Source organism: Ahaetulla prasina, chromosome 2 (genome assembly GCF_028640845.1).
Source record: "Ahaetulla prasina isolate Xishuangbanna chromosome 2, ASM2864084v1, whole genome shotgun sequence".
Lineage (NCBI taxonomy): Eukaryota > Metazoa > Chordata > Lepidosauria > Squamata > Colubridae > Ahaetulla > Ahaetulla prasina.
In genome coordinates this window covers 229,770,231-229,914,409 of record NC_080540.1, presented here as the reverse complement: position 1 = coordinate 229,914,409, position 144,179 = coordinate 229,770,231, and the positions used below count along the sequence as shown (strand labels likewise).

Sequence of the window (144,179 nt, the reverse complement as noted above, 5' to 3'; positions counted from 1 at the left end):
ATATTTATTTATTTATTTATTTATTTCAATTTCATGAAATAAATAAATAAATAAATATATACATACATACATATATATATATATATTTCAATTTCATAGCAATTTCAACCAAATTTCATAGCAATTTCAACCAAATTTGGTGTATATATATATATGTGTGTGTGTGTGTGTGTGTGTATATATATATATATACACACCAAATTTGGTTGAAATTGCTATGAAATTTGGTATATACACATATACACACACACACACTGCAACCCATGACTTTTAAAACAGGAATAATTAACTTAAAAATATCTGGAGGATTCCCCATCCTCAAACAACCTCGTGGAGAAAGTATTGGGGGTGGGGGCACAGAAGGAAAGCGGGGTGGCCGGTGGAATCTTTTCCCTGCTTGAGAATCTCCCACTTCAGAGCATCCTTCCCCCCCACCACATCCTTTTCCCATTTCTTTTATTTGTCCAGCTCCACGGCGACCGGGCCGGGCGAAAGGAGGAGGCGGTCCTTCCTCGTCGGTTTATTCACCTCGCCGAGCTCCGCGCTCCGCCTCGCCGAGGCCTCTGACCCGGATGCGCTTTGCTTTGCCTTGGCCTTCCTATGCGGGACGGCGGCGGCGGCGGGGGGAGCGGGGGCGCTGCTACCGGTCGTAAAACTACGGTGGCAGCAGCCCGAAGATGGCTGAGTCCCCGGAGGAGGTGGCCGTGCTGGTGCAGCGGGTGGTGAAGGACATCAACAGCGCCTTCAAGCGCAACCCGCACATGTGAGTGAAAGGAGAGAGGGAGCGCGCGCGGCTCTCGCCGAAGGAACGCGGGACGCCGCCGTCTCGCCCCGCGCCTCCCTTTTTTTTCGCCTTGAGGATGGGGAGGCGGCGGCTGCAGCCCCCTCGCCTCTCTCTCCTCGACGGGGAGGGCTTGCGGGGCTCGGCCGGGTTGTCTGGGAGTGTAAGGAGGAGACGAGGCCGGGTTACCAAACAAAACCAAACAAAACAGCCCCTCCCTTGATTCTCTGCTCTTTCCGAGAGGGAGGCTGCGAGTGGAGGGAGCCGACTTGAACTTCTACCGCTGGACGAGAGAGTAAACTTCAAAGTAAAGACTGGAGGTGAAGGACAAGCTTTGAAGTTCCCGGGGATCCTTCCTATCCGTTTACGTTTATGGAACTCGTGGCCTTTGCGTTTTGTTTGGACGAGGGCTTCAGCAGAACGGCGTGGGGACGTCGCTATCTGCTGGAGAGGAAAAGTTGAACGTGGGGAAATCGGTGAATTTGTTACTGGCTTAACTTTGAAAAGTTTGCGTGTCCACGCAGTGGTTTAGGGAAGATAATGTTGCTTTTTGGATTTTCAGAGTGGATGGTAAAGCTATCCCTTCCAAGCTTTCATCTTGAACTCCCAAGTTCACAGCTAAATTCCAAAGAATCATGTTGTTTCTTAGGGTGTCTCCAGGGATGCTCTATGGGTTAACCACAGTGTCTATTTTTAACATCGCTGTGTCGATCTAGTTTTGCAATAGTCCGTTCTAAATAGGATTTGATGTTCAGGCAGTGCTTTCAGGCCATTCCTCTGTCCCAGAATCAAAGAAATTGAGGGATTAAGATGAAAGCGAAGATAAGAATGCTGCGTGAAGACTAGTTCAGAATTTTTCCCAGGAGTGGGATGTTTCAAAATACTCCAGGTTTGTGGGTGTTGCATGCATTTCTGAGAACATGCCTTCCAGAACAAGATACAATATGTATCCATAACAGTAAGACCATCATCCTGTTTTAGAATACAGTGTACATGTTTGGAAATACACCTATTACCACTCAGATTGACCTGTTCCAGGTGAAAAATTATTCAGGTAACAAAGCTCTATTTTGGATATGCTTAAAATAATAATACATCATTAGTGAAAATACCTTGTTGATGTATGCTGCCTTACAGGTCAAATTTTTAAAAGTTATAATTCTCCTCCCCACCTTCCCACCCCGTTTTTGTTTTTGAGGTCTTGAATCCTGTCAACTGCCTGGAGAAGAAATTTTCTTGGCAATATTTTTGGGAAGTGGTTTGCCTGTTTCCTAGGACTCAGAATTCCTCAGCCAACCTTGGCATTTGCCTCAATGCATTTCTTTCCCCTTTTTATCTCCCTTAATGTTGCCAAATATAGTAGATATTCTAGTCCTTTATCTTCTTGCAGATATGCCCAAAGTATATGACTTTATGTTTTCTGATCTGTGGGAGTAGTCAGTCCTTATTTGGGCTGGGATCATTTTATCGATTTTTGTTACAATCCGCAGCACTTATAATGATATTTATCCAGATCATGATTCAGAGAAGTAAATTTTTTTCCCCGGTTCTTTATTTTCAGTTTTTGCAGCTATCTTTTAACACTAGACAAGCTGCTACTATAACTATTCTAATATTTGTTTTCATGAAAATATCCATATCCTTTATGCATTTATCTAAGTTTACCATTGCTGCCTTCTCTAGGTTTACTCTCTTTTCAGGACACTATTCAATTTTATCTCTTCTGGGATGAAGAAAACAAAATAGAATAGAATAGAATAGAATAGAATAGAATTTTTATTGGCCAAATGTGATTGGACACACAAGGAATTTGTCTTGGTGCATATGCTCTCAGTGTACATAAAAGAAAAGATATGTTCATCAAGGTACAACATTTACAACACAATTGATGGTCAGTATATCAATATAAATCATAAGGATTGCCAGCAACAAGTTATAGTCATACAGTCATAAATGGAAAGAGATTGGTGATGGGAACTATGAGAAGATTAATAGTAGTGCAGATTCAGTAAATAGTTTGACAGTGTTGATGGAATTATTTGTTTAGCAGAGTGATGGCCTTCGGGGAAAAACTGTTCTTGTGTCTAGTTGTTCTGGTGTGCAGTGCTCTATAGCGTCGTTTTGAGGGTAGGAGTTGAAACAGTTTATGTCCAGGATGCGAGGGGTCTGTAAATATTTTCACGGCCCTCTTCTTGATTCGTGCAGTATACAGGTCCTCAATGGAAGGCAGGTTGGTAGCAATTATTTTTTCTGCAGTTCTAATTATCCTCTGAAGTCTGTGTTTTTCTTGTTGGGTTGCAGAACCGAACCAGACAGTTATAGAGGTGCAAATGACAGACTCAATAATTCCTCTGTAGAACTGAATCAGCAGCTCCTTGGGCAGTTTGAGCTTACTGAGTTGGCGCAGAAAGAACATTCTTTGTTGTCCTTTTTTAATGATGTTTTGATGTTAGCTGTCCATTTTAGATCTTGCGATATGATAGAACCTAGAAATTTGAAGGTTTCTACTGTTGATACTGTGTTGTCTAGTATTGTGAGAGGTGGAAGTATGGAAGGGTTTCTCCTAAAGTCTACCACCATTTCTACGGTTTTGAGTGTGTTCAGTTCCAGATTGTTTTGGTTGCACCACAAGGCTAGTCGTTCGACCTCTTGTCTATATGCGGATTCGTCATTGTCTCGAATGAGACCAATCACTGTTGTGTCATCTGCGAACTTCAGTAACTTAACAGATGGATCATTGGAGATGCAGTCATTGGTATACAGAGAGAAGAGAAGTGGGGAGAGCACACAGTCTTGGGGGCCCCCTGTGCTAATTGTACAGGTATTTGATGTGATCTTGCTTAGCTTCACCTGCTGCTTCCTGTTTGTTAGGAAGCTTGTGATCCACTTACAAGTCTGTTCCGGTACCTGTAGCTGGTTTAGCTTAGTTAGAAGAATGTCTGGAATGATGGTATTGAATGCTGAACTAAAGTCTACAAAAAGGACCCTTGCATAGGTCTTTGGAGACTCAAGATGCTGTAGGATGTAGTGCAGAGCCATATTAACAGCATCATCTGTTGATCTGTTTGCTCGGTATGCAAATTGCAAGGGGTCTATACTGTCAACTGTGAGTTTACTGAGCATGATAGTTGACATTACCTTTGGCTTTTTAATATTAATACAGGTTTTTCAGTTTCCATTTTTGTTTCACAATGTGCTATTCTGAGCTTTTTCGTATAACTCTTTATATTCAGCTAATACTGCCTGAATATTTCATATTTCTCCACATTTCCTTTTTATAATAGTGTAGCATCTTGTTTGTTTTACTGTACTCCTGAAAAATAAGGATAAGTTATTTTCATTAGTCTTATCACATTCATTTTCTAGCATAATCTGGACAGTTAAAGGCCTTACTTCAGTCAGTGAAGCCAAGGTGAACCTCCTGAAATTATTTTATCCTCTCCATTAACCCTGGTTTGTTTATTAGAGCTTATAATGCTACTTCAGTTAGAAAGTATCTGTGCATTTATATGCTTCTCTACAATAAGAAAGTTAAATAATGTCAGTCTCTTATTTCCCTCTGCCGTTTCTGAAACTTTTCTGTTCATTTGGCTCTTGTCTGCATGCATAGGAATTGTATATTCTTTAAAAGTTCTTAACCAATCTTTCTTTGCATGATTTGATCCCTGAACATAGTCTCCTTTTACAAATGTTTCTATCACTCTGCAGTGCTATTTGTACAGGATTTTGGTATAGTATTCCCATTTTCTTTTAAACTTGTTTGACTCTATTAGATCTCTCCCATGTTTACTCTTGAGTGCCCTACTTTAACTGTCCATTGCCAGTGGTTTTTCTGATCTTTTTTTCCCACTTTTTGCTGTAAATACTACCAAAGAAATTAATAAGGCATGAAATAAGAAGAAAAGAACTATAACTTCTCCATATCTTTCTATCTTGGCAAATCATTCTTGCTTCTGGCATGTTTGTACATCACCTTTTGTACTTTAAAGAACAACTCGGGTTTTTTTCCATCTGATTCACTTAATCTTGTTAATCTTTCCCTTCGTCTTATCATATTCAGTCTTCTTTAATACATCAATTCCTTATTTATCTGCTCTATATGGCCAAACTACTGTACCTCAATATATTTCTTTCCATACTGGTTATATTCAGTATTGTTTTCAGTTCATATTCATTCAGCGTCCATTCATTTTTATCACTCTTTTCAGTAATGTACTCCTCCTGTAGTCAGTTGTTTTTTATTTTTCTTCTGATGTAGGTGATCCTTTTCCTCATTTAAGTTTATAAGCATCCTTATAGGTGGAAGCATGCAATTGTTTTCACTTGTTTCACTATGCATTCTTTAGTATAAAACTTTCTACAAAATTTCCTCCCTGTATAAGGAAATAACAACCATCTTTCTTCATTTTCATCAAGTTTACTTGCAACCTTACTGTTGTTCAGTGTTCTTCTATAATACGAATTTTTAGCATTTCTTTATGATGGCAGTGTCTTATTTAGCCCATTTCACCAACTTCCAAAACCTTATCTGTTGCTTACTCTCTCTGACTATATTTTTAGTAATTAATTAATTGGGGACACGGTGGCTCAGGGGCTAGGACATTGAGCTTGTCGATCGAAAGGTCAGCAGCTCAGCGGTTCGAATCCCTAGTGCTGCCGTGTAACGGGGTGAGCTCCCGTTACTTGTCCCAGCTTCTGCCAACCTAGCGGTTTCGAAAGCACGTAAAAATGCAAGTAGAAAAAATAAGGACCACCTTTGGTGGGAACGTAACAGCGTTCCATGCGCTTTTGGTGTTGAGTCATGCTGGCCACATGACCACAGAGACGTCTTCAGACAGCTTCGGCTTTGAAACGGAGATGAGCACTGCCCCCTAGAGTCAGCAACAACTAGCACATATGTGCGAGGGGAACCTTTACCTTTACCACTTGCATATTATACAATATCTTTCTACATATTTTTGCAGCAATCATTCTCCTACCAAACATTTCACATCTATAGACTATTAAAACTCTCATTTTATTTATGTGTTTTGAATCAATGTAACTAAAATCTGTTAACTTAAAAAGTAGGTAAATATACCAGGATCCATTATTCCTGTGAACTTGTAATTTCCACTATATTCAGACCAATTTTATTTTAAAGTTGTGGCCATTGCAGCATTTCCATGATTTCTGCCAATTTCCATAAGGAAAATCTTTGGGGAACCTGGCAGGAAGTCAAACATTGTTCCTGCTTCTATTGGGTTTTTGTTGTTGTTGTTGTTTTGCTGCTTGTGGTTATTCTGTTTGTTTCTTATTTCTTTAGGTAAGTAAATATTGACTTACTATTGAAATTGTTTTCCAATGTAATTGTTTTTGTATTTATGATTCATACTCTTTGTAAATGATTACGGACCATCCAGCATTGAGGTTAAAAAATACGGTCAGCCTAAAATATAATGTTCAGTCTGGTCCCATCAAATTACACTACCTTTGTCTCAAAGGATGACCCAACCATTTACAGGATTGTCTGGTGCTTTCCATTAGCATTGTCTCCTCACTTCTAGAGTATAGTGTGTGAGTTTTTTCTTTTTCTTTGATATCCCTCTTGGTCGTTTTAAAGCTTGGTTTTGTCATCAGGTATTAGAACCTGGATTTGTGGTAGAACTAAACAATGTGTTTATTATTTTTGATGGGTTTTCATAGATCTCAGCTGTGGATTGTGTTGGATGAATTTTTTTAACATTGTTCTTATACTTAGCGGGTTTTTTATTTTGCTTTTTTATACTTTTTTTAAAAATTGCTCAGAACTGCTCAGAATCACATAGTTGAGAAGGGCAGCTATATATATATATTGAAATAATGTCCTATATTCTTGTGGATTTGGTAATGTTTAACCAAAATATGAAAAATGGGCTGCCCTGGATAACCCAATCTTGACATTTTTGTACATTTAATGGGCTTATGCATGGGTGGCCCATTTTCCATGCTATTGTGGTTAAAAATTCTTGAGTTATTATATCTGCAGATGGGCTTATATGAAAGTGTATATATGGATATATCGGTACTTTTAAAAGGTGAAGGAAAAATCCAACGTATATACTTACAGCTAGGCTCATCCATGGACAAATCAAACACAACTTTGGGGGCATACCTTACCATCTAAAACACTCACTATACAGTGTACAGTAAATAAAATTTCAGATTCCCTTTTAGTAATTTATCGACTGAGTCTCAGTAAATAGTTTTCTCTTTACCATAAGGAGGAGGATAAAGTAAGTTAGAAATCATATGTGCCAGGTGATTTTTGAAAGGTTGGAATAAAAATAAATTTAATTAAAAATAACTGCTCTGTGGTTATGATTTTTTTTTATTCCTAAGCAGAGTTTTCAAATTCTGGCATGTTTAAATTGTCATTTTTCATTTGAAATAAATGAAGTAATCAAAAGAATCAAATAATGGCAATTAAGCTACATAGAGTTTGAGAAATTTCCATGGGTAATGAACTGGCTTTGTCATAATACCACATAAAACACTGAAATAAGTTATCATGATGTAAATGCTATTTATTCAGTGAGAATATTTGAAAAGAGAAATGCCTATGATTTACAAAATGAGTTAGTGTCTGGTTGGTCTGCATTCATTTCTCACCTGCCAATTTTATGCAGTTTTAGGGAAAATTTTATTTGCTTTTCTAGTATAGTCATATTCTCTTTCCAAGGCATATTTAGAACACAATAAAGCTTTTTTATTACTGTATTTACAACATTTTAGAGCTTCCATTAAATATATATACAATTACAGCTTTATGATCCTCTGAACACTTGCTATAAAACTGTCCTATAAAATCAACATATATAAGATAGTGCTATTAATTACATAAGAAGAAAAATTTAAATTGGTTACTTCATTGGAAGAAAAACAAATTAGGCAGAATGAAGTGGATAGGGCCATGGGTAGCATTATCATTAACATTAGATCCTCCCATGCTGTGTAGCACATAGAGCAGCAAGGGATCTCCAGTATTTTCAGTCTTGGTGAGTACTTCAGAGTCTTCTCATATGATGTTTAGAATCTTCAAATATTCCATGAACGTCTTCACTGTATATTTTAAGGGTGTTCTCTTGGTGATCATTTAGCATCAAGGTTGGGGTCCATATCATTGCCATCTTGGAGATTTGATGGTTCTCCCTGCAAGTTGGAGTCTTCTGCGTGTGACAATGTTATTTAGTTTTCAGGATAAACTCTTTTGGAGCACTTCTTCATTAATAAGTTAGTAAATTAGAGTCATGGGTGAGATGGAAAAAGTTTAGCTAATGCAAAAAATGGCAACATCTGATGAAAGGAAGATATAGTTAATCTAATTTTTATTATTATTTTAAGAGATGAAATTGGATTAATCCCCTGCCCTGAAGCCAGATATAATCGAAGCCCAATAGTTCTGGTTGAAAACAAACTTGGAGTGGAAAGCTGGTGTGTCAAATTTCTTTTGCCCTATGTCCATAACAAGCTTCTTCACTACAAACTAAGAAAGCAGTGGCTCAACAAAGAAGGTAAGTGACTTCATAAATTACAAAATATTGCTGTCATAAAAGCTTTCTCCAGCTCATATATGTGTACTACCCATGCCTTCGGTAAAAATAACCTAATCATTCCCACCTATCCTTAGAGGAATCTTCCTGAATTCTCAACAAATTTGCAATCGAAAGCATGATTACACGATTAATATTGCACATAGTTGAACCCTTTTTCTTTACAGAAAATAATCAGTGGAATAATCCAGAGGCCTTTTAACATATGATTAGCTCATCAGTACTCCAGGTCGTACCTTGTGTACATGATTGCTAGAAACAGCGCTGCAGCTGAAGAAATAACAGTAATAATCTTGTAAAGCAACTAGAATTTTAATATTCTGAAAATTGTTTTGAAAATTGGCAGGGCAGGAACCTAAAGCATTTGGTGTGAAACAGCTGCAGGTAATCCTTGACTTGCAACCATTTGTTTGATGACCATTCAGTGTTACAGTGGCATTGAAAAAAGTGATTTACAACTGGTCTTCACACTTAGAACTATTGCAGCATCCCCATAGTCCTCTGATCAAAATTGGGGCACTTGGGGATTGATATATACTTATGATGGTTGCTGTGTTCCAGGTCATGTGCCTAACTACCTTTCCACCACCCTCCCTGGAAAGGAGACGAGTGGAAATTGTACATAATGATTGGGTCCAGGAATAGTGTTTTGAGAGGCTGTACTACATCCTTCTTCATGGAGGAAGGGACCAACCCTCCCATAAAGAAGGCGATACCAGCATATACATCCCATCACAGATCACCTCCTGGGCAGCCTGAACACATCCATGTCTTCCTATTTTAAAGGGATGTGTTTACTTGACCAGTCTTTTCAAGAGATGAACAATAAATTTGTTGGAATTATTGTTCTTTTTAGGGTTTCATGTTAAGGGCTTCTGGTGGCTCAGACTGCTAAGACAGTCTATTATTAACACAGCTGCTTGCAATTACTGCAGGTTCAAGTCCCACCAGGCCCAAGGTTGACTCAGCCTTCCATCCTTTATAAGGTAGGTAAAATGAGGACCCAGATTGTTGGGGGCAATAAGTTGACTTTGTATACAATATACAAATGGATGAAGACTATTGCTTAACATAGTGTAAGCCGCCCTGAGTCTTCGGAGAATGCAAAAAAAAAAAAAAGATGGATTGGATATATTCTGTTTTTTTACTCAGCCAGAATAAAATAACAGTCCTTTGTTTTAACAGTTCTTCATTGGACCCATTTCTCAAGAGCACAAGATAATACTGGTGATATGTTTCTAGGCCAGTCCATAGTGAAAGGGATCTAATCAAGCTTCTCTCCTTGAGATGAGGAAGGTCACTTGCCTGAGGGGAGCGAGTTTGAAGGGAATAAGTGCTTGCCAAAAGAACTTCAACTGATTTATATGAACCATTCATAGCAGTAGAGGATCATTATGCTTTATGTAAACAGCCACCCTCTCTCAAGAGTTTTTTTTTCCTACCAAGTTGAAATACAGTATTCCCAGAGAATAGAGACAATTTGGGAATAACCACTGTTCTACCACATTAGAAGCAAGGGAAAATAAAATTAGAAATTCCAACTTGCCCATTTCAAGGAGAAGAAAATAAGTCTCTGCGTTCCTATCTCTCATTTTAATTTCTACTGTCAGCAAGAAGTGATAATGACGTCTAAGAGACTACTTGTTTTTTAATGCCTAATTTGTTGCTGAAAACATTTGTCATCCCAGTTGGCAAGAGTGTAGAAGCCTTAACTAATAAAGAATAAAGAAATGGCCCAAATGATAGATAGTCTCTTTCCTAAATTCCCTCTCCCCCTCCATAGAGCCACCCCCAAATTTAATGAGCAGAGCTACAGAGAGGAAGGAACATTTCTTTTTAATGCAAATTGAGGAAATCAAGACCTGATTTTTAGCCCTGATTTTAATAATAATAGTTTAAATAGATTTAATTTTACATTGACTTTAATCTATTTAAATAGAAATGCTAGTAAATTTTATAAATACAGATGTATCACTATTTTTATTGCTTTTTGCATTTTATCTCGATTGTGCTGATTAAATTGAAAGTGTGATACATCTGAGTCCTTCGGGAGATAGGGCGGTATAAAAATTCGAATAAATAAATAAAAATAAATAAATAAATAAATTATCACATCTTGGAGTATTGAAAGATAGCATATTGTTACTGCTGTGATACCGTATATACAGTGTATTAAATGACAGGCTTCAAGGGGCAATATTTTTTCAGAGAAATTGCTCCTGTACTTAGGAATGTACAAAGGTCACGCATCAAATGAGTAAGGAACTGTTTAGAAGAAAATGGTAATCAATTCAAACGTTTAATGTAATGTATATATTAAATTCTCTGACAAGGGTCCCCAACCTCCAGGCCACGGCCCACTTGAGCCTTTCGGAACCGGGCCGCAGAAGTGGTGGGTGATTGCATGTGCGCATCCCCAGTTGTGTGAGCAGCAGGCACCAGATGTGCGCTCCATTTGCACACATACCTGCTGATTGGTCAAATGGACCTATGCGTGCTTGCCCGCCATGTGCGGGGAGCCATCCCCTCCTTCCTTCCACCATTCCACAAAGCTAAAAAGGTTGGGGAACTCTCCGAGGCCTGACTTTTGGTGCATATTTATGTTGACATATGTATTTGTTGAACCAAATAATCATTGTACAAATTGCGTGCATTAATGTAATAAAAACAGGATGGAGGCTGTATTTTTCCCAGTACTATAAATTGCTTTCTGACATTTATAATAAGAATCTAAATTAAAATCATAAAGATCCCCTGCAGTTTTGCTCAGACCTTGCCTGACTGTATGAACACATCATCTAACTTTCCTTAAAAATCTAAGAGTAAACCATAAATTGACCTATGAAGATTATGCTTACAAACCTGACTGACTGATTCTTGTGAAGATGAAATGAAATAGAAATACTTTACTGAAGAATTGTCTGTAGAAGTTGGTTTTATGTAAATTTCCTTTTGCTACATTTCTTCTGGTAAGAAACATTTCTTTGAAATCATCTGCTACAGTATCATTTCACAACTATAGGTTGTTTTCATACTGGTTCTCACACAATTTCAAATTGTAATGAAGCCATAGTTATATTTGAAATTACTCAGAAGGCCATTTTTAATTTTTTTTTAACTCAAACATAGTAGCATTAAAGTGCCACCTGCAGAATAGTATGTATTTCCATTATAAAGTAACACCTTTCTTTTTTAACACAATTTTCTCTTGTCTTTGCCATTGCATCCCATATCATGCCCTGTATTTTTCCATAACATATAACCTCTAAACTGCATTGTTTGTTTTCTTTTGTCACTTTCTATACCACCAGCGTCCTTTTCTTATCTGTTCTGTACATCCTGCTTTCTCTTACTGTTTCCAAAAGTCTCCATGCCTATTTCTTTTTCTTCCTCTCTCTCTCTTTCTTTCTTTCTTTCTTTCTTTCTTTCTTTCTTTCTTTCTTTCTTTCTTTCTTTCTTTCTTTCTCTTTTAGTTTGCAGTTTTCATAGTGCACTTGCATCTCAAAGGTATTGAGTTCTATAATAGAAGAAAAGCTGTTCACATAGTGTGGAAGCTTTTAAATTTCAACTGAACAAGAATAATATTTTCCCTCTTTCCTTTTAATGTGATTTTGATGGACTTTGGCTCTATTTCATGTGAAACTGATTCATTAAGTGCATCATTTATTGTATTGCTAACATAATGTCTGATGTTTCTGCTTACAATCAGAACTTAGAACCTTTAATTTCTCAAATATTGCTAAACTTTTAATTCCCAGTATCATTAGCCATTTCAGATGTTTTGATACACAATGTTTGGTACATAATTTTGGATAAATGTTCCACATCTCACACAACTTCAAAGGGTTTGAAAGAAGGGATAGGAATCTCATCAATATTACATAAACACAAATAACAGAGCAAGTATCACACATAAAGTCTAATGCTAAAAATGTTTTAAAAATAGCATTAGACTTTATGTATGATACACCATAAGCGTATATATGCATTTCAATAAAATATTTAATCCTCTTTATCTCTGTTTAGAGTTGATAGATATCACATGTACCTTGTTGTTGCTGAACCCAGATTTCACCACTGCATGGAATGTAAGGTAAGATTAGTAAATCAGATATAAAGACTTCTGCTGATACCCTCATGTTTTAGACTACGATTTCATGGACTCCTTTCTTCTCTAAGTTCACACAAAGCTATTTATGAGTAACCATATATATTATATATTACAGAGAACCTTATTTCATGTATAATGATTTTTAAATCAGTATATTGGTTCAACTGGGTGTAATAAAATGTGAATTTATATATGAATAGTTGTACAATATTGTATTTTATTTATCAACATTTTTAAAGTGCCTTTTGAATATAAAATTCTCAGAGCAATATGCAAAGCAAATTATCAGCCCTGCTAGATAGGCCAGACTGGGAAATCAACTTCACTGGAAGGCTAAAAATATAATATAATCTCTTTTATAGAGATTAGCTATAACAATAAAATCTTGCAAGTCTGATTATTCTTACCTTGTAGTCCTCCTCCTTAAATTTTGGTGAATTTGAGAGACATCTGTCTGAGTAACTTCCAAATGCTGCCTCCTTGTTCTCATGCATACACAAATTTATAAACATTCATCTTTTTTAGGAACTATTACTTAAAACTGATTATGTTCAATTGTACATTGGCATTCTAGGTCAAACTATGATAGTTTGATATGATATAGATTCAGTGGTGAAATGTAAAATTTGTTACTACCGGTTCTGTGGGCGTGGCTTGGTGGTGGTGGGGTAATGTGACTGGGTAGGCATGGTCAACTTTTTTTTTTTACTTTTAAAAGCATTTTTTCTACAACCTCTTCAGCCGAAGAGGTTGTAAAAAATGCTTTTAAAAGGCTCTGATGATCCCAGCTGAGTTGCCTAATAGTCAGAGGCTTTTGTTTTCTTTTAAAAACAATTTTTGCCTTAAAAATGCTTTTAAAAGCCTCTGATGATCCCAGCTGAGCCGCACGATCATCAGAGGCTGTTTTTTTTTTACTTTTAAAAGAATTTTGTTGTCAGAAGAAAAAATGCTTTTAAAAGTAAAAAAAAAAAACAACCTCTGATGATCCCGCGGCCCAGCTCGGCATGGAGGGGGGCAGGGATTTTTGCTACCGGTTCTCCAAACCACCCACTGCCATCGCTACCGGATCCGAAACTGGGAGTATTTCACCCCTGTATAGATTGATATAGACTGGAAGATATAAACCTAGGGAAAAGTCTCAATAAGTAGAAACAAACTCAGACTTAATCCTAGCAAATTGAGTTATTGTTTCTTCAAAAATATTTTGGTTCTGAGATGGTGCTTGCATTTGGATTGCAATCCCTTTGCAAGAGCAGGTTCTGTTGGACCCATGTCTCCTATAATAGCAGGTTGGGAAGCCTTGGACCTGCTAAGGCTAGTGTGCCAGTTGTTGTCCTTTTTGGACCAGGATGCCATGGGATCAATGATTTTTGTCTTTATGACTCACAAGACTCTTTATGACCCTAACTAAGGCAGAATATCAGCAAATAACCCAAACCTGTAAAAATGAAGTGAGGAAAGCTAAGGCTCACAATGAACAAAGGCTAGCGACAAAAGTAAAAAATAACAAAAAAGCTTCTTCCAACATGTTAAAAACAAGAAAAAAGTCAAGAAAACAATTGGCCCATTGCTGGGAGAAAGTGGCAAGAAGGTGACAAGCAACGGGGAGAAAGCAGATCTACTTAACTCATTTTTTGCATCTGTCTTTACACAAAAGGAAAAAACAATCCAACCTATCAAAAACAGCACTACAAAAAAACAGATTAGAAACACAAGTTAAAATAGGGAAGAAAATGGTAAGTGAACACCTGTCTACCCTAGACGAGTTCAAATCATCAGGACCGGATGGATTACACCCCAAGGTTCTGAAGGAACTGGCAGACGTGATCTCAGAACCACTGAACTATATCTTTCAAAGATCCTGGAGCACAGGGGAACTGCGAGAGAACTGGAAAAGAGCTGATGTAGTTCCCATCTTCAAAAAAGGAAAAAAAACAGATCCAGGAAACTACAGACCTATCAGCCTGACCTCAATACCAGGGAAGATTCTGGAAAAGATAATCAAGCAACGAACCACCGATCACCTAGAAGCAAACAAAGTAATAACCAAAAGCCAACATGGGTTTGTCAAAAACGGATCATGCCAGACTAATCTCATTGCATTCTTCGACAAAGTGACAAAATCACAAGAAAAAAGTCAAGGAAACAAGAAAAAAGTCAAGGAAACAAGAAAAAAGTCAAGGAAACAATTGGCCCATTGCTGGGAGAAAGTGGCAAGAAGATGACAAGCAACAGGGAGAAAGCAGATCTACTTAACTCATATTTTGCATCTGTCTTTACACAAAAGGAAAAAACAATCCAACCTATCAAAAACAGCACTACAAAAAACAGATTAGAAACACAAGTTAAAATAGGGAAGAAAATGGTAAGTGAACACCTGTCTACCCTAGACGAGTTCAAATCACCAGGACCGGATGGATTACACCCCAAGGTTCTGAAGGAACTGGCAGACGTGATCTCAGAACCACTGAACTATATCTTTCAAAGATCCTGGAGCACAGGGGAACTGCGAGAGAACTGGAAAAGAGCTGATGTAGTTCCCATCTTCAAAAAAGGAAAAAAAACAGATCCAGGAAACTAGAGACCTATCAGTCTGACCTCAATACCGGGGAAGATTCTGGAAAAGATAATCAAGCAACGAATCACCGAACACCTAGAAGCAAACAAAGTAATAACCAAAAGCCAACATGGGTTTGTCAAAAACAGATCATGCCAGACTAATCTTATCGCATTCTTTGACAAAATGACAAAATTAGTAGACCAGAGGAATGCTGTCAATATAATTTACTTCGACGTCAGTAAAGCATTTGATAAAGTAGACCATAACCTACTACTAGATAAAGTAGAAAAATGTGGGTTAGACAGCACCACCACCAGATGGATTCGTAACTGGCTGACCAACCGCACTCAACGTGTAGTCCTCAACGGAACTACATCCACATGGAGGGAAGTATGCAGTGGAGTACCCCAAGGCTCTGTTTTAGGCCCAGTACTCTTCAACATCTTCATCAATGACTTGGACGAGGGGATAGATGGGGAACTCATCAAATTTGCAGATGACACCAAGCTGGCAGGAATAGCCAACACTCCAGAAGATAGGCTCAAGTTACAGAAAGATCTTGACAGACTTGAACATTGGGCGCTATCTAACAAAATGAAATTCAACAGTGAAAAAAGTAAGGTTCTACATTTAGGAAAAAAACCAAAATGCACAGGTATCGTATATGTGGTATTTTGCTCAATAGTAGCAACTGTGAGAGGGATCTTGGAGTCCTAGTGGACAACCATTTAGATATGAGCCAGCAGTGTGCAGCAGCTGCCAAAAAAGCCAATACAGTTCTGGGCTGCATAAACAGAGGGATAGAATCAAGAACACGTGAAGTGTTAATACCACTTTATAATGTCTTGGTAAGGCCACACTTGGAATATTGCATTCAGTTTTAGTCGCCACGATGTATAAAAGATGTTGAGACTCTAAAAAGAGTGCAAAGAAGAGCAACAAAGATGATTAGGGGACTGGAGGCTAAAACATATGAAGAACGGTTGCAGGAACTGGGTATGTCTAGTTTAGTGAAAAGAAAGGCTAGAGGAGACATGATAGCAGTGTTCCAATATCTCAGGGGTTGCCACAAAGAAGAGGGAGTCAAACTATTTATTCTCCAAAGCACCTGAGGATGGAACAAGAAGCAATGGGTGGAAACTAATCAAGTAGAGAAGCAACTTAGAACTAAGGAGAAATTTCCTGACAGTTAGAACAATTAATCAGTGGAACAACTTGCCTGCAGAAGTTGTGAATGCTCCAACACTGGAAATTTTAAAGAAAATGTTGGATAACCATTTGTCTGAAATGGTGTAGGGTTTCCTGCCTGGGCAGGGGGTTGGACTAGAAGACCTCCAAGGTCCCTTCCAACTGTTATTATTATAAGATTAGATTATCATTAGCATGCTCTACATGGAGCTGTTGAAAATGAATTTGGAAGCTATAGATAGTACAAAAGGTAGGAGACAAGTACTGGTAGCTACCCTGAAATGTTTTACATCTCCAGTATAAATAAAAAGCTAACATTTATCCTTTCAAATATATTTTTGGGGAGTCCAGTATACCCTAAATATAACTTTTTCATGAATCAATCTTGGTCTCAAACCTGTAGATCCCATTTTAACATTTTTAAGAACGTGAAGCCATTAATGGGACTTAAAAGAAATCCTAGTTCTTTAGGCCATATTTTGAAATATCCCAGAATTGTCCACTTTAAAATTATTCTTGAGTTTTTCGTAGAGATATATTAAAAGTTGGGAAGAGATGCTGAATAATCTGTCCAGTGAAAAAAGAACACGTGCATGAAGGCAGAACACGATAATTAAATGAATGAAAAGATCGAATCTGAATCCTGCAACATTGGCTTTTGCTACTTGTAATAAAATAACTCAAAGATGGATTAAATACATGCTTTCTCGCTAAGTCTTCAGGTTTGATCTGTAATCACTACTTTAAATTCTGATCACCACTGTGAAGACAGATCCTGCATTTTCCATTCACCTTCCAAGAGGTTATTAAGATTCATTTCTTGCGGTATTATATTTTAATTTCATATGCTAATTAAGACTAATACAAGTTGTGTTTTAAGGGGTAATCATTTTTACTGAGAAATGGGAAATAATCAAAACTTCTATATTATAAATCATTCTGTTTCATGTTCTTTGGATTGATGAAATATATTGTAAAAATGTCATTTTACATCTTAGTTTAATTTTAGTTTTGTAATTTGGGGGTGTCAGTTTTTAAATAATTTGTAAATAGTGATTAATCTTATTTATATAAGCCTGAATTATTTATTCAGCTAGCTGAAAAATTGCATAAAGACACATCAGAAATTGAACTCTATGTTGTGAATGCATTTAGGAGGTTATATGCCAGTTGTCAGGCGTAGATGCACCCTCTTGCTAATGTATTGCATGAATGCTATGTAGCCAGATTCATTTATTTCTACATTTTAATACATGGTGATGGAAGAGTATAGAAAACAGTGATACCTGAAGCAGCTCTAATTAGGTGATTAATGAAAAGAATGGGAGAACATTGAGAGATCAATGGAAGATGTTTCCATTAATTTAATTTATTCCATTTGCTTATATCTAGAGCCGATGTTGTCTTGCTATACAGTAGGTATCACCATACCTGTCTTCATCTCCTCTTGTATTGTTATTTCACAGATTTTTTAATGAATTATAATGCTGCTCAGTGAAATGCCACCTTGGTACTAGAGAGCTGTAGGAAAAGATTGGTTGTCTATGCCAGAGGTCTCCAACCTTGGTCCCTTTAAGACTTGTGAACTTCAACTCCCAGAGTTCCTCAGCCAGCTTTGCTGGCTGAGGGACTCTGGGAGTTGAAGTCCACAAGTCTTAAAACGACCAAGGTTGGAGACCCCTGGTCTATGCTGTGTGTGCATTGCCTTTGAGAGGATTGTGTTACCTACTTGGATTTAACATCGTGTTTGGTCTGATTTGTGTGGCTTCGTAAAAATAAAGTTTCTTTATACCCTTGTGGCAGATGGCATGGTTTAATATTGCAACAGCGAATTTGGGTTTCCACATCTGAACCCACTTATGTGTCTTGAAAATGGAAGATGCAAATAGCCATTGCATCATATTTTCCTAAACAGTGAAAATAATGCAAGTAGGACGAAGTAAGAGACATCACTTCACTGCCATATCCTTCACTGAGAGTTTTACCCAGGATGTACCTCTTTCCAAATGTTAATCCCTTTCCAAAAGAATTGAAGGATGATACCCTACTCTTCTGGTTAGGGTTCTTATGGGAAAGCTGTTGATTAGCTTGTTACCTTTCCCCATTAAAGAAGAAGGATAGAAGCATAAAGATAAATCTCTGGGCGACAGTTAGCAGTGCTGAGGAGGGGACATGGCCATGGGCTGAAAATGGGGTCATAGGATCAACTTTTTGGGGACATGGGATCACCTTTTGTGACCTTCTGACGAGCCAAGTCAACGGAGAAGCCAGATTCACCTAACAATCATGTTACTAACTTAATTTTTTTTTTAATTTTTTTTTAATTTACATTTATATCCCGCCCTTCTCCAAAGACTCAGGGCGGCTTACAGTGTGTAAGGCTTAAGTTAGCTGAAGTAATTCACTTAACAACTCTGCAAGAAAGGTCCTAAATGGTGCGAAATTCACTTAACTATCTCACTTGACAACAGAAATTGTGATCATAAGTCAAGGACAGCCTATATCAGTGTTGGCAAAACTATGGTACGCGTGCCGGAAGTGGCACGCAAAACTGTCCCATGCCAAATGCGCGGCATCGCCAGCTCCTCATCGTGTTCCTGCACTCAAACATGTGCCGGTCAGCTGGCCATCATGCGCGCAGTGTCGGTGGACCTCGGAAGTGGCGGCAGTCCATCGCACATGCACAAGCCGGCACCCGGCCTTCCGGGTTGGCATTGCAGACATGCGCAATGGATCGCCGCATTTTCGGGGTCGGCGGCATCACGTGCGCAACGGCCAGCTGACCGGTGCATGTTTGAGCGCAGGAATGCGACGGAAGCCAGCAAGGCTGTGCATTCGACACAGGACGGTTTCACGTGCTACTTCCGGCATGCGAGAACACTAAAGGTTTGCCAACACTGGCCTATATATTCTTATGAAGCACTTCTTGCGTATTAATTGCAATTTTCATTTTGACATCTGCGTGTGTGTATTCAGTGTTTAGAAATACATAACGTAGTATTTAGAGACACACAATTACCACATTCTTATATAGAGGAGACTCCTTTCTGGGTAATATCTGCTCAGTTCCAGAGTGTCGAAACAGTGATCCTGGTTGATGGCTTGGCAGCACAGGATACATCCTACTAGTTGTCGTCTTCATCTGATAATGATTTGCCAGGCCAGACCAAGGCGCATGGTTGTGAAGTTCTAATATTATAAATCTGATGCTTTTTACTAATGTTTAAATAGGTACACGGTGGGTATCGTGTATCATTACTTTTATTAGGGAGCAAGTGCTTGGCAAATTATGTTTAGTAGCTATGTCTTTGGTTTTTGTTTCAGAAAAGAATTGATATTGTCTGGCACTTTAAACCCCATTAAAGACTTACATCTTGGGAAATTGGCACTAACCAAGTTTCCGAAAAGTCCAGAAACCTGGATTCATAGGTTTGTGGTTTTACTTCTTTATACTGAAATACGCATTTGTGTTATCTCTGTGAGATCAGTGGCAGATGTCATCTCAGAAAAAAGGGAACCATTAGGCAGATCTTTGATTTGCTTTAGAGTATTTGCATGTGTGTTTGTGTGTGTGCATGTGAATGCAAACACATATACATACTTCCAGTGTATACATATCTCTGAATTGTTTGCAGCTACCCAATAAATTAATCTTGTAATCATAGCTATTATCAAAAACAAATTCTGAGTAGGAAAAAAAGAAGTCAGTTAAAGCAGGAATGCATAAGGAAGTAATAAGTTTACATCTATTTTATATCTGTTTGTTTGATATTGTGAAAAAAGGATGAAAAATATACCTTGAGTTAGAAATTCAGATTTGTTTTACTTCCATTATATACAAGAATTGTTAACCTGCATGCAGTTCCTTTGTTAATTTTTTTAAATGAACAGTAAAATAAACCAGGAAGCCATAACTAACTATCATAGCTGAACCAGGAACAATCTGCATTTGGTATATATAGTTTTAAATATTTGCTCTGCGTATGAAATAAATTTGAAACAAAGGATGTGGCTTGTTCAGATTATGACATCCTAAGCTTGAGATTGAATATGTGTATGGTCAGTATTCAGGACTTATTTGAGTGTCAGTTTTTAAAGGACCTATTGTCATAAAACAGGAGTTTATTGGTTGGAACCATTAACAAAAGAATTGCATTATCTTAGATAATATTTTATAATATAATTGAACTTCTTTTCAAATAATTATTTTTGTTATTTATTGAGAAAATTCATATGGCTGCCTGACTAACTCATGGTGATTCCGGGAGGAATATAAATATCCTTATGTGCTGTATTAAGAAATAATTTAATGACCTAATGAATAAAAATGTTTTCATTAAATTGGCTTTTTTAATTCTGCACAACCAGACGATGGGTTCTGCAACATTTAATCCAGGAAAACTCCTTGCCCACTCTTGTGACTAAAGGGAATTTAGAAGCTTTACCCACGGAAAAAACACAGCGGCTGGTGAAAGAAGAAATGGATGTTTGTTGTGACGCTGCTGGACGATATCCAAGTAATTATAATGCCTGGTCCCATCGTATCTGGGTGTTACAAAATTTGGCAAAGCTCAATACAAAGGTATGGATGCAACAGAAGTTGTACATATGTTTGTTAGCACATTTCTTGAAAATGTTTGCACTGAATTCAGTTAAGTATGACTCACAAGTATTTGGGGCAGCCAGAAAATAATAAAAAGAATTGAGCTAATTCATGCAAAAAAATAGATTAAAGCTGAAGTCACCTAGGGTTCTGACCTCCTTTGACAGAAATCAGTAGAAAAGCAAAATAGGATGAAAATGAAGGCTTCTATGAAAATAAATATGAGATGGCAGGGCTTCGCCATTCTTGTTTGAGCTTGGAAGTTAAGCAAGCCTGGTTGGTCCTAGAATTCGTGGTTCTGAACCTTTTCTTCATCATGGACCCCATTTAAATACTTTTTGTGGCCACAGTTCATGGGCACAGCTCCCTAAGACTTAATTCAAGATTTAAATCATAACATTTCTTCAAGCCTTTGTGGACCCCCTGTGATCACATCACAGTCCCCCAGGGATCCACAGACCACAGGTTCAGAACCGCTATGTTAAAGAATTCCAAGGCTTTAAGATAAACTGAGAAGTTGACAAACACTCTGGAAGAAATTACTTTTGTAATGTTGCTCCCTCTATGTCACAAAATGAAATAGATGTGTCAATGAAGTAACTAGGGGTCAAGCTCGACACAAAGGCATCTTTACCATTACCATATTTTGTTCAGCAGATATTTAAATACCATTTATTTTCATTTCTACTCGCTGTGATCTTAAATTTAAATATGAGAGCCACTTTGATGAAGTGGTTAAATTACCAGGTTAGAAACCAAAAGACCATGAGTTCTAGTCCCACCTTAAGGCACAAAGCCAGCTGGGTGACCTTGGATGGCCATTCTGTCTCAAACCACTTGCGAAAATCTTGCCAAGAAAACCTCAGGGACTAGTCTAGGCATTCACCAGAAATCAACATTGACTCAAAAGGTACAAAAAGTAGGGGGAGAAGCATATGTCAAAACAATGCATCATAAAAATGCAAATTATATATATCGATATAATTTCAAAGAGTTCATGCACTTTAGAAACACCATAGTGAAATTTATGGATGCCTTTCAGATTATCTAAGTTTATCCTGGTTTAATGGATTAGCATGACATTAAACCACTGGAATCTTGCTCACAAATTTTCAAAATATGTTATTAACAAAACAGAAATGCCTATTATAAAACAACTGGTTCCACCCTTTGAGAGTTACCCACAGTGTAAATTCACAGTAAAGTGAATTCTGTGAAACAGTTGGAATCTACCTTAAAATCTAAAAGTAAAATATTCTTACTGTATTTAATATGGTTAGTCGCATAGTCAGCCAGATGTTTAGACTGGATTTGGCATTTTTGTCTACCTACGGAATCCTTTCCAAGAATCTGGGATGGGTAGATGTTGCACTTCATGTAATAACTAAAATGTAATTGAGCCATAATAGGTGGGATCCAATGGGAGCCCTAGATGGAGTATGTAGATCATTCTAGATCAACTAAAGTACAGTAGTGATATACTGGTTTATGGAAGTAGTGCTGGTTAAGGATTAAGTGCATGTATGTGCAACTTCCAGGGATAATTGCCAGTTATGATGAAGAAACATGGTAGTGGTTGGGAAATGACATGTTTTCTCTATGCCAGGAGAAATTGATGTACCAGCACTGGTTAGGAAGAAGGAAGTAAGAAGCAACCCGCATCAGTTAGTGCTGTTCCTTCTTCCTAGACTAATTCAGATTTCTCATTGCTCACCTTTCTCAAATAATTAAATATGTTTGGGTAGCATCTAAGTTTTACTTTTGTTTTTAATTCGGCTGTGTTTTGTTTTTCATGTTTGGTATGTATCATAGACTCCTTGCAATAGCTACACAGCTCTGCAGAAGTCCATAGTTTAACGTACCTTGTCATAATGGAAAATCAGAAAGTGAAAGCTGATTAGCATTTATGTTGAATGCTTCATTCTGTTACGTTTTTAATTCTCAGATTCTCCTTGATGAACTTTCTTCCACTAAACACTGGGTCTCCATACATGTTTCAGACCATAGTGGATTCCACTACCGTCAGTTTCTATTAAAATCTTTGATTGTCAGAACTGGGACTGATTGTATTATAAAGTTATGTGATCACCCAACCAATCAACAAACATCCTGTTTTCCAAAAGATGAAGCAGATGAAGGTGCAGAAGCTTTTTGCGTGGAAAAGCAACAGCCAGATCACTCGCTGTATCTGAAAGAGGAAATAGAGCTCTGCACTGATTTAATTAACACTTATCCAGGGCATGAAACATTGTGGTATCACAGGTAAGAATATTTAAAGAATAGAGGATTCAAAGGGACAGTTACCCCATTCAAATCCAATGCACTTTTTTCCAAGTCAGGTTTTCCTTTCTGGTATTTTAAGATAAACTGAATTCCTCTTCTAAATTCCCAAGCCTTTAGAACAAGTTTGTTGAGAATATATGAAGAATAAGAATATGATCCATCAGCAAGGTAAATTCTGCTGACAGATGGACAAAATTATACAAATATTGTTTCATTGTTTTTTCAGGGAATTCACAGTGTTTAGCTATTGTATTCAGCCATTATTTACAAAATGTAGGTTATGTTCAGTCGGAGCTTAGTTGTTCAAACTTTTTGTTATGCTCTATGTTTAGAAGAGGGACAGAACATATTAAAAGACATAAAACTTTGATTTCCATTTTTTCTTTTATTCTTTAAAGACGTCAAGTCTTCTACCTTCAAAACCACTTAAAGAAGTGTCCAGTTCCAAACATTTGGTCATCAGCTTCAAACAATAGTGATGGAACAGTTAATAATTCACATCCTCATGTTACAACTGGCCATACCACACAAGCCATGGATATTGACGGCTTAACGGAATGCAACAAACAAGGCTACAGTCAAGAAACCAAACGCCTGAAGCGGGCTCCTATGCAGGACTGTATCAACATGGAAGAAGAATATAAGTTCATCGATCACGTTTTGTCTACGTGTAGGGAGGAGGATCAGGCAAGGTTTGCAAGTTCATACAGAAAATGGCTAGTTTCTTTTCTAGGCCAGTGAAGATCTTTAAAAACTCTTTAGGGTCTTTGTTTAGTGCAATATCCTCTTTACAGACAGGTGTACTTAGGACCCCTGGCACTTTTCACCCTTCTGTTATTCCTGCCACTGCTAAACTTCATTTACTGATGTTGGGTTTAGTTCTATTTATATTTTTAAAAGCCACTTTGTGTTAATTTTTATGGATCTTTGTAGGATAGCCCCACCTAAAAAGGAACTGTTTAGTGTTAGTATAAATTAAGTGCAAATTTTAAAGTCACTAACTGGAGTAATACGAAAACAGAAAGATATATCTACTGGTGAACAATGATTTCATTCCTAAATACCTCGTCCATAATAAATACACCTAATCAAACTCATTGGTCAGTGAAAACAATGGAAAATCATTCAGCATGACAATGTCAAAATGGTTTTGAGTACAAGTCTTCATCTTATAATTGCATTGCATCACTGCTCTTCTGAACTCTTTATTTCACATTTGAATTGCTCTGATAATCTTACAGTCCAATGACTTTTTATTATTATAGTGAAAGTGGGATATGCTTATGTGAAATTGGATAGTTTTGTAAAAAAAAAAAAAAGTCCACTAAACTAAAACTAACTAGTTCAATATAAGAACACTTGTTATTTAGGGTTTTTTCTGGCTTTTGTGAATTTGGAGGCTTTCATGAATTTTAAGGTTGGAAGATATGGAAATATAAGATCATGACCAAGGAACAAACTTCTATCTACTCTTATCCCCACCTGCAATTTTCTTGGCACATGCAAATTTTTCCATTCCTAAAATACAAAAAATGTTTCATACTTGGATTTTATTGTATGTGATGATATATATGATAGATACAGGGTATGTTAGACAATGCTGACCATCAATGTTATCTTTGTAATGATGTTTCACTTAAAGGACAATCTATCATGCACTGGGGCTCATTCATCTTTCATTTATTGCAACAGGGCCATGTATGGCTCCTTTGCAAGACCCATTTAAATCACTTGAGGAAGTACAGTGCTCAACAAAATGAGGTGCTTGTTTGAGTTTTCTTCAGGTTATCCACGTAAATGCGGACAGGAAAGAAGAAAATGCAGAGGCAAGCAGGTTGTTCATGATGGGGGAGACAATTTCTTCGGTGCTTCAGCTGGACTGAGTTTGTGTAGGCTTTTGAAGAGACTAATGGAATATGACTTGAAATCCATTTTTGCTTTATTTATTTGTAGTTTTCAGCTGAAATTCAAGTTAGATTTGCTGCAGTTACATAGAGGCAATTGTAGCTATTCAGTTTGGCTGCCCTTTCATTATAGAATAAAGTAAAATTCTATCTTTAAATTTGCATTTGTACTTCCCAGGGAAAGCACATGGGATTTTATACGCAATAAAATCAAATTCCAAGTCTGAAATTAAATTGCAGAGTATTTCTGTATTTTAACCTTTGCTTATAGCTTGCAAAATACAGAGGGTATGTTTGCAGGGTTTACAGAAATGTAACCAGAATGACTGAAGAAAAGTATAATTTTAAGATTCAGAGAAATAACAGATGAACAATTCCATTAGAAATGGAAGAACAAACAAGAACCTGCCTTTTACAGCCCTAACTGCATAATATTGAGGGCCTGTTGCAAGCAAACTGGAAGTTAAATAAATAAGCATAGCAAACATGTTTTCTGAAAAGTGGGGTTGTCTAGAAATACAAATTCACACAGAAACATGACAAGCATCTCTAAACGCTATACGCGGTATTTATTTAGAGTATAGATGAAAATTTCTGAAGTTGGATTAATTGAGAATCCATTTGTGAACACTAATTTGACTGGTTCCTTTGAAGTCTCAGAATAGGAAAAATAGCATACAAGAATCACATATATTTAACTATGCCTCTGGGCACTAGTGCTTATTACCATACATTAAAGGCACCTAGCAGGGTTCTGCGCTACTAAATAGCAATATATTAAGCACTTAGCATGTCAGAAGTCAAAATACTGAGACCTAATAACTCAACCATGACGCTAGTGAGGAAACACCTGACCACCTTATCCAATACCAAGTGTTTCTTCATAAAATTTGTTAATTGTATCAATACACACTACAAGCACCACAGAATATAATCTGTGGATGGTGTTAAGAATTCAGGAAGTGTTACAATGCAATTCAAGTTGGCTCTGAAAATGAGGCACAAAGTGCCTCCACTAGAAGGATTCTAGAGGATTCATTATTTTATTAATCTCACATCCTAAATTTTGTTGATCTGCAAATAAGCCAACAAACTAGTATAGCTAACGGAGTAATTTAAATTTGGCTTAAAATGAACTAAAGAAAAGTTAAGCTGTTCCACATTCACTCTTATGTCATGGACAATGCTGACCTCGACTAATTGCAAGTAGTCTGAGTTCAGTAGAACTCTAAACAAGTAATCTAATTCTCCCCTATTCACACTTACATATTTAAAGGTTAACACCTTCCCCCTCCGCCCCCCAAATGACTGGTGTTGGAATACACACAGTTTAATCAGTCTCTTTTCAGCTCATTAGGCTATTTTGCTCACTTGTAATTGACTGCTCCTTTGCTGTTTGCTAGATTGCATCACATTTGAACTGGTACATTTTTACTTATTCTTATATAATTGATAAGAGCCTATGCTATCTTTCCTAAATGTAAGCTACAGATGTTTGTGGATATCATGGGGTACTTCAAAAATTACAATCCCTTTTAAAAAAGGGGTTCCCAACTCCCAGTCCCTGGCCCAGTACTGGTTGGGAACCAGCCCGCACAAGCGGCAGGCGAGTATGTGAAACTCCATTAGTGCAAGCAGCAGGTGAATGTGTGAAACCATCCCCTTACCCCTCTCCCCACTACACTGGTGAGCTGGAAAGGTTAGGGACCGCTGCTTTAAAATAGTAAATTAGGAGATCAACATAAGCAAACAAAACCTATAAGTACATTATTATTTGTGAATTGATCTAAAAATTAACTCTTCATCTCCGATACCTACTCAGTATCTTTGGATGACAGTTGTACCACAGATACCATTGAGATAGTTGAACTTTTACTAGCCTTTATATCATTTTTTCCCAGTTTCAGTCTTGTTTTGATACTGTTTGCATCATACTAAACATCTGCTAAACATTATTTTGCTTTTAACTCTGAACTGTGAAAGCAGAATGTCTTCTATGAGTATAGGTAAAGTACAGGTAGTTCTTGACTTACAACCATTCGTTCAGTAACTGTTCAAAGTTACAGTGGCATGGAAAAAAGTGACCGATGACTGTTTTTCAAATTTTGACATTGTTGCAGCAACCCTGTGATTGCATGACCAAAATTCGGCCACTTTACAACTGGCATGTATTTATGACGACTGCAGTGTCCCAGGGTCATGTGATCCCCTTTTGCCACCTTCTGACAAGCAAAGTCAATGAGGAAGCCAGCCTCACTGAACTGTGTTACTAACTTAACAACTGCAGTGATTCATTTAACAACAATGGAAAGAAAGATCATAAAATGGAGCAAAATTAACTTAACAACTGTCTCTTTTAGCAATAGAAATTTTGGGCTCAATTGTCATAAATCAAGGACTATCTGTATTTCTCAGTAGGGGTAAATAGGCTTGTCTTAATGAATAAAGAATTGAAAGGTTTGACTATTTCAAAAGCTTTCTTGATAGCTTTCTTACATTATTGCCCCCCCCCCTTATTGCTTTACATTAAGTGGCTAAGACTCTGAGCTTATGGATCAAAAGGTCGGCAGTTCAGTGGTTCGAATCCCTAATGTCGCATAATGGGGTAAGCTCCCGTTGTCCCAGCTTCTGTCAACCTAGCATTTTGAAAGCACATAAAAATGCAAGTAGAAAAATAGGGACCACCTTTGGTGGGAAGGTAACGTGTGCCTTTGGCATTTAGTCATGGCGGCCACATGACCACAGAGATGTCTTCGGACAGCGCTGGCTCTTCGGCTTTGAAACGGAGAGGAGCATCACCCCCTAGAGTCAGGAACAACTAGCACATATATGTGAGGGGAACCTTTACCTTTAATGTTCATCATAGGTAGAAAATGATGCTGATCCTTTTAATAAGGTCTGCATGTTTGTAACCAACACCAACAGAAGCCATTGATTTTCAGCTTTATGTTTGCAGCAGTGGTTGATCTGTTTTTCCCTGCTTATTACAACTGACAGAGTGTATATACATTGTTTTTAAATACATTTTGTTTTAATGAAAGAATAAAAGGAGAATTTAAGCAATCTACTTAAGTTATTATGAGACATACTGTTAGCTCTATGTAGAAAACATCAGAAAAATATCAGAAAAATTATACTTTATTATTATTAATTCACCTTATACCTTATATCTGCTTTAAACCTGCAGTTCATTACCTCTCTATATCTTATCTGGAATATTATTTGCATAATAATGCAGTTTGTAACTCTTCTAAGAAAATAAAGTTGTCTGCCAGTATTAGAAAATGACTGGCTGTTAGTGTACAGTTAAATCTAATAGCCTGGTTTGGAAAGTTATTCAGTGGTTTCCATTGAAAATAGTAGCATTTTTCGAGAATATCAACTAAAAAAGAAGTATATCACTTCCATTCTTAGTTATTCTGGATATAATTGAACCTGAATTTTACAATCATTTTGAACGGCAGAACTTAGACTGCCAACTTTTATTTGTCCTAGGTGTTTCAAATGAAAAATGGATGTGAATTGTACATGCACCTATAGACCAGTGTTTCTGAGGCTTGGCAACTTTAAAGGTGTGGATTTCAACACCCAGAATTCTTCCTTTTTTAAAAAGTTGCCAAGCTTGAGCAACACTTACCTAGATACATTCCCTCAAATGATAGAGTTTCTGTTGGATTTTAAATGCTTTTTGATAAAAGCATTTAGAGTAGTGGGGCATCCATTACTCTAAAATGTTTTGAGGCAGCTTTTATTGAACAAAGCCAGTACTCGTTGATAAACGTTTTTCTCTCTTGCTGTGTTTAATTTGTTGTGTCCTAAGTTGTTTCCTTCTTAAAGAGTATGGTGGTACCATGGGGAAAGTTGTCTCTTATAGGTAACACTTGACTACCTCCCAAAAAACAGGGATAAGGCCATCTCTTCAGATGAGCTTCTTTTTATGTAGAACCTCGTCCTTGGGGTTGAAAAAGTGAGAACTGTAGGAAGCCTATCTGATATCTTAGGAAGCACTTGTTTCAAATAGTTTTCTAAGTCAAAAAATTTCAGTGCCTAGACTTCATTTTTCCATTTCCATAAACTGAGCGCTCCGCTGTTGTCAAAAGAAGGAAATGACCACATGTGGTCAGTTAATGCTTTCATTAGATAGTAAAGTCAGTAGTGAAAATGGATTCTTCCCTGTGATTTCTAACTCATAATGCTAATTTTACTCAGGGCATAGGTTAACTAGTGCATTAAATACTTTTTACCATTATGTCGTCTACTGTTGTAAATTCTTAGATGCCTAAAAATGGTATTTTATCAGTCTAGCTTTCTACCTTATTTTAAAAATGGCTTTTTAAAAATGGGTTTTTTAAAAAAATTGTGTGGCTCTTCTTCAGTTTTCTTTGTGTTTGAAACAAGTTATTTTGTCTTTTAAATCAAAATAGCTATGGGCTCCATCTTAGGTTAAGTACCAGTCTCTTTGTACTGGACGGTTCCTGAAATGAAGAGGTGAAATTATGTTTTACTTAACAGCACAAATTATTAATTTCTTCTCTCAATATGACATCTGAGCATGTCTTCTAATACCAAGGATATGAATCTAGTATAGATCCAATATTATGTGATTAGAGATATTATACTCTTAAGATGCAAATCTTAGCAATTAGGTTGATATTTGTGTATATTTAATAGAACCAATTATTAGGAATATACTTTTTAACATGGGGCAAACTCCAATGAAACTTAAATGCATATGTTAATTAATATTTACTCTGATGTAAAACACACTGTCTTTAGTAAGTTTACTCCCAGATAAATATACATAGAATTGCATCTTAGGGCACATTTAAATCCCATTTATTACTATGCTCTCTGAAAGTAAGGCTTTAAGAGTGCTAAATATTCATACATACACAGAAATAAATCCCACTGTGTACTACCAGGTCTTTGTATAGAACAGTACTGTATTACTTTTTAAATTGGTTAGACTTACATTTTGAAATGTGTGGAAAGTATTCAGAGCTAAATGTGGAATTAAACATAAGAGGAATTAAACACAATAGTGTATAACAATGTGCTTTTAAAAAGCTTGTTTATTTCCACTATACTGAATGTAGCTTACATAAGTAACTTTAAACATGAGTGAATTAAATGTTTTTTTATTCATTTCTTCGAAACCTTAGAAGCTTTTCTGGAATTATTTTGTTGGATTTTTTTTTTTACTTTATGAAAGTAAAGTTTCCTGCCTTGGTGCAATTTCAGCATAAATTTTCCAGTAAAACTGCTTTCAGTTTATATGTTCTGTTGCTCCAAAGTAATCAAGTAGATTAATACTGATAGGAGCATTTCATATTAAACAGAACAAAGCAAAGCTGTAGCCCATACAATATTTGCTTCCCACTATGTAAATTGAGTTGTGGTGAACCATGAATTTGCTTGTAAGTCCTTTTTCATGAGGTTAGAAGCTTTCCCTTTCAACTTCAAATAAACCACAATCCTCCACAATGTTCAGATGTGTGCATAGTTCTCCCTGTGTATATGTTTCATGTATTCTCATTCTGATTTCTTCCTAGCGCTAATTTAAGCACATTGTGTCAGTCTCTCCCTTCGGCAAGGGAGCAATCCCGGTGCTTTTTGCTATCTCGTGAAATACTTTGTTTTCAATTACATCTGAATCATGCTTTTTAATTCTTCAGTAGTGATGTGGGAATGCATCCTGCCATTTTCCTCTAAATTGAGGGTGGCAGCTTTAAGACTTGTGGCAACTTTAAGACTTGTGGACTTCAACTCCCAGAATTCCCTAGCCAGCCTTGTTAAATCCACAGGTCTTAAAGTACCAATGTTGGACACCCCTGGTTTATATAATACATTTTTAATTCATTGGAAAAAAATGACCAAATGAAATTGTGTGCTTAGCACCAAAAATAAAAATCTAAATAGCTTGTTCTGTTGTTCAGATGTAAAGAAGGAATTGGTCTTCTAGCTTTTGCATTGTATTGCAATAAATGGTAACAATGGTTAGTAAATTACTTGCAGCATATTAATTTCAATTTAATTCAAAACACTACAGTTTAATGCTCTGAATTTGTTCTGCATTGCACTAGCAATTAATAAGTTAAAATCTTTCCATTTTGATATAGAATAAAGCAATAACTATATCAATGAAGTTGTTGATTTATCTGCAGATGTTCTAATTGATATCAATTTGTTAATGGCTGTTACATGATTCTAACATCTGCCAAATTTGCATTCAGCAAAAATGTAAGTGAAAATTATAATTCACTCTTAGAGTCCCTGTTTACATGTGCATTCTTAAATTGCTGGGGAAGGATTTGTGTATGTATTCATTTGATTTTATGCTACCCTTATTGTACATTACACTAAAACTGTTGGATAGTACCGATTAGGTAGAATAAATTAAGTAAATATTAAGTAGATTGTTTCTCTGCATAGATACATCCTGGAATTCCACTGGTTTGCCCTTAAGGAAAAATAATATATCTTGAGTATAGAGCAGAACACTAGCTAAAATGTTAATTTGAGTTATAGCTCCTCCTTCAACCAACTATTTATGATGTTCTTTGAATGGCTTCAAACACATTACGTTGAGGAAATGTGTAAAAAATTTTTTTTCCAGCAAACTCATTCTAAAGTTTTAATCAGCTGACATACACATGCTTGCTCAGTGTTTCCTGACAGTAATTGTGATAGCTTTACAATACTTGATCAGTCTGAATAGTTGACTGAGTTTAGGAGTAGCTTGCAATCTTTTCAGGTTAATGATTAAGCCACATTATAAAAGAAAAAGTAGAAGACATACAAATATTCTTGACAAACAAACCCTTAGAGTCATAGTAGTTTTGAGGCAATGAAGAATGTACTTGGACAGGCTTGGCCTCTTTCTATGCTGCACTTCATTTGTAGTATTGTTATTAGTAGCTAATCTCAGCTATATTTATATATTTTTAAATATAAGTACTTCCTACTTAAAATATAGACAAAAGGATTTAGAACAGTAATGGACACCTTGAAAAAGGATTTTCTTAAAAAAAATGTACAGTTTAAACCAAGGGTGTCCAACTTTGGCAACTTTAAAACCTGAGGACTTCAACTCCCAGAATTCTTCAGCCAGCATTCTTAGAATTCTGGGAATTAGAGTTGACAAAGTTGAACACCCCTGGTTAAAAATGACGTTTTTTTCTTTTAGGATGACTCACTAAAGAAACAGAACAATCTGAACAGTTTGAATAAACCACAGAATTCAGCTTTTTGATTTTGTCCCCAGCTTAGATTTTTGTTATTTCCTACAGAAAAATAAGGCAAATATGCCAAACTGCTTCACTGAAAGATCCATTTCTGATGCAAAAATATGGTTTGTATTATTATTGGCCTCAGTATTAAATCAAAGGCAGTGAAACTATGATGATGTGATGCAGTACAAATGTAAACCTTTTTTATGCTACAGTATTGCTTAGTAGAAGACTTTGTAATACTTTTGTGTGTAATTTCTTTGATTTTGTCATTTTCAAACAACACGGTACCTATTTTGGTGCAATAAAATGTCCTTTATAGCTGCTTTCATTGTTTTTAATTGCTGCTATAATTTAGTACTGTAACTACTTAGGAACCCTTAGTCTTTCCATATTCATTATCATTGGTATCCCTTCTTTCTTTATAGATTTGGCATCTTTTACTTTGCAAATTGATGCTTAATTTTGTGATTTTATTAAATTCTGTGTGGATCTGGAGAAGAGTTGGAAATGTTATTCTGCTTAAGATTGTATTAGCTGGTTGTCACAGTAAAAATGGATGACAACTACTGATGTCCGACTTTGGCTTTGGATTTATGTATGTTAAATGAATTCTTTTTTTTTCTGATTATATCAAACTTCAGATTACAGACTGATGCTTGGGGTTCTTTCCATCCAAATATCTTCCAGTTCTAATAAGTAAAATCACAATAGTGACAAAGGCATTGAGCAGCAAAGTGAATTTTTCACTATTTATCATTTACATTTGGGTGTTTATGGGGATTTTGTATGTGTTTATATAGAATGTTCTAGTACTAAGCACAGTGTAAGTTATTGTATTAGTGTATAAAAAGAAAAAATAGTGTACTTTTTCTGGTTAAATATAGGCAGTTTTTAAATAAAATTTTCTCCTAGAATCTCAGTCTTCCTCTTTCATTTTTTCATATACTAAAAACATTGTTTTTTTAGATTTCCACCTGCTATTCATATCTTTAGATCAGAAATGTACAACTTTGGCAACTTTAAGACTTGTGGGTTTCAATTCCCCCAAATTCCCCAGTCAGCCATGTTGGCCATGGAATTCTGGGAGCTGAAGTCCACAAGTCTTAAAGTTGCCAAGCTTGGACACTTCTGCTTTAGTTATTAAAACTTAGTGCAAATATTTAACATTGGCTCATGAGAATGACAATTCTATCGTTTAGGTGTAACGAATGATATCGCTACATTCCTGTAGGAGTCCATTTGAATGAAAGCATTGAAAGCAAATATTAAAAACAAATCCTAGAAGAAACAAACAGGGATATCGTCGCTCTTGCATATATTATAGAATACACAGGATTGTATTATATTCCACGTGGCAGTTTCCTGAATAGCAGCTATCACTTAGAGAGTTTGAAGTACCAGGAGATTTCAGTGTTGAAGGCTCCATGCTTCTGGCAGCTGTCATATCAAATAGGCATTTGGACACTTCAGCACTCTATTGTTATTATCATTATTATTGAATCCATCTATTTTCCTTGGCCCCAAAAATCTGACAGGAAGTAGCCTGGAGGAGTCAGCATGTTTGACAAGAAATCAGAAGTGGGTCATTTTTTAATCATGAAGTTTGAGAAATTCCTTGCAGCATAGAAATTGCCATAATTGTGACATCAATAGTGTATTTATTTATTGCAAGCACTTTTATGCCTCCAATCAGAAAGTAAATTTAAATGCATCACACTTGTTACACATTACATCATCCTTAAAAAGAAAAAAGACAATCATAATGCCAGGTGTTTAACTTTCTCAGTTATGTTCTGCTTGCATATCACACCCAGAAATACTTACCCTGTTAAACATTAATTTCCTCTTAAGTATGAAAACAATAATCAAATGCAATGCTAAATATTTCTATCCTTGTCTAACAATTTGTAAGAACAGGAACAATAAATATGAAGCAGGTAAAATAAGAAAATGTTAATAAAATGTTTGATTGACCTATGCTCTCAATTTGGCATTGACTGTTAGCAGTGCAGAGATAGATTTTCTCCTAGACAATGTGTCTTCACCCTGGTACTTTGAGTTTTCCAACTGTTCCCCCATCAACATTGTAACTGAGTTTGCAATAGTCAACCTCTTCTCTTCATTCTGCCTTTCCCAGCATTACAGACCTTTCCAGAGGGTTTGGTCTTCACATAATGTATTCAAAGTATAAACTGAGCCTGTTCATCTGTGCCTGTGGGTTGATCAGTTCTATCCATTTTTTTCTGGAATATAATAAAATACCGCATATGATTATTTTAAAAGGCCTGGGAGAATTAAAATTAGGTATTTTCCTAGCATTCAAAGGATATCGAGAGTTGTGGAAATGAAAAGGTATGCTTGTCAAGAAGCCCTTGTCATGGGCTTCTTGACAGTATATCACAGCTCAAAATGTATCCTGGAGAAGAGCTTCCAAAAATGTCCACATACAAATCGCTTTATAAGAATATTTGTCAACAAAAAACCTGGAATTACCATGAAAGAAAAAAGAGCTGTTCAGATTTTGAACAACGAAATTGAGTGATAGGATAAGGAATAGATTTTTAATGAAACTAAGGTGGCTTAATTTCCTTTATGTAGATGTAACATATTCTTTCTTTAGCACAGAAAGACTTTCTTTAGTCTTTCTTTGGACCTCAGGGACCACTAAAATCATAATTTTAAATCCCGCAGACCACTAATATAAATTTTTTAAAAAGATAAATAGTATATAGCAAAATATAAAAAAAGGTAAATAATTTTTCTGTGGACCACCAACATCCATGGACCATCAGTTGGTGACCACTGCTTTAGCTTAATTGTATACTGGTAATGCATTGAAATAGATGTTCATGAGAAATCAATTATGTTTTGCTAGAGCAAAAGACTAACAATTAAAAATAGTCTTATAAGTATTGAAATACCTAGACAATAGGCTGCACAACACTGAAAGAATCGTACAGCTGTTGAGAGAATCACATTACTAGTTGTTATCTACTGGTACACAGTTCAAGATGCTGTACAAAATTTTACTACTAGGTTTTAGCAGTTTATCTGGAAGAGCCAGGAATATTTTAAAGGTACAGATTACTATCCCTGAATATTTAGCATTTTCCTGGATGTTACAATTGTTCATTTGCGAATATTTGCAAATGACAATTTTTATATTTGTTCATTAATCAGAAGATACTGTATCTGGTTACTATAAGTAAATTATAATCAAAGGTGAGTAGTATATAGAAATAGGCCTACTCATAGATTAACTTGCAGAAGTATTTCCGATTCTCGGTTATTTAATAATAGATTATTATTCTTCCATCACTCCCTAAATTATATTGGTCAAATGAAGACAGCTAGGTTAATTGAAGCAGGAGAGTGGATTTCATTTAACGTCAGTACTAAAAATCTTGAATTAATTGTTTTAAATGGTATGCATATATATTGGGTTATATTTCCACATATTTTTTAAAAACTCTTCACATAAGAGTTGTTGAATTGTGTAATCACTTGGAGCATGGGGTTCTATCTAAAGAGGAGAAATTAAAAAACAAAGATCAGGTGCTTCAATTTTTTTAAAAAAATTAAAGCCTAAGTGGTTTATTTGCACAATAACCCATAAATAGAGTACTAATAAATTTAAACCATCACAACCATGGATGACTGCTGCACTGCCCAATAAATGTTTTCCCCCACCAATAGTGATGTCTAAGAAATGCATTCAACTGAATATAAATTATTATTTTTAATGGATTACCCATAAAAGAACACTGCCCAGCTTTGCTTTTCACCCAAATTTTTCTGCATACAGTATGCTTTGAGGGAAGAAAACAAACTGGATATTATATTGGGAATGGGTGGGAGGAGAACATAATGTAGAACAGGGGTGTCAAACTATAGGCCCATGGGCCAGATACTGCCTGTGGGGTGCTTAGATCTGGCCTATGGGACTGGCCTGGAAATATCAAAGGACCTCTGCCAGCCAAAATGGGCCGGGGGGGATCTGCCTTTCTCTGTTTTTAAATTCATTATTCCATGTACTGAATATTTCAAAATCTTTACTTTTTGTGATATACTTTCAAGGATTTGAGGAATGCTACAGCATCCACTTGGCCTTTTCTTCTCAAGGCTAAACTTTTTCAATGTTTCTTCATAGGACAGTTCCTAGACACACAAACACATCCATCATCCTTGATGATCTTTTTAAATAAGCTCCAGCAACATTATTCCGAAGCCTTTCTTAAAGTGTGGCTCTCAGAACTGGACGTAATATTCAGGATGACCAATGCAAGATAAAATGGAAATATGATGTTCCAAGGAGTAAGAAAAGAATTGATGCAATCTAACCTTCCCTTTGCCACATTCATTTGCTGCTTAATATTCAGTTCATAATAAGCTACATCAAGTAATGTTACCAAGTTAATCATTCCCACCCATCCCACACCTGTAGTTTGATTATTGCTTCCTATGTGGAGTTTACAATAGTTTCTGCTAATTTTTTTTCTGTTATTTCCTAACCTATCAAGACCACTTTAAATGTATGATTGCTTTCTAGAGCATTAGCTATGCCCTGCAATTTTCTGCCATGTGAAATCTAACCAGCGTTCTTCCGATTCTTAGTGCAAATCATTAATGAAAAAGATTAATGAAGTACAGGACGCAGGACCAAATTTTATGGCAACCTAGATAAATCAGTTTGATGAGCATCTATGGATAACACTCTGAATACAATTTTAAATTGACCTTTTTGTCAGCTTCATTATCATGTTAACTACGTCACACTTAAATAGCTTGCTAACAAGGATGTCATGGCACATTTTGTCCTGTGTTTTGCTGGAATCAAGATATTTCTACCATCAAAATTACCCAATCAAAACTTGAATACGTTTTCTCTTCAGCCTTTTTGTCTCAGATACTGACCTTTGCAGTATTCATTTCAATTCCACTCTTCAACATATTCCTGTGACTACAAACAAATCTCTAGATAGTCCTACTATTCCAGCCCTTCATTTTCATTCCAAATAATTTGATTGCTTTTATTTTTAATTCCATTTCTCCCGTTGGAGATAACCTTTGTAACCATCTTTTTATTATAGGCATTTTTTTCATTCATAGCTTTTTTTACCTGCTTTATTTCACTAGCATCCATTTTCATACTACATATTAGCTGTTTCAAACAGCTTCCACATCAGTATTCTTCATGTCTGTTTTATCTTATTACTATTTTATACAATTTGCATTGTATAAAATATATAAAATATACAATTTTTTTGTATTCCAAAATATTCCAGGGGGTTTTCCCTTCTTCTACCATCAGTAATTATCTTTTTAAAAAAGAGAATAGACCTTTGGTCATGACCATAATTTGTTCCATAACTTTGGTCACAAACCGATTTGGTCATGATCCAAACCTGATTTTGGAAATTTGGTATTTACCAAAAAAAAAAAAGGCATGGAAAGGGAAATAGGCCGCAAAAAAAAAATGTGAATTTTTTGGTCGGAATCTAATTTGGTCATGGTTAGAAGAGTTCGTGACCAGAGGTTCCTCTGTACATGACTTACATTCTCGCTTCTTGCAGGTCATTTCACTTTCACTTCTTGTTTCTTTTCTTCCATGTCTTTTTTCCCCCTGAAAACCTCTTCTGACATTAGCAAAAACTTATCCCAATCAAAGTCTCTCACCATTCCTGTAGCCTTCATTAATTCTCACAAGCTTTCATCATAACATGCGAAACAATGGTGCTTAAACCACATATTTAAAAGTAACATATATTTTTCTAAGCCAATACTAACAAGCAATCACTCTCTCCATTCGTGGCTCTCTGAATGTCCAGTTACTTTTTATCTATTCTCTCATCTCATTCCATTCATTTCATTGCATAGAATATTATTCACCTGGATTACATTAATTGAGAATGTTAGAATTTTTTTCAAAAAAGCCGTAACATCTTAAAAAAGGTAGGAACCTACTATGATTAATGTATTTGCAAATAACATAAAAAGCAATTTAGGAGAAGAGGGACCCTAAGAAAGATGAAATGCTTACACAGAACCAAGATTATACGTATCTATGATTTTTTTATTAAAATTCAACACAAAGGTAGAACAAATCAAAAATTGGATGATAAAATGAATGCAGAATTTTAAAGAAGTAATTACAGGGCAACAATGAGAAGATTTATGGAGAAAAAAAATAAAATTTACAACAAGCTACAGTCTGAGGGATGATGGGTATAAAATGTTTTATTAATTATGTGAGACCAAGTCAATTGATTTACTTTTTTTGGTATAAGGTGGAGTAGAGAGATTTATGACAGGTTTTCAAGATTTTGTTATTCTACAATAATAAGAGCATTCCTGGAATCCCTGCTCTTGTTTTTTCACTTTTGCTGTCCTGAAAGGCTGATCTAGCGGTAGAGAATGTTCTGCTTAAGCCACCAATCTTCTTGTTTCTTTGTGGTCTCGTCATTCAACTAGGATACAGCATCTCCTTTCTTTATTTAATAAATCTTCAACTCTCATCTGTCAAAGTGTAGCTACCTGCTGCTCCAATACTTTGAACTTTTTGTCAAGTTCCATAGTGTGCAGTTGTTATAAATAAACACCAAGTTATTTTCAGGCAGGAACACACACATGCCATAAACAAAGCACCGCAATTGTAGACTTCTCTCTGTTCATCTAAGTTTTTATTTTTTCAGAAACTTTCATTTCTTGTTCTCCTTTTAGGCTCTCAATTCACCCTACTGACAGGATGGAAAAACTTGTAGCTGCTTCTCCTTTGTTAAACCCCAAAGTAGGCAAATCAAAGAAGCAAGAATCACACAGATTTTAATTCCTGACTCCAAGTTGAGGACTACCTGTAATGTGGTCTTTCTTTGTAACTGTCTCCTCAGTTTAATAAATTTTCAGTGCTTAAATCTGGAAAGATCTGCCAGAAACACCCCTATTTCTTCATCAGTCCCTAAAATGGTTGGGCCTTTGTGAACACTATCAGTTTAAATTACAGATGCTGACTTTCTAGTTTGTGTATATAAGAATGCTTGCTTGTTTGAATAATATCATTTCAACTGAGGGGTCCTTGGTGCTCTCTGAGCTTGGTTGTTTTCTTGCAAACGGTTCATTACCCACGCTAAGTAACATCATTAGTACAAGTATTTTGATGATTGCACTGATGATACCTAGTTTGGTTAATTAAATATCTGCAAGAAAACAACCGAAACTTCACCAGAACCAATGATGTTATCTAATTTGAGTACTAAAATGTTTTCAAGAAAATATCCACGCTCAGATAGTTTGCAGCCGCCTCATGGCCTACCCGCTGACCTGACCCGTGCCACCACTGCTGTTGCCACCTCATGGTTGAAGCAGCCTGCCTGTTGCTCTTGCAGCGCCTTGCACAGCACAGTGAAATTTAGCACACTTCACAATGGAGACAGGGTCCCTCCTCCTGGAGCCCATTACAACACGGAGCCACAATGCGACCCTGCTTCACTCGCCCCTGGTAACAGTGGTGGTGGTGCGGGTTGGGTCAGCCAGCAGGTCATGAGGCAGCTGTGGCGGAAAACGCAGCAGGCCAGTGTCTCGGGGCAGAGAGCAGGTCGCGTATCTCCCCGAGTGACGAGGCATGCCCAGGAGCACGAATAAAGGCCAGAAGTAGCCATCTGCTGTTTCCTGCTGCAAAAATCTTTTTAACAACCTGACTGTCAGGCAGCGATACCCAGCAAGATATGAGGCACTGGAGAATCAGACCGGGCTGCTTCTCTTCACCGCAGTGCTTCCTGGACACGGCTTACAGCTCTGAGCCCGAACCAGTGGGAGGCAAGGGCTGCTTTGAGCGCAAATGTACCCTGATGAAGGCAGAATGCTGTTGCTACGCAAAGGCAAGTACAGAGGCACTTTGCTCCCGCAGTAAGGCTCTGGACATTGCCACCGCCACTTTGGCCCACCTGCACTCCCCCCCATCTTGCTGTGACATCGAGTTGCCACACCCACTCAGTCACATGAAACCCCCCAGCCACGCTTATCCAGCTGGTCATTAGGGAGAACCGGTTGTTAAATTAATTGAATCCCATCACTGAATATAAGTAATGGCCTGCACTTTGATATAAGGCTACTATATATTATATACTATATTATTATATTATGAAGAGCCATGGTGGCGCAGTTAGAATGTAGTACTGCAGGATATTTCTGCTGACTCCTATCTGCCAGCAGTTCGATTCTCACCAGCTCAAGGTGAATTCAGCCTTCCATCCTTCTGAGATCGGTAAAATGAGGACCCAAATTGTTGCGGGCAATAGGCTCACTCTGTAAAATGCTTAGAGAGGGCTGTAAAGCACTATGAAGCGGTATATAAGTCTAAGTGCTATTGCTATTAAAATAGTAGTATAAATTGTCTATTGTGAACGTTGGGCTCTGAAAAATATTAAGTTACCACAAGGGTATCCTCCACCTCAGTAGACACTGCAGCTTCCTGATCTTGAGAGTGGTGTGACGATAGGTACATTATCCCAGTAGCCCAATTCTTCATGCCACATAATGAGAGGAAATAAGTGAGCAGAACTTTACCTTTCTCAATCTGTAGACTGAACCCTTTCAGGCATTTGTAGCCTGTTGGCAGAGTGCCCCATTTGCTCGCTGATTTAGAATGTTAAAAGAGTCCATTTTTTATCCAATATTTCTTTAACCTTCTCGCTCCATATTAATTATGAAAAAAGTCCTTTTTCTTTGAAAGCTATGACATTATTAACATTGATCTATTAAGAATTAAGAATCTCCAGAACTCTCCTTTTTCCACAGAAAAATTCTTCCACAGAAAAAATTAATTCCGCAGGTTAATTCTTTGAAATAACTCCTCCTTTCTGGCACTTTCAGGTATCACCTTTTTTAAAAAAAAATGCAACATCTGCATTCCTCTCCAATTCCAACCTTATAAATATCTATCCTGATGTTTGTGCATGTCTTTTAAGTATGACTGATTTTCCTGTACCATAATTCTGCTTTGAAAGGCTTATAAATGCAGGTTTATTGCTGTATCACTTCGCTACAATGTCCAAAAGGATTTTTTTTTCACGTTTTGCAATTGATTTTCCATTAGCACTGTTTGTCAAAAAGTTTTTTTTGCCAAAACACAGGAAAAATTTATGCAGACAAACTGATAAGACTGGTTAGACAATTACATACCATAATCATTATTGACTGTTAATGGCCATATAGATGCTCCATGATGCTCTTTTTCTAACTTGCTCTTTCTGATTTTCCAGTGCTACACTCACCACTGTAACTGAGCCCATCTGCCTTGCATACAGTATATAGATTAATACTTGCAAATAAATGAAGTGGAGGGGGGAGAACATACTAGTAAGCCTTTTTTTTGTGGGGAGAAGGGATATGAATGGGTTTTTCGTAACTCAGTACTTGAAACACTAAGGCAGAACACTTGTTGACAAGCTTGAAAAAACTTTAAATAATATGTAGCTTGGAAACAACTAGGAGACGCACTGATTCGTGAACCTGGACTCATAATAATACTATACAGATAGTCCCCAGTTAATAACCATAAACAGGACCAGAATTTCTGTTGCTAAGCAACATGGTTGTAAAATGAGATATTATGTGACCCCAACCCTGATTTTTAATGGCAGTTCCAGTTGCAGTTATTAGGCATGATGTCACATAATCATCATTTGAGACCTTCTGCTGGTTTCCCCATTGACTTTGCTTATCAGAAGCAGGCAGTGAAAGTTGCAAATGGCAATCATATGACCGGACGCTGTGACCATTGTAATTGTGAGCCATTTGCTAAGAGCCCAAATTGTGATGATTTGATTGCGAGAATACTGGTACAGCTGCAATTTTGAGGCCTGGTTGTAAGTCTCCTTACAATATTCAGCACTGTTACAACTGTTAACGGTTGCTGAACAAATGATTATTAACTGAAGACTACCTGCAAATAGATTTTAATGACTATATATTCCTATGAAAATCATCTAGTTCTGAAAATGATAAAGGCAACTTCTAATTAACTGAAATGCTTGTTGAAAGAAAAATCAGGTCTGTTTCCAAGTCGGGAGAAAGATGCTGAAATAAAATGGAGGTAGGCTGCAGGAAAGGTCTCTGTTGGCTTGGTAGCCAGAAATTTCAGTGACAGCAGCATATTTCTGGGGTGGCTGACAAAATGAAGTAGAGAGTAGGTGGGGTTTTATAAATTCTTTGGGGTTTTGTGATTTTGATGCCTATTCCTATGTAAGAATATGTCCTTTAATTTAATGGCTATTGCCAGATTCTGATGGGATCATGTAGGGGTTGTGCCTGGCTGTACAGGCAAGAGAGGAAATGCAAATTCTGTGGGTGTTTTGTTTGAGCTAATCTTGTCAGTTTGGGCTCCTTGCCTATTTTGTTGCATATTTGGTGGATGGATGCAAAATATCCATTTCTAAAGACTAGCCTCTTCAAGCTTCTGCTTTAAGCTGTTTTCCTATGGCAGGAAGACTGGGGCTACTTTCTGCCTTTGTTAAGATTTTTCTCCTCTTCTCCTTTAGGAGAAACATTCTATCTTTTAATATCCTGTAGAATATATTTATTCCGGGGGGGGGGGGCTTCCCACACATTTAAATATTATAAGGGCCTGAAGAATTAATAGACTTCAGTGAGAATTTTATGCATTTATTTGTATAATTTATCCCGTACCTCAATCCTAATGGGCTCAAGGCATTTCAGATAATACACAAAATAAGTAATACAATCACTTTAATGAATAAACCTAGTACAGTAAGTAAGTAAATCAAAAGAGTCGCATGTCCTTGTTTTTCTTTTTTCCAGTTAAGCAGTGGCATTTTCCTGGTCAGAGGGACTTTGGGTCAAAATGTTGTATGCTTTGCATATTGATCTTTTCCCCATCTCTGTTTCTATTTCTCCTCCCTGGTTCCCTCTTTGTGCCCACTTGACTTCCTACTATTTAATTCCCCACAGAACATACTCTTTAACAAAGAAATTCTAAATTTCTTTGAACCTGAATTTACCTGAATTTAAGGCTTCTATGGTGCTGCATCCTGGCCTTATGCTGAGAAATCCTAGCAACACCACTGCTGGTTTCAGAGAGACAGAATTGAGGGTTGCTACGTGCTGCTTCCTCTTCTTACCCTCTCAGAGCAGCACAGCAGGAAATATTTTATGCACTAGGTGCAATCCTCATTACAATTGCTGCCCAAAGAGAGATTGCAAGGGAATAAATGACATGAAGTAGCTGCTCCTTCAATCTTCTGTATGTATTGCTAAGTGAAGGTAGCGAAAGAGCCCAAAGAGGGACATCCTTACCCTTTCTAGACCACACTGAGGTCTCAGCATCTTCTGTGGCTTCTGTAAATAATAAGCAAAAAAGGGTAAAGGCACTTCTTTGGCTTGCACATTTCCCTGCTATAATTGTTGAAAGTCAAGAAACCAAGTCTGGTATTATTGACTGTTTATTGTTTGCATTATTCACTCAATCAATTTATTTATTTATATGTTTTATTACTAAATTTGTATGCTGCCTATCTTGGCAAAGGTAACTGTTATTTTTATAAGTACAAGTAGTTTTCAACTTACGACTGCAACAGAGTCCAAAATTTCGGTTGCTAAATGAAACATTTGTTAAGTGAATTTTGCCTCATTTTACAACTTTTCTTGCCATAGTTGCTAAGTTAGTAACACAGTTGCTAAGTGAATCAGGCTTCCTTATTGACTTTGCTTGCCAGAAGTTCACATGACCTAAGGACACAGCAGCTATCATAAATAGGAGTCAGTTGCCAAGCATCTGAATGTTGATCACGTGACTATGGGGATGCTGCAATGATTGTAAGTGAAAAACAGTCATAAGTCACTTTTGTCAGTGCCGTTGTAACTTTGAATGGCCATTAAATGAACTATTGTAAGTTGAGGATTACCTGTAACTCAAGGCAGCAAACATACCTAATAGTCTTTCCTCCTATTTTTCCCACAACAAACTTGTGAGGTTTTTTGGGTTGAGAGAAAATGGCCCAAAATCACCCAGCTGGTTTTCAAGGATTCCTGAGCACTCTATAAAACCTATTATTTTTTGTTTGTTTTTTAAAAAAAAATACTGCCAGCAACACATACTATGCCTGTCAAAGGAGAACTAAACATGCCTGGAGGGCACAAGGCTTCTGTGCAAAGCTCTGAATATTTGCCCCACTGCTGTTTCCAGGATAGAAAAGGAAAAGGAATAAGCTACAAGATGGGGGAGGGAGGGAGATTGGGAGTGGGGGGGGAGAAAGATTTACAAGTAGCAAGCACCAGACAGGAATATTGTAGAAAAAATATGGGTTGTCTGTTGTCTTACTGTGGCTCTATTGGGAAAGACTGCCAAAAACAACTTACAGTCAGAATTTTCCAAGCTACAGCAAATCCAAAGCAATTTAAGAGAAGCTGATTTAAACAAGGAAAAACTTTCTTTTTTATTTTGTCTTCCAACTTTGAAGAATGAAAATGAAATCCAGATTTCAAAAATTATGCAAATTAATCCTTTCCTTTAGAAAAATCATGTTAAGTTTTCCTCTTTGAGAGAGATGGGCAGTTCAGAAATGTGAAAAATAAATAAAATTTATTGAATTTGTTGTGGCTTATTTCCAATATACGGTAGTACTGTGAAACACTTTTAAATTAAATTGTTTGATGATTTTATTTTGATCTATCAATTAACATTTATTTTTTAAGTGTGATATTTTTATTTCCTGCCCAACTATAACTCTTTGCTTTATTTGAGAGGGGTTATTTATTGCACATTTAGAGTTTATTGTTTTAGGTGCTCTGAATATTGCAAATTGTGAAAATTTCCAGCTTATGATACCAGCTTTGCTGCACACCCTGATTTTCTTCAAATGATCAATTTTAGTAACAAAATGCACATCTAAGACCATCTTTCCTTACTGTATGGAAACAGATTAAGGGAGAAGAAAATCAGAATATTGGATAGGCCTGATGCCTGAGTTAAAAAAATATCCAAGCCCTTTGTTTTAGTGTTACAAATACTTTTCATTATTTTCTCTTCTATTTTTTTTTTTGTTTACATTTATATCCCACCCTTCTCTGAAGACTCAGGGCAGCTTACAGTGTATAAGGCAATAGTCTCATTCTATTTGTATATTTTTACAAAGTCAACTTATTGCCCCCCCAACAATCTGGGTCCTCTTGTATTAACCTCTTGAATTAGATACAAGCCTTTGCTGATTTATATCAGATCTTTCTTCCAGTGAGGCTTAGAGTAACTTACTCTTTAGAATAGGGGTCCCCAACTTTTTGGACTTCAGGGACCAAGTTCATAATTTTAAATCCCGTGGAGCACTAATACAAATCCAGCGCGCCGCTTGCTGAAGCGCATGGACTCCCAGTGACAGGATGGGGTCCTTCAGGCACTCTCCCTCTCCTCCCTCGCTCTCTCTCTTTCCCACTCATTCTCTCTCTGATTCCCTCTGTCTCCTTCTTTCTCTTTCTCTCTCATTCTTTCTCTTTCATTCTGCCTCTTTCTCTCTTTCATTCTCTGCCTCTTTCTCTTTCATTCTGTCTCTTTCTCTCTCTTTCATTCTCTGTCTCTCTCATTCTGTCTGTCTGTCTCTCTTTCTTTCTCTCTCTCTCTCTCTTCCCTTCTCTCTCCCCTCACTTTCTTTCTCTCTCTTTCTCTCCCCCCTCTCTTTCTCATTTCTCTTCCCCCTTTCTTTCTCTCTCTCTCCCCCACTCTTTCTCATGGGCCAGCCAGTGTTTTGGGGCTGAGAGGAAGTCAATCGTCCCCCTGCAAGACTGAAGTGCAGGAGCACCAACAAAGGATGGAAGAAACTTGCAACTTTGCAGTGCAGTCCTCGCCGGCTGGAATGAGGTAATGGTACGGGGGGGGGGGTGCAGGCAGGCCGAAGCAACGGATGACGGGAACCCCGGGGTGTTTCTTCCACCTGCTGTAGCTTCCTGTTGGCTGAATCCACCAGTGCCTGTCCCCGCATCTCGCCCTCCCTCCCCAGTCACTCCTCGCCTGGCAAGGGAAGGGGTGGCGGGGATGGAGATTCACTCCATATTCCAAAATGGGAGCGAAGCTTCGTCTCTTGCTGGATCTCGCAGCCATTTCTTCCATCCCTTGTTGGTGCTCCTGCACCTCAGTCTCTTGGGGGGACAATTGACTTCCTCTCAGCCCCAAGACACTGGCTGGCCCATGAGAAAGAGTGGGAGAGAGAGAGAAAGATCCAGCAAGATACGAAGCTTCGCTCCCATTCTGGAATATGGAGCGAATCTCCATCCCCCCTCCCCTTCCCTTGCCAGGCGAGGAGTGACTGGGAAGGGAGGACGAGGGGCGGGGACAGCCACTGGTAGATTCAGCCGACAGGAAGCTATAGCAGGGGGAAGAAACAGCCCAGAATTCCTGCCACCCATTGCTTCAGCCCGTCTGCACCGCCCCTCCCTTGCACCATTACCTCATTCCAGCCGCCGAGGGCTGCACTGCAAAGTTGCAAGTTGCATAAACCTCCCTCAAAGGTGGAGATTTACAGCCCCACCATGAGCTGCCTGGCCAGTCCCATATTCCAGAGCTCTAGTCACAGGACTGGCCATTGCTTATCCCAGAGCAGCTCGTCCACCCGGGTGCGCCACGAACCACCAGCATTTTCGGTGGTCCACAGACCACCAGTTGGTGACCGCTGCTTTAGAATGTGCTCCAAGTACTGTAAGGATATCAGGATAGCAATATTCAATAGAATCAGTTTGTTCTAGTGGTTAAGGTAGCAGGCTAGAAACCAGGATATTGTGAGTTCTAATCCTGCTTTGGCAAAGAAGGCAACTGGGTTACCTTGAACCAATCATTCTCTCAGCACAATCCACTTCAAAGGGTTGCTGTTGTTGTGGGGAAAATAGAAGGAAGAATACTATGCATGTTTCCCATCTTTTCTAGGAGAAAACACAACAATAAAGGTGAGATAAAAATGCACAACACATAGAACTGCAAATTTGCAAATAAAAGCAGTTCTATAACCTAAATAAACTTCCATTGAGAAAAGCAGCAAAAAAGTCAAGATGCCTGCTCATTCACAGGAAATACCAGTGTACAAAACTTATTTTGCACTACAGAGCTATAACAGCACAATACCAGGTAGTGCTCAAATTACAACCACACTTGAGTCCAAAATTTCTGTTGCTAAGCGACAGTTGTTAAATGAGTTTTGCCTCATTTTATGACTTTTCTTGCCACAGTTAAGTGAATCACTGCAGTTGTTAAGTTAGTAACATGGTGTTAAATGAATCTGGCTTCCCCATTGACATTGCTTGTCAGGCCACAAAAGGTGATCCTGGGATACTACAACCGACATAAATACAGGTAATCCTTGAGAATTCGAGGATTCGTAGGAGTGAATCACATAACTGGAACATGATCACTCCCTACTTTCGCCCATGCATTTGCTAATTGAATGTGTAGATCATTAAGTGCACATGAGGTATCTCAAGGTGGGGAAGACCATGGGGGGGCCTAGTGATGGAACAGACCTCCCTGACCCACTGAGATACTTCATGCTTCCCTCCTCTCATCCTGCCACGCCAGACTCGCCTTGCAAAGGTCTGTCTCATTCTTCTGTGGTTTCTTTGCCTTTGAGGGAGAGGAGAGCAGGACAATTACCTTTCCAACCTACCGGTTGCCTTGCAAATGCTTTTTCGCATTGGGAGTGAAATGTTTTGGGGTGCCATGATCATATGTGACTTCAGGCACCCCTTCTCTGCAAAAGAGGATGGGTGCCTGAAGTCATGTGAGATCACAGCCTCCAGAGCTTTTTACTCTCAGTGTGAAAAGCATTTGCAAGCCAACTGGTAAGTTAGCAGCAACGCAATTTCGCTTCCAGCCTGCTGGTCAGCTTGCAAGTGCTTTTCGTGCCAAGAGTGAAACATTCTGGGGGCTGTGATCTCATGCAACTTCAGGCACCCATCCGCTTTTGCAGAGAATGGGTACCTGAAATCACATGAGATCACGCCCCCCCCCCGAGCATTTCACGCTCTGCACAAAAAGCCACTTGCAAGCCGACCAGTAGGCTGGAAAGGAAATCATCCTGCTCTCTTCTCCCTCAAAGGCAAAGAAACTACGGCAGAAGAGACAGATTTTTGCAAGGTGAGTTCGGTGCAGCAGGATGGGAGGGGGAAGCAATTGTGGGGAGATGGGGGGGGGAAATAAGGTGAATGTTACAATGCCTCTGTGGTCATTCATAAGGGTGAACACCTGCCGTAGTGCTGCAACATTCGTAATTTCGGGATTTGGTTGTAAACACTAGGGGTGCTTATCACGTAACTTTGACCAATCACTAAGTGAACTGTCGTAACTGAAGGATTACCTGTATGAACCAGTTGCCAAGCATCTTAATGTTGATGTGACCATGGAAATGCTGCAACGGTTGTGTGAAAAATCATCTATGGTCATTTTTCTCACAACCATTGCAGCATCCCAATGATCACATCAACATTCAGATGCTTGGCAACTGGTTCATACAGGTAACATTTCACTCTCACGGCAGAAGTCATTTTTTTCAGTGCCCTTGTAACTTCGGTCATTAAATGAATGGTTATAAATCGAAAACTACCTGTAACCCTGTAACCCTGTAACCTTAATGTACACTCAGAGACAGGGAAGCGGCCTCTGCACATCCTCAGAGAAATTCATTACTTCAGACCTATAAAGGCTTGCAACCCAGCAACCGAAGCCACAATAAGAGAACCGCTTCTTTTTCAACATCCCGAAGAGAGATCCGCGGGTCGGAGATTTGCCTTCCTTCCCTCCCGTGGATAAAAACGCCACCTCCGCCGCCTGAGGAAAAAAAGCCCTCAGGCCGCTCCTCCGTTTCCGTGGCGCCGCTCGAAGCGAAGCGCCCGCCGGCGGAGCTGCGGGCCTGGTCGCCACACCGGAGTCACGGGGGAGCTTCGGAGGCGGGCTGAAGGAGGCGCGGGAGGCGGGGGCAGAAAGAGGCGCTGTCGCGGATGGCTGCCGGGCTGAGCCGAGGAGGAGCGAGAAGAGGCGGAGGAAGATGGTGGAGCGGGAGGCCGGACTAGCGGCTGAAGGGAAAGCGGCTTCCCAGGTTTCCTGCCTGCCACTGCGTTGCTGTTGCTGCTGCTGCCGCCACCGCCGCCGCTCCCGCCATCCGCATCCCAGCCAGACCCGCTGCGGCTGCTGTGTGTCGCGCGTGGCTTTGGCGCAAAGGCGCGGAGAGGAAGGTAGGGAAAAGGCGGCGGCTGCTGTCTGCGTGGGGGGATGGGGCGGGATGCCCGGAGCTCCTTGCAGCCGAGGAGGGACAGAAAAATCATCCCGCAAGGTTTGCTGAAGCCGGCGGCCGAGCGCGAAGGGCGGAAAAGCTCGGCCGGATCCGCCGCGACTTATCGAGCGAGAGGCCCTGGCTGGGCGGAGGAGGTGCACGCGCCACATTGCGTGTGTCATCTAACCTGTGTGAACGGGGGGCTTAAGAGTCGCTTTCCACAGAATCCTCCCTTCCCCTCCCCGCCGGTTCCCGCGTCCTCTTCCCCCGTGGAGCCACAGGCTCGCTCTTTCCCCTCCTTCCCAACTTGATGCGACAAGAGAAAGGGGGCGAGAAGGACGGGGCGGCCGCCGGATTCAACAGTCGGGCAGTCCCGGGCGAGCGCTTGGAACTTGTGAGGGAGGCGGCGGCGGCGGCGGCGAGGAGACGTTGTGAGGCTTCAGGGTGACGGAAGGGAGGAATAAAGCTGCCTTGGGGATGGGGATGGCGAGGCAAGGCGAGGCGAGGGGCGACTTCGCCTGCCTGCGGTGGAAAACCGAGGCGGTGAATGACGCGCGTGTTTATTCGGAAAGGTGGTCGAGACACGAAGCTCGCTCGGTGGGCGGAAGGTGCCCGCGGTTGCTTGGATTTCTGCGTGTAGGGAGAGGTGGGGAGTGGCAAATCGCAACAGGGTACTACTTACACATGGCAAATGGGGAGGAGGTCCTGAGGGGTATTTTTTTTTTCTGAAGGGGGCGCTGCTGGTTCTCCTTCTAAATCTCTTGCTTCCTGGAGGACCACCTTCCTCCTCCTCCTCCTCTTGCCATCTGCTTGGGTTCTTGATCGTATTTATCACTATCGACATGCTGACTTGCAGAGAGTGTACCTGCTGACATTTGCCCCTTCAGGGGGACAGAAAGTGCCTTGGCCTCTTTCTTAAAAAACGGCATCTGAACATATAATGGTGCAGCCCAGTACTGCTTTTTTATTCAGTGTTATGCTGAAACTGTTGTGTATATATTTTAACCTGTTTCTTGTGGAGGTGGCTGTGACTTGAGTATTTGACCATTTATTTTACTGCTGAGGTGATAAATTAAGTACCCGGGAAGTGACTAGAAGCTTCGTTTTAGTGCTTTCTCATTTTTTCTCCAAGGCTTATTGAGAAGATGAATTTAGCACTCTTTCTCCAAGTGAAAGTTAAAATTTTTAAAGTGCCATATGAGCTTTAACATCTTGCAAAGAATTAACAAAAAGCTTATCTTAACCCTTTCCTCTACTAATCTTGCAAATTAGGTTTAAATAACTACAAAGGAGTAAATCAGTTAAGTAGCACAAATCTCTAACCTTGAAGGATGCTCTTCGTATTGAGATATGCATCCAAGTATATATCTGCTTATCCATCAGTAGGCTTTTGGACATATCTTTGTTTATATATTTCATAAACTCCTGTAATGGCAACTATATGTAGTCTTTTTCATGGAGCCTTAATATTCTCCTGCACGGCTATGAAAATGAGATATTTTTCCTCAATGTTTGTACCTTTTGCTGCTCACCTTGTAAAGGCATATATGCCACACTGTCATATTTATCTGAGATTGAGAAATTGAAAAAAGGTACTAAACATATTTTAGTGGTATGATTTTTTCTTTTTCATATCAATCCAGATTTGTATGATGTGCTTGCTTCTTCATTCCACGACATAGGAAATGGAGCTGAAACACTACATATGCTTTCCTGGGACTACAGCCCATTGGACACAGCACTACTTATTTTTGAATAAAAATGTATAGACTTGTGCTGGATAGCTGCAGTCTTAATCACATCTACTTGCTGTATGTTCTGATAAACGCAGGACTTATTTTTGAGTAAGTGTGCATAAAGATAAAGGTACGTTAGATCCTATGGATTATTTTCTTTCTATGACTGACCTTATTTGAGGTTTGTAGTCTTATTTATGGCTTGATTGTATTTTAATTTTAAGATATGTTTTAGACTTGTGTTTAGTGTATTAGAACTCTTTATCACAACTGTTTTAAAAGAGTCATCAGCCAATGGTGTTCTGAAAACAAATGCAGCACAATAATATTTACCATTTATTTTGTTAGTTTATATTTGCATATGCTTCTCTCATTCATTTAATAATATAATACAAATGTCCTTCATATATCAGGATTTAGATATTTTATGAATTAATAGACCAGTATTCTTCAGTTGATGCTGTCCAGGTATGTTGGAGCAAATCCTATAATTCTCCAGCTGCTATGACCAATCCAGAGGTCACAGAATTAAAGAAGGCAAGAGAAAGCATTTAGCAAGCTTGTTAGGTTATTTTGTATTGCTTGAGCTTGCCTTCACTAGCTGAGTGACTAGCAGAAATCCAGCAAATTAAAGCCTTTGTGAAAATGCCATATTTGAGAGAGCTTCACCTACTGTGTTTCTGTTTATAACCATTAAATATTTTGTAATTTTGCTGAGAAAAAAAACCAGACAATTTTTAAAAAAATGAATTTTCATTCTTAAATATATGGAAAAAGAAAAAATAGAAGAAGTAAGAAGACCATTCCTATGCAAATGAGAAATCATTAACCTAGTTTTAAAATACATAATTAAACCCTGTCTACACAAAATAATATTGATCAGTCTTTCCATTAAGTCAATAGAGAGCCAACTGATAAATAGAAAGCAAATATCTATTAGTAATCCAAGATAGAGAATTTGGAGTTCTGCTCTTTTCAACACTAAAGTGGTATTTTTACTCTCTTCCCTATGGACAGTGTCCTTCATAATTCATATAGTTCTTCCAAATTCGGGTATATAATTCAAAGGTATGTTTTTAATAAATTGTATTGATTTTAATAATATAATACAAAACTTAATATTTCAAAACAAAGCCAGAAAATATTTTATTCATTTATTTAACAGTTTTCATAGCCAGCCCATCCAAAACAAAAGATCCTGAGTAGTTTACAACATATTAAAATGATAAAAGCAGCAATAATAATAAATCAAATTGTAAGAACATAAAACAGCTAGTATGCAAGTCTGTTAGTAAGAAATTAAATAATAAATCAACCCTTCCCCAAGGTGAATTAAACTTAATTAAGGTTGAAGACATGGTGAAATAAAATTGCTCTTAAAGATCTGGAATGTATGAGGGAAGAAACTTTACAGACTTCTGTGGTAAAAGTATGGGGACCCTAGAAGAAGACCTATCATTCTGTGCATATTCTCACTTCAGCTGGGGACAGAACTCTTAACGGGTCTTGCCAAGTTATTTTCACCAATGAGCAGATTTAGTTCTGACAAAGCAGTGTGTGGTTTAAGCTGGTGTAACACCATACAGAACTTTAGAGATAGCTACCAGCATTTCAGAATTGGTCTGGAAGCTGATTAATAGTTACTATAGTGACTTCAGAAGAAGCGTTACCCTGCAATAGCTGGATTAACTAGCTAACAATCTCACTGTTGCATTCTGAACTACAGGTAGTTCTTGGTTTACATTTGTTAATAACCATTTGAAGTTACAACAGCAGTGAAAAAAGTGACTTACTCGAACTTGCAACCATCACAGTATCCCTGAAGTCAAGGGATCAGAATTTGGACACTTGGCAACTAGCATATATTTACAACAGTTGCAGCATCCCAAGGTCAGTTAATCACCATTTGTGGGTTTCCCATGGATTTTCTGACAAGTAAAGTCAGTGGGAGGAGCCAGATTTGCTTAACAACTGCATGATTCACTGTGGTGATTTGTTACCAATTTCGGCAAAAAAGTTGTAGAATTAGGCACAATTTACCTAACAGCTGCATTACTTCCCGATGGAAGTTCCAGTCCTAAGTGTGATCATAAATCAAAAGCTACTTGTAGTTACAGTTTTCAGATTGTCTTGAAAGGCTGCCCCATATGGAGTGCATTACAATAACCATCATTAAAGTATCCTGAGATATACCAAAATTGAGCAGTTGCCTCAGCCAAAACTCAGGAACAGTCCTTCACTCTTGCTTAAACAGTAAAATAATCTAAGATCCCCAAGTCACGTACCAACTCTTAAGGGGACCATGCCTCCCCTCCGCAATTTGATCGCTATTGATGTACAATAGTTCAGTCTTGGAGGGGTGGAATATGAGTTTATTTTTCTCCATACAGAGCCTGTTAGGTTTGAGGGCAACAGAAACACAAGTTTGTATAATATGAGAAAGTGTCCCTTTGCACATTAATATAATAAAGTTAATAACAAGATATTTTAACCATACTCTGAGGTATCCAGTAAATGTGAAAAAAAGAATCACCTGTTGAATTGGTTTCTTCCTAAGATAGTAAGACACATACTTCATATTCAAGCTTTCAGTTATGAATTGCTCAGTGAAAAACTTAAATTCCTTATCTGATTTGCATGATACACAATCATATTGTTGCTGCATTAGGATGTCAGTGGAATTGAGGTAATGAATGAAATTATATTTATGGCAATCTGTAGCCTAGATTGGGCTTATCTGATCCAATGATGGCATCAGTATTCCTCTTCATGTGAACCTAGGTGGTTCATAGTTAAGCAATCATATCCACCCCTTCAACAGTGTCTCTAATGCTTTTGAGTTTTTAATAATCTATCTACACACACACACACACACTTTTCAGAGTTGGGAAAGAGATAAACTACAGTGGCTCTGATCTGTTAGTCTATGTCTATGTCTCGCTCTTTATTTTATTAACAAGAAGAAAACCATGGTTACTGAAAAAAATAGTTGCTGTACCAGCTGGGGAGAAAGGGAAGCTGGAAAATCAAAGCTGGAACCACTATGGTGTGACTTCCGTGGTACCCACTATGGTACTTATTTTACATCAAGTCTTGTTATGCACTAACATTCCCATTTTCTCAAGTAAAGTGCTGCCAGTTATTTGCTGCTATAAATTGTTATAGATATAAATTGATAAAACATTAACATCACTATTATGGTGGCTGTAAAATAGCTGTATATAGGGTGTAAAATTTGAATTAAAATATCTGAAATTCAAATGGCTGGTAAATAAGAATAGTGGAACTACATAGAGTATGTATCCTGTAATTCATAGAGGCATAGTACTATTCTAGCTTGAAGCTACATTTCTATTTAGCCCTAATGGATTTGGCTTAATTTAAGAGTCTTTTGACCGTTGTTTTGCCTTCTGTCAATTGCGAAGCTAGCATTTTAGAGAAGTAGTGAAAGAAACATATTCGTAGATTGACCAGTTGAATATAAACTGAAAAGATAGCCAGGAGGAGGCAACTCTAAAAAACATACTGCTTCCTTGAGAAACTGACACATTTTTCTCATATTGCCTATCATATTGCCCATTTTTTCTATCAGTAATATTGCTGCATTGCAGGTTTTAGTGTCTATTGATTCTGATCTCTTTAGATAGTAGTGTACAGACCCACAAGCATAACCATCCATAATAGGCAAAAATCATTTGAAAAATATATATTTAGTTACTTACTTACAATCCTTACGTATATGGTGAAGTGTTCTAGGGAACCCATCCAAAATAAATTATTTTAGTATCTAGCTTTGTTAATCAAACAATAAGAGAAATAAGCACTTATTTAAGAAGTAAGGTGGACTTAATTAGCTCAGGATTCTGCGTATGGGATAACTGAGAGGAATAGAAAAATAGTATCTATGACATGTAGATGACTAGTGGCTTGTTACATTTCTTTAATGAAGCTCTTCTACTTTGTGAACACTGACCATAATAAGTTCCTTTGTGAAAAAATACCATGTTTCCTGAAAATAAGACCCTGTCTTATATTTTTTTGAACCCTGAAATAAGCGCTTGGCCTTATTGCCATGAGCTCAAAAGCCAGATTGGATTTATTATCAGGTGATTTCTTATTTTGAGGGAAACATCTTTGAATATTGTCAACTTTGAATAATTGGCTTTAAATTAGTTTGGCTTTTTTAAAAACCTTCCTGAGATGGACCTAGGTTGAAATGTGACTTTTTTGGCTGGGAATTTCTAAATCAGCAATTTTAAATTCTATTACGAATAATTTGCACATTTATTATAGGTATCTTTGACCTGTTCGTTGCTTTTTCTTGGAACCAAGTCAAGTTTGTTTTATTTATTCTTTATTTACTTATTGGATTCATACCCCCCAGAATCAATCAACTCTTGGCAGCTTACAATGAATATAGCAAAATGATAATTTAAACATCTCCATATAATGCCAACATAAATGACAATAAGTAAAAGAAAATGAAACCAAAAAATGGTGTAATAAATTAAGTCAACAAATCATGAAAATGCTCTTTACAATAATTCAGTTTTTAAAGCTTCCAGTAGGAAGCCAGTAGGGAGGAGGGGAGTCCAATTTTTCAATGGAAGGCCATTCCAAAGCAAAGATGCCACTACTGTATAGGGAAGCCTTGCTGTCTGCCTTTGGCGGTTCTTCCTTTTTGGAAGTGTGGAACCAATAGCCTTTATTCCCTCAGTGCAGGTAGTTCTCGAGTTATTATCATAATTGAGGTCCGAATTTCTGTTGCTAAGTAAGACAGTTGTTAAATGAGTTTTGCCCTGTTTTATGATCTTTCTTGCCATATGGCTAAGTGAATCACTGCAGTTGTTAAGTTAGTAACACCGTTGCTAAGTGAATCTGGCTTCCCCATTGACTTTGCTTGTCAGTGCTTGTCAGTGACCTTGGGACACTGCAAACATCATAAATAAGAGTCAGTTGCCAAGCGTCTGAATTTTGATTACTTGACTATGAGGATGCTGCAACTGTCATAAGTGTGAACAATGGTCATAAGTCACTTTTTTCAGTGCCGTTGTAACTTCAAACGGTCACCAAAGGAATGGTTGTAAGTCGAGGACTACCTGTATTTAATAATTGAGCCAGTGTAATGGAATTAGGCAGTTCTGTAGATATCCAGGTGCCAAGTCATGGGGGTGGGCTTTAGCATTTTAAATTGCGCTTTGAAATTTATCAGTAACTAATACAGGGTTCCATAAAAGAAAGTACATCTTATAGTTCAGTCCTGATAAAGTGGAAAATGTGAGGGGAAAAAATCAAAATAACCCTGCCTTGATTTTGTTTGGTAAAAAGACCCTCTGAGAAGCTTTCAAGATTCTGTTATGCTACTCTACAGTGATAAAGAACATCCCTAGAATCTCTACTTTTTTCTCCAAATGGTTCATATATACTCTGCATGTTGAACTCTAAAACTATGTAGCAGAACAATCAATGCCACAAGTAGACGCTGCCCCTAAACAGAAGAGGTATGCATCTGCCAGGTAATGTTGAAGAGCAATTAGAATTTGCCTAAAATTAAACTACCAATAGAGATACTAAACTTACTCATGTCAATTTTGTCTACCCCATGGCACCGAAACATTACAGTAGATCACTTTACATCACTCATATTCCCAGTCATATAAAGGGATAATTGCACACATATTATGTTCAAAGTGGGTGAAAGGCATGAGCACACAAAACATGCGGGTACAGGGGAGTAGTCTATCACAGATACACAAACAGAGTTCAAGTCAAAAGCACACATTTTATTTTCTACTATTTCAATTTCTTGAACTGCATATATCAAAAGAGTTATCTCAAGATTTGGGAATCAATTAGATAAAGTAACCTTTATTGACATTTTTTGCTATGAGTACACCGCCCATATTAAAAATGAAATTCTGTTGTCTGCTCTCAAAAGAAAGTATATACCTACCCATACAAAATACACATATACATGCTACCGTGTTTCCCTGAAAATAAGACCCACCCTGAAAATAAGCCCTAGTGAAAGGGTTGGGCGTGGCCAGCATAGGAGGCAGCGAGCGTGTGCAGGCCAATAGTGTCCAGCAGCAGCCGCAACCCATGCAGCGCAGATTAATTAATTACCTATCCAAGCAGCAGGCAGAGGCAGGGGAGAGGCACATAATCTGGATATATCACACAGGCCGCTGGAAACCCAAGAGTTGGTGGGCTGGAGCAGCAACTGGCTGCAGGAGGCTTGTGTTGTGTCTTGCCCGCCCTCAGAGCAGCCGGGGCCTTCTTATCTGCTCCTGAACATGGAGGAATGTATGCCTCCCGGCCCCAGTCCTGGCTCCATGCCCAGACAAACTGCAGAAGAAGGAGCACCTCCCGGCCCCAGCCCTGACTCCATGCCCAGGCAAACGGAGCAGCTAGACCCCTCCCCCTCCTCCACAGCATGTGAGCCTGAGGAGGGTTCATTACCAACAGCTGATTGGAGTGACCCTCGCATCAGAAGATTGGATAGGCGGAGGCAACAGAAGGAAGGGAGGGGCAGGCCTTAATGAGTGCTGAGTCATGGAGCCACACCCCATGGCCTATATAAAGGATCTGCTTTCTGGCAGTCTCTGAGTCAGGCAAAAGTCGAACTTATCTTGCTGAAGTCACTTACTGGTCTCCTGCCTGCTCTGAGGACTTTGCTAGGACTTTGGGCAGAGCTGCAGAGGCAAGCCTGATTCGGATTTCCCTGACCCGGCCGTCAGCGGAGGAGTGGGACACGACAGCTTGTCTCTGCATGGCGGCACTGGCAGCAGACAGAGGCAGAAGCGCAGAGGGGAAGGCAGGCAATCTGGACGCGCCATTTGGGCCATAGGAAAGCTGAGAGTTGGTGGGCTGGAGTGACCAGTTAGCCACGGGAGGATCATCTTCACATCTCTCAGCTTGCCTGCAGCCTGTGCGGCACATCCGGACCACCTGCCTTCTGCCCTGCGCCTCTGTTTCCATCTGCTGCCAGTGTCACTGTGTGAAGCCTATCACGGCCACCTGCCTATTCCAGCCCACTGACTCAGCTTTTCCATGGCCTGTGCTACATGTCCAGATCACCTGCCTCCCCCCCACACACACCTCTGCCTCCATCTGCTGCTTGCGGGCTGCGCAGCCACAGAATGCGCCAACCAAGGGACCGGCAGGCTGCAGTTGTTGCCGGATACCATCGGTCCCTGTGTACTTGCTACCTCTTGTGCACATGCCAGGGGGTGGGGCATCCAGCCAGGCTGAGCACCCTGAAATTGTGTTTCCCTAGTGCTTATTTTGAAGCCCAAAAAACTATAAGACTGGGTCTCATTTTCGGAGAAACACAATACATACATACATACATACACATATACACATATAAATATTAATCACAGTCCATTTGGAATACATAGGAAAGACATGCGGGTTCACAAGGTTGATGCTATATGAGAAGCAAAAAAGTATATTGTTTATTGTAAAATGGATCAGCAGATGCAATGTGAAAGATAGAGTGGTTCAAATGTGAAAATAATTGAAACAGATATAAAATTGAAATGCTGGTAAATGAGAAGAACAATTAATTGATGTGGGAATAAGAAATTGGGAAAGAAAATAAAAAGTGAAAGGTTAATTTAGTTATAAGGTTTTAAGGTAAAAATGGAATAAGTTGAAATACACTGTTAATAATTTAAAAATGTGATGGGACTCTGAGAAATATATTCAATAAATGGAGAAAAAATTGGGGTTGCCTGGACACCATAGAGGAAAATATTGAACTGAAAATGAATACAGCAATAGAGAGAGAAAGGAAGAAGGAGTAGGGAGATGGAAGGAAGGGAGAAGAGAGGAAGGAGAGAGAGGAATAGAAGAAAGGGAAAAGTAGAGGAAGAAAGGGAGGGGAAATAAGAGTAGGAGAGAAGGTTAGATAGGAAGGAAGAAAGGAGGAGGGAGAGAAAGGAAGGAGAAATAGAGAAGGAGTAGGAGAGGACGAATGAAGAAAGCAGGAAGGATAAAAGAAGGGAAGAAGGAGAAAGAGAAGAGAGGGAGAAGAAGGATTGCTGTAAAACAAAAAAGATGAAATGGAAGAAAGGCAACCCCGAATATGTTTAAACTTATCAGGATGAAGAATGAATTACTATGAAAGTTAAAAGAGAATATATATGATTAAAAATGGAGAAATTAGAATTTGAGGGCAGAAGAAGATTTGGACATAATAAGCATAGAACTATTAAGATAAGATTAAAATTATGGAAAAAGAACATTTTGGCAGAAATTGTAACTATGTAAAATGTATTTGGATATGACAAGTTGTATAAGAAATATGGTCAATACTCTGTTCATAAAATATGTGGGTGGGTGTGAAAGAAAAAAAATCAATAAAATTTGATTTAAAAAAAAAGGTTGATGCTATATGGAACTCAAAACTGTGACTGAATCTGGATGTTCTGGATGCCAAGTCTTCTCCCAGAAGGTAACAAGGAAAACAGGTTGTGAAGAGGATGTGTAGCATCCCAGAGGATACTGTGGACCCTGCTCAAGCATTGCTTATATGCTATATCCTGAATAGAAGGAAGTGAACTACCAATAATCTTTTCTGCTTTCCTCACCACTCTCTGCACTGCCTTCCTATCTGAAGCAGTAATGCTTCTAAACCAGACAGTAATGAAATATGACAAAATGCTCTCGATCCTCCTCTATAGAAACTGGGAATGACAGGGGAAGGAAGATGTACTTTCTCATGCGACAAAGAAAATACAGGGACTGCTGTGTTGGCTTCACCAGTGTCTCACTATTGAGCATCCAAGCTAGCCTACTCGTTAGCTACACATCCAGAAACTTGATGCTGCTAACCATCACCACACAGAGGTGTGTGGCTGTGCCTGCCTTTTCTGAAATCGACAATGGTGCCTTTAGTTATTTTTATGTTTAAAAGAAGGCTGTTTTTGTTACATCAGTACACCAAATCCTCTGCTTCCTTGTGGTAAGCACCCTCATTGTTATCTTGAATAAGGCCACTACTAAGCATGTGGAAATTCTGAAAGGCTCACTAGAAGTTGATCCATTAGGCACTTGAGGCAGGCTAGCAAAGACTGGTTGGCTGATTGGTAGTGACAAGGTCCTTTGGCCAACTTGTCCACAAGATAGAGCATCTCAAGTGAAAGTTGAATTTGCTACAAGTTTGGGGGTTTCTTGGAACAGCCTAATATGTGCCATCCCCCATATCTTCCTTTGCCTGAAAATACCACCACATCATCCATTCTCTTGCCAGGAGCGACTCATTCTTACTGTGAACTTGGAAATGTATATTTTCAATTAACCACAATAATAAAATAATAATAAAAGAACAAAATAACCAATACCCAAGGTCCACTATTGGAAAACCACTCAGTTGGGCTTTACCTTTAACACCCTCAACTCACACTCCCAAATCAGTCAACACACCCATTCTATAATTAGATCACACATATATCTTCCAATAAAGGAGAATATTTGTAGCTCAGGGTTGAAATGAAGGATCCTTAGTGCTCTCTGAGCTTGCTTGTTTTCTTGTAGATCTTTCATACACCCCACTCTCCTGCTGGTAAAGAGTGGAGTTTGCTCTCAGCTTATATTCTAGTGTCTTGCCCTGTCAGTGTTGGTGGATGTTTTCTTAGAGATTCTTTGGTTGGGCTGTATACTGTTGACTTCTTTGCAATTTCTTGATTGGGGAATTTTTTACTTGATTGTTGGTCTGATGTTAATCTTGGAGTTAATCTATGCAGATCTGAGTGCTGATTGCTGTTAGAGAGGTGCTTGGGTTTTTTTGTTCCCTTTTTAGCTAGTATATTGTCTCTTTTGCCTCGTCCCGTGATGGCGAACCTATGGCATGTGTGTCAGATGTGGCACGCAGAGCCCTCTGTGGGCACGCACGCCGTCGCCCCAGCCCAGCTTCAATCATGTTTCTCCAACGCGATTGGAATTGATTGAGTTAACTTTTCATTCGGCGCTTCACAATGGGAGAGATGGGGTCCTGTCCTCCTTCTGAAGCCCATTATGACGTGGAGCAGCAATGCGACCCTATGTTGGCTCGGCTCTGCAAAAACAAAAAGGAATTTCTTTTCCTGCAGAGCTACCAGTGTTGGGATGCCCTGCCTTCCTGCCAGCCAGCTGAGCGTGGGCATGCTGCTCCTCGGCTCGTCAGCCTTCGGACGTCATTCCCACCACCTAGCACCAGTTCAGGGGTTCTTCCCCCCCCCAAAGGGGTGGGAGAGACAGAAACAGAGGGAGGCAGAGAGAGAGGGAGTGAAAGAGAGAGAGAGAGAGAGAGAGAGAGAGAGAGAGAGAGAGAGAAAGACAGAGGGGGGGAAAGAGAGAGAGAGGGAAAGTGGGAAAGGGAGAGGGAAAGAGAAATGATATTACAAAAGTTTTTCTTTTTTTGTTGTTGCTAAACATAATATTTTAAAAGCAGGAAAAAAATGAAGGGGCATAAAAGTGCATTTATCACGTTTTTCTTAGAACGATTAGCTGAACTCTGTTGTTTATCATTATTTTAGGTAGTAAAACCTCATTATTCAGGTTAAATTGCCATGTTGGCACTTTGTGATAAATAAGTGGGGTTTGGGTTGCAGTTTGGGCACTCGGTCCCTAAAAGGTTTACCATCACTGGCCTAGCCTATATATATATTGTTAATGTCTATGTGTCTTTTGTTGGCTAATTTGTCAGAGTGCCAGGCTTCTAGAAATTCCCTTGTGTTTTTTGTACTTGGTTTGGTCTATGATGGTCACATTTTTCCCATTGAAACTATGGTTAAGTCTGTCTATATGTTATAAAATTTAGAGTTTTCATCATGTCTTTTGACTGCTAGTTGGTGTTCATGGATGCATTCTGCCAGTCTTCTGAATGTTTTGTCCTACATTGGGTAATGAAACATTTGCAAGAAAACAAGCAAGTTCATAGAGCACCAAGGATCCCACATATATCTTCCTCTTTAAAGAATGCAAATCTAGAGCACATAAGTGTATTATCATCTTACACTAGGCCTCCAGACTTCTCCCACTGAATGTGGACATGCATATTTGGAGTTAGTTACATCATTGGGGCAAGTTGGCCTCCTCATAATCCTGAGCATTTAGACCTATTGACTAGCCATAGGTATTTATTTCTGAGCCACCCCAGTCTTCTGTTAGTGGCTGTCTGGCCTAATGTCCCAGAGTTGTAACTAGAAAGATAGACAAGACTTGATGGAATGTTTAACTTAGATATAATGAACAAGTTCTTTATTGCTCTCGGTTGTCCATTCATAAAAGAAAGGAATGTTTCCTTATGCAGATGAATAAAGCAGGAATTGTAAAATGTATTAGGGATAAGTAATGCTTTTTAAATTCTAACAATTTGACCATAGTAAATAAAAGCATAATCTGCAATGATTTAAATTTTATCTTCCATGACTAAGCTAGTCCTGTGGTAATCACTTAGCCTTTGCAATTGAAATGTTATGCTATATTTGTCCAGGTTTGCTAGTTACCTTTAGCTTTAGAATCTTTGAGTAGGCAATTATTTTCTCATCCTGTTCTATTTTTCATCTTATAATGTGCTTGAATCACTATTTTGCATAGTAGCTGTAGATTTCAGTTAATAAATAATTGGAAATCTTTCTTCCCTATATTATGATTCGCATTTGCAGGAAAATAATAAATATCCCTGCTTTTTAAATATATTGTGCATTGTATCCTTACAGCAGCTGAAGATTTCACACTTCTTAGGATTAAGAAGTGCATCTAATCATTTATACTTAAATGTAGCAGATTTTATAGAGGTAATGAAAAAATGGATTTATGTTGTTGTTATGGATAGCAAAAGATAAATACAAAAGGCATTTTCCTTTGAAGTGCGTGGATAGAAATACTTTCATTTAATGGCAGGTGTCTGAGATCCCCAATGTGAATCCCTCTCAGTCACCAATACACAAAGCACTAGTACCATCATCTATTTCCAAAAACATCTATAGTCTTCAAATAATATTAAAGACATGGCAGCATTCTTGGTGCTTTTTTATATATCTGACCTATTTTGTGGATGCTCAAGATTCCTCAGCAGCAGTTTTGGCCTTAGAATACAACATTTCAAGTACAACTACTAGATGAAAATTTGGGAAGCTGTGCACTATATATATTGTCAGTGGATTCTACAAATGTATGTATATATGTTTGTATGGGTATGCATAGTATAATTTTTCAGTCCGAATTATTGATAACACACATTTTTTTTGTATTTTAGATAAGACAAAAAAGTATTTATCTTAAAGAGGAGTGAAACCTCAACTCTTCTGCAGAATTATTTTAAGATATAGTAAAGATATTTTGCCTTGATTGGATTATCAAATGCATGCGAGTTTTTTCCTATGAGTGCAACCCTTTCTCTGAATTCTTCATCCAGGATTTTAAACTTCGCTGATTCTGAATTATAATTATTGTTCCCAATTTTAAGTGAAATGGGACATTAGGTTTCATAGTACATTTTGAGATTTAAATGCTATATGCCATAAAAGGCATAACAAAATGGCTCATATTATGATCACCCAACTATTATCATTATTTCTCTTATTAATTGCCAGATTTAGTTTTAATTTTGTGAAATTTTAGTTTTTCAATGGTTGTCTTTCAGCTGTCTAGCAAAATTTTGCTGGGTTTTTTGATCATCCTGAAAAATATTTTTTACTGTTTATTAGCAATTGCTTGCATTTTGTTCAGTTTGTTTTCTGTTTGTATTGTATGACATTTTTGCCCTAAATTTAAAATAATGTTTGTCTAATCTGAGCAATTATCATGAGCAAAATGGGCAAAATCATAATAATTTAAATATATTTTGTTAAATTTGCTTCTTAAGTGCATATCTGACTTTTATTATTCTGTGTAGAAGCTTTTCTTCTAAAAACAGAAATGCAGAATAGAAGAAATAAACTAGAAAAAGATGAAAAAAAATAGCTATAATAAAATAGATGTCTTGCAGCAGAATGTACAGAAGCATTCAATACATGTTATAACAACATGGACTAGGTCTTAACTAGGTAGGACTAAAAGGTGTTACTATCCAACTTTTTAAAATTGGAAACAAGGCAAGCAAAAGACAGCGGAGGCATAATTACTTTGTGACTTTTTTAATTAGTTAGTAGTAAAATCTACAGCCTGGAATTTCCGAATTGTTTCTTTTCCAAGTATTAGTAGGTCTAGCCCAGCATAGCTTTTTTTTCTGGGGATTGGGGATTTATCTCTGGGGTTCAGGAAATTGGCTCAGTTTGGCTAGATTCTGCTACTTGCTATGTCTCTTCTTGCCCCTTCTTTCATGTGGAGTCCTCCCTGAGCTTGATTGTTTGCAGAAGCTTCATTACCTAAGTAGGTAACACCATTAGTGCTAGAGATTGGTTTGTTCCCTGTTTATACTGAAATTGGTGGGTGTGTGATTTTCTCTTTGGTAGTGCCTTGATTTGGGTATTGGTTTATATTGTTTGTTTCTGTTTACCTTTTCACTAATTGCTTTCTGTAGGCCGTTTCAGAGAGATGCCCCACAAGCATAGAATGCATTAGCATTTCAAGGGTAATGAATGGGCAGGCGGTAAGAAGCATTACAGAACCTTTGAATAGCAGCTGAGCTGGTGCTTTTAAGCAATGACATCCAGGTCACTGAAGTGGAAACTGGTAAAGGAAACAACATTAATTTGTTTTATGCAGTTCTCTTCCTGATACCATCTGCCAAATGATTACAAACACAGACACTGAGCAAATAATCTATAGTTTTGGTATTTAGTAATATTATTTAGACGGTCTATCTTTCTTGGAATTTTAAACACATAAATATGCATATTTAGGAAAATGATTTTCATTACAGAAAACTAGCATAGGAAATTATATTTAGCTTCACACTTCTTGCTGTTATTATACATTTTTATATATCTAGAAAGTTTGCTTTGGTAGAGTAGTACAATATATAAAGTAGCAGAGTGGGTTTTTCAAATGTTTGATTTAATAACAGTAAAGAGATTAAAGTTAAAACTCCATTACTTCATATATTTCTTAAACAAATATATGAAACAGCTGTTTGATATACCAAGCGATACAATTGATATGTAATCAGATTGTACATTCATTAATATCTTTAAAATAATATAATGAATTATATTAAAATAGAATACTGTAGAAAATAATAGAAAAATATATAAAAAGTTTAACCTTTATCTTTTTTATATAGGCTTCATTTAGGTAGCAAATAGATCAATGGATAAAGTACTGTATAAGTTGTTCCATTTCAAATCCACATATTTGCTAGCATTTCCACTTTATGCATTTATCCAATTGTTTAGAGCAAGGTGTTTGGGGGAAAAATGGTTTTCATTTGCATAAACAACAAGAATTTTACAGAAATAGGAGCAAAGGTACTTTGGGCATAAAATTTGAAGGGTTTTTTTTCTCCTTAAAAAAGAGAAATAAGTGTTTATACATTTGAGGATTGGAAAACTAGATATAAATATTTTGAAAACTGAACAGTTATGGTGCTTAGGCAAGTAGAGATTATCCTGTTCATATCCCAGATGCGGGATCCTAACATGCACTATTAATTTGTCAGTCTGTTGTTTTAGCAAACAGCCTGTGCTGGCCTTTGGAAATAGTTCACGTAAAAGATGCAGAATCTTGGACTCATTTTAACTTTGGGCTTTGTAGTGGTCTGACCTGATTTCTACTTTGCTGACATTTGACCTCAACTTACGTTAGTCCTCAACTTACAAACAGTGGTTTAGTGACCGTTCAAAGTTACAACAGCAGTGAAAAAATAACTTAAGACTTAACAACTATTGCAGCATCCCCATGGTCATATGATCAAAATTTGGATGCTTGGCATCTTATGTCTCGCTGGGAAATTCTGGATGTTGAAGTCCAAAAGTCTTAAAATTGCCAAGGTTGAACACCCCTGGTTTAGACTAAGAGGCCAGGTAATTCCGTACCAAAGAGTGGCCTGAGAGGTATATTTGAAAAGTTTCCAAGTGGGATCAGTCTTCTAGAGTTATCAGTCCCAAGCATTAAAATCCTGCAAGCTCTCAATTTAATGCACTCAGTTTAGCACAATTTCGATTTAATTGACAAATTCTGCTAGATGCAGAAGGTTCAATAGATGCTGCCCAGCTCCCAGTCCTCTTGAAGTTCCTCTGACTCTTGACCAGCTCAGTCCCTAAAAGTAGATGATTGTTCTGGCTGTTATCATCATTTTGTTGAAGCTTGTCTTTGGCATGCCAGTCCACCACACTTGAAGTTGCCAAAGGTGACCAAATGTCTACTGTTTAAAATTGTTCCTTGGCTTCAGTTCAATTTTTGGGCTTGAGGGGGATGGGAGTTGTATGAGAGTTTTGTTTGACTCAAAAATTCACTTCAAAGACATTCAGCTACATCAGGTGACTGTTTCCTCCATTAGTCTGTTAAATCAAGGTTTTATTGTCTGCTAAATGTGAGTCTCATACTTATATAAACTAATCAAGATTTGTCTAGTCTGGTTAATTGGATAGTATCACTGAATTGCGTATAACTCCTGATAGCTATATGTACCATTCTTGGTAATTGTAGGTCTTCCAAAGGTAGTCCAGTATTTGCTATTATTAGTATTATTATTATAAATATAATCAGAAAAAGAAGTAAGACAAATATAGAAAAACAAATTATAAATGGAAGACTCACAAGGACTGTAAAAATAACAAGAAAAAAAATGAGAATACATATGTGCCTGAATGTGTGTGTGCTGTACAGTGTAAATCAGTATTTAAAAAAATCACTATTTGAATCAGACTTAATTTGGTAAATTTAAAAAGGGGGGAAAACATACATATGATTATAATATAATATATTATATTATATATTATAATATATAAGTTAGGAGAAGCTAAAACTCTGGATGGTGTGTAAATCCATTTGTGAAGTTATAATCAGAAAACAGTTTCTTAGTTGAATTAATTTTGTATCAGATTTGTCTTTAGTTTAGGACTGATTAGTTTCTCTTGCATTTAACCATTCTTTAGAATCTAAATCCTCTAAAAACCTCTGACTTGTTCTTTTACTCTTTGTCAATGTCCACCTTTCACAATCATATCTTACTACTTAAAAATTCATTGCTTAACTTTTCAGATAATAATTTAATAATAATAATTTTCATTATTATTTTTAAATTTTGTTTCCTTATGTACCTGCTGACTGAATTGTCCTCCATCTCATAGTGTTATCTATTTTATTTTGATGTTGTCCACTGAGCGACGTTCATATGTGGAATTTGTTGGCAATGAATAAAACATTTTCTTCACAAAACTTTACTAAACACTCTCCTATATTATGTTTATCTAGTTCAAATCCTCTTGTGATTCGTCCATTCTTCCAAGTTTTGCATTAGTGATACTATTTTTTTGATGTTGCATCTAGCCTTATAGTTTACAATATGATTCTTTAGTATATTCCTCCACTGGTTCTGTAGTGGATACATATACTTGTGACATTGATCTTTACTGAATATCAACTAATTTTAGCAGATATGATGTTGTCATTTATGGGTTCTAACAGAGCATAAGGCTTAGTAAACTTCTTTTTGTCATGCCATTCCTCCAAATGGATTTGAGTTAAAATTACCCAGAGTTCTTAAATTGACTTAAAAGCATCTAATTTGGTACACCTCATTTCCACTTCGACAGTTTCAGGTTTTCCTTGGTTTGTGCTTCTTGCATTCTATAATTACATTTCTATGTATGTCAAGAAATTTATCTTTTTGTCCAGAATTGGCATTATCAGTGAAAATACTTTCTTTTGGCTCTCCATATCATCACTTCCGCATCTATTCATGGAAATTTAATATTTAGTATTCTTCTTCAGTATTTCAAGGAGTGCCTTCCAAGTCCAACACAAAATAGGTGTCAGGTTGCTAGAAATCAGTTTAGCATACAATAATTTCTGTAAAGTTATGCATTTTTGCATCATTGCATTCAACTTTAGGAGATTCTATTCCTAATTTTTATATAAAACTGTATTTTTATATAGTTCTTGACTTATAAACATTCATTTAGCAACCGTACGAAGTTACAATGGCACAGAAGAAAGCAACTTACAACTGATCCTTGCATTTATGACCATCACAGCATTGTCATGATCAAAATTTGGGCTCTTGGCAAATGGTATATATTTATAATGATTGCAGTATCCTAGGATCATGTGATCACCATTTTGACCTTCCCACCCTGCTTCTGCCAAACAAAGTCAATAGGAAAAGCCAACTGCAGTGATTTGCTGAAGAATGGCAAAAATGGTTGTAAAATTGATTACAGTTCACTTGTTTAGCAGTGGAAATTCTGCTACTAATTGTGAACATAAGTCAAGGACTATGTGCAGTCTCAGCTTTTTTAAAAAATATATATGGCTATGAAATTTGATTGTGTGCATTTTATTTTTTTAAAAACTGTTTATAGTCCATTTTAATTTATGTTATTTTTCATCTATTCAACAAATAAATAACTTTCCATGTCTTGTGTATTATAGAACACTATTTCATAGTTTCATAGTAAGTTTCAGTATTTAAAAAACTGTTCTAAATTAAATTTTTAAAAACATTTGGGCAATGTTAGATTCACCAAATTAGAAGAAAATCATATAAAAAGGCCATATAAATCAGATGTCAACTAAACATCCTTCAAGAAGTCAGAAAGATGTTGAAAATTACATTGCCTACTTTGGATGAGAAAGTTTAAGCACTTAGTATTGGAGAGGATAATGTATATATTAACCAGACAGAATAATCTTTACCCATCTTTACCTTCTAGTAGTATTGAGTTTCACGTGTCATTATCCAAAAGAACCAGGAGGTTTTTAAATATTGGGTGAATGAAAGTATACTATAATATGACTTGATATTGCTAGTTTTGGGAAAGCTGAACCATAGAGTGCCATTTGGTTTTCTGGAATTGTCTTTCATTTTGCAATGTATAATTAAGCATATGTATATTTCAATAGCCAGCAAAATACTTAAAAACATTTTAAAATTATTGCTTATATAAACAGTATGCAATCTGCCACTTTAAATGCTAATTGTTAACTTGTCCTTTTCAGCACTTCTCACTTTGAAACACACTTCTATTTTTGTTGTTGAACTGCTAATGCTTAAAAAAGTGATAAAAAACATTTAAAGACTACAGTTCTTTAAAATGAAATGTATTGGGTACAATCAAATCTACTGCATCTTTAACTCCCCCATCTCTCCTTTTCCGCGGGGTATCTGAGCATAAGTGGCTGAACACCAGATCATTACAGGTAGCACTTGTTAGCAATTGTCTCATTTAGAAACTGTTTGCAGTTACAACAGTGATGAAAAAAATATATGATCAATTCTCTCATTTTTGACTTCACAGGTCTGTAAAGCAAAGGAAAGCTAAAGTAAGAATATAAGTAAAATTATGGTTTCATTTAGTAATAGCTCCACTTAATATCCAAGTTGTCCTTTCCAATTGTGGTCATAAATGAGAAGTACACAGAATAGGTGTATATTATCTAAACATATATAGTGTATAGTTAGACAAATCTGTCAAACTTTGTTTTTCCCCCTCGTTTAAAAAAAATACAAGCATGCATCTTTTTAAAAAGAAAATAATATGTACAATATTTTGGAGCTATTAAATTATCAAAAGTATTTTAAACTTTAAAGAGAAATATTTGTCTGTGTGCACATTTTATAATTTTCCAAGATGCTACATTATAACTACATAAGAATTTTTATCATTCATATAAAGTACAGTTAACAATAATGCCAAATTTTTAAAAAACATTATTTATGAATCAGTTCTTTGTACACTTGTTCGTTCAAGTCACATGATTTGCATGTGTTAAATTCCATTTTTTTTCCTTTCAATGCAGTAAGAGAAATCTGGAAATAGAATAGAAATTATGCCACATTTTCATCTATGAAATTCTTGGATCAGCTTTATTTTCAAGAATGCCTTTGAGATTGAGATGAACATATCACTTGCCAGAAAAAAATGAAAACAATGAATACTACAGTATTCATTGTTTAGTTTGGAAATGTTCCCTGACCTTTGGAAGGACAAAATGAATAGAAATATTAGGGAATATATGGAAGAAAGGGGAAAGAATACGTTGCAGATAGTATTCTGATAAATCTGTGAATGATCAAGCTCTCTTTTGCAGCAGTTTTACAAGAACACCCTTAAAATGCTCTTAACATTTCCATTGTATCCACCAGATAAAAAGTTGAGGACCTGCCTTGAAACCCTAACAAATTATATAGAATGCAGTAATAACATCACAAAATTGTTTTCTTTTCTTTTGTTTCATTTTTGAACCAATCCAAGCTAGTAATGCCCTGAATTACTCTAGTTCACACTATAGATCTAGAGGTGTTTTTTTTTGTTTTTTTTTAGAGTTAGGGCAATGGCGTTGGGAGATGTTACTATCAGTCCCTTGCCATACCCTGATTATATTATCATATCCTGTTAACCCTGGAGTTCTTTTTAGCTGTTTCTACCACAGGAAGGGATGCCCTGTTCAATCTCCCTTGTAGCTGAAAGACCCATTGGATTACAGAAAGAACTTGTGATGCTTCTGAAATTCTGATACAAGGTTTGACCAAGGCCTGGATTATTGCTTGGAATGAGCACATGACAAAGGCCTTGGATCACATTTCATCTGGGTCAACTGTATACATGGATCGCTGTGGGCCTCTTGATTTTTAATTTCTCAAGAAGCTATTGGTGGACCTCAACATTTTTCATTTCTTTCCAGCCTTCCCTTGTTGGAAAAAGTTATTTGGCAAGCCTGCCAGGCTTGCCGTTCCAAAGGTCCCCAAAGGAAGAAGATATTTGGATCTTTTTCAGTTGGGTTCCAGACCAGGTTATTGCACTGCTAGTGGTTGACCTTGATCAAGTTTAGTATAGGTATTGCATCCATGCTGATTCTCTTTGATCTCTCAGTGGCTTTTCAATGTAGTCAGTAAATGGTATCCTTCAGGAGCGGCTCAAAATGTTGAAAATAGGGTGTACTGTTTTATGATAGTTCTCATTTCTTCTGAAATGAGTTCTTTTCAGTATTGGTAGATACTGTCCGAGATTCAGTTCTAGTTTCTCGGGTGTTTTGAGGCTTGAGTTTCTCTCCATCCTATTTAGCATCTACTGGAAATTTCTGGGTGAAGTCATTCATCAGTATAGGTCTAAGTACAATCAGTGCACTGGTGGTATTTATACAATTCTGCCCCAGGTTGCACAAATGTTTCAAGGTTCTTTTTCAGTGCCTGAAGGCTCGGACTCTGTCTGAGTAGAAGTAAGATCTAATTTAATCCCAGCAAGACCAAGAAATTGTAGGTTTTAGGGCTTCCCAGTTCTGAAGATTTTCTATCTTTGGCTCTGGATGGGATAGCACACCTCCAGACAGAGTTGGTGTGCGATTTGGAGAGACTTCTGAGGAGTGAGTGGCAGCCATGGCCAGCAGGACCTTTGTACAAATCCATCTATCAGTTGCATCAGTTTCTGTAGTTGGAGGTTCTGCTCAACAATCACTCATGCTTTACTTATCTACGTTATGTACCTTTACTTATCTTTGGACTACTGCAATGTATTCTACATGGGATTGCATTTGAAATCTGCAGCTGGACATCATTGGGTTGAATTCTTAGGAACCAAAAAGATGGATTTTCTCCATGATGATCTGTCCCTAACTTGCAAGCTGTGGATCTATTATGAAGTTCCTTTTCAGAGAAAACAATCCCATTTTCTGCATAAATAATGTTTCTATATGTCTATGCTTTAAGTGGAAGAAAAGAACTGCATTCTTTAATACAGGAGTCCTCAACCCTTGTATGAGACATTTGGCCATAGAAGGGGCAGTTGAGCGCATACACACATCCTCACTTGCACAAGCAGCAGACGAGTGTGGCGAGCATGCATGCCTGCTGTTCACACAAATGGAGTTGCGTGCATGCCCATTTGCTGACCATTCACATAGAATCATCCCCCCTCCCCCCAACTGGTCTGCAAAGCCAGAAAGGTTGGGGAACTCTGCTTTAATTCATTGCATCTTATATTGGGCCGGTTATAAATAAACAATCAGCATTAGACTGTATGTAAATTTAAGTCTTTCTCATTTGATTTTGGCTGAGTTTAATTTGCATAGGCTGTCTAAATTAAAAATGTATGCTCATGACTGAGGTGTCTGCTTATCCAATTGTAATAGATGAGATTCATCTTCTTTGGCAAGAAGATGTAGACAAATTACTTGGAAAGATCAAAGCTATTATTCATTTATTGGATGCTTGACCATCCTCATGTCAGACTTCACATCAGTGTGTCAATACGTTTTAACAGTTCAGTCAACTTAAGAGTGTAGGCATTTGCTGACAGGTAAGGTTTTTACAAACATGGCTAGATACAGTGCTTTTTGTGGACAACAAAGAAGTTATAAATGCAGAAGATCTCATACATAGAATTCAAAAATCAAGTAACCCAACACAAGTGATGTGGAGCTAGCCACACCTACCCTGGCCCCCAAAGGTCAAACACAACCCTGAGGTGACACGCAATGAAATTGAGTTTGACACCTCTACTCTAAGACCTGTGGAAATTTCACAAGTCAAAAATCTTAATTGTGCAAGCCACCAATTATATGCATATTTTCAAAGAACATTTGCTTAAAGCAGTCTTCTGTATATAGTATTGATCAATTAGGCCCTAGGCTCTTTTAATTTTTCCCCTCACATTTAAAAATGTAACTAGTTGACTTGTATTTCACATGTGCGTTTTGTCGTTAAATTTTGTTATTATCATCAGATTTATAAAGTCCTGACTTTATTTTGTACAACTCATGGTAATGAATATAATACTCCCACCTATTTTCTTCACAATAACAACCCTATATGACAAGCAAATTTTTATGTGCATTTATCCAAGATTAGTTTCAGTCAGAGTTGTTGGTCAAATCCATACCCATATCTTTGTGGGGTACCATGGGGTTTGGGGCTTTCTTCACTTCTGTTTAACATCTATATGAAGGCAGTGAGTAAACTGATTTGATGATATGCAGCAAGATATCATCAGTATGCTGATGACACTCGGCTGCAATTAATCTGAGTCATTTCAGCCAAGTGATGCTTGTCGGTGTCTGAGGTCTATGGGGACTGGATAGGGAAGAACAGGCTTCAGCTGAATCATAACAAGTGAGTTTAGTGCCCCCGTATGGCTGAAAAATGGTATTGTGGTACCCCAGCCAGATTCAGTATGCAATGTAGGGGGACTTTCTGGACTTATGGCTCTTCCTTTAGGAACAGGAGGACTTTTGTAAAACTTCAGATTGCATCCCTCGTTGAATTGAGCAGCACTGTGCACAGTCATGCTTTATTTACTGTGTGTTTGGATTACCGTGGTGTGCTCTATTTACTGCTCTTGAAGAGCATCTGAAGCTGCAATTGATCCAGAATGCAGCAATCCAAGCAGTTATGGACTTGCCTGAATATGCCCATATTACTTATTGATTCCTGACCACACTGGCTCCCAATAGGCTTTTGGGAGCAACTCAAGATGCTAATTATCACCTACTTGATACAGGGTCAAGATATTTAAGAGAATGCCTACCCCGAGTTGTCTCTACTTACTGCATCAGATCTGACAGGAGGGGCGTGCTCTTGGTCCCATCTGTGGGACCCTGGAAGTATGTCTTTTCTGTCATTGTGTTTGCCCATTGGAACACCATTCCCTCCCCCACCACCCCCATTTTTCCAGGCATGAGATTTGGGAAGTTTTGTGAAGCTGTGAGTTACACTGACAGGTATCTTCAATTTTTTTGTCTCTTCTTGTCTATGTTCTTATTTTTATTTTATACTATTATATTGATGATGTTTAATTGTGTTCTGCACCCAAATTGCTTATGTGGGATGGGCAGCCTAATAAATTGAATTAAATAAATAATAAATAAAATCCAATTTGGATGTATCTGACGTTCTACTATAATGACCATCCTGTTAGTTAAATCAAGGGCTTACTTTAATTACTTGCTTACTGGCAACAACTCATAATTTTTGAACAAAGGAACTCAAAGATAGAATCAAATATGAAAATTTACAAAGAGTTTTAATTCTGTGTCTGAAAAGAAGCAAATAATTTAGTTCATATATTAATCAGTTCAACAGTGCATGAGTATTCTAAGCCTGCAACTGTTTCATGAACAATTACGATAATTGTTACTGCTTGTATTTTATGCATTTCCATTCCTTATCCTACCTTCAAAACTACTGATGGTTTAATGCTTCTAATTTACGATGACACTTCATTCAACTGATAAAATGGAATATATTCCACAGAAGCTTATGTCTTCTGTCACTTGCAAAGGTTTAAAAAGAACTTGGTTCTTATGTCACTAATAATATCATTAGGAGTTTCAATTGGAGTTGAAAGTTGCTGCTTCTGCTGTATTGTTGCATAGTAAAACCCAAGATAAAAATGAGAATCAAGTCTTATTTGTTTGTTTATTTAATCAATCAATCAATCAATTAATTAATTAAAATAAATAAATAAATAAAATTCTGTTCTGCCCATCTTTTACAGATACAGCGACTCTGGCTAGCTTGCAATATAATAAAAAGTAAAAAGTACTAGAAAACAATTAAAATTAGAAAAATCAAATAAAAAAAGCTAAAACCCAAGATGATGGATGGCCTTTGGGTGGGATTTTTTCTGCCCAATCAGCCACTCCCAATACAGCAGTCCCCAATTAGAACTCCAGGCCATGAGGCAGAGCCAAGTTTTTAGGCTCTTCCGGAAGGTCAAGAAATGTGGGGATGAACCTCACTTCCAATAGAAGAATATTCCAGAAGGTGATGGCCACAGCAGGAGAGACTCTCTTGGAACCTGCCAATTGAAATTATTTGCCCAATGAAATAGGCCCATTCCACTGGAACAAGTGCAGTGGGCTATTCCCATCAGATTGTGCCAGTTCTTCAGCTATCCTGGACCCATGCCATAAAGGTTTTTAAAGGCAATAGCAATACATTTTCAGGCAATAGTGAGTAGGGATTTACTGTCATAAAATAAGAAACACAATATAAAAAAACCAATATATTTCTTTTTTCCATAGAGTTATGTATGTATGGTTACTTTGCCATGGAACTGACCATGATTTTCTTAATTTTAATTTTCTGGGTTCAAGTTAAACATAAATTAACCACAACACATGGGTTTGTATTTATCCTAGCATGTTATGTGGATCCAGCAATATAGGATAAGGGCAGCAGATATCTATGGTAGGTTCTTAAGATTTATATTGAGCTGCCTCTCAAAATGATTTTTTTTAAAAAACTAATTTTACTTTTAATGAATTTAAAATGAAACCCCTCCATGGTGTCCTTTTCTGAACTCTGAGAAGTACTGAAAAAGGATCTGTGTTGGGAACAACCTGTCCTACATTTCATACTCAAACTGGTGCCATCCCAATGTGTTGGCCTTGCTGATTGGGAATTCTGAAAATAACAATTTGAACACATCTAGATGGCACCAGACTGGGGACGCTGGTATATATTCCCTTTCATGGTCTTTCCCCTTCAAGCTTTACTGCAGATTCTCACAGAGTATCATCTGCAAGAATAAAGTTTCTTAACTGTAATCATTATGGCTATACAGTGTTAACTCCAGAAAGGGCTTCAGAGTGTAGTTGTAGGATATAAGAATAAAAAAGCTGCCCATATGTAATATATTACATATTAAACTTGATGGTTTCTTTAAAATCTTCTCTTTTTGTCACTTTTGTTCTTCAGAGGCAGTCTCTTCAGTTAGTGTTCTGTTTTATACTTTTATTTTTCCTCTTACGTATGTTTTTTGGCCAAGCTACAGATAACATCATTCACGTACAGTTGAAACTGGGAGGAATTTGCATGGAGATAGATTTTAACTTTTGATATCCCACCTAGTCCAGATCAGACTTTTTTGAATACTAGTACAGTAAATCCTTGGTTTCATATGCCTTTCTTTTAGCAGACTTCAGTTTTAACTGACAAAATCTGCTAGATCCAGAGGGACGTTGCTTGCTTTCATATTCTCTGTTTCCTGGATGTGTCCAGTCTAAACATTTGGGTAATCATTCTTTTTCGGATTATACCATTGCTTCTTGGCTTTAGCTCACAGGTGTTAAACTTGCTGTGTCACGTTGCGTCACGTGATGTATCGTAACATTTTCCTTCTTCGTGGAGCTGTGGTGGATGTGGCCTGTGCATGATGTATCTGCCCCACAGGCCACCAGTTTGACACCCCTGCTTTAGCTAATCTTCAATTTGCCAATCCAGTGTGCCCCTTGTCCATTCATGCAAATTAAATATGATCACTAATTAAAAAGTACCACCAGGAGAGTGGGAACATTTTCAGCATTTTTTTTTTTGCAAGAAATGTCTACTACTGAGTCCAAGAAAGGAGTAACTCTAGAACTCAAGCTGTTGTGATAGATGCCTTAGTACCTGCTGGATGTTCTACCCATTGATAAAGCAGCCATGACAACTAAGATTGTATTAATATTCCAGAGCCATAAGTTTCTAAAGGTACCTTCTGATCATTCTACAAAAACTTTGAATCAAACAGTTCTTAAATAAAATGTTTTACAAATTCCAGCTATTAATTCCATAACAATGAAACCTTGTTTAATTCCAGTAGGAAAATATTTGTAACCCAGAGTTGAAATGAGGGGTCCTTTGTGCTTCCAGAACTTGCTTGAATGATACCCAACTTTAGAAATAACCAGCAAAGAAAATATATCCCTTGTCCTTGCTTTATGTATAGATGGCAGAAGAATCATCTTCTGAAGAAGCTAATACTATTAGAACTTACGTGTTGCTATTTTTTTTCCAAATAAAAATGTACTTTTAAGCCTGCAGCATTTTTTGTTCATAAAGCCCTTTGTGAAGAATACAGAGAATGTTGGCCAGCCTTTTATTTATTGTTCAAATTCATATATCTAAAGGAAACAGGTGGCTTTTCTTTTATATGGAATAATTTGTTCCCAGAAACATAATATTGTCTCCTACCAAAGCAGGGAAATTGGAGAATAATGTTAATAATTTTTATAAACTATGCTATATGTGTGTGTGTGTGTGTTCTCCATAAAGGTGGGACCAGCAGTCAGGAACGAGTTAACTCTGCTATCTGATTGGACTGAGTCTGCAAGCTATTAAGCTCTTCCTCTTGCTCCCCAGCTTTTCGACTCAGTCTGAATTGGACAGACATGTTTTCTCTGAGCTGCCCTGACTGTTTTGACCTTAGGAAAAATCTTTTAACAGCTGGGGGCCCCTCCCAATTCATCTGGTTGAGCCCCTCTCTTTCCAGCGTGAAAGGCGATCCAGCCCGAGCCTGATGAAGGCCGCTTCTCGGCGTAAGGTGGCAGGGGGTTCCCAGCCCTGCTGGTTGAGCCCTCCGCCCTTCCAACGTGAAAGGCAAGAGAGCCTGAGCCCACTGAAGGCCGCTTGTCAGCGTGAAGAAACTGCTGGCTGACAGCTCTTCCGGGAGATACTCACAGGCATTGCCCACATTGCCTGCCCCAGGATAAACGGGATTGGAGACTTCCACCCCTCTTTACCACTGGAAGAGTTGTGCTTTGTAATGCAGTTGATGGTAGCACTCACGAGCAAAGCTCCGTGCACTACCAGCCTAGAGCAGTTTTCGCACCACACAAAGCCGCCTGAAGAAATTAGAAGACTAAGTGGCAAGAGCACATGAAACTAGTAAGACCGCTCCATTTGGCTGTCTGGCGGTGCAAGGACACCTCTGCTGCCACCACCGATCGCCCAGGGCTAGCATTCATGAGCGTGTTCCGTGACGCTAGGCCCAGAATTTTACACACGACACCTACGAGGCTTAAAGAGTTGCGCGGGAGGAGGGCAGAGAGCCCACGCTGTTGGCATTATAATATAATTATAATAGGATTGGCCTATTATAATTATAATTATAATTATATTAGGATTGGCCTATTAGCAGGGAGCTACTAAGTCAGAGGGGTTTCGCCCTTTTCTTTTGCCTCCTCCGCGGCCTACCACGTGGTGTCAGATTGAGGCCTGCTTCTCAGGACTGTTAGTCACGTAGTTCCAAGATGGCCACCAAACGTACAAGGCATGATCCTGCGAGGGAGGATCAAAGTAGCCCTCAACCAGGCCCCTTGGGATAGAGGCCCTCCAAGAGAGGCAAGACCAACCAGGCCCGCACCACTAAGCCTCCCATGCAAGATACCAAGGCCATGGAGAGGGAGGCCAGACAAAGGCACAAGGCCATGGAAAAGGCCTTTGAGAAAGTCATGAGGCAGGCAAATAAATCAAAAGAAGGGGCCCAGATAGGGGATCAGCCCTCTTCACAGGCCCGGGATTCAGGGCATGTGGATCAGATCATTCTTCCTGAGTGATTACCTTCAACCTCATGGTCTCTGGATGACAACTTCCCTCAGGCCTAGACCTTGCCTGGCTGCAGTGGCTTACTGTTTGCTACCATCTCAGAACCTGGCATAGCAAGGCCCTGGGGGGTGGGGAGCAAAGGAGTGCTTCATTCTAGCGACTTTTACCCCCACCGCCACAGGTGTCAGGCCTGAACAACAGTGGGAGCATGATATTCCAGAAGGCTTAGCAGCCTTAATTTCCAATGCAATCCAGCAGGGCATCATTGCTAGCTGGCAGCACAGACCTGTGTCTTTGGTCTCTGAGCATCCCAGGGCCCAGGGGTATCATCAGGATCCCCAAGAGCTGGGAGATCCCATACATCCACAGGATCCAGATTATCCTTCTGACTCTTCCAGTCAGGTCTCTCTGACTGGGGAGGACGTGCTCCGGGATCCAGACATGTCAGATGATGAGGATTTGATTCCGGACCACCCTTCTTTTGTGAGCCTCTTCAGACCACAACTATTTAAGTCATTGCTCCATAAGGCAAGGACCACTACTGGCTTGTGCCTGGCCCACTCACCTCCTGGCTCCCCTATGAGAGCTCCTGACCCCGCAGAACCTCTATTTGCAGAGCCAGCTATTGAAATAGAAGAGGTGACCTCCCCCAAACTATTTCTCAATGTGGTGCATCGACAGTAGGCTGCACTTGCCTCCGATTCCATGCCTAATAACCTTGACCGGCGTTTTTATAATACGGGCATGGAGTTCGCTACTGTTCTGCAGGTCCCCAGCGTGGACTCCCCAGTGGTAGCACTCTCCGGTCCTGTGGTCTTAACAGCACCTCCGGAAGAAGCTCTCTGTCTGGAGGACAAGAGGTTTGAGCACTCACTAATCAAGGTTCACCAGTCCACAGCTTGGTCCATCAGAGCTGCCACCGCAGCTTCATTCTTTAACAGAGCATCATTGCTCTGGCTGAGGCAGTTGCAGGAGAAGTTTCCCACCACTGATACGAGATCATACCAGGATTTAAATAAAATTGTAGTAGCCTTAGAATTTTCGTCGGATGCCACCTTAAATGCCTCTAAATTTGTGGCCAAATCTATCAGTGCGACAGCAGCATCTCGGTGACTCCTCTGGCTCCACCATTGGAACTCGGATGCCAGAAATATATGGACACTCGCTTCCTCCCCATATGCTGGGGACAAATTGTTCTGTGACTCTCTGGATCCCGTCCTAATAGAATCCAGGGATAAATTCAAGATCCTGCCGAACATGTCCCAATGGGCGGACTTCAGACCTAACCCTTATTTTCATCCCTTTCATGGTTCGGACAGCAGTTCACAGGACAACGATCACAGTTTAACCTAAGACAGGGATACCTCAGGACAGACAGGGCAGGCAAGGACAAAGGGGCCCTCCCAAATGGCCCTTTCAGAGTGGGAGGGGTCGTCCCTTCCGATGTTTCCACTGACTGCATGTCCAATCCTCCCATTGGGGGCTCTCTGGCACTTTTTACCTACCGGTAGGAGGTTACCATGAACGCTTGGATCAGGGAGAAGGTCAAGTCGGGCCTCTCCCTGGAATTCCCCTTCAACACCCCCCCCCCCGGAGATTTTTTGTCCATTGTCCTCTCTCATGGGACCAGACAAAACGGCTCCTCATGGAATCGGCCATAAAACACCTTGTCGACATCCAGGCCATACAACCGGTTCCATGGGAACAACGTGGGCAGGGCTTTTACTCCCACTTGTCAATGATACAGAAATCCTCAGGGAGATGAAGAGCAATTCTCGATCTCAAGTCTCTGAACCATCGCATTGTTTACCAAGGTTCAAGATGCAGTCTCTCCAGACCCTCTTGGAGAGCGTCAGGGAGGGCAACTTTCTCACATCAGTGGATGGAGGCGTACCTCCATGTCCCCATCCTTCCGGCCCACAGGAAATTTGTCTGCTTCTGTCATGCGGGGAGACATTATCAGTATCACACCCTGCCATTTGGTCTCTCTTCCGCTCCCAGAGTATTCCCAAACTGATGACCGTGCTAGCGGGCCATCTCTGGACACTACTGTTAAGGATCGAGTTCTATTTAGATGATCTCCTTATCCAGTCCAGTTCAGAGTCTCTGGTGAGGAAGGACCTGAATACCACACTTCAGATCTTATGAGACCACAGTTTCTCCATCAACAGGGCCAAGAGCCAACTGATTCCAACGACTCGCATACACATTTAGGGGAAGTCATCGATACGATCAAGAACAAGGTATATTTCTCCCAAGAATGCCTTTCCAGCCTAAGGGACTTGGTCAGGAGGGTCAGGAAAGGGAGACCCGTCTTCCTGCTTCTTCTCTCCCAGCTCCTGGGAAAGATGGTGTCATGCATAGGCATTGTGCCCTGGGCACGGCTCCACTGCAGGGCTCTGCAGTGGTTTCTTGTTTCGTATCAGTGGACGCGCCAGAATATGTCCTCAACAAGGTCCAGGTTTCCCTAGAGGTCCTCCTCTTCCTCAAGTGGTGGACCTCCCAAGTTGTCACCAGGGGGCAGGAGTTCAGGGAACCGCACCATCTAGTCCTGACAATGGACACCAGCCTTTACGGTCGGGGAGCTTACCTTGCATCAGACATGGCCCAGGGCCAGTAGACCCAGGAGGACCTGGGTCACAACATAAATTGGTTGGAGCTCCGAACAATTTAGCTGGCCTTCAGAGCATTTCAGGATGCAGTAGAGGATTGAGACATTCTGATTCTGATAGACAGTGTGGCCACCAAGGCCCACATCAACCGCCTTGGATGGACCCATTCTCGGCACCTCATGCAGGAAGCTGAACATTTGGGTCTCTAGGCGGAGACACATATGTGGTCAATTTGGGCTGTGCATATTTCAGGGGTGGCAAACATGCAGGCAGACTGGCTTAGCCTAGCTTCAGTCGACCACGCAGATTGGCACCTGCACCTGTTCCTGTTCTGGGAACTGATGGACCACTTCGGCATCCCAAGAGTCGACCTGTTTGCCACCCAGGACAACCGCCAAATACTGAGGTTCTTTGCCAGATTTCCATCACTCGGAGCTGAGGGAGTGGATGCCCTGTGCAGCCCTTGACCACTGGGGCTGCTTTATACCTTTCCCCCTCTCCCTCTGATCCCTAAGGTCATCAGGAAATTGCTGGAGGAGGGGGCAGAGCTTATCCTGCTGGCGCCTCATTGGGCCAGGCAGCCTTGATTCATGGCCCTGGTGGCCCTTTCGGTGACCCGGCCCTGGAGGATTCCTCAGGACAGGATCTCCCTCAGCCAGGTGGCGTTGGTCCACTTGGGCCCTCAGTGGTTCCAACTGACCGCTTGGCGCTTGAATGGAGCCTGCTGAGGAAGGACAAGTTGTCATCGACACCATTCAGGCCTCATGCCGGGCTTCCACCAACCACATCTGCAACGCTACTTGGGCATTCAGTGGCTGGTGCGCCAAGCATGACCAGGTCACCACAGCAGTTTTCACAGCTGACATCTTGGAATTCCTGCAAGATGGCCTCAATGAGGGATTGTCGCCAAACACTCTTCGGAGACAGGTAGCAGCCCTTTCTTCCATTCTATTGTGTGGGTCCATGGGCTCCCTCTCCCAGCTCCCACTGCTTCGTCAATTCCTTGGAGGGGCCACCAACCTTGGCCCTCCCATGGTCCACGTTATCCCACTTGGGATCTTACAAGGGTCTTAACTTCCCTTATCCAGGGCCCCTTTGAACCCCTGAGGGAGGCCAGCCTCCGATTCCTATCATATAAGGTGGCGTTTCTGGTGGCCATAATATTGGCCTGACAAATTTCTGAGTTGGCGGCCCTCTCAATTAGGGCCTCCAACTCAGCCCTCACAAAGACCTTTGTGTCTTCCATTCCAACAGGGTCATCTTGTGTCTGGCCCCTACATTCATTCCAAAGATTAACACAACATTCCACAGGTCTCAGGAATTGATATTGCCCATTTCTGCCCTGAACCTGTCCACCACCTGGAATGTACGTGGCATATCTTAGATGTATGGAGATTTGTGTGTGTGTGTGTGTGTGTGTGTATATAAAATATATATATTTATATATATATATATATATAAAGACCTCCCTGAGGAGGACAGAATCTCTGGGTTACATCCCCTACTCTGGGGCATTGGCTTCAGGCTTGTATTGCTAAAGCCTATGAGGCGCAGGCCTTGCCCGCCCCTAAGCGTATCACTGCCCACTCGACCAGGAGCACGGCCACCTCAGCCGCATGGAAGAGGTCTGTCGGGGCACCATTTGGTCATCCCCTTCACCATTTATCTGCCATTATAAGCTAGATGTTTATGCCTCAGAGAAGGCGGCCTTTCGCTGACGGGTGCTGCAACATGTCCATACGGGCAGGGGACACTGGACCGGTTGGCTCCCTCCCATTAGGACATGTTGCTTTGGTATGTCCCATTCTTGACTGCTGGTCAAGACCTTACCTGAATGCCCTTTCTTGGGATGTTGGGACCAGCAGTGCCTTCTGGTCTTGGCCTCTGGGGAGGGACACAACCTTGTCTCTACAACTCAGCATGTCAGTCTGCGGCATCATCTTTGTCAAAAAGCTGGGGAGCAAGAGGAAGAGGAGGAGCTTAACAGCTTGCAGACTCAGTCCTAACTGAGACAGAGTTAACCCATTCCTGACTCCTGGTCCCACTGTCCCAAGAAAGGCGTTCAGGTAAGACCAACACCTCTTTGTGTGTGTGAACTGGCTTTGTAAAAATAAAGTTTCCCTACTGATGCTACTAATAACCAAAGATTAGAAATCCTTTCTGGTTTTGAGTGTCCATATGTGAATGGTCCAAGCACCATGTTTAATTTTTCTTTGGTGTACCCAGATGTATGTTATGGATCTGCCATTCATCTTGCTATCCATAAGCTCTGTCTTGCCAGCTGTTGTGATAGCATATGATCTTAGTGACAAAGAAATATTTATTGCATCTCATAACCTTTTTCAAAAGGAATATAACAAGGCAGTAACCTACACTGCTACAGCAAAGATAATTTGTACCTGCAAGAGTGGGTTATATGTGTATTGATAATATTTGTACTGTGTGCATGGAGCTAAGGTTGAAAATTGGCAACTATATATTCCTAAAATAAGGCTTTGCACATAACCCAATACCTGAACAGCAAATACAATTTTGCATTGAAATAGGAATAATTCACTCTTGATATCTGTTTCAGATATCAGATACAGATTGAAAAACCAGGCACAAATTTTGGTTTAGTTCCTCTAAAATCTGTGGTTAGTCGGATTTTTCTGAAAGACAAACGTATAGGTGAATAGGCTTACAGGATTCCTGAGCAGCTTTGGATTATAAATTGATTAGATTTATTGTGTTCAATTTCAATCCTAAATCCTTAGTAGGATGACTACAAAAATCCATCTTTTCTTTCTGCATTTAACTAAGAGGATATTAGTTGTAAAACTTGAGGGGAATTTGTAGCTCAGTGTAGCTACAATGGTTGAACATAGCTAGCCAGGGATACATACACATAACACATGCTTTTCCTGCAGTGTGCAGCCAGCAGAGGGAGTGAAAGTTAACAGACTTCCCCTATTATAACACTTTGCCTGATAAATTAGTGTTAATTGGATATAGTTCTGTGCAACCTATTCCTAGATACATAGCGTAATATTTGCTTGATTTGTTTATTAGAATGATGTCACAGTAATAACTACATAATGGTGTTTTTAGTCAGGTTTCTTAAATTCCCAAATTTTAGGAGTTATAATATCAAAACATCTGGAGAGTATTGATGAGAAAATCATAAAAATAATTTGCTATTTCACTGTTTCATCCTAAACAAATATACATACGTATTATTTTTTCCTTATCCTATGTGTATGTTCATCCCTGGTCTGCCTATTACAGTGGTAACTTGAATTTCTTTCTTTTCTCTGACTTATGGGCTTAAACCAGGGCACACAACTTGAACCAGTGTCTCTCTGAATTGGAAAGGGAAGAATATAAAATACATGGAAAATGGGAAATACACATTGTACAAACTACAACTATGCAAGCTTTATTTCATTGGATTTAATTTTTGTTTTAGTCCTGACCATTTTTTAACATGAGGCATCCAACATACCATTTGAAGATTAAGTAGTTTGCAGTCTGAAAAAAAAACAACCAAGATGCAGCCTTTCTTTAAACTTTAAAGATGAGCAATTCTTATTTTAATAACTTTTTCCTGGGAAGATAGTGTAGTGAATAAACCTTCTGGCATATTCCCATATAGTCATTGGCCGTGCCCTTTTTATTGCTGTGAATCAAGGCAGAAGAAGCTTTTCTTTTGTGTTAGCTGCAAGTTATATATTTTCCATTATATGCTTCAAGTCTTAGCATTAAATTTTTATGTTAAATTATAAGTTTTTCTAGGGCAGTTTCCATAAAGCCCTCTTCAATAACTCTCTTGTGAATTTTAAAGAGTTTTGAAATGGAAGAGCATGATTGTTAATTTTATTAGACAATTTAAAATATAAATACATGCAATCTTGTTTCACCCTCTCCCAATTCTATTGTCCAACAGTTCTGATTACAAAGCAGTTTCTGAAGTTGTCCTTGGGCTATCATGAGTTATTTATAGGAAAAAGCAGCACCTTTGCATGGATTCAGCTTTGAGGAAGGGCAAAGAATGGCTCTTCTTGTCAGCGAAATGCACCCGAAGAATAGAGATTCAAAATGTTCAGCACTGGATTTAAATTTACAGCCTGAAAAAAAAATAAGAATTACCTTTCAGTTAGAAAAGAAACAGTTATATTTAAAATGTCTCCAGTCACCCATTGTCTCAGCTTACTATATCTTCTTGACTATTTTATGAAATTCTATTAAATAATTTCTTTAAGTTGAATGCAAAGAATGTTCACAGGCATTTACATATGCTGTATATAGAGTGGGTGGGCAATCCTCCACATGCTGGGAGTTGTCTGAGCTTTCATTTTCTGCTACCTTTAAATAATGAAAAGGAACTTAGGAACTTTAGCATGTCAGTTCGGTGTGGTTGAGAGGCTGGACCTGAAGTCTCTTGTGGCTCTGGATTCAGCTTTGAAGACGTGTCACGAATGCTTCTTCTTGTCAGTGAAATGCACTTGAAGAATAGAGAGCAAAGTGTTCAACGCTAGACTTAAATTTACAACCTGAGAAAAAAAATAAGAGTTATCTGTCAGAAAAGAAACAGTTATACTGTTTATTATAGTATAGTTCATACATAGCTGCTTTTATCCCTATCCCTCCCCTCCCCTTCTTTTGAAGAGGGCCCTTTGAGTCAGTGTTGATTCCTAATGATTGCCTGGACAAATTTGAAAGTGATTTGACATTGCCTCCTTACTAGGACTGAGAGGAAGGGGCTGGCCAAAGTCATCCAAGTAGCTGGATTAGAATTTACAGTCTCCCACTTTCTGGCTTATTGCCTTTTAATGCCTCCCATTAGAACAATTTAATAAAGCCAGTAGCAGAAGCCTGCTTGACTTCAGAGCTTTTTTTCCCAGCCTTTGCCCACTGCTAATATATTTGGGAGCTCTAATTGTTGCATATATTATGCTGTTCATAAATAATTATAATTCAATTGTCCTTTCAGGAAAGCTAAAATTTTTCAACCTTTATTTTTCTATATGGGGATAATTTGGTCATTTTTTAATCTTGAATTTCTTTCCTGGAATATTCAGCAATTAATTTGTTTTCTTTTGCGGAGAAGGGAGGCAGAGGCCAAGATCTATCCAATGTAAAGCCATGACTTTGACAAGTAGACCTTTTAGTAGCACTGGTCAGATTATAAAGACAATACAGCTCCCCCCCCCTTTTTTTTTGGTCAGCTTCCTTTGCTACTGTTTTTAAGGAGGGATGGAGAAGGCTGATTTGCCTAAATTGGGAACAACAACAAGTTGTAGGAAGTAGATACTTTTATGCTGCAGTAAATGGAAAGAAATGACAACTATGATTTCCATATTGCTGGTAACACAAAATTGGCTTGTTCTTTCCTTCTTCTCCTGCTCATGAAAAAGTGCTGTTTATAAGTTCTTGGTATCTTTTCAGAGGCATTCTAATAAATTCATTTTCTTGACTAGAAAGAAAAGAAACAAACATATTTTAAGTTTATCTTGCTTTTACACCCCCCCCCAGCTTTTAATTGTCCATTATGTTGCTAATTTGGCTAGTCTCTAATAAAACGTTCCATTTTCATTGACTTGCTCTTCCATCCTTCTGGTTATAATGCGTGTGTGTGTACACGGTATATTTGAAATGGGGAAAATGAGCATATCTCTATAGAGGAACCCTTGTCCCAGTTTGGTCATGGCCTATTTAGAAATTCATGGTTCTTTCTGTTTTGAGATCTAAATCCAGAGTGCCATTCTTCGTTAAGGTTTTAATTGTATTTAGGAAACAAGCAAACTGTGTACTCAGCTGTCTCTGATCAGTTAATTCAACCAACAGAAAACCACTCACTGCTTGAATTAAATTGGAAGGTGACTTCAAGGTAAATCTGATGTGGCATGATAGATTGAATTAACTATTTCAAACCCTGAAACCTGTTCAGTGAGAAATCTTCATAAAGGCCCATACACTCAGGTTCCTCACAAGTACGGAAAAAGAAAATAATAAAGGCGACATGACCTCCTCTTTGAAAGAACTCCTCTTTGGCCCATTTTGAAAATAAACACCCCCGTACTTTTTATTGTTATAGAATGAGAATCTCTTTGCATTCTGGCTACATTGGCATGTTCATCTCTCATTGTAATCAGCCAAGTTAGGAATGAGTCAAAATCTGTGTAGGGAGGAACACACGTGCAAACAATCATACTACATCTTTAATTTTATCTAGATATGGTCTGCCTTGGCAAATCTGCTTTCTGGTTCCTATAAAACAAGGAATGAATAATTCGAGTTCCTCTAGATCACTGGTGTCAAATTCGCGACGTCACATTGTCATCACTTGACATATCACGACTTCTCCCCCTTCGCTAAACGGGGGTGGGCGGGGCCAGCATGTGAGTTTGACACTCCTGTTCTAGATGAGCAGGTAGAAGCCATTGCCAAAGGGGCTTGTGGCCAACTTCAGCTGATGTTTCTGTTGCTGGCAAGTTACTCATGCCCTTAGCATCACCTATCTAGGCTACTTGTTATGTTCGGGAAGTAACGAGGCTGGAGACCAGGGTAGTGACAACAGCTCTTTAATATAGGGTGAACCCAGCAACAGGCTGGGGAACAAACCTCTCCTTTTATACAGTTCTACGGACGGCTTCGTCCAATCAGCAACGTGCTGATTTCCCGCTCAAATATTTAAAGGAACATGCAAGAATACATAACACTCCTCCCCTCCCAGAAAACACTTTGCCTCTATTTGCATTTTATTTACATGTTATTTTTCGACGTAGTCACGCAAATAACCTGGGCGTCTCCTAGTTCTTTCAGACCTGCGCGGTTCAGTTCTGGGTGGTGTTTTGAGCTGTTCGGAGGGTCTATTTTCTCCTCCCAGCTCTTTCTCTAAGCCATCGGGCCCTGGATTATTGGCAGATTCCTTTTCTTGGCCATCCGGCCCTGGATTATTTTTGTAATTTTCCCTGTTGTTTCCCTCTGGAACCAGATGGCGTCGCTGGAACTCTGGGACCTCAGCTAAGTCTTGCGCCTCCCGGTCATTGTCAGCTGTGGGTTCAAATAAGGAGGGTCATAATTTGTTTCTGTGGCTTAGGTTGTTCAGTTATTCGTTTCCTTATCTGATCTATGTGGCGCCTCCATACTCGGTTGTCTTGTAATTCAACCAAGTATGACTTTGGGCGGTTGCTTTTATTATTTGTCCCTGAGCCAACTCGGGCCGTCCCCGTAGTTGCGGGCCCACACTCGGTCGCCTATGCCCAATTCCCTTGTTTTGTCTATTTCCCCCTTGTAACCCTCTGGTGTGTAATGGGGACTCAAGCGGTCAAGTGGGCACCGGAGTTTCCGTCCCATCAATAGTTCGGCTGGGCTTCTGCCTGTAGCAGTGCTTGGGGTTCTGTGCTGAACGGCCAGAAAGAAGTCTATCTTTGTTTGCCAGTCACCTGGCTTGAGCCTGGACAATGCCTCCTTAGCGCTCCGGACGGAACGCTCTGCAAGGCCATTCGACGCAGGGTGGAAAGGCGCAGAGAGGGCATGTCGGATGCCCTCCTCTGCCAAGTATTCCTCGAACTGGGCTGCCGTGAATTGCGGCCCGTTGTCTGACACCAGAGTGTCAGGCAACCCGTGGGTTGCGAATAGGTGGCGCAGGGCTGCGATTACTGCCTCGGCTGTCGTGGATTTCATGAGTATGATCTCCAACCATTTAGAGAATGGTTTGGCCATGGAAAGGGCCAGCAAAATCAATGTGAATTCTTGACCAGGGCCCTTGGGGTTTTTCCCATTCCCTGACTGGGGCCGTTGGAGGTAGGGGTCTGGACTCTTGGCAAGCCTGGCATTTCCCTACCCTCTCAGCAATCTCTGAATCCATGAGTGGCCACCACACATAGCTTCTTGCTAGCCCCTTCATTCGGACGATCCCTGGGTGGCCCTCGTGGAGGAGGTCCAGTACCTTTCCCCTTAATTTATCGGGGATTACCACCCGATCACCCCATAACAGGCACCCCCCTTGAGCCGAGAGCTCATCCCTTTTTTTAACAAACTCCTTAAAACGTTCGCCCGGCGCAGCGGGCCACCCTCTTTGTACCCAACCGAGTACAGTCCTTAACATAATGTCCCGGTATGATGCCCGAGCCACTTCTTTAGATGTGACTGGGCCAGAGTCCAAAGAGTCAATAAGCAGGATGGGCGTCCCCGGCGTAGGGTCTTCGATAGGCCCTGGTAGTGGGCATCTGCTTAACGCGTCTGCATGCCCCACTTCTTTCCCTGGCCGATGATGCAGCTTGTACGAATAAGCGGCTAAGAAAATAGTCCATCGGGTCAAGCGTGGCGAAAGTGCCACAGGCGTTGGGCGGTCGCCAGCCAGTATCCCTAGTAGCGGTCTGTGGTCAGTCACGATTTCAAAATCCCGCCCAAAGACATATTCGTGGAATTTTTTAACCCCTGACACAATGGCTAGTGCTTCTTTATCTAATTGGCTGTAGTTCCTCTCTGGGGAGGACATCGTTCTAGAGTAAAAAGCTATAGGGGCTTCTGTGCCGTTTGGAAGTCTATGGCTGAGTACAGCCCCCACCCCATAAGGGGAGGCATCGCAAACCAGCACTAGGGGCAATGAGTTGTGATATTGGATGAGCAGGCTGTCCCTTGAGAGCAGGTTCTTTACTGCTTCAAAAGCCCTATTTTCCGACTTTCCCCAAGACCAAACAGTATTTTTTCCTAAAAGCCTATGCAGCGGTTCGGCAACGGTCGCTTTGTTCTTTAAAAAGACCGCGTAAAAATTCACTAACCCCAGGAATGCCTGCAGCTCTGCTTTGTTTTTGGGCGCTGGAGCCTCTCTAATTGCCTTGACCTTGCTCTCAGTAGGGTGAATTCCTTTCTTGTCTATCCGGTAGCCCAAGAATTCGACGGATTCGACCCCTATCTGGCATTTGTTTACCTTGACTTTTAATCCGGCTGTCCGGAAAATGCCCAAAACCTTTCTTAAACGCTCCCCCAATTCCTCTATGTTTTCCCCTGAAATCAGGACATCATCGAAGTAGGGAACTACCCCTGGGAGCCCCTGCAGAAGTCGTTCCATTAGGTTTTGGAACAGCCCTGGTGCCACACTCACCCCAAATTGCAATCGGTGCACTTGAAGGCCCCCTGTGCGTTACAATCGTTTGGGCTTGGCTGTGTGGGCGTCTACGGGCAGTTGTTGGTAGGCTTGGGCCAAGTCTAACTTTGCAAAGACTTGCCTCGCCCCAAAGAGTGCAGCAGATGTTGCACCACTGGAACCGGGTAAGCGCTTTTCTGTAAGGCTTTGTTAAGCGTCGCCTTGTAGTCAGCGCAAATTCTAATTGACCCGTCTGGTTTTATTGGGGTGACGATTGGCGTCTCCCACTTTGCGTGATCGACTGGCACCAAAATCCCCTGATTTATGAGCTTATCTAGCTCCTTATCGATTTTGGTTTTAGGGCAAAGGACTCTCCTCGCCTTAAGCCTAATGGGAGCTACCTGGGGTCTAAGTTGAAGGAAATAGGGGTCCCCTTGTACTTGCCCAGGCAGTCCTTGAAGACATCTTGAACTCGTTAAAGAGAATGTCTTTCAGGTTACAGTCACTTCTGTAGATGCCAGTCACTCCCATGCCCAGGGCACGAAACCAGTCTAGTCCCAACAGACTGGGCAGGGTTCCTTCAACGATCGTGATGGGCAGGGTCTTCCTATGTGGTCCGTACTCGACTCGGACGGAGGTGGTCCCTCGAACAGGGATGCGATTCCCCTGGTAGTCATGGATTCGCAGCCGTTGTGCTTGCAGGTGGCGCCGCGACTGACGGCAGTGACTTCGCCAAAGTGTCCCAGGACATGATGGTGATCGCTGATCCCGTGTCTACTTCAAGCCGGCACCGTACTCCCTCTATTTTTGGTCTGGTGAAGATCTTCTTCTCCACTTTGTCGGCGCGGCCTATGACCACAGTCGTTTGGTTTGAATCCGCGCCTTTTTGTTTGAGCCAATCGCGGGTCGCCTTGCCGATTCAGCGCTCTGATTGGCCGATTTGAATTTTCGGCGGGAAGGTTGGGCGCTCGACAAACTTGAGCTAGGTGCCCTTCTTCCGCACCGCCGACATGTCGCGTCCTTAAATTTGCAGCGTTGGCGCTGGTGTTGACCACCGCAGCTTCCGCATTCGTCTCGGTCCCCTTTGTCGCGTTTCTCGGTTCTGCAGACCCTTCCTCATCTTCACCGTCGGATTCGGTCTGAACCTCCTCCTGGTGCACTGGGGTTGTCTTCGCTTGCCTTTGGTGGGACCGGCTTTGCAGTGTCTCCGCCGCTTGGGTGGACATTTCATGTGCTCTGGCTTCGTCCAGGCGTTGGCCAGCGCCAGGTTGCTCTTTGCTAGCAGCCGCCGCAAACGGATGTCTCGACCCTCGGATGAGTTGCTCGAGGAGCACCTCGTCTAGGTCGCGGTATCCGCAGTCCTTGGACGCTTTCTTAGGGCGGCCATGTAGTCACCGATGGATTCGCCTCCATCTGCCTTCGCCTCCGAATTCAAACCGCCTCACGTATTTGGACGGCGTTGGTGCAAGTGGTTTTTAGTAAAGTCTGTAGAGTTGGCCACGACACTGATTGTAGCGGCGTTGGCTCTGCCAGGGCTTCCGCGATATCAATGACCTCCGGACCACAGTGGCTTAAGAAATAAGCCCTTTTCGGTTATCTGGAACTCCTTGCAGTTCGTTGGCTTCTAGAAAGCTTTCAAACGGGTCATATCGTTCCCCATTTCTCTTTAGCGGGTCAAGCAGTGCGGGCGGAGTGTAGCTGGCCATCTCCGCTTTTCTGCCCTGTGTTTGCTGGGTTCGGGTCTATCGTGCTTCAGCTCGGTTCTGGTTCTCCTTAGCCTCGAGATCCCACCTTCGTCGCCAGTGTTATGTTCGGGAAGTAACGAGGCTGGAGACCAGGGTAGTGACAACAGCTCTTTAATATAGGGTGAACCCAGCAACAGGCTGGGGAACAAACCTCTCCTTTTATACAGTTCTACAGACGGCTTCGTCCAATCAGCAACGTGCTGATTTCCCGCTCAAATATTTAAAGGAACATACAAGAATACATAACACTACTGTAATGTGCTCTATTTGGGTTTGACCTTAAAAGAATATTTGGAAACTTCAGTTGGTTCAAAATGCAGCCGGCCCTGCATTGCATTTGTTGCCAGTTGGTTTCTGATTCAGTCTGGTTCTGGGTTTTTTTTTAATCTACAAAGCCCTTCATGGCTTAGTACATGCCAATTTCAACCTGTCAAATTGAATCTAGCAGGAAGAAAGGGCTGTAAAATCCACACTTTGAAGGAGCTTCAGGGGGCTTTTTTTTTTATTACAGCACCAATTTTGTCAGCTTCCCTTTGGTGATCGGGCTGATTCTGTATTTGCTGGTTTTCCACAAGTTTCTAAAGATTAAACTTTTTGGAGAGCCTTCCCCTGACTTCTTGTTGCTACCTTTTATTCTCTTTCTCTTTTTATTGTGTTATTGTATTTTTAATATTTATATGTGTTTTGCTTTACTGTATTGTATCTTTTATGTGTGCTACTGAGTCATTTTTTTATTGCAGTGGAATGCAAATATGTTTAATAAATAAACATAAATCTTCTGATTATGTGCTTTTCTTGTGTAAGGCTGTGCAGGCAATATAGGAAGCTCGCTCACTCACTCTTTCCCTCCCTCCCTCCCTCCCTCCCTCCCTCCATCTCTCTCTCTCTCTCTCTCTCTCTCTCTCTCTCTCTCTCTCTCTCTCTCTCTCTCTCTGTTAAAATACAAAAAAGACTAAAAATATAAAAACCCTCTCCCTAATTAAAAAAAAATCACAATCTTTATGTAAAGTATTGTATGGTCACTGCATAAAGTAGGCCACTCTTTGAATAACAAATTGAACCTTGATCACTGGAGCCAGTCTTTTGCATGCAAAATGCCCGATCAACCACAATGCAAATTTGATGCCCTTTGGGCAATTTCTCACTCTAATTTACCCAAAGCATATTTATATATATATATATATCTTTGGTTATTCGGGTTTTCTCCCGCGTAAAATTGGAAGTGTCTTGGCGACGTTTCGACGAAGTCTCATTCGTCATCTTCAGGCTTCAGCTTCGTGCTTCTGGGAGCAATGTGTGACTGCAGCTGTTTCTTCCCTTTTAACTGCTAGTGGGGGTTTGAACTGATTGGGTGGGAGCTTGGCTGTGCTCTGATTGGATGGGGTTTTTTTGGTGCTCTGATTGGATGGGGGTGTGTCCTCTTTGGGTGGGGGCTTGGTTGTGCTCAGATTAGTCTGAGCTGCAGGGGGATTTGAGCTGGTGAGCTGCACAGCTGTTGTCCGGCTTCGTGTTCGCGGTCGTGCCACATCTTCACAGTGGGTGTCAGTCTGCTGCATGTATGGATTGGAGGGGTTTGAAATGGCCAATGTTGCAGCTGCGGTTTGGCTTCTGGTCCTTAATCGTGCTTCATGATCAGTATGGGTTTGGGTCTGCTTTCTGGGTGGATGTGTGGTGGTGACATCCTGTGTGGACCTCGTGAGTGTGGGTCTGGTGTCATTCCTCGTGTTAGGGACACGTTTGTCAATAAGGGCAGGTTTCCAAATGGCTGGTAGGCGGGAGGTATCATCTCGTTTGTTCATGCTGTGTGGGCGTTTTTCTATCTCGATGGCTTCTCTGATTATTCTGTTGTTAAAGTGTTCAGTTTTGGCGATAGTTCTGGTCTTTTTAAAGTCAATATCGTGTCCTGTGGCTTTAAGGTGTTGGACCAGGGAAGAAGTTCAATCTGGGAGGACCCAGATTGTTGGGGGGGCAATAAGTTGACTTTGTAAAAATATACAAATAGAATGAGACTATTGCCTTATACACTGTAAGCCGCCCTGAGTCTTCGGAGAAGGGCGGGGTATAAATGTAAACAAAAAAAAAAAAAAAAAAAAAGTTGGTTCCTCTTTCTTGACTGAGTTCTTGTGTTCTTCAGTGCGTGCACTTATTCTTCTGTTGGTTTGTCCAATGTATGTGGTGGGGCAGGCGGTGCATGGGATTTCATATACTCCTTGATTTTCCAATTCTATTTTGTCTTTGGGGTTTCTTAAGATGGTGGATATTTTTTGGTTTGTGCAGAATGTTGTCTTGATGTTGTGTTTGTGGAGGATCTTGCTGATTCTGTCTGTGGTGCCTTTTATATATGGGAGGAGGGCTGTGCCGTTTTCTTGTTCTCTGTCTTGGATTTTAGTCAGAGCACAGCCAAGCTCCCACCCAATCAGTTCAAACCCCCACTAGCAGTTAAAAGGGAAGAAACAGCTGTAGTCACACATTGCTCCCAGAAGCACGAAGCTGAAGCCTGAAGATGACGAATGAGACTTCGTCGAAACGTCGCCAAGACACTTCCAATTTTACGCGGGAGAAAACCCGAATAACCAAAGATCTACATACACCCGCGAAAACCTCAGAAAACACACACACACACACACACACACACACACACATATATATATATATATATATATATATATATATATATGTACATATATATATATATATATATATATATATATATATATATAATCTTTTTGTGTGATGCTTATATATATTGTTGTGACAAATTAAAAAAAAAAGAAGAAGACGACATTACCTCTAGTAAATGGGACTGCTTCTGGCTCCTTAGTGCTTACTTACTTTAGACCACTGCTTCCCAAACATTTTCTTTCATTACCTGAAACCATTTGTCAGAAAGTTCTTTTTTCTGCTTATCAGAAAATCTTTATTTAAATGTCCCTATTGTGATTGGTTAATAGATTTGTGTGTCCTTACCTAAAGAAAAATCACTTTTACCCAAATTGGGGTGATTTACCCAGGTTTGAGAAGTACTGCCTTAATCCATGAATAACATTTGATTCATCTATCTTTATCTGTTGGCTAGGTTTTGAGATAGCTTTCTTAATAACAGAAGTTCATCTTGATCAAGGTTGCTGGCAATTATAAAAAAGTTTTAATTCCCCACTCCTGCCACTATCAATCCTGATCAAAAGAATGGAAGAATTCAGATTAACTTTTCTTAATATCAATATTAAGATTAAAATTTCTCTCCCTCTCTTCCCTTCTATTACTGTTTCCCAATTGTTATTTAGATAAAAACGTAATCTGTGTAGACTGGTTTTTATCTGAAACTAAATTTTAAGACACAACATCCAAAATCCAGTCAAAAAGAAGAAAATGCTACTTGGCTTTTTAAGATCCATCAGTGCAGCAGTATGTGATCAAGATGGTGGCTTGTATGGTCATTTGTGTGATCGAAGTCACAACCTATATGTCAGGGCTTTAGTTACAGTTTTTTATGTTGACTTTTTTGATTTGCCCCCTGCCATGGTTAGCCTTAATTGATAGAATTATTCTGTCAAGTAAGAATAGAATGATTGAAAAAAATCTAGCGACTGCTTTGTTACAACATAAATTCAGGCAGTCTTCGTGACTGTTTTTTCACACAGTATTCCTTGAGCGTGCATGTTTATGGGATCAGAATAAAATTACTGGTGAATGAAGAAGAGATTATGCCTCCTTCACACATTAGAGCATTTTGTTTTGTTGGCTTTCCCTTACCCTTGGTTTCACTAAAAGATTTGAAAGAACATTTCATCTTTAAGCCTGCTAGCATACATGAATTATCACTTGAAGCATGTCAGACTGTGATCATAATGTCATCTCCTCTTCTATACATAGTTTGACTGGAAGGTAATGTTGGAACTCTTATCTGAGGAAAAACTTCTTATATCCTGAGAGGACATCAGGCTAATAGTTTCAACTCATCACAAGAATTGCTGTAGCTGCAGCAATTCAGATGGAATTATCTTCAACTGCCTCTTGCACATGCTTATGTCTACTAAGTCTTTGTCTGTCGATTAACTTGTTCTTCCATTGGAATGAATAGCCTGCCTCTGAGATTGCTTGAACCCCCCTGATGACAAGATCTGTGGGATGTGTGTCCCAAGGGCCATTCCATTTCTTTAAAGGTGTGAAGCTCCCAGAAGTTGAATGGTGGTTGTGAGCTTATCTGACTCATTCTTTCATACCTGCTCATCTCCATTTTGAATCCATCTAGTTGAATCTCTCTTTGAAAGCTGAAAGTGCGGAGAAGGAGAGGGAGAGGAAGGCTGTGGGGATAGGGTCCTTTTGTTTAATTTAGTTTAGTTATCTTCAATTGTCCTGGCCACTGCTTAGAGAGAGTTATGGCTAATTACCATCTCTTAATTTAGCAATGAAGCCTTAAAATAAAGTGTGCAAGCAATTCCAGTAATGAGTAGTAATGAATTTGTTTCCCCAGCATTGCAGTCAGTGGGCTTAGCTAAAAGAATAACATGTTATTTATGCCACTCATTGTTAAATTCAGGTAGATTTGTGGCTTTGTGTTACTTCTGTGTGTTAAATATTTATTGATGTGACAAATTTCAAAGTTACTTGGAAATACTTTTATTTATTTATTTATTTTTATTGAAAAAGTTTTTACAAAAATTTTCAACCCCCTTTCCCCCCCCTCCCTCCCCCCTCCCTCCATAACCACCCTCCTCCCCTCCCCCACTTCCCAGAGCAACCATAAGGTATAGTTCAACCAAAAAAAAATCATACGCTAAATTTTCCCTAACACAAATTATAGTCCTCCCCTTCTTTTCAAATCCTAACTTCCCCCATACAAATCAGAGATAAATACATCCTAATCATTCAAAGGCAATCTGGTATCTCTTAATCTGATATCTATTTTGCGTATACTTTTTATTTTTTTTAATTGCAGTAGACCATGACTACAATTTATATGTTATTTTAGTGTATGGTTTGATTCTGGTTCAGGCTCTAGAGCTGTCCTTATTTATAATGTTGCATATCAAAACTTTCATTGAGCTTTGCAGTATAAAATATATTTCTGCCACTTTTCATAACACCCGTCTGCAAGTCCTTAAATCAAAGATCTTTTCCTGGGATCCCCTACCAACCTCTACTGTGAATTGGATGAGGGGGTCATTTTGCATTCAGCTGACAAGATTATAGGATACTGTTAAAAATAAAGGAATGGAGACAGGTAAAGGTTAGACTGAAAAGCATGGATAAAAATGGTGCCTTTGAAATTTTGATATCACTTGGCAGGGGTTGCTTGCCCGCTGATTTTTAACCTTTTTTTAAAATGACTAATGAGGGCTTCTCTCTCTTTCCCTTTCCTGTTTAGATACCTTATTCCCTTGCTTCATCTCCATCCATTTTTATTTTGCTCCCTTTCCTTTTTTCCCCCCCTTCCCTTCTCATGGCTTATCTCCATTCTGGATTTTTCTTTTTCTTTTCTGACTCTTCTGGGAGGGAAATATGTTTCCTCTTGTATGTTCTGTTGGGAAAAGTGACCTATGTTTGTAAAAGAGAATTATTGGTACATACAGACACAGGACTAAGTAATTTTATGAATAGATTACTTTATTTAACAAGCAATTTATTTTAATAAGTAATTATTAATTAAATGAATATTGATTCATTTTCGTCCTATCCCTGCCTCTTTTTTGAAATGTGGCTTTTGGCAAGTATATCTAAATAGCTAGAAGCATATGCAAACAAGTATTTCACCTGCACACATTTTATATTCTCTTTTTTTCCATGTAGTTATTTTTCATCCTCTTTCTTTCCCTTTTCCAATAATTTATTTTCTTGATATTTCTCATGCTGTCTATCAATTTGCCTATTCTATTCTGTGGGACACTTAGTCTTTCTATTCCATTCATTCTCTCAATTGTTATTAGTGATTTCTGCTATGGTAACTATTGATTTTGGCCATTCCAGTTGTGGAGAATTCTTATTTATGAGACTTCTTTTTCTTTTTTGCAAAAGCGAAAATGCGAACTAATTGCCTACTTTTTATAATAGTTGAAATGGGTTTTAAAATATCTCTCTTTTTTGTATGTAATAAAGTAATCTTTTTGTAACTTCTTTGCAGCCTCAACACACAAAATGTCAGTAGAATAGGTGAGATACCTAGTAGAGCCTGCCATGAACCATTTTGAAGGACCACCTGAAGGAGAGGTCTATGATGAACTAAGAAATAGAGAAGTGAATGAATCTGTAGAGGCAGACCTAGAACATTCTGAAGTAGAAGAAGAACAGCAACAGTATGCCATTCATTACCCAAGATGTGCCAATGGCAGCCATGAACAACCTTCTAGGCAAGAAGAGGAAAGCACATTAGCACGGTCAGCCAGCACTGAAAGTGGCTTCCACTATCATACTGACACTGCTGAAGGAGATGTCATAGCCATAGCAGAAGACAGCTATGAAGGTGACAGAGTACTCGAGAATGAGGATGAGAGTGCCTATGCGGTGCAGTACCGACCTGAAGCAGAAGAGTACACTGAAAATGCTGAGGCAGAGCACGCCGAAACCATTCACAACCGAACTCTTCCCAACCACTTGCACTTTCATTCCATTGAGCACGAGGAAGCCATGAATGCAGCCTATTCTGGGTACGTGTATACTCACAGTCTATTCCATCGAGGGGAAGATGAGCAGTATACGGAGCCCTATGCTGATTATGGGCTGCAGGAACATGTGTATGAAGAGATAGGTGACACGCCTGACCTTGATGTGCGGGAAGGTCTTAGACTTTATGAGCAAGAGAGAGAAGAAGCTGACAACTATCGAAAGGAAGCTTTGGGTGCCCGCCTTCACCACTATGATGAGCGCTCCGACGGGGAGTCCGACAGTCCTGAAAAGGAGGCAGAATTTGCCCCCTATCCTCGAATGGACAGTTATGAACAAGAGGAAGATATAGACCAAATAGTAGCTGAAGTCAAACAAAGCATGAGTTCTCAGAGCCTGGACAAAGCTGCTGAAGAGATGCCAGAAGCAGAACAAAATGTGGACACTAACATTCCTGCTAACATGCGCCATGAAAGCGGCAATCAGGTTTCAACCAACTCTAGAGCACCTGTTAATGCAGGGGAATCAGTGCAAAGATATAGCAAGGAAAAAAGGGATGCCATATCACTGGCAATTAAAGACATTAAGGAAGCTATTGAGGAAGTGAAAACAAGGACTATTCGTTCTCCATATACTCCCGATGAACCCAAAGAACCCATCTGGGTGATGAGACAAGATATCAGCCCCACCAGGGATGGCGAGGATCAAAGACCACTAGAGGGAGATGTGAGTATAGCAACTTTTGAATTGCACTTTGAAAGCAAACATGTCAGAATTTTCATTAAATGATTACTTTATATCTTTGGTAGGTTGGTTGTAGGTTTTTTATTTGCTTTGGAAACATCATGTCACATACAATAAAGATGTCTGATCTTTTTTAAAATGTGCTTTAAAATTATAATTATTAAAACATGAACTTCCTCTTGGCTACCTTTTGATCTTTGTTGTATATCAAACAAAAAGGAGGAAAAAAATTAAGATGGCTTGCATAAAACATGAACTTTCTTGAGAAGAATTCTAAGCACTTGTGCTAATGAATTTGTTTTTGTCATCAATAATATGTTGCCATGCAGAAACAGAATATCACGCTAAGCTATTGTTAGCCCTTTTGAAATATGTGACCTTTTAAATCATCCATATAGCAGATGTTTTCCTGCCATAATCCACAATACATTGTTCCATAGTTCTTTTGACAGTACTTATTTTTTACAAAATTTTCTTGCTTTCAGTACAGCACCTCCAATTCCCCATTATGGTATTTTTATGTTTGGCATGCTAAAGTGCCAGGTTTTTTAAATTTCTATGCAAATTTAATACCAAAAAGGTGCATATAATATATTTTGGTAGAATTTATTTGTTTGTTTATTTTAATTTATTGGCTGCCCAACTCCAGTGGCCTCAGGACATCGTATAAAGCAAGGAAAAACATGAAAACAGGTAAAAACATTGAATCAAGCAGACAGCTCAGACTAAAATAATGTAATACACTGATAGAAGAGAATATTTGTAGCTCAAGGTTGAACTTTGGGATCCTTGGTGGTCTCTGAGCTTGGTTGTTTTCTTGCAGACATTTCAATGATGATATTACCTAGTTTGGTAATGAAATGTCTGCAAGAAAATAACCAAATTCGAGAGCACCAATGACCTACAATTTAATGTTTAAGAAAAACAACAAAACAGGAATTTAATAAATAATAGATATCAACCTCTAGCCTGGAATCAAAGCCAAGTTTATAAAGCTTTCTGGACCCCCAGAGTGGGTGCCACTCTAATGTCTGGGAGCGATGCTGTTCCAGAGGATGGGGGCAGTTAGAGAGAAGGCACACTTCTAGACTGCAAGTGTTTAATGGAGGGACCTGGAGACACTCACTCTTTTGAAATATATTGGAGACAAGCAGTCTCTAGACCCTATCCCATACCGAGATTTATATGTAATAATCATACCTTGAATTGCACTCAGAAGCCAATTGACAACCAATACAATTTGCATAGCAGTGGTGAAATATAGGGACACTGAGAGACACCCATTTCTCCCCATATCACTGCATTTTGAACCAGTTGCAGTTTCTGGATGGTTTTCAAGAGCAGCCACAATTAGGATGTATTGCAATCTAATCGTAAGAGGACGATGAATGATTGTCAGAAGGGCCTCCTGATCGAGGAAATGGTGCAATTAATGTGTAAAGGCCACATCTGCCACCTGCTCTTTTAGCAGTAGCTGCGAATCCAGAAGGAACCCCAAGATTGCACATCAGTCTTGGCTGTGGAAGTGGAGCCTCATTCAAGACCAAAAATAGTGATATCCCCAAAACAGGAGGGCCGAACAGTTACAGCCTTGTTAGGAGTGAGCCAAACTCTCTTCTCCCCCATCCAGACCCAAATAGCTTCTAGATACTGGATCATTGACAGCTTCACCTGTATCATTTAGGATGGAGATGTAAAGTTGGGTATCATCAGCATAGTGATGATACTGTACCTCAAACTGGCAGATGACTTCATCAAATGATTTCAGGTAGATAATAAACAGGATAGGGGAGAAGTGGCAAGCGCTGAGACACCCCACACATGAAGGGCCACAGATGCAGTTTCTCTCTCCCCCCCGCCCCCGTGCCTATACTGATTGGAACTGATCATTGCGGAAGGAGGTGAACCACTGGAGCACAGTGCCTTGAACTCCTAATTCCCGTAGCCAGTCCAGAAGGATAAGGTGGTTGAAGTATTGAAAGCTGCTGAAATATCAATGGATGCACCACTGCCATCCCTAAGACTGCACTAAGAGTCATCAGCAAGCATGAAAGTTCTATCTTTGCATTGTACCTTGGCCTGGTACTAGATTGAAAGCACTCTAGATAACAATTCAAGAACCTCCAAGATCCTTTCTAGCTGTCATTCAACTACCTTTTCCACAGTCTCCATCAGAAAAGGAAAAATTGAAACTGGCTGATAATTTTCCAACAGAGATAATTCTTCAACAATTATCCAGCGATGACCTCTTGAGGAAGGGATTTACTGCTACCTCCTTCAAGGCTGGTGGGACCCCCATCTCTCTCAAAGAGGCTCAAACCACGAGATGAAGCCATCCCATGATCATCTAGATTGTTTTAATAACCCAGGAAAGCCAGGATCTAACAAACGGGGTTGGACTAGCAGGCAAGAGCACCTTGTTCACTTTCTTGGGCAAAAGAATCAAACTCAGTCCAGATAAGATCCCAGGATTCTTCCTTGGGCAACTCATTTGGACTTGCCTGTTAGAGTCCAACTCCAAGCTAATCTGAACTTTTCCTATCAGATACCATGAATATTCCTCACCACAGCTTTGGAGATGAACCTGTGGCCCAAGAACCCCAATAAGGAATGGATCATCCTAAACAGGGCTGTCATGCAGCCATCAGCATTATGCAATAAGGCTGCAGAAATAGTGATGTTTTGCCCCCCTTATTGCTACAATGGAAGCCCAAATATGGACTTTTACTCAGATTTGGTCAGATTTGCCCTTTATCTTTCTCCAATGGTACTCTAGGCATCACTTGTTACATAAGCTGAAAGCATTCATTTGTCTATTAATCTGCTAGGATTATTTTGGGATGTCATAAAATATTTTGGAATATAAATAAATGCTGATACACCTTATGTTTTAGACCACTGTTTAAAAAATGCACCAATTAGGCTCAGAGAGATATAGCTTGCATCAAGAAATCAATGTACAAGCCAAAAACAAGGTTCCTGCTCCAAATGTTATATTGCATATTTGCTTGTTCTCACAAAGCATGCAATATCCATTTGACAAAAGAAAAACGACGTTGTTTGTATGTATGTATGTAGCCAGGCAAAACCTCATTCTATATGCCCACATTTTAAAATATAATTAATAAACAAGCAAAATGTACTCACAGTACACAAGCAAAAGCAAACTTCCTAAGAAAATACAGGCAAAATGAATGCATCCTGTATTTTTCTTTCCTAAGGATATATTTAAGACCCCCAAGCCTTATATTTTTAAAAATAAAATTAGTAGTGAAGGTTTAGCACTTTACTGCATGTAGGTCACCCAGTTAAAAAGCATCGGAAAGGAGGGTCAGGAGCTGCACAGGTCTCAAGGAGGGTTCTTGGGCTCCCTGGTGATCACAGATTGGGTTCTGTTCTTCAAAAAGAAGTAGCTACAACATTTGTGAAATTACAGATTGTCTGTGATAATAGCATATTGGACCCTCACAATTTTTCTGATCAGAGGCAGGTTTCATTTAGTAACCATTACTGTTACCACTGTTTAGAAACCATTAGCTTTAATGCATATTATTTTAAAGCCGTTTCCTCGGAAGGCAGTGCATTTTGTGCAGTTATATGTTTATCGCATAAAGGCATTCCTTCCTGAGTTTGTGGGCCCTCTCTTTTGGGACCAACAAAGCAATAACTTTGTACAGTGAATACCTCTCAGCCATGTTGAAGAACAGTTGGTGACAGCCTTTGCTTGGTTTGCAAGCTTCAGACAGCACAGATTTGTTTTTGTGTTGTTTTGAAAATTATACACATGGATAATATGGTTTGATGAACTGGAGTTTTAACATTTTTTTTTAAGATAACATGTGTCTTCACCTCTTTATTGAGGTAATGCTCATTCTATTTTTAACTTAGTTCTGAATCTCCAATGCTAGAGTTATTTTGTAAAGCTTCTGGGGTTCTTTTTTCCTACAGCAGGGACAATCTATTATTAATAAAGGGAATAGAGAAGGTTGCACTGAATAATTGAGTAGGTTTCAGGTGCTGGAAGGGGCTAAAGGATTGTGACCAGCAGTATGGATGTGAGGAAGTGCTCAGCATTTGCTTAAAAAAAAATGTTTTGGAGTTGCACTTCAGAACGCTGATAGGAGGGCATTTTATTTAGTGCTAATGCCTAAAATTATACAATGAACACCCGCATCCCAAAATAGCACACTTTAAATGCTGTAATAGTCAGACCTTTGTTATTTGATTAACTGTCCCTGCCTCTTACTTCAGTTTCTTTAATTTTGCAAACTTAGTTCAGCTTCTATTACAAATAAATAATAGAAAAAAGAAATAAACAAGTTGGTTTGAAAATGATAGCAGCCTCAAGGAGACAATAATTGTGTCACATCACTTTAGCTTTTTTTAATTTAGGTTTTTAAACAGACAAAATTTCTTTTTTCAAGAGAATGTGATACTTTTGTTACATATGAGCCTTGGGGTGTATGTGTGTGTGTGTATGCATCACTCTTCAACCTTTAGATGCTAGAAATTGTCTATTGTTCAGGGGCAGGGGGATTAGTGTAGAATATGTTACAATCTTTATCACATAGTTATACTTTTCTATAAAGTTAGGATAAATTCTTTGCGGAGCACATATGTTATCCTGTCTTCAAGCTGTATTTGAAGATATTTGTGTTAATATGTTCAAGCCATACATTCTCATTCTCATTCCACCCCCCCCCCTCTCTCTCTGTCTGTCTCTCTCTCTCTCGTACACACACACCTCATTCTTAGATTTTCAAAAATAATATTACAATGAGAGCACACATTCAGTGACTATTTGAACTTGTGATGGCACAAGTTATATTTACAACCAGTCCTCAAAGTTCTGGCCATGACAGTACACCCATAGTCATGTGATTGCAATCTGGGCACTTGGCAATCAGTCTGGATTGCCAAACTTTGCAACACCTTGTGGTCACACAGTTACAGTTGTGACCTCCTCTGTTGACTTCCCATGAGCAAAGTCAATGGGGAAGCCTTTAGGAACTTGGAAGTTGTGGTCATGTGACTTAATGTCTTAATGGCCTCCTTTTCAACAGTAGTGAGGTCCACCATTGCTAAGCAACATGCTGACATGATGATGTTGAAATTCTGATTCCAATTACCATTGTTAAGTACGGAATACCTATAGCAGTCATAGTTTCTCTTCCTACATTTATTCTATTTTCATATCATTTTTTCCCACTTCTTTCTTTTCATTCCTGGTCTAAGACTGATTCTTGATTCAGTATCACTGAAGTGGTATGTCTCACATTCAGAAGCTCTCATTTGTTCAATTTTTTATTATAAACAATTAGATCAGACATGCTGTTTGATTTGTTTCTTTTGCATGCGTACAAAGGACTAATGTTTAAATCATGTATTTGAAATGAATATTGAATATTTGAAATTGAAATCATGTATTTGAAATGAGTATTTAAAACAACAATTTCATTTATGCTGATATGTATTTAATTCTGCATTGCTCACAGTGTTTTAAAAGATGCTCAATAGAAAAGTTTTCAAATTTATCATTGCTTTTTAAAAGAACAATGAATAAAATCTATCTTTCTGGTTGCTTTGACAATGATCTGATGACTCATAATGAATCAATTTAAAATAAACTAAATAATCTAAATGCTTTTTCTATTTCACATGTTGATAATAGTATTTGCTACTGTATTGCTATTATTTGGAAGCCACTAGTAGGATTAAATTCTGATAGATATAGGCTCCTGAAAAGCAATAAAATAGAAGAATAAACAACTAGCAGTCTTTTATGGAGCAGGAGCTATTTGCTATAGTAGAATGACCTTCTTACAGCTATTAAATAACAGAGAAGGTTAATCTACATAGGTAGCACAGCAACATCTCCTATTACTGGCTTCATTTTCAAGTCTTGGGCGTATAATACCACTGGAAAAAGCAATTTGCTGCCATCTGCTAGTGGATTATTTTCTTGTTGAACAGCAACATCAAAATGGAGAATTTCTGGATGTACGACACTGAGTATCTTAGGAACATGGTAGGTAAATTATAGAAATAGAATAAATTGTGATAGATGTTGCTGCCCTATGCATGTTTACTCAGGATTAAATCCTATTGATTTAATTAAGGTTTAGCCCTACATTAGTAGGTACAGGTAATATTCATTGAAATGATTTTATTAGCATAATTACAAATTGTTAGTACGATTGTACTACAATAAAAATAAGTTCCTTAATTTATCATAAATAAATAAAGTACATAGATTATATGCTTTGTTCTGCCTAATGTATGACATGATAATTTACATATGATAATTTATAAAACAGGAAATGCATATTGTAAGTGGTAAGTAAATTAATATTGGTGCTGGTATTTTTGTTGAGTGAAAATACATCAATCATAGCACAAGGTCTTGCAAGAGAACAACAGTTTTCAACAAAGGCACTGCTTATTGGTCTGACATGTAACAATTCAGAGCAAATTGCCTATATTTTGTATATTGATATGATCTTGGCAACTTAATATCAGCAACAGAATTAGATTTGGACAACTATAGTCCTTTGGTATATAAATGGTGTAGTATGTATCTAGAAAAACATGTATGAACAAGCAGGGAAGATGAGCAGAAAGAAGATGGGAGTTTCCTTCTTACTCTCAAATATATCTCAACATGAATTGGCCACCATTTGGACCTCTTATATGATGAATGAAGCAAGAATAATGGGGTAGGTGGTTTATGTTAATTTTACAAACCTGTTGATTTCCAGAACTATCATGGGTAAGTATTGCTAGAACTGAATCTGAAATGGATAAATAATACAGGTTTTGAAGAGAAAACATTATTTACTTATTTACATAGATTTAAAAATGCTTGACTTCCAACAATTCTGAACCCTTTATAGTGTAAAAAAAGCTAGAGCAATAAAATAAAGCAGCAAAGGGGTTTTCATCAGGAAAAGAAAACCAAACAAAACCAAGTCTTTCATCATCCTTTCCCCAGACCTGGAAAATAATGGAGGTTTTCAATATTTTTTGGAATATCACCAAGGTGGAAGCCATATGGAACGAGTACTTTGGAGTACCGTGGGCTTTCACTTGTCATCTATCGACAACTGCTTAAAACAAACATGGCTTTTGGGATTGTATTGTAGCTGGGTAGGGCCACCATGCATTCCTTTTCTCCCATTTCTAGGAGAGAAGATGCCATTTCTTGCCAAAATACTTTGAAGCCCTTTTTTCCCCTTTTAAATTCGAAGTACTGCTCAAGCTCAGTGTTGTAGTTTGTAATTCTCAGTTTTATTTCTTTATGAGTAAATATAATTCTGAAGGTAGTGTTGTGGGAATTCAGTTAAATTAACCGAGTTTACTATTTTTTTGGAACCCTCAATCCAATTTTGAATCTTGAGACCAAAGTAGTAAAATGTTATATGTTACTTGCTCAGAATTGTATTTCCTTATATATCCTGTAGTCTCCATCTCCTGATCCATCTTCACCTCAAGGTGCTGAATCATCAAGTATACAACATCATCAAGATGTTTGTGGTACAGCAGAAACCCCCACCAATAAGGAGGTAGAGTGCAATATTATTAAAATCAGTGCATTTATTAGAAATATTTTCCAAGTTTAATTTTATGTTTTGCATTACACAAACTGGAAATATGCCTATTTTGGATATGTATTTCTCTTCTTTAAACATTTAAAGATTTCATCACTGCTTGCAGTGCCAATAAATTTTATGTTTGTCAATAAGCAGGCAATAAAAGTAGGTTACTAAATAATCCTGAAGGATGTTAGATTTGTTTATTCCCTTTTAAAGTATCTTCCATAAAGAAAAAGTAGAAATTGTATTTTGATGTAATGCTACCTCCTATAAAGCAATGTCACTTAGTTATATACTGGCAAAGTTACATACTTTGTAGTATGCTGGCAAAACATAGCCGTTGCTTTGTTTTTCTCAGGTTATATATGTATAGACGAACAATGGCTTTCTTTGTAATATAATATTTGTTGTGATAGGAGAGATTAGACATTTGCTCCAAACAACACATAGAAATAAGTCCCCTTCTTTGTTCTTTAAAGGCAGCAGAGATTTTGATTCTTGGGAACTAAATCTTGTGTACTAGGTATGAGAAAGCACAAAACTAGCAGCTGAAACCAGATTCATTAAGTCCTTTCTGCTTCATCTGCTTATATGTTGAATACTGCTGCAAAATATGGACCCTAGAAGCAGAAAAGATTTCTAACTGACCAAAAAGATGAAAATCCAAATATCCCTATAAATCAAACACAATAACTGATCCTTTAAAACAATGATGCTACAATATTAATAATAGATTTATGCATATATACTGTGTACATTTCTCATTATGTTTGTTTCATATTATCAGGACTATTAAATTCCTTTTTGCAAAAGTAATAATTGTAAGTTGTGAATATGGCACCAAAGAGTAATAGAAAGTGTTACATTTTCTAACATATAGGAGACTTGCCTTTCGAAATTCTTCTGTTTGAAAAAAATGACTTTTTTACCCAGTATCAAAAGAATAAATGTAGTAGCTACATCTGAAAATCATTCATACTTCTATAATTACTTATGAAATTCCTCGGGGTTAATATATTAACATTTATTCTGACATTATTAATAAAAATTCCAATATGAATTTTTTCTGTTCTCTGTTGCCGCCAGTCAAGTTTTTCTTCAATACCATAATTCAATATTTTTTCCTTTTCTTTTTTCCCCCTTGATATTTGCTGTGAGAGGGAGAAAAACAGAATAGCTACCCGAAAACTTAAACTGGTTCATGGGTGAGTCTCTTCACCCACTCAATCTGCTGTGTTAAGGCCAGAGTGGGGAACCTTCCTGTTGGTAGTTGCATTTCTTCAAAGTAATCTGCCAGGGGCCACCTTGGCGGGCATCTTTTACCCCGACAATCTCCCCCTTTTCTGTCTTCCTCTTCATTCCCTTTTGTAAAAGAACCTAACACAACCAAGATCAATGGTTCAAGGTAGTGGAGAGAGGAATCATATAATTATTTTTGTATAAAACCAAATATTTAAGGCAAGATTAATCAGAATATTGCACGCAGTGCTCTTTGTTATAAAGATTATAAATTTCAACTTTTCACCATATACATTCTATTTCAGAAGGAATCTAGACTTATAGTAATAGCAATAGCCAGAATGAATCAAACCTTTTATATCAGTTAGATTAAGTTTGTGCACCTGATAGCAAGCTGTTCTCAGAAACTTTATACATCTAATTATGCTGCTTTATTATCACCCCTATTGAATACAGTAGACAATGTACTATAACCTGTTCATTGCAATTGTATAAATTATTTAAAGGGCTTATTAGTACAATAGGATCTAAAATAATTGCTCTTCATTCATTTTAAGTTAAAATAGTGTACTCCAGCAAATGTTTTCTGCCAATTCTGTAGTACAAATTTAAGAATTAACTATTGTTTCATCTTTAAAAGTAAAACTACTTCTAAAAGTTAACATCAATTACCATTGACCATTTTCCAAATTACAACTAAAAACCCATTGAAAAGTAGTTTCAGTTATAAACTGAATTATTCAAGTATATATAAGTATATAACTATATACTTGAATCTCTCTAAAAATTGTTGCTATTTGGCTTTGTCTTGAAGAAATAATTTTGAAATATAGATTGATCTGGGTTTTTTTGAAACTGCTCAGATGCATATGTCTTACTGCTTTCAATCACTAATAAATTCTGCACGTACATATGGCTGAATATTTTATATGTTTCTCAGAATTATGTTTCAGACTGCCTGATTTAGTAATAGCATGAAACCATAATTTATTTGGTGTTTTTTTACCAAAAAGTTCAAACTCATACATTATGATCGATATCAATCATGATTTCTTAATTTGGATGGGTTCACATATTGTGCTAAATCAAGCAAATTCTAAACTATATTATATTTTAGGATGTAGTGTTCATATGTTTAGTAGTCTGAACTGACTAGAGGACAGCTTAAAGCTTTTATCACAATCCTGGATATATAAATCCTTTTTAAATAGTAATTTTATTAAACACTAGACAATCCATGACCCATTGGGTCATAATTCAAAAATAATTTGTTACAAAATTTCACAGTGCCTTCAACAATGACAGAACTTTTAACATACTGGAAAAGTTAATAAAAATTCAGGGATACATTCAGAAACGTATCTGGCTTGAAAATAGCCCATGTTGAACTTTATAGCGCATCAAACATCAGTACAGGAAACATTTTATGGCATTTTGTTTTATGTCATCAACCATTTTATGATAATGTTTATGTCATAAAATATTTTATAAAATTTGTCAACTTTCCATAGAAGCCATGGGTGCTGGATTTTAAATGCATCCTGTAAGTTAGCTCATTCGAAGTACTTTAGTTTAAAAACTGTTATCTATGATGCAGTTTCACCCAGTTAAAGGTTACAGGAACTACAGTTTTAATAGTGTATAGATTACAATTTAAGAGATAAAAACTAGCGCAAAGTAATAAAACACACGAAAGCATAAAACTAAAAATTAGAAAATGCAGAAAAAGAAAGAAGCTATAAAGAAAAATAGAAAAGAAAGAAATATATAAAGAAATAACTTAATCACAGCAAGTCTAAACAATTTTAGCAAAAATTTTAGAAAAAAATTATCATGTAACTTACAACTTCTACACTGCAAAAACATATGGACTACTAATCTTGATCAAGGCAAAGCAATAGATGCAATCTACATAGACTTCTGCAAAGCTTTTGGCTCAGTAGTACACGATAAACTTCTCCTAAAACTAAAATCCTACGGCATTTCAGGACCTTTTCACAATTGGATAACTGCTTTCCTGTCAAACAGACAACAAGTGGTCAAAATTGGCAATGCTCTATCAAATCCTGTCCCTGTCAAAAGTGGCGTTCCTCGAGGTAGCGTTCTTGGACCAACGCTCTTCATACTATACATAAATGATCTCTGTTACCATATCTCAAGTTATTGTGTTCTCTTTGCTGACGATGTCAAACTATTTAACACCACCAACAATAGTACTACCCTTCAAAAAGACCTTGACTTTGTATCCGATTGGTCTAAAACTTGGCAACTCCAAATCTCAGCCAGCAAATGCTCAGTCTTACATATTGGAAAAAAGAACCCAAACACTAAGTACAAGCTTAATGGACATTATCTTACAGATGACCCCCACCCTGTTAAGGACCTTGGAGTTTTCATATCAAATGATCTAAGTGCCAAAGCCCACTGCAACTATATAGCAAAAAAGGCTCTAAGAGTTGTAAACCTAATTCTGCGTAGCTTCTTTTCCAAAAACTCAACACTACTAACCAGAGCATTCAAAACATTTGCCAGACCCATTCTTGAATACAGCTCATCTGTCTGGAACCCATACCGCATCTCTGACATTAATACAATTGAACGAGTCCAAAAATATTTTACAAGAAGAGTTCCCCGCTCCTCTGTAGACAAAAAAATACCTTATTCCACCAGACTTGAAATCCTGGGATTAGAAAATTTAGAACTCTGCCGACTCCAACAAGACCTGTGTTTAACACACAGAATCATCTATTGCAATGTCCTTCCTGTTAAAGACTTCTTCAGCTTCAATAGCAATAATACAAGAGCAAACAATAGATTCAAACTTAATGTCAACCGCTTCAAACTTGATTGCAGAAAATATGACTTCAGTAACAGAGTTGTTAATGCTTGGAATACACTACCTGACTCTGTGGTCTCCTCTCCAACTCCTAAAAGCTTTAACCAAAAACTGTCTACCATTGACCTCACCCCATTCCTAAGAGGACTATAAGGGGCGTGCATAAGTGCACAAAAGTGCCTACTGTTCCTGTCCTATTGTTTCCTTTCAATATATGTTCCTGTATATAATGTTATGACAAAATAAAATAAATAAAATAAAATATCATATTCTCTTAAAATACAGTAAATGGTGTCTTCTACCTATAGCTCGTCTCTTAGCTATAAACAAATCCTTAAAGCCTAATTATTCAATCCTAGTCAACAAAAGTCTATTAAGGATTACCAGAGATAACAAAATATCTATTTTAACCTTGATTTACATTTCCCAGAACAGCTATAGAAATCAAACTAATAAAAATCGATTTTATGTTCTTTCCTTTTACTTTCAACAATCTTGATGTTTAATCCTTTCAAATAATGTCCTAGAACTTAATTTCTTTTCATGCTTTCTTTGTTCCTTCTCTCAAAACGCTTCAAAATTTTAAAAAGTTTGTTATGTAATGTAGGAAAATCCAGTATAGGAAAGTTATCCAGGTCACTCTTTTGGTTTGTTATTTGTATATCTCTTTTATTTATTAAGACACCCATCAGTTTCATTTGTATATCCAGTGTAGCATCTTTTTCCTTATCATAATTGTAGCCTGTCATTTTTAAATCCACTATCAGATCAGTTTCAGTCTTCTCTGGTAAAAATTGTTCATCTTCCATCATATCCTTTAAACAGTCTGTCTATAATGGCAGTCAGTCTTAAAATTAACTTCCGGGTCTATTGTTCATAAATTTCCTTCAATAGGCCTGTGTTAAAGTATTTTGCTCTATTCTTTATTAGTAAGTCAAATTTAAATGTTTTCCATTAATTGTAATCTTTAGTTCCTTCTGGTTCCCTCTAGTGTCCGACTTCCAAAGTTCCATCCTAACGTTTTTTTAAAAAAGAATTTAAAAACAACAGGATTTTCCCACTGGAAGGATTCTTATAATTAATTTCAAAATCTTATTTGAAAGGCATCTAGCTCTTTCATCTGTTTGTAATTTTCCAAAATCCAAGTTCTAATAACCATTTTGTTATTTATTCAGAAAATGATTTTTTTAAAGTCCCTAAATTTATATTAAAACTTCTTTTGCTAAGGATTGAAGGAAACTCACCTGGTGCTGTAAAACATTGATATGAAAGTTCCTAATGGGTGAAAAGCAGTTAATAAGCTGTTTCAAAAGTGATTAGAAATGGAAGTATGTAATCACAGTGTACATAAAGCCATCATCCATAATTTGAACAAAGATGCCTATCCAGAGCTTCACACCCCACTGTAGGTTGCTGTCCCCTCACCCGGAATGACTTGTGTGTGATCTCAAGTCCTCTCCTTGTCCAAAGAGGAATTACAAAACGGTGGTCTATTCAGTGGCTTTTCATTTTGCCATTTTGTTAGCCCTGCTTTTAGCGGAGGCATCTTCCATTAATTATTTTTTCCCTGGAAGTTCTTGATATTGAAATCCTTGAATACTTTGCATTATTTTTCTTAATAACATCTTGTGTGTTAGAAATATTAACATTTATATACCAGTATTTATGTAAATCTTGAAAGTCTTAATGCTTAGGGTGTACATTTCAGAATAACTTATTGATAAAGAACTAATACTTTGAAACATGTTTAAATATTTCTTAATAGGCTGTCTACAGAGATTGGGTAATAACTGTCATTGTGTGATGAATAACTTTGCCAGGTCTGCATGAAAGGCTTTTTAATGCAAACCTCAGCATGCTTAGCTTGGTTTGATATCCTGTTTGTCTTAATTACAGTCAAGGAAGAGCTTGGCTTCTTTCCCAACCTATGTTGAAGGTAAGCTGTCAACCTGTCTTTTGTTTAAATTTAAATTGGTCTATTCGGATGTATAAAGTGGGATGAATTATTAAACTGAAAAGTTTTCAGATTCATTTGAATGTTTTCTGAGATCTCGATTTATGCATAAAGAATAGAAGAACATCTGAGAAAGAAGCGAGCTTTATCACTTGTGATTGCCGAGAAAGAAATGTCATCCCTGAATGATTCATCTGTTTAAAAAATAACAACTTTCAAGATTTGTGGAATTGGCTAAAAGAAATAACACTGGAAAGAAAACAATAAACTTGATTAGAACACTAGCTTCTTCAATTGTTTTGTCTGTCAGATGTTGAATTACAGTTTTAGTCATATAAATTTATTACAAGTTTTAAAAAGAAAAAGAAAAACTAACAAGAACTAATATTTAAAAGAAGAAAAAAGAAGGAAGCAAAAGGCAAAGCCAAAGGTGCAGGGGAAAAAGAAACAAAATATTAAAAAGTAGATTCTGATTTTTTTTTTACAGCAGTTATAGCTATAGATGTAAATTAATCTCTTATTCTGGATTACAGCATTATTTAAATCACATTTTTCTATAATCATTTTTTTTCTATTCATCATACTATTCACACAAAAAGTCTGTAAGAAGTCTCCAGTCAGCATTAAACTTAGTCTCTTTTCTCTGATCAAAGCAATTAATTTGACCATCCATTCCTTCATTGTGGGTAATATCAAATCTTTCCCTTTGTATAAATGTATGTATAAAAGTAAAGTTCCTTGACTTCTTCCCAACAGTTTATTTATCTGTTCCAAAAGAAACACCAATTGTATTCAATTGTATATTAATTTTTAAAATCTTCTGAATTAATATATGTCCAATGTCCAAATAGATATGTTATTATATAATGTTATTGAGTTAAAATTTCCAGCAGTTTTGCACAACTATAACCTATGCTAAAATATCCATCATAAATTCAAAGTACTTTTTGTATATTCTAGAGAATTTTTCAATTGAAATATACCAGTAATATATCATTTTATTAAAAATCCCCTTTAAAGATTATAACATAATGTATATTTTAATCCTTTTGAGTGCATATTCTCCCACTGTTCCATTTATACATTATAATCAAATTTTAGCCTATTTTATATCTTCCTTCACTTGTTTTTTAGCAGAAATTTATACATTTTAATAACATGGTTATCCTTTGTACACAGTTCTATTCCAAACTCAAGTCTTAACAATACTTAAAACCAAACCTAAATCTTTCTAATAATTGTACATGAGAAAACTATTGACAAGTGTAGCCTTCTGTTTCCATTTTTTTTTATTTTGGATTCTTCTTGACAAGAATTGCAATATCTCGCCATTTGATATTTTTTTTTTATTTTTTATTTTGGATTCTTCTTGACAAGAATTGCAATATCTCGCCATTTGATATATTTTTTATTTATTTATTTATTTATTTATTTATTTATTTATTTATTTATTTATTTATTTATTTATTATTTAGATTTTTATACCGCCCTTCTCCCGAAGGACTCAGGGCGGTGTACAGCCAGATTAAAACAGAACAATATACAAATTAAAACCATAGTTAAAATAACGTATTCTATAAATGGCCGAAAATTAAAACCATCAAATTTGATCCGTAAATAAAATACACCAGTTAAAATTATTAAAATTTAAAAATTTAAAAATTTAGGATATTAAAAATTAAGCCAGTCCCGCTTGAACAAACAAGTACGTTTTCAATTCACGGCAAAAGGTCCGAAGGTCAGGTAATTGACGCAAACCAGGGGGAAGTTCGTTCCAGAGGGTAGGTGCTCCAACAGAGAAGGCCCTTCTCCTGGGGGCCGCCAACCGACATTGCTTGGCGGACGGCACCCTGAGAAGACCCTCTCTGTGTGAGCGTACGGGTCGGTGGGAGGCATAGGGTAACAGCAGGCGGTCCCGTAAGTACCCGGGCCCTAAGCCATGGAGCGCTTTAAAGGTGGTAACCAACACCTTGAAGCGCACCCGAAAGACCACAGGTAGCCAGTGCAGACTGCGCAGGAGCGGTGTTACCCGGGAGCAACGTGTGGCTCCCTCAATCACCCGTGCAGCGGCATTCTGGACTAACTGAAGCCTCCGAGTGCACTTCAGGGGTAGCCCCATGTAGAGAGCATTGCAATAATCCAGACGAGAAGTGACAAGAGCGTGAGTGACCGTGCATAAGGCATCCCGGTCAAGGAAGGGGCGCAACTGGCGAACCAGGCGGACCTGGTAAAAAGCTCTCCTGGAGACGGCCGCCAAATGGTCTTCAAACGACAGCCGTCCATCCAGGAGAACACCCAAGTTGCGCACCCATTCCCTTGGGGCCAATGACTCACCCCCAACAGTCAGCTGTGGTTGCAGCTGACTGTACCGGGGTGCCGGCATCCACAGCCACTCCGTCTTGGAGGGATTAAGCTTGAGCCTGTTTCTCCCCATCCAGACCCGTACGGCTTCCAGGCACCGGGACAGCACTTCGACAGCTTCGTTGGGGTGGCCCGAGGTGGAAAAGTACAGCTGCGTGTCGTCAGCGTACAGTTGGTATCTCACCCCGAAGCCACTGATGACCTTGCCCAGCGGCTTCATATAGATGTTGAACAGGAGAGGCGAGAGAATCGACCCCTGTGGCACCCCATAAGTGAGGCGCCTCACGATCGATCTCTGCCCCCCTGTCAACACCGTCTGCGACCGGTCAGAGAGATAGGAGGAGAACCACCGATAAACGGTGCCTCCCACTCCCAAACTCTCCAACCGGTGCAGCAGGATACCATGGTCAATGGTATCAAAAGCAGGATACCATGGTCAATGGTATCAAAGAACAACCCCTATCCCTGGCCCTCCAGAGGTCATCCACCAACGCGACCAAAGCTGTCTCTGTACTATATCTGGACTGGAAGCCGGACTGGAACGGGTCTAGATAGACAGCTTCATCCAGGTACTGGGGAAGCTGCCATGCCACCACACTCTCTACAACCTTTGCAACAAAGCGAAGATTGGAGACTGGATGATAATTTCCCAAAATAGCTGGGTCCAGGGAAGGCTTCTTGAGGAGGGGTCTCACCACCGCCTCTTTCAAGGCGGCGGGGAAAACCCCTTCCAACAAGGAAGCATTTATAATTCCCCGGAGCCAGCCTCGTGTCACCTCCTGTGTGGCCAGCACCAACCACGAGGGACACGGGTCCAGTAAACATGTAGTGGCATGCAACCTCCCCAGTAACCTGTCCACGTCCTCAAGAGCCACAGAATCAAACTCATATGTGTTTGTTAGATCTTCTGTATCAATAATTTGTGTTTTCAACAAAGTATAAATCTACTTTACTTATTTTATAAAATACTCTCAAATTCAGATAATCCCAAATTTTAAATAATAAAATTAAGTTCAAATTGTCAAAAGCTTTTTCTGCGTGAAAAAAACAACGCAGCTTGTTTCTCATTATGCTGTTCCAAATATTCCACAACAATGTCTAATGACATTAACTTTTAACGATCTTTTAGATAAAAACCCATATTGAGCTTCATGAATAAAATAAATATTTACAGTCTATCAGCTATGTTCATTGTGAACAATTTATAATCATTCAATAATGATATTAATCTATAATTGCTTGTTGAAGTCAAATCTTGTCCCACTTTAGGTATAGTGCTATATTACTATGAGTCTCCAGCATTTTTCCCTTGTAAAATAGAATTCATTGAAAAGCTTGCTCTGTTTAAATTCCATGTTAAACCTTTGTAATCCATAACTAAGACAAAAATTTAGAAAAGTGAATACATGTAGCTCTAATTCAAAATTATCTCTTCCAGATTCCTTTTACATCTGTTGTGATTTTTCTATTGTCTCCTCTACAACCTCCCAGTTCTTCTTTAAAGTTTTCTAAAAATTACCTTGTCTTTTGACTAGAATTCAGTCAAAATGTTTCCCATCTAAAAGTAAAAAAATTCACACTTAATTTATCCCAGGGAAATGGAATCTTTTTTTCCATTAATCTTTCAGTCAAGCAGGAGTATTCTTTCTTCTACATAGAAGTTGATAGGGATTTCTTTTAGGACAATTATATCTGCATTATCAATCTTCAGTCTTTAATCGTGTATTAAAATGTTGCAGGACTTGATCCCTTGTCTTCTTTCTCGCAAAATGGCCCAAAATGGACCAAAATATCCCTTGGAACATTTCTTATTCTTGCAAATCAGGAATTTATTCTACAAACTATTTATCTCTACCTCTGTGTCCTCATCTATTTTTTTTTCCAAAGCTGTGAATTTGGAATCACTTACTCAGGCAGTTTTTTACCAAATTGATCAAACACTTTTGAATAAATCTAATCTAATTGCTTTCTCTGAAGGCTGTTTGCAAAACTCTTTTTAGTCATGCAGTCTTTTGAGTCATCACTGTTATAATCCAAGAGCGAAAGTTCAAACAAAGTAAAAAGGAAAAACAAACTTCCCCTTCAGTCCCTTTTATGCTATAATTTCAAGTCCACATCACATCTATATTTGCATGGTTACTCTCAGGGTTCCAATTAATGGACCCATAGCAAGCAAAACTCCGAGGCAGGTAGATTCCTCAAAGAATAGCTTTATTGGATATATCGTATTAGCACAGGTCTGGTGAAAACTGATTATGAAGTTTCCCGCGGTTTTCACCTAATTAAAAGTAAAAGTTTGTCAATTTCTCAAAACAGTCAATCACATGGTCCAATCACACCGCTGTCTGGTTGCCTGGTGACATCACTCCTCCTTCCTCTGACCAGATTTGAGAATGTTCTTGGTTCCCAAGAGAAAGTATTTTGTTTTGGCTACAAAATCCCAGCTATCTCAAATCCCCCCTCCCTATCCCTCAGCTCCAGTGTGCCAAGTTAGTCAAGAATAAGTCTTGCCCCTCCTTCTTCCCCCTGGAGTCCCCTTAGGTTTTTGGGGGTACTCGTCATGAAACTGACGAACCTATATTATTATTATTATTATTTATTTGATTTTTATACCGCCCTTCTCCCGAAGGACTCAGGGCGGTGTACAGGCAAAAATAAAACAGATAATACAATATACAATTTAAAAAGCAGATTAAAAAACTTATTTTAAAATTAGCCTGATAGGTTAAAATATACAAGACTAAAAAAAACCCATTTAAAATTAATTAATAAAAATTTAAAATTTAAAATTAATAAAATTCAATTCAAGCCAGCCCCGCGCGAATGAAAAGATGTGTCTTCAGTTCGCGACGGAAAGTCCGAAGGTCAGGTATTTGGCGTAAACCCGGGGGAAGCTCGTTCCAGAGTGTGGAGCCCCACAGAAGGCCCTTCCCCTGGGGGCCGCCAGCCAACATTGTTTGGCGGACGGCACCCTGAGAAGTCCCTCTCTGTGAGAGCGTACGGGTCGGTGGGAGGCATGTGGTAACAGCAGGCGGTCCCATAAGCCCTAAGCCATATGCCTTCACATCCCAGTTCTTGACCCAAGTGGGTTCAGAGAGGGGGTACCCCTTCTACTCTACAAGGTACTGCAACCTGCCCCTATGCAATTTTGAATCCAGAATCTTCTTTATCTCATACTGCATCTGCCCCTGCACCACTATTGGTTTTGGGGCTGCCTGATCTACCAGTCTGATCAGGGAGCCTACCACCAGCTTTAACAAACTGCTGTGAAAGACCGGATGCACTTTCCCTAGCAGGTGAGGGAGACTAAGCTGACAGGATTGATTACGTAACAGGGTTGATTATGTTCACTATAGGGAAAGGCCCTATAAACTTTGGTCCTAGGTTTTTGCACAGGAGTTTTAATCTTGGGTATTTTGTTGAGAGGTAGACCTTGCTCCCAACCTGGAATGGCTGTTGGGAGCTGTGGCGTTTGTCAGCTTGTGCATTATGGTTTTTGCCGCTTCCTGCAAAGCCACTATCTCAAACCCCCACTCCCTATCCCTCAGTTCCAATGTAGCAGCACTGAAGCTTCCAAGATGGCTTCGGTCAAGTCAGCTTCATGGTTGACAGTTACAATCAGGAACCCAATCATGTTACTTTGATCTTTTGTTTTATAAATTCCACCAATAGTCCACATTCTTCAGTAGCAAGCAAAAACCATTCCCAAGGTAGAGCAGAGTCAATTGCCTTATTAAATTATAGTGTCTCTAGTACAGGTTTGTAAAACAACCTTTAAAAATAGCAATCCACCATCTGTTTTAAGCTTCCTGAGATCACCTCTTGTTAAGCTTTTTGCCAAATGTTCTTTCTACTTTAAATCTTCAAATTTTCTTTTAATTTTGTTATCCTGAAAGAAAGACAACTCAGCAAGAGGATTAATTATCTGCTCTAAAAGAAAATCTCATTCTGTAGAATAATTCTAAATGTGGCTAAGAAATTAGGGTCAACTGGCTTATTGTTAGTCAAAGCTACATGGCAACTCTGAATTTGGATGAAATCCTGCACCTCTCAGCTGCTCAACTAGTGAGTGAATCACAAAATTTTTGTTTCTGCAGTTTACTTACAGGGAGTGGTTGCCCGGAGAGCTAGTGGGTAATTTATGATCTCTCCTTTGTCCTGAGAGATTTTGGTATCCAACATTGGCTTTCTGGGCACCAATCTCCACTATGATGCTATTTTTGTTTTATCAAAAATGGGGAGATCGCTATTAATCCTTACCGGAAACTCTGAATGAGGGTTTTACTCAACAAAATCCAAAGAAAGAAGAATTTCAAGGGATATAGGTCACCATTTGGGAACTGGTGTTTATAATTTCATTTCCATTCTCTTTACTCTCCTTCATGATGATGATGGTGACTTACTTTGAAGTTTCTAGTTTTATTGACACAATGTATTAATATTTTTATATAAATTAGTGTTTTGTTTATTGATTTAAACATAATATAGTTATTGTAAAGTTATTGTTTTACTGGTTGTTTTTCTAAAACCTTTTTTCATACTGGGGAAGAGATTCTAGGCCAGGCCACATTTTTCTTGCACTTCTCCGAGTCTTCTAATTTGTTTCCCCAGAAGTTCCTCCTAGGGTCAACAGAGCATTTATCCTGATGCAGGCAGGGCTACGTTAAGGGAACCTATCTGGGGATGAATTGGTGGTAAAACTAGCAACTATTCCTTCACCAATTTCCTCTTACCTGCTAATTGACAGAGAAAAAGGAAGCACACATTCACTTTACCTCTGTTTTGGCATATTACCTTATTGTATTTAGTATCTAGATACTAGATCATTATCTTGAACATGATTTTCCTAGCCAGATTTAAGGGGAAAAAAACTCCACCATCATCTCTTTTGCATATCTGTACAATCAAGAGCCTGTGGTGTTAATAGTAAATGGCTAGTGAGAAATCATTGCGTTGACTTTAAATTGACATGCTAGCCAGTGTTTTTGTCAAACTACAGTAAAGGATTTGTACCTACAGTAGTCATTTTACATTAACTCATACAATCATTTCAATATAAAAGGCATATAGATAGATTTTAGATCTATCATGTTAAAATCATGTTTATCTTTAATTCAAGTCATATCTGAAAATGCTACTTTTTAAAAAAAAAAATGGTTATATGATACTTGCACTTTTAAGTCAACTACTAGGCCACATATACCTGCAGTATATATCACTAATTCTGCATGGCTAATTTTCCTCTATAATAGATCAGAAGTAAAGTGAATCTAAGCACACCTTAAAGTGAGGTTATTTTTGTGCATGCTGATGTTTAGCATTGAAAGCAACAGTAAGGAGTAATAATTTTGCATGCCTCTGACTGTATACTAAATTATGTTCATTATGTATGGATGTTGGTTTTTTAAAAAAGAAGATAAAAAAATTAAAGAAACCCAGACCTGAAAATTAAATAAATAGCACCTGAAATAGCTAGTGGCTTACATATTTATTGCTTATTTTTTCTTTGGAAGTGCTTATTTTTCTTTTGATTTATGCATTCATAGACCTTATTGGGTGGATTGATTATGTTTTATTTTACTCCTTATGCCCTAATAACCCTCCTTCTGTGTATGTCTATTCAGGATTAAGTAACAAAATATGTATTATGACATTGCAACACAAATTTTACCCCTTTTGTGCAAAGCTCTGGATTCAGCAGATGACTTTACTTTTCCTATTTTTTCAACATCATAAACCCCAGAGATAACTGTATCTGTGGGACAATGACACAGGATAAGTAAGGGTGCATCTTACAGTCCTACTTTGAAACATTTGCTATCGCAGCACACTACTTCTTGTTCTGAACAGTCTTCAGAATATTCTAGATCTGTAAATAAAATCTAATTAAGTTGTATTGCAATCAACAGCCTATGATGCCTTATAGGTCAACAATAAATTAGGCTATTTACAATCCTGTGTATTCTTGGAGAATGAATTACATCCAGCATATTAAGATATGCTTCTCCAAATACTTGCATTACAGTTTTTTCCAGTTATTGGCACCTACATTTTAATTATACAGGCACAAGCTTCAAATGGCCTTTTGGAATTTTGCTAACATTTATACTTGATTCTGACAGTTGTAATTTTGGTTGAATATTAATTTTATATTACATTTACATATTTAATTTTGGTCCATGTGATTTTTGTTTGAACCAAAAAGGTTCAATTCCATGGTCTAATTACTATATGCTTGGCATTTTAATTTGCTAGAGTAAATTTGCTTTAATCATCTAAAAAACTTAATATAATTAGAATGACGATTCACATTTCTTAATGATGCTAGCGACAACTAATTAAAAATATGAAGATATTTATAGATGTTTTAATTTAAATCTATCTTTGTATGACTTTTACCCCAACATTTTTCTATCCTAAACTTTATTAGCAATCAACCTTTTGATAAAGTTGTGAAAGTACCATAGTTGAATTGAACAATTTGAATTGCTCAACTTCATTTGACGTACAGTATGTTCTTAGAAAGATAGCACTGATGCATGTGGGAGAGTTATATGAATTGCTAGAGTCTGTTTTCCCTGTCACAAATTCTACTGCTGAAGAAGCAAATAATTTTTTCAACAGAATAGCAAGAGCACTTAGACTTATATTAGTATACTGCTTCATGCTTTACAGCACTCTAAGCGGTTTATAGAGCCAACATATTACCCTGAATAATCTGAGTCCTCATTTTATCAACCTTGGAAGAATGGAAGGCTGAGTCAACCTTGAGCCAATCACAATTGAATTCCTGACACTGAGCAGTGAGTTTGATTGCAATACTACATTGTAATCACTGCACCCCCACGGCCTCAGAAAATGAAGAGACAATCAATACAGAATTCCAATACTTCATGGTATTCTTTTATGCCTATGTAGATGTTCTTTGCAACCCAGTTGTATCTGAGCATATTACCTTTTCATCTGTGAATTTTCTTTCCACTGAGGACAATAGAAACATCAAATTACTTCTCATATCAAGCTACACACTATATCAATCAGAGGGCTGCTTTATTACTGTCTTTTCTTATATCAGTAGGACTGAAGGGGAAATGCATTATATTTTCTTGTATTAGCAAGCCTGTTAATTCACTTATTGATAAAATAAATTACCTATCAATGATTGTCATTGAGACTGAAACATGTTTTAGAAAGTAATGCTTTATAAATGTATGAGTTCCCTACAACAGTCAAGGTAAGCTTTTTTCCCTAGCATTGCATCTAAGTATATGTGTAAATTTCATGGTTTAGAAGCAGAAGTGAATCATTGGGAAAGCCAGTTTGATGTAGTGATTAAGGTACTGAGCTTGAAACCAGGCAAGATGAATAGTAGTTCTTGCCTTGTCACAAAGTCAGCTAGGTAATCTTGGGGCAATCACTCTGTGTCAGCCCTAGATAGGAAGCAATGGCAAATCACTTCTGATTTGTCCAGGCAATCACCATGCGCGCGCGCGCACACACACACACACACACACACACACACACACACACACACTGAATTGTTAGGATTTTGAAAATCCAAAACCTTGTCCTTTTTGTATCCAAGAAAGTTTGAAAAACTGGGCAGTCTGTAGAGAGAATACATTACTGAAAGCTAGGAGGAGCTTTTCAGAAGTCTTCATAATGTCTAATGGTCCAGCTAATCCCGTTGTATAAACATTTCTAACTAACACAAGAAAAACTAGAGTTTTCATCTTCCCCTTTGCCCCTTTCAAGTTATTGCACACATTTCAAAAGATGCATTTGCATTACTATGTCAGATACATAATTAAGACAGATGTTTATGTCAGAGCCACTTCACGGTGACACATTCTTATTTATTTATTTATTCATTCATACATTCCCCTCTCACAATCTCACGGAAGTGATTCTGGGTGACATACAAAGTTAAAACAGCAAGACTCTCACAATCCAAACTACAATGTCTGAAGTTAAAACAATAATCTAAATTCATAGGAAACAATTTTAATCAACAGAGCTCATCTCTGCTCCATCGATACCTACTTCTAGCTGCCCATCTAGCTGCATGGGTTGTTGCTATTGTTTAAAATGAATATTGACCATGTCATGAAGCTAATATACGGCCTTGCATTTAGTTTCCTTTTTGCCCACAACTTTGGTTATGTCAGTTGGTATTGCTTTCCTTTCAAGCTAATGATGGATAATCAAGGCTAAAGAATAATGGGCATTGCTAGGGCAGAGGGATGAGTGCGCTCTGTGCCTTTCTGAGATGGGGAGAGAGAGAAAAAACCTATTCAAGTTGTTTTGCTTGAGGGGCACTTTTCTCACAAGAGAACAAACAAATGTCAAGATAAATTAGATGATCAAATGTTTTCTCTGTAATAGAGAAGAAGATAGTCCTTCTGTTCATTTCTGATTATATCAAATCTTTTTGGGAATGATGAATTTCAGCCACACCAGAATTCCATTTGTAGACTACATATTCTAGTTCTGATAATAATATATTCTATTATTTCCCTGTTAATATATAATTTTGCCCAGTAATTCAATTTTTATATACTGTAGTTCCAGGGCCTTGTGATCCTGAAGATTTAATTGATGGAATCATATTTGCTGCCAATTATCTTGGCTCTACTCAACTCCTTTCGGACAAAACTCCATCCAAGAATGTGAGAATGATGCAGGCTCAGGAAGCAGTGAGCCGAATTAAGGTGAAAATCAGTCACTGTCTTGATATCTGAGTTGCAACTGTGAATAATCCATACTTTATCTCTGTAATGAAACATACTCCAGAAATGGTACTATTATTGAATTGACATGTTTGTTAGTTTTATGCACAGTCTGCTTTCATAATTTGTAGATTAATATTTTGTTATAATTGAGTCCAGTAGGCAGCTAATACATTCAAATAAGTTTATCTTCCGTTTATCCAGAAGCAAAGAATGCTAATCTGAAAGGGGAATATTGTTTCTATAGTTGTCGGCTTGCTAACAGCAGCTGGGCCGTGAAAGTCAAAATTGCCAAAAATGATTGACAAGTTCTCAGAATCAATAGGATTACAATAACCCAAGACAACACTGATGTGGCAGTTAAAAGAGAACTGAGGCATTTGATAAAGAACAACTTGTTTCCCATATAACTTGTGGGAGTAAAATGGGACCTGCCAAATCTCAAATTTCAGAATATTCCAACCTAAATTATTATACGCATTCATATATGTGAATCAGAGTCCACAGAGAACCAGATATTACAAGGGAAAGAAGAGATACAATGCAGACGATGTTTCATAAAATTGGATTAATTTACATTCAGTAGGACTTTTTACATAATACATCTGGATCTTTAGGTAACTATTTAGATTATGGCACTAAGCATCTTAATATAGTAATTAAAATATTATATAACAAATGTACAGTAGCAAATCAGCAGAGTACTTTCTCTCTTACTGCAGAATTAAAAGTCGTATAAATATATGCAAATAATGGCACTGTTTGGTTTCTATAAAGGTGATTTAACCTTGATGTGAAATTTGAGCTCTTCAGGTCATTCATTAGTAACTATAAAATGCAAAATGAATTAATAAGAACATGCAAAATTCCATTCCATTTTATCTTATATTGAGTTCTGCTTTGCCAGTGATATATTCAAAGCTCATTAGGCAATATATCATTGCCAGTGATATATTCAAAGCTCAAAGAAATAGTGGTTTAACTCTAGTGAGTTTAAAGTTTTTTGAATCTTAAAAGTATACAAGTACTTTTGGAGATTAACCTGTCTTTTTTTAAATACTAATGTTAGAAATGTTATAGATACTGCTCAATCAGCAAGACTTCCTTAAACCTCATTGATTTTGTTAAGCTTAAAACAAATGGCTGGTTAAAAATGCTTAACTTTGGCTGGAGTTTGGGCAATACAACAAATACTGAAATATGTTACAATTTACAAACACTACATATTTATAAATTGAATTGTTTCACATTATCAAAAGTGGCATGAAATTAAAATTTCATTAAAAGTACCTCAAATAGTTACTAACACAGAAATAAGTCATACCTTATTTTGTATAATTTTGTATGAAAAATGTCTGTCACATGATTCTGTTAGGCTTGTATGCTTTCTACAGTTTGAAAAAAAGATGAAATATTGCTAAATATTTGAGGTTCTTCTGAAATAAAAATCAGCTTTGTTCATATTGTTTTGCTGTAAATTCTTCATCAACCACCATACAACAGATGAGCCATTATGAATAATACATTGGTTTGAAACTAGAGCTAGGTTGCAAAATGATTTGTTTCTTAATGTTTGGTGCATTATCAATCTTTTAAATTATAAAAAAGATAATCTAATCTAATATTCTCATTCTCTTGGAATTAAGAAAGCAACTCCATTAACAAATATATTTTCATGTGGTCTGTTCCAGCTTAATGAGCATTTTCTTGTTAATGTGGAAAGAGGGAGCATAAACTCCTATGTACAATGGAAGCAGATGGGGGTGGCAGTGTATCATAAATTAAAACACTTCCTGTTGCATCTATTTCTTAGTGTGTCTTCCTCAGCAAACTCCATACAGTCTAGTCAGCTTAGGATATGCATTGTTTTTACATGAAACAGCCTTAGTTAGTTAAACTCCTTTCACTAGTTAAATAAATCTTCTGGTAATCTGTTGCTCAGAAATCAGGATCTGGAATTTCACTGCATAATGAGCAACAACGTTGGATGATATTTTTGGCTTGCATTCATAGAAACGCATTTGTCACCTCTAACAGCATTTGCAAGGATGTATGTAGTGATAAAATATTGGACAAGGAGCAAGGAGACCCAGATTCTAACAGCAGGAGCTTTATGTCAGTCATTCTCTCTCAGCCAATCCTCGAGATTGTTCATTGTGGGGAGAAAAGAGGAGGAAGGAGCTCTCTGTGGGCTTCTTTGAACTTGCAAGGCTGTATATAAATCAAATAAACAGGACTAAATAGATTATTTTATTAAAACTCAGGAAATAATTCAATGTCTAGGATTTTATCAAAATTAAACATTATTTTGTTTTTTAATATGTAATTTGCTATTCAAAATAATTGTTTGATCTCACATTGTGACATGAAGACATATATCTAAAGCAAACCAAAAGTGTTTTATTTGTTATTGTTTGGTTTGGAATTGATTTGCACCAATGTCCTCATTTTGAAAATAATCTCATGGATGAGATTTATTGAATTTTGCTTTATAAGGAGGCCACAGTCCCTAAGAAGTAAGTTTAAACTAATAAGATTCTTCTTGCAGTGAGAAAGGGATCAACTTAACAAACCATCCAACAGAGTTTATTTCAGGTATCCTCTGGGGAAATAATATCCACTAATTGTTGTTAGTTTTATTTCATAGTGTTGATGTTGAAGGTGAAGTCTACACATTTTAAAGTTCCAAAGTTGAAAAACAATGATATTGATGTATTGTACTGCAAATACCATAGTTCCTAGTCAACATCAAGAGCCATGCTGGTTGAAATAAATAAAAGTTGTAATGTTATATATCTGGCAGACTGTAGGTTGGAAAGGCTGTTCTAATGTACTGTATATACAGTTTAATTAGGTGACATCAACAGGTGAACTGCTATAGATCCCTGGTTGACAGAATCTCTACAAGATGTTAGCTAACTATTCTCCTTTCTTTGTTTATTTCATGCTAAGCAGATGGCCCAGAAATTAGCCAAAAGCAGAAAGAAGGTGCAGTACAATTTCATCAGCTTGATGTGTTGTCTAGATTTTGTTATTTCATTTTACTTTTTCTTCATCTCTCTTTGTCACATTTTTTAAAAAAACAAACTGTATCCAGCAAATGTTCTTCATTAAATGTTCAAACCACCATTTAAATTGACACATGTCAGTTAAAGTGCTCAATTTGTTCATCCATTGCTTGTTACTAGCCATTTAATGACCATAATAAGATAATTATTAATGAAATGACAACATGCTATTGCTAAGACCACATCCCAAATATAGAGCTGCTGAACATTTGTTTAAATTTATCAATTAAATCTTTCTTTCAAAAAAAGACAAGTTATATTTTATTTTATTTTATATTTAAATTTTATTTCACTTAATTAATGAATGTAATGAAATTGCTGGATGCAGCCAAATGGCTTACTTTTCTTATATAAAATTTAAATTCTATAATTATGTGGAGTATATAAAAATACATTATAAAAAGCATATTGATGCAAACACAGTTCAGTGGGCAGCAAAATACAATAACATGATATTCTAGAGCATTGTATAGGGCCAATGTTTTCAGCATTTGCAATTATTTTTTTAACAAATAGACATGTTATGCCAATTGAGGTTTTAATGAACTTATTTATTGCTCCTTCAGGTATAACAAATAATATCAATATTATTTGGTGATTGGCATGTGATTTTTTTTTTTAACCACAGTAATTGGTGGGGCTGGAACCACAAAAAATAATGTGATATTTACCATGCATTGTACATATGTTACAAATAGCTCATTTTAGCATAACTTGCTGTAGCAAGTTCTACATTAGAAATATATTAATTTTTTCACCAATCCTAAGAATCAATTTTATTGTAGTGGGAGTTGAAAGTGGGATTATTTTACTATTTTTGCAGTTCTTATGACTAACCGTTCATAAACTGATCACGCTTCGACCTAAAACAAAATGTCATGAATATGAATACACATGAAAAACTGTTTTTATAACCGTGCTTTTACTTTGGCGAAAGAGGGGAATGAATACTGAGTATATGTAGGGCATTGGCTCGTTTTTCTTCCCTCTTCCTTTTGGGTAGCCAAAACAACATAATGCCACCTCTTCATTTCTACCTAACTGTGCCTTGAGCTCATTAGCCATAATTAATGAAAGAGTGGCTGTTGAACTGATTTAAAAGAGCCCAGGGACAGCCCCTATGCCAGAAAGAGGACAGAGGAAAATGTGTTTTCATGTCAGGAGAAAATATCACACAGATCAGAGTTGGGAGGAAATTAACCATTTTGTCCATCACTCATATTTCATACTATTTCTGCTTATCATTAACTTCACAGTCAAATAATATCATTTGTAAGATTTATTTTATTTATATCTAATCCAATATTTTAAAAATTATGGCTTCTAAAGTACATGTTTCTTAACTAAAAATGGCTTCAACTGCAGGTTCCGGAAGGCGAATCTCAACCCATGACTGAAGTGGATCTTTTCATTTCAACACAGAGAATAAAAGTGCTAAATGCAGACACTCAGGTACAGCAAACTCTGTATAAACTACTTTACAAGGATTGGAAATACGCCAGGGAGCCATTTCTTCTTTATTTCCATTTATTTCTTGCTTTACTATGAAAAAAACACAAGTTTAGAATTTTTGTAAGTGGATGAAATAATTAACTGCTTTCCAAATTTGTTTACATTAAAAATATCATTTCTTATTTTAAACATAACTTTTGCATTGAATGCTTATTGGAGTGATCAAGAATAGCAGCAAGCAACAGTTTTGAGGGAAAAAATGCAGTCCTAGATTTTAAAATATTCAAACTTACATATTAGTATCAGTCATAATTCACGTATAGTGACTAAGTTATTCCTCTTTAAAATAAGATACAGGTAGTACCCCACTTATGATCATAATTGGGCCCAGAATCTCAGTCATTCAGCAAAGTGGTCCTTAAGCAAGGTGCCATGTTACCACTTTGCTGACTAGAATAGACTAGACTAGAATAGAATAGAATAGAATTTTTTATTGACCAAGTGTGATTGGGCACACAAGGAATTTGTCTTGGCGCATAGGCTCTCAGTGTACATAAAAGTATTAATTAATTATTGCAATCCTTGCTCTCTTTGGTTGGTTGTTAAGCAACCATGTGAGTCATTAAATGGACTTCCCAATTGGGAGGGCAGGAAGCCTAAATCCTCTCCCCTGCCCCATCAGGAAGAACAGTCAAGAGAATGATGACATTTGCTAGCATTTTCATCAGATGGAGAGATGAGGGTTTCCCCCCACTCTGGAGGAGAGATCCCTTGGGACGCTGGAGGAATGGACTTTTAACCTAGTGAAAGCACTAGCAAATATCTTCCTTCTGAAAAGCTCAGAACATTGGCATTCACTAGCTGGAGAGGAAAATGCCTTCCAGAACAATAGCATTTTCTAGAATTTTTGCCAAATTTATGGTCTGTTCCTCTAACATGGAGAAGGATTTCTCCTCCCTGCACAAAGCAGAGGGGAAATACCTTAGCAAGCAGGGGAAACAGACCCCAAATCCAATGTCCCTTTCCTGCCTGTTGACTTTCCGGGGAAGCCAGCTGAGAAGATTGCAAATAGTAATCTTGTGCTTCCCAGGCACTTGGCAATTGGTCATAAATGTCAACAGGTTGCCAAGTGCCTAAAATATGGTCACATGAAGGGGGCAGCACAACTTTTATGATGGCTGGAAGTGCTTTATGGGCCATAAAGCATCCATTCTGAGGCCACCGTCACTGCAAATAATCATCAGACAACTGGTTATAAGTCAAGGATTACCTGTACAGGTCACGATCCCGATAAGTACTTTACAAAAGACTCTTGTGATCTGGCAGGTGGCAACTCTTATTCTTCCTGGATTTGTATAGGTAATGAAGATTTCCTTTAACTTGGAAAACACGTTTATATGGAACGCTTGTGTGTCCAATCACAAGTTGGCCAATAAAAAGTTCTGTTCTATTCTATTCTTAAATGGTTGTGTTAGTGATAAAGAACACTAATGCAAGGGTCTTTTTTTTTTTTTTAGGAAACGATGATGGATCATCCTTTGAGGACAATTTCCTACATTGCAGATATTGGAAATATAGTTGTACTGATGGCTCGAAGGCGAATGCCAAGATCAAATTCTCAAGATAATGTGGAGGCATCTCATCCTTCTCAGGATGGGAAGAGGCAGTACAAAATGATCTGCCATGTTTTTGAATCTGAAGATGTAAGGAACTTTGTCATTTCTGTGTTTGAAATTAATATAGAATCCTCCTCTTTCATTAGGCTGTTTGTTGCAATCAGTAGTAGTAGTAGGGCATGAAAGTGCGCATGTGCTGATTCTGATAGAAAGGAGCCTTATCAGTAAGAGAAAGGTTGCCAGTTGTCTAGTCTGCTAGTTATTGTTTCTCCCAGACCATGTCCTGGACCATGGAAATCACAGAGACATGAGTAAGACCTCTTTTCTAAAATGGTTTCCAAATAGAATTCTAATGGCAAGCAGGTGGAACAAACAAGAAGGAACTGCTAAGGAACTGAGGAACACAATGGTGAGGTAAATGAGAGTTGGCCCCTTATATGTGGGTGGTGATATCTGAGTTAGTTTCTTTGACAAGGCAGGGTTCTTTCTGGCCAATAGTCTTACTGAGCGCATCTGTGGAGACTTGCAGTGGAGGGGAGATGTTAGCTCCACCTGTTTGTCTTGTGTGGCCAGGGTTAGCTGTCTCACTTAGTTGTTATGTGACTCTTTCAGCTGAATCCCCTCAGGCTGATGATCCTCTCCATCTTCTGCATCTAAGCTGGGCCTGACAATCATGACAACCAGACTTTACAACCAACTAAGATTAGTCCTACAATAGACAATATTTGGCGATGAGAAACATGTACAGCAAGAACAAAAAAAAAATGGGAATATGTTTTCTTAATTCTGGGTGCTACCCTGAGACTTGCTGAGAGAAGAAGAATGATTTGAACAATGCCAGGAGAAAATGATGCAAAACGTACATTATCATGTTTTTCTTTAATCCACTAAGCCATGAATGGTGGCTGCAAGATTACTATGGCCTGGCCATGAATAGACCAAACCAAGAACTTAAATAGAAAGGAAAAACTACTCTGTAAATGACAGTTTTGTTATCTATTTTAGGGGTGAACCTCTTGCTTTAAAGCTTCATCGTATTAAAGGGAAAATCTCAGAGGGTGCAAATGGGCATTTATTGCTTGAGCCTAGCAGACGTTCTGAACAATAAAATCACTCCCTCATGCTTGCTGTTCCATAAAGTGCTACATCCATGGAATTGTTGAGGCCACCAATTTGAAGCAGCTTTTCAAATTGAGGACCCGAATGACTTTTTAGGGCTCATCTACCTCTCTCGGGCTCTTTGTAAGCCCTGGATCTTACTCATTGTCACGCATTGTTTGATGTATTGCAGTTGCCATATATTTCACCACCCAGCTTATGGTGGGGTTGAAAACCCCCTTTTAAAACTCTGCTCCTACTGGATTTCCTTAACTAATTTATTATGTTTTTTTTCCCTTTTACAACTGCTATAGGCACAATTAATTGCACAGTCCATTGGCCAGGCATTCAGTGTGGCATACCAGGAGTTCTTAAGGGCAAATGGAATAAATCCTGAAGACCTGAGTCAGAAGGAATACAGTGACCTCCTCAATACCCAAGATATGTACAATGATGACCTGATCCATTTCTCAAAGTCTGAAAACTGCAAAGATGTATGTATGCACCTCTTTATTTGCAATACTTTTCAACTAAGAATCCTCTCATCTAATTTTTGCAACTTCTCCCCTTTTTTCACACCTTGGATTAACATGCTTTGCACTCTGTTGCAGACACAACTTTCTAATGTTTGACATGTTGGACATCACTGTGATATGGCAGTAGGGAAAAAAACTAGTTATTTTATCAGCAGTTTCTCTCCTGTTGATGTAAAATATTTGTAAGAAAAATTATTTAAAAGTCTCCATACAATTAAAGCTGTTTTTAACGATAAAGTTCAAAACACTATATGTGGAAGAATAGTCAGTGTACCTATAATTTGGAAATATTTATATTCAATTAAAATCTTAATATATTTATTTGCTTTATTTCCACTCAGCGGTTACATGTGTAATTGCTTTATGTACTTTTTATTAAAGTAACTTTTTAAAAATGTTTATATTGTAGTTGTATGGGTAAGGCAAAAGTGTTGCCAATTGGATTTGCAGGATTGCTACATTTCATAACAGAGGATTGTTTCTGATTGTTGTTCTCTTCCATCCAGGTTTTGATTGAGAAGCAGAAAGGTGAAATTCTAGGCGTAGTAATTGTAGAATCCGGGTGGGGATCCATCTTGCCTACAGTTATCATTGCCAATATGATGCATGGGGGACCAGCAGAGAAATCTGGAAAGCTGAATATTGGAGACCAGATCATGTCGATCAATGGGACTAGTTTAGTTGGCCTACCACTCTCTACATGCCAGAGTATCATAAAGGTACAGAAAATGATTTTTTTTTCATTTAAAGAAGGATCTTGACTTTACTTAACTAACAGGGACTTTCTCTGTTTAGCAAGCCAATACTGGAATATGATAAGAATTGGGGTTAATAAAAGTTATTGATAGAAATATTGCTAAGTATTCCCTTTATGAGTTAAAGCAATAACCCACAAAGAAAAAAAACCCAAAAGTGACTGCTATTATAAGATAAAATCAAAATGATCACATATATATTGAAGATTTATCAAGAAGTGCCATCTTTTCATACAACATACACTGTGACATTCTGCACATGTAAAAGGCAGCTTTTGTATCATAAGACCACAACATACATTTCATTACTTGTTCTCTTTGGACCCCTGTGAATCTATCATTCAGAGGCGAGGGGAAGAGGCCCGGGAAAGTGTGAAGAAAATATAATGGTGGCTTAGTGTATTTCTAAATGCTTCTGAATGAGAAAGGATTTCTAGATTCATTGATAAATAAAAGGGGGACATGATAATATTTTAGTCCTGTTAGCAGTAACATGCAGGAAAATTAATTAAACCAACCTTGAGATATGCCTGTCATTATCAGGGTTATCAGAGAGATCACCTCCCATGTTTATCTGCCCATCCAATCAGTTCAAATAGGTCAACTCCTTCCATGTCCTACCTTTATGAGATCTTCATCTGATGGCCCTGGCTCCCAGAGATCTGATCTGATCCTTCCCTCTTTCAATTGAGATCCTTTAAAGCCATCTAACATACAAGGAAGGCATATTGTGAGTGAAATTGGCATCTGGAGTAGACATAACTATATACTTCCTATTTTATTATGCTGATCTTGTTTTGTTTATTTTAGGAGTTTATAAATTTTGAAGGTATTACTTTCTATTTTATGCTGATGTTGATTTTAATTTGTACTGAGTCTTCAAGAATAGGTGGCAGGAAAATAAAGGAAAAGAGTAAAATAAGTTGTCAGAAATGGACAACCACAACCTCCCTAGACTGTTGCACCATTGTACAGATCTTACTGTCAGGATGGAAATTTTTCCTTAAACTTCCTTAAACTTTTTCCTAATTGTAGTTTAGCTTCCTTATTTCTGATCCTAGTTTTTGTGTTAATGGAAAATAATTCCTGAACATCTTCCTTGTAGCATCCTGGTCTGTACTGAACACTGATATCATGTCTCCCTAGTCTTTTCTCCAGACTGATCTCAGATATCTTCAACCTGCCCTCATAGAGCAATGACTTCAAGTTACTGTATTGTCTTTGGTTGCTCTCCTTTGAGTGTGTTATAATCTGTTGCAATCCTACGGAAAATGTGTTGCCCAGAATCATACACAGTATTCCAGTCGTTTTATAAATGTAGAAATGATTAAGGTTATTACGTAGCTTTGATACAGAACTTCTGATGCAGCCCAGAACTGTGTTAATGTTTCTAGAGCAGGGGTGTTCAAACTACGGCCCGCGGGCCAACTGCGGCCCGCGGGTCAGTTTTTATTGGCCCGCAGCAAATTCTAAAAGTATAATGAATATGGCCCTTTTCGGCCACCTCCCGGTGCTTGCCCGGTGGTTCGCTGCGAGGCTCGCGGCTCCTCCCCATGGGCGGGGAATAATGAAGGGAGGCGGAGGCGGCGAGCGGAAAGAGGCTGCTGGCCGTGCCCGACCCCAGGAGTTGTACTCGCCTTCCCGGGCCGCCTGGTGAGGCTCCTGCGCCTCCACCCCTTGGGCAGGGAATAACGAAGGAGGCGGAGGAGGCGGCGGGAAAGAGGCTGCTGGCCGTGCCCGACCCCAGGAGTTGTACCCTCGCCTTCCCCGGGCCGCCTGGTGAGGCTCCTTGCGCCTCCACCCCTTGGGCAGGGAATAACGAAGGGAGGGGGCGGAGGAGGCGGCGGCGAGCGGGAAAGAGGCTGCTGGCCATGCCCGACCCCAGGAGTTGTACCCTCGCCTTCCCCGGGCCGCCTGGTGAGGCTCCTTGCGCCTCCACCCCTTGGGCAGGGAATAATGAAGGGAGGGGGCGGAGGAGGCGGCGGCGAGCGGGAAAGAGGCTGCTGGCCGTGCCCGACCCCAGGAGTTGTACCCTCGCCTTCCCCGGGCCGCCTGGTGAGGCTCCTTGCGCCTCCACCCTTTGGGCAGGGAATAACGAAGGGAGGGGGCGGAGGAGGACGCGGCGAGTGGGAAAGAGGCTGCTGGCGGTGCCCGACCCCAGCAGTTCTATCCTCGCCTTCCTCGGGCCGCCTGGTGAGGCTCCTCGCGCCTCCACCCCTTGGGCATGGAATAACGAAGGGAGGGGGCGGAGGAGGCGGCGGCAAGCGGGAAAGTGGCTGCTGGCCGTGCCCGACCCCAGCAGTTCTAGCCTCGCCTTCCTCAGGCCGCCTGGTGAGGCTCCTCGCGCCTCCACCCCTTGGGCAGGGAATAACGAAGGGAGGGGGCGGAGGAGGACGCGGCGAGCGGGAAAGAGGCTGCTGGCCATGCCCAACCCCAGGAGTTGTACCCTCGCTTTCCCCGGGCCGCCTGGTGAGGCTCCTCGCGCCTCCACCCCTTGGGCAGGGAATAACGAAGGGAGGGGGCGGAGGAGGCGGCAGCGAGCGGGAAAGAGGCTGCTGGCCGTGCCCGACCCCAGGAGTTGTACCCTTGCCTTCCCCGGGCCGCCTGGTGAGGCTCCTTGCGCCTCCACCCCTTGGGCAGGGAATAACGAAGGGAGGGGGCGGAGGAGGACGCGGCGAGCGGGAAAGAGGCTGCTGGCCGTGCCCGACCCCAGGAGTTGTACCCTCGCCTTCCCCGGGCCGCCTGGTGAGGCTCCTCGCGCCTCCACCCCTTGGGCAGGGAATAACGAAGGGAGGGGGCGGAGGAGGCAGCGGCAAGCGGGAAAGAGGCTGCTGGCCGTGCCCGACCCCAGCAGTTCTATCCTCGCCTTCCTCGGGCCGCCTGGTGAGGCTCCTCGCGCCTCCACCCCTTGGGCAGGGAATAACGAAGGGAGTTTCAAGTTCATACCAAATACAAAACAAAAGCCAAGATCAGGGGTGTCCAAACTTGGTCTCTTTAAGACTTGTGGACTTCAATTCCCAGAGTTCCTCAGCCAGCTTTGCTGGCTGAGGGACTCTGGGAGTTGAAGTCCACAAGTCTTAAGGGACCAAGTTTGGACACCCTGGCCAAGATGAATGAATATGAAACATTTTCCCCCCTTAAATGAAGATGATATCCACATATTGTTGCTTTTTAGTAGACTGACTGTATCCATCTGTATTGTAATGTCCCAGGTTTTCAGGCCTCTGATATAGTCCTAAATATTTACCACGAGTCACCAGAAATGGCAGCACGAAGAAAGCATAAGATAGCAAGTGAGTGTAGAAGATTTCAAACACGGTGGGAAAATGAATATTTCTTTAAAGAAATCAACGGAAAGTGTGTCTGTTTGATTTGCAATGAAGATGTTGCCGTGATGAAAGAGTATAATGTCCGTCGGCACTATGAGACCAAGCATCAGAGCTACGCATCGTACACAGGTGCCAAACGAGCACAGAAATTCAAGCAAATGGCAGCTAGCCTGCAAGCTCAACAACAGTTTTTATTTCGTGCTAACAAAATACAGGAAAACGCCACAGCAGCAAGCTATGAAGTCGCAAAACTTATTGCCCAGCATGGCAAACCGTTCTCAGACGGTGATTTCATAAAGCAGCGCCTCATCAAAGTCACAGAAGTAATGTGCCCGGAAAAAGTGCAGGATTTCAACAACGTGACCTTATCCAGAAATACAGTGGTGCGGAGAATCGAGGACTTGTCAGCTAACCTGAAACTTCAGCTGAGAGAAAGCTTGTGCTTTTGATTTTACTCGATAGCATGCGATGAGAGCACAGACGCCACAGACACCGCACAGCTTTTAATTTTTTGCGAGTCGATGATAATTTTGCTGTCGGAGGAGCTGCTTGATATGATGAGCCTAAAAGGCACAACGACGGGTGGAAATATTTTTGACGCTGTGTCAGAGGCAGTTGAAAAGATGGGGCTTAAATGGGACAAGCTCTGTGGAGTAACAACGGATGGAGCTCCGGCCATGACGGGTGAGCGCAAAGGAATGGCATCCATGGTGTGCGTCAAGGTAAAAGAGAGCGGAGGTGAGGCTGTTAGGATGCACTGTATAATCCACCAAGAAGCACTGTGTGCCAAGACTGTGCAGCTGGGCGATGTGATGAACACTGTTGTAAAAACTGTCAACATAATTCGAGCTAGAGGACTGTACCACAGGGAATTTCAAGCTTTCTTATCTGACGTGGATGCTGAATACGGGGATGTACTCTACCACTCTGATGTGCGCTGGCTGCAGCGCGGCTCTGTGCTGCAGCGGTTTTATTCGCTGAGATCAGAAATCGACAATTTTTGAAAGAGAAGGACCGACCTCTTCATGAACTGAGTGACCCTCTGTGGCTGGCAGACCTGGCATTTTAGTTGATCTTACTCATCATCTGAATACACTGAACAAGAACCTACAAGGCAAAGAACAGCTGGTGTCACACCTGTATGCGCACATGAAAGCCTTCTGTGTAAAGCTCCGCCTGTTTGAGACACAACTACGAAGCTTTAATGCTGCACACTTCCCTCGCTGTCTGAAATCAAGTCTGCTTTTCCAAAGGCAGACCTTTCTGCTAAAAAGGAGAAATATGTTTCTGTAATTACATCTCTCGTGACAGAATTCAACCAGCGTTTTCAAGATTTTTCTGTCATTGAAAAACAAATCAAGCTGTTCTCGACCCCCTTCCTGGTGGATGCAGAAGAAGTGGAGGAGAGTCTGCAGTTAGAACTGATTGAAATGCAATGTGATGATTCTCTGGAGAGTCAACATCAGCTTCTCTCCTCCTGACTTCTATCAGAGTTTGGATCATGCCAAGTTTCCTCTGATGAGACGCCACGCAAAAGAATGATGAGCCTGTTCGGCTCAACATACATATGTGAACAAACATTTTCTCTGTTAAATCAGAACAAAAGCAGACTGAGATCCAGAATGACTGATAGCCATCTCTGTGAAGTCCTTCGTGTCTCAACCACCAAACTTTCTCCTGACATCCCAGCCATCCTTCAATCCAAAGGACAGCATCACTGCTCCCACTGAGAGCAATGTTCTTCACATTATAGGCGAGTTAGAAATACACACAGTAGTCATGTGTCAATATGTCACCTCTTGTGTGTGGCCCGGGCCACACATGAATTTACTAGGCTTATATACTGTTTGTTGTCCAGCCGCATGCCTTTCTGAATAATTATATTTAAAAATATTACATTAAAAATCAACATAACACAAACACACACGTACACAAACATAGAGATACACATGCACATATATATAACTCACACACATATAGTATACTTAAGCCTAAACTGCCCAGACGGCTGAAAAAAGTGATTTCTGACAGGTTCTCACACTTTTGACTGATCCTCACACCTACAACTATCTTTACATTTTGCACTCTATCTTGTAACCGTGGTGAAGAGAAGCAGTTGTGAAATGAGTGATGTGGTTGTTAAAAATGCTGCAATGGGTATAAATGTGAGGATGGTCATAAGTGTGAGGACTGGTCAAAAATTACTTTTTTTAGCCCTCTGAGTAGTTTCTATGCCCATAGCCACATCCACTCAGTCACATGACCAGTTAGCCACGCCCACCAGTCACATGACCACCAAGCCACACCCCAAAATAAGCCACGCTCAAAGAACTGGTACAAAAAAATTTCACACACACCCCCCCGGTGGCCCAGGCCTTTGCTTATTTTTCTGTATTTGGCCCTCACTCAAAAAACTTTGGACACCCCTGTTCTAGAGCTACTTCATACTGCTCTTATATTTAGCTTATGTTATGACCAGTCAAATTATTTTCCAATGTAGTGGTTCCCTGTCTTCTTCTATGTATGGTCTAAGTTTTTCTTTCCTGTATGTAAGTAATAACTTATATTTCTCCCTTATGAAGGGCATCTTTATCCTCCCAGCTCAGTCTTCCAATCTATCCAGATTAGACTACATGAAAATGTGATATCCATCCGTCAATCCAGATCATCAATAAAAATATTGAATAGTATTGGCTCCAATGGTTTCTACAGTCCAACTCAATATAAGGTCATTAATTCATAGGTACTGAATGGCAGTAGTCTTCCACAACAGCCCCAGTTTCTCATGTGGCCTCTTTGGAAAATTAATTGCCCACCTTCTGGTTTAACTGATGCAGATCTTATAATTATTTATTTTTGTATGCCTTGCTTTTATGTTAAGAATAAATTAAATGTAATGCTACCCAAATACTTCTTTAAAGTATACTAGCCATGTTAAGGTCTACTGCAGATTTCAAAAGAAAATCCTGCTGTATTGTATTCCAGGGTTTAAAAACACAAGCCAGAGTGAAACTGAACATAGTGAGATGCCCTCCAGTAACTACTGTACTCATTAGAAGACCAGACCTCAGATACCAACTAGGCTTCAGTGTACAGAATGGCATAGTAAGTAATATTCAATATCATTCCTTATTCATAATTCTATTTATTGCAAATATTTTAAAGGCTTCCAGTTAAAACATTCTCATGTAATCAGAATACTGAGCATGATACCTTATTATTATTATATTTTTATCCATTCATTCAACTCAAAGAATGACCATACCTAATATTCCTGCCTCCTATTTTCCCATACCAGCAATCCTGTGAGGTGGGCTGGGTGAGAGAGAGAAAGAGGTCCCAAAACACCCAGCCAGATTTCATACCCAAGGCAAGATTAGAACTCAGAGCCTCCTGATCTTTAGGCCAGCATTTTAATCCCTGCATCAAATTGCCAATCATGCCAGTGCAGATTAATGCTTGGCCTTATTGAAGCATCTGCTATTGTACCTTTTCAATGTTGTTAGTTTCTTATATCTTTCCAGATCTGTAGTCTTATGAGAGGAGGGATTGCAGAACGAGGAGGAGTCCGAGTGGGTCACCGAATTATTGAAATAAATGGTCAAAGTGTTGTAGCAACACCTCATGAAAAGATTGTTCATGTTCTCTCAAATGCTGTTGGTGAGGTAAGAGCTGAGATCCATCAGTGCCCCATGAAAGCTTGGCTTGGCTGCATTATTGCTGCCACAAATTAAAATGCTGGTAGGACACTCTTTAATACAGATAGTGTTATAAATTTTCCTGAGCCTGTTGTATTCTTTATACATGTATTTTGTATTTGATGGGTTCAGGATTATACCCCTTCTTCCAAGCTATTTAGATCTTATAAGCACCTCAGAGTCATAAAATATTATATATACTCATAGACAAATTTAGAATTTTAGGTGCCAAATTACACCCAGAAAATTAAGTTCAGTTTATCCACAAATGGGCTTATTAATGAGTATATATCATAATACTTTTTATCCACGGATGGACTTACCCACTACATAGCTAAGTGATAAGGTAATCAAGTGAAAATTCTGACTAGGAATTTGAACCTATTTCATCTAATATGCCCTTCACTACACTAGAAAGTCTTTGGTCTATCTGGATTACACCCAATTTAAAATGAATTACACTAATGCAACTGCCATCATTTTCTCTTTCAATTGTTTACGAACTAGGAGAAAAGGGCATGAAAGATGACAGAAAGTAATTTTTTTTAAAAAAAAAATAATTTTTTTAAAATGCATAATGCACATCATACTTACAGTGGTACTTAAAAGTGCGTGAACCCTTTTGAGACAAGTATAATATTTTGACACATTTGTTTAATTGGGTTCTCTTTATCTAGTTTTAGGACTTGTGTGGAAAACAGATCTCATTATAGGACATGTGGGTGGTCCTTATTTAACAGCCATTCATTTAGTGGCTGTTGAAATTTACAATGGTGGTAGTTAGGGCTAGACCGTGTACTTACAGCTAGAGTCCCCACAGGCACATGATCACAATTTGACGATCTTCCTTGTCAGCTTCCCAGGAAAAAACTCAGTGGGGTCGCTGGCAAGAAGTCAGAAGTCACAATCATAACAGAATAACATCTTCCATTATATAGAATGAAAAATGATCTCCCTGTCCCTCCCCTGCATGTTGCTAAAACTAATATTTTTAGTTATTTTCTCATTTAACTTTACATCCAATGATTTAATAGACTGATTCCTGAAATGGAACTATAACCATGTATTTCTCATCAAGATTTGAGTTGCTGTCTAATATCCCATTTTGAAATATATTCATACATTTAGCATTGATCTAAATATAGAATGGAACTTTTATTTATAGACTTATGCTAATATGTTAGCTAACAGATGAGATCGGAGTAGTCAACCTTTTTATACCTACCGCCCACTTTTGTATCTCTGTTAGTAGTAAAATTTTCTAACCGCCTGCCGGTTCCACAGTAATGCGCCGTGTTTCATCGTCTGCACATGCCTCTCGCGCATCGTGGATTGGGTTGGGGGAGGCGCCAACTACCAGCTCTGCTTGTCTGTTACAGCTGGGTGGTGTGGGGGGAGATGCTCGAGCTATTCTGGGATGAGGCTCTTTTGTTTGCGGTCCCATTATAACGCCATTTAGTACAAATTGAATATTTTCAGAAGTTTGAATTGCCACGGGGAATTTTATGAAAACCTAATGAAAATGTTTTTAAATATGAAATTTTTTTAAAAAGTCAATTAAAATAAAAAAAAAAGAAAGTGCTTCAGTATCGGACAAAACCCCTACCACCCACCATGAAAGCTGGAACGCCCACTAGTGGGCGGTAGGGACTGTTGTATATTGTTGGCTACCACTGTTGTATATTGTACATTGCTATTGAATGTATATATCGTCCTCTTACAAATTTGTCTTTTGAATGGAGAGTACTGAAGCTATTCTACTCTTGACCCAATGCAAATGCCCCAATCCCTTTGATTATTCTGGATGGACTATCATTTGAAACATCCTTTTTTTTCTTCCAGATTCATATGAAGACTATGCCAGCTGCCATGTACAGACTCTTGACTGCACAGGAACAACCAGTTTACATCTAAAGCTGACTCTTCCAGTGTGCATGGAGGATGTTCCTTCTCATTAGTGGTGGTGTTTTCTTGGGCTGCATTTTGATGTTTGCAGCAGCATATCTCTTGCTCTTTTCTTACCTTTGATCATTCTGTTGGGTATCAGATGGCATTTTTGGTTGCACCTTTTTACAACTAGTTTTATGTAACTAAGAATCTCTAATATACACATGCATGCACTTCTTCAAGCTATGTCATTTATGTTTTGTGGCTCTTACGATAGAAAACAAGTATCTTAAATGAAAATAAAGTAGAAAGCTCTTTTCACCGAATAAGACAGATTGCAGAGTAAAGTTCTCCGTTTATGAAAATAGACAGGATGTTGATCGATTTCTCTTATAAAGTTGCTGTGCCAAAGGTAGGAAAGCAACATTACAATGTTACCCTAAACAAATGATTAAATATGGTTTGAAGGAAACCTGATTTCCTTATGTAATTAAAAATCTATATAATGGGAAATCTATTATTAAAAGATGGTTTAGCTTTTGCTGATAAACCTCCAGACTTAAAAAGCGTATTGTTTATGGAAGATATTATTTTACAATTTTGCCCCTTGAGTTCAAAAAATTTCCTCATATTTCTGAAAGGTCATTTATTTCTTGAATATAACACAATTTTTTAAAAGTGGCTTTTCTAATTCCTGCTTTCTTTCCAAGATAAATGATACATTCTAAATATCCAATAAACCAGTATGGGGGTATGAGGAAAATGTTTTGCCAGACTTTCTATTTTTTTCTTTGGGGGCATACATGGGTTAATAAGCTGTCGTATTTTAAGTGTATGCTTGTTACAAGAATTTTAACAAGTCTGCATACAGTACTACTTTTGTTTGTTCTGAGCCAGTTTTAATTTTAACATATCTTGGTATAAAAATCTTGAATTTATTTATTTTTATGACTTTTCTTTAATTCTGGACCATAATTATGTAAAACTTAATTTATTTTGTTATATATATACATATATATATATATATATATATATATATATAATATATATATATATATATACACATATATAAAATAGATGAAGTTATTCCTACCCCATGTGATGCTAAAAAGATTGTGTTCAGTTAATTATTGTAGACACTTGTGAAATGAAAGAATATTGCAAAAAGTTTGGTTATGATAGTTGAAATCAAGGCCAGTAGACTGTAATGTTTGTAGTAAACTATAGAGTGAGAACACAAAAGTTTAGGTCCTGTGGCAGCTTACACAATTATAAATTTAGCACAGTATTTTTGAATAGTGCAGATAAATGTTTATTCACGATACATACCTTGATCTTTAAAGTAATCTACAATTGTTTGCTTTGATATGACGAACAGACATGTTTTATCTTTCTGAAAAGTGTTTGGTATTTGTGTGGGATATAAGAAAGAAAATAGAAAATAGAAAATAAAGGGGAAAGGTAGCCACCCAGTTTTACATCCAGAGCAACACATGTGTGCCAAGGGAAGGAGCTGGGTGTGTGCATGTTGCATGGATGTACACTCTGCACACATGTTGCAAAGATATGTACTGATCGGGTCTTTGGGATTCAGTGCCCTGCATGGGTGTTAGTTGTAAATGCATGTAGATCCCACCCTTTTCCAGAAATGTAAAAGCACTGGGAAGCTGAGAATTCGATAGTACAATAGAACAGTGAGTGATTTAACAGAAAACAGTGGCCTACAGGGCATAGTGTTATTAAAGTTCTCTATGCCCCAGTTACACACATTGGCAGAGGCATAGCAACAAGACTGGGGTGTTAATTCCCTCTCTTCAAAAGAATTGTACACCATCACATCATATTGCCTATAGAGTATTACTGCAACGATATACAATAATAAATAAAACTTCATTTCCACCAGTCCAAGTCTGCCATCCAGTCCTATCTATTGTAGTACATTTCAACTCGCTGAAATCAGTGACCAACTCTGCATAAGACTGAGATGTAAATTTGGGGTCAGTGAGCTACTTAATGCTATTGCTTTACTGAAATGAAATGGCTATAGCTCAGGTCAACAAACTAGATGTGAGATCACTAAGTGCTGCATATAAAAGTACAAGATATATATAAAGCTGTAATTTTTTCAAAGCAAAGCAAAATAAAATATATTACATTCAGCTCTTGGACTTTGGACATTTAACTAAATTCACCTATTGTATTTATTTAGCTGTGAAAAAAATGCATATTTCTGCATTTGTATATATGTAGATATATACATATACGCACTATACATACGTACTATATATTCAGTTGGCCTAAAATCGGATTTTTTTCATCCTTCTGTTTTGCTTTTTTCTACATGTAGGGTAGGATGAATTTTTCACTTTTAAATAGAGAAATGTAGCTGAAGAAACACAAAGTTGTATGGATTAGGAGAAAAATGGCATACACTACATAAAACCCAAGTAGAAAATTTATTCAATGCAATAATTCAGTAAAATTACCTTGTTGTGGAATAGACATACCAAGCTGTGGAATCATCGGCTTTCCGATATATATTACAGGTTTGTAATATATATTACAAACATTTGATGCATATTATAAATATATAATACATATATTTATATGTAGACTACCTTTGTGTAA

General features: G+C 38.5%; 2 protein-coding genes across 3 annotated transcripts; both read left to right on the top strand.

The window, feature by feature from the left end:
- Positions 1 to 577: 577 nt before the first annotated feature.
- On the top strand, positions 578 to 44,308 carry PTAR1 (protein prenyltransferase alpha subunit repeat containing 1). The gene is made up of 7 exons (XM_058166977.1): positions 578 to 763; positions 8,144 to 8,313; positions 12,379 to 12,445; positions 19,536 to 19,640; positions 20,580 to 20,793; positions 22,760 to 23,076; positions 23,496 to 44,308. Exons 1-7 carry the CDS (start codon positions 678 to 680, stop codon positions 23,836 to 23,838), a joined length of 1,302 nt encoding a protein of 433 aa, XP_058022960.1. The 5' UTR covers positions 578 to 677; the 3' UTR covers positions 23,839 to 44,308.
- A 4,889-nt stretch (positions 44,309 to 49,197) lies between these two features.
- On the top strand, positions 49,198 to 143,719 carry APBA1 (amyloid beta precursor protein binding family A member 1). Of its 2 annotated transcripts, XM_058167360.1 has the most exons (13): positions 49,198 to 49,453; positions 98,179 to 99,383; positions 106,862 to 106,963; positions 112,965 to 113,004; positions 123,949 to 124,094; positions 127,068 to 127,100; positions 128,546 to 128,632; positions 130,150 to 130,335; positions 131,661 to 131,840; positions 132,389 to 132,601; positions 138,952 to 139,071; positions 139,491 to 139,631; positions 141,507 to 143,719. In XM_058167360.1, exons 2-13 carry the CDS (start codon positions 98,232 to 98,234, stop codon positions 141,576 to 141,578), a joined length of 2,472 nt encoding a protein of 823 aa, XP_058023343.1. In that variant the 5' UTR covers positions 49,198 to 49,453; positions 98,179 to 98,231; the 3' UTR covers positions 141,579 to 143,719. The 2 variants fall into 2 exon arrangements, with proteins under 2 accessions (XP_058023343.1, XP_058023344.1); XM_058167361.1 differs by lacking the exon at positions 127,068 to 127,100.
- The last annotated feature ends 460 nt before the right edge of the window (positions 143,720 to 144,179 follow it).

Bases quoted from the DNA above. Each gene is read 5' to 3' on its own strand.
- APBA1 (XM_058167360.1), top strand. From the start codon at position 98,232: ATGAACCATTTTGAAGGACCACCTGAAGGAGAGGTCTATGATGAACTA. The intron at 99,384-106,861 runs GTGAGTATAGCA...TATATCCTGTAG, and splicing joins AAAGACCACTAGAGGGAGAT to TCTCCATCTCCTGATCCATC. The intron at 130,336-131,660 runs GTAAGGAACTTT...CAACTGCTATAG, and splicing joins ATGTTTTTGAATCTGAAGAT to GCACAATTAATTGCACAGTC.
- PTAR1 (XM_058166977.1), top strand. From the start codon at position 678: ATGGCTGAGTCCCCGGAGGAGGTGGCCGTGCTGGTGCAGCGGGTGGTG. The intron at 8,314-12,378 runs GTAAGTGACTTC...ATCTCTGTTTAG, and splicing joins GCAGTGGCTCAACAAAGAAG to AGTTGATAGATATCACATGT. The intron at 20,794-22,759 runs GTATGGATGCAA...TTTAATTCTCAG, and splicing joins TGGCAAAGCTCAATACAAAG to ATTCTCCTTGATGAACTTTC.